This window comes from Haemorhous mexicanus, chromosome 7 (assembly GCF_027477595.1).
Source record: "Haemorhous mexicanus isolate bHaeMex1 chromosome 7, bHaeMex1.pri, whole genome shotgun sequence".
NCBI classification, from domain to species: Eukaryota; Metazoa; Chordata; class Aves; order Passeriformes; family Fringillidae; genus Haemorhous; species Haemorhous mexicanus.
Window position 1 is genome coordinate 23,094,062 of NC_082347.1, and position 127,795 is coordinate 23,221,856.

Here is a 127,795-nt window from a genome sequence, read left to right on the forward strand (position 1 = left end):
GCCCTCCCTTCACTCAGACAGATAATCATTTGCCATCCATAAATTTGTCCCTTCTCTCTTGCAGCCTACAGCAATGAGTGATAACTCAGCACAAAAGGGCACAACGTGATTCAGGCATCTCCTCAGCAGCAACGCAGCCTATTGCAAACTGTTCCTGACTCTTGTCCCTGCCACTCATTTAATATTTAAAATTGTCTTCAAACCTTCACAGAAGCCAAAAAAGCTGCATCAAACTCTGACATGAAGATGATGGTGAACAGCTCTGCTACTCAAACATACTGGAGTTTCTTACAGCTGGTGTTCAATGAACCAAGGATGAGGTAGGTTTCAGGCAAGCTTTCTAGCAGTGAAACAGGGAAGTCCTAGAGCAGATTGCCATGAAGAACCAGGGAGTTTCCATCACTGTAGATTTTTGAAGAGTGTAGACACACAGCCATCAAGACTAAACTTACTAAGGTAACTTTATCCATTTCCTGAGTTTTATACTGCCCATTTACACACTATCTACTTTTACTTTTTCTGTATTAGGTTGCTACTGTTTCTGATTTTGTCACATGGAAGAGCAGTCTAATGGTTATTTTTAAAATAAAGGCTGATCACCTCTCTGTGTTTCAGAACTCCCATCTTTTATGGGATGAGCAGTAGCTGCTCTTTTCTCTCTGCACAAAGCCTGGCAATATAACTTTCTGAGAGTATGGTAAGCTGGAAAACAGAGGCTTGAATCTTTGAAAGGGTGGCCAACAGCTTCCCTGATCAGCATCATGGATCCTTGCCATTCCTGTGGAAAGCTGGGCTGTCACCCACTAAGAACAGTTTTTTGACCACATGGAAACTGCTTGTTAACCTCTTCCAGCATGACAGTTTACACTGGGGAACCTGGCCCCCTCTGCACACACAACCTCCTTTATAGACGTGGATGGATGTAGAAGAGGACATCCTACAGCTTTGAAGGAGGAAGAGAGCAAATTAAAATATGGATCCTTAATTGTGCAGAGTGAGTCTGTGAGGGAGTTCAGAGGAGTCTATCGCTATGATCCACACACAAAAAACCTTGCCCTACAATGAGGAACTCTGGAAGTCTCTGACATGAGAACTGCTCAAACCTTCCAGAAATAGTTCTCAGTAACAATCATGGCACTTTGCAACTGGCAGCCAAAGCAGTGTACCCAGAGCAATGACTGCTACAAGGTGTTTAGGAGATCAGCTCATGTCATCTTGATTGGCAGGGCCACATCAGTGCAACTAAGGAACACAGAAAGCCCTGTGAAAGGATCTTTTTCATCTGAGCTGTTAAAAACTCAGTGAAGTCTCATAACAGCAGAGCAACTCGTGACACCAGTAGTTAATTATCTGGAAAGAAAACAATCCATACCCATTGCTATCAAAGGCAGTCTTTTCCTTTGCAGAACCCTCTCCTGCCCAACACACACAGACAAAATCCACTGTCTTTCAAGCCTCGCTGAGCAAGAATGCTCACAGCTCTTTCTGAATAGCATCCATGAGCAAAGCTATGTGTGAGCTACTTAGTGCTCATGGAATATCCCTGCACACAATATGTCCTGAGGCCAAAACACACACTAAGTTTGCTAGGTCTTCCACAAGATCTGCTTCTTTCCTCTTGCCAGCACTTGGGGTCCACCAATTCTTCTAACAAAGTGTCTGAGGCACCACTCCCTTGGAGCCTGTCCCACTGCTGACTCCACAGCTGCTGCCAAGCCTACAAAAAACCAAACACACCAAGGTGTTTGCATCACCTTGCAGTACACGGGCAGATAAGAGTCCTGGAGAGATGGAGCAGGACTCTGAACCCAGAGCATTCTCTTTCTTCTTCCCTCTGCATTTCTAGTGCCCCTCACTTCTCCTTTAACTTCTTTCATTGCTTCTTTTCATTGCAGGAAAGAATTCCTGCTGCAGGTGTAGCCCAGTGAGCTGCACCCCTGCCGAGAGGCACCATGGGGCCCTCTGCAGAACCATCGCCCTCCCTTTGCTTCACCCCCTTCTAGCAGAGGCTTATTTACCCCTAGTACCATTACAGGCTTCCTACCCTGACAGAACCTCTTCACTTCCCCATCTCCCTTTTCCTCTGAGTGGTTTATATCTAGCAGTTTATTGCTCTCAACTCCCTTATCACTCATAGAGTTGACCACCCTTCTTCCCTGAGCAGTCACAGACAAATCCAGGTGATTAAGTAAGGGTCAACCCCTGCTCTCTCTTCCTTCCATCACCCATTTTAGTTTCTTGTGCAGTAGATTGGGCGTGGGTAATTTTCTATCAAGTTTATTGCGTCACCACCTAGGAAATGCCTGCATAAGGTTAAATTATTTGCTACCTAAAAGGAATTTTTCAAGATGCTGACACATACAAGCTTAAGTGTCCCAGGGGTTCTGAAATCCACTGTACAGAGATCACTGCAGTCTCAGGCACATTCACCTGTGCATTAACAACTCAATGTATAATTAACAGCAGCCTTGTCATAACAGGCAGTGACACTTAGAGAAACTACAAGTAAGCCATGATTGGAAAATTCCTTTTTGTTCACCGAAGTAGCAGCAGGAAGGATTTGAAGTCACCCCACATAAAAAAGCACCAAACATTTTTCCCATCATTAATGCAATCCTCGAACTATGTGAGAAAAACCAAGATACTTATGGGGTAATTTTGAGTTGTATAGGGACAAGCTGTGGGAGGCAGGGAGAGAAGTCTGTCTTATCTGGAAGCATGAATTTTGGCTTGACCACTGTCTCCCAAACTGAGGCATGTCAAACTGATGTTTCATTACTTCACTTAAAATCCATTTTCAGGGTTCACACAGGAGTCAGTTATGCTTGGAAAGCATTGAGCAAAGCTGGTGGTTTTGGTGATGTCTGCTGCAAGGTTAAGAAGAAGGGCATGGGAACATCTTTGGAAAAGCATCTGCTGTTAAAAGTTTGAAGAGCTGAATCCATTGGTTTTTCCAAAGTACTTTTTGCCATAGGAAAAGTTTTTTTTTTTCTCTTTATGCAGAGGAATAAATCTGGGAAAGTTTAAACATATCTCCAATCCTCTGTTACAAGATGAAGATAGGATAGTTGCATTTCCCTGCTCACAGGCAGGCATCCTTTACAGAGGCTGGACCATATGCTACCTGAATTAAGGCTGTTTGACAAGTGGGTAGAATAACTTAATGAATCTCTCAGAAAAGATGTTGCTCCATCAAAAATTGCCTTAGAGAATTTTCCCAGTTACAGCTTCTGCACAGGATTTCTGTACAGAGAATAATGATAGTAACATCTTCATCCAAACCATATACAGAGAACATGCAGGTATTCATCTTAGGTAAGCAACAGCTTAAAATAGGTTTATCTTACAAGTCACTCTTTAGATCACTAAAACCAGAAACAGTGATTTCCTTTTTCATTATTTATTTTGCTATACACATAATTAAAAATTATGGTAAGCAACAGCTTCAGACAAAGGTGGGTGTTTGATCACTTTCTAGTAGTGAGATAAACAGAAAAAAATTCTTAACAAAAATCACCTTTTATCTTGCCAATTAAAATGATTCAAAATGATTCTGCAGAATCCAAATGCAGAACTTAAGTAACCAAACAGTATTTCTTCGACATTTTATTATACAGATCTCCAATTCTTGCTGGTAAATGGATGCCTGACTCTCTAAAACTGCCACACCTTTTTAAAGCAAACAGTAGGTAAGGTTCACTATTCACCTGCTAATGTCTGGTCAGGCATTAAGAAAAAACTGTAAAGGTGATGGGGGGACCCATGAATCTGGAAGGCTTTGTGTAGTTCTTGGAGAGAATCACTAAAGGGCAGGAATTCATTTGGGAAAAGGATAAGAAAACGGCTTTTTTATCTGATGGACTGACCTATTCCACCCCATTCTTGTAGTTACTCCTGTGTAGCAGAGCAAGAGAAGCCTCACACTAAGTTAATTACATAACCCACTTTTCTCAGCTCAATAAAATGATAAGACAAATTATTTGGAATGAAAAAACAGCATAAAATGAAATCTAAAGGAGAATTACATGTCTAACAGCACAGAAAACCACTGTGCCTTGCTTAGTGCTCTAAGTGTGAACTTCTTGATACAAACCTTTGGAAAATGAGAACCAGCAGCCACAAAAGCTTCCTTGAATTCAGCCTCATATGATGTTCTCAGCCCTGTTTGGAAGCTGCTCATAAAAAGTTACTACAGCTCTCAAAATATTTCAGAAACCAAATAAAAGCTTGTGACACACAGGGTTCAGAAAAAAAAAATAAAAATTCACGGTGTGGTGTCTAACTGTAGCACGTTTTTCTAGGTCGGGCAGCTTGCTACACTGAACTGCTGGAGACTGGCCTTTCTCACCCAGATCCAGCATTTCCAGTTTATGGGACTTAGGTCTAAGCTTTGGTGAATTGGAATCTATCTAGGTAATCATTGCATCATACGGGTAAGCACACCTCACAGTAGTAGGAGAACCCTAAAATAACAGTTCTGTAAAATTAGGTATTTTGTTAATTGTACATAAACTCCCAATCCTACAAATACATGTGTTTTCTGGAATGCTGTAGTCATCCAATGCCAGCTGAAGGATAAGCACAAGCTTGTGAAGGAATGCTTTGGAATGTTCCAAGCCCATGGTCCTGAAGGAGATCTATTTAGAACATAAGGAAAGTTCAAATGGGTTTGGTTTTCATAACAAAACAAGCCTCAGCACTGTAGGACCTCCAGAGATTTTTGACAAATCATTCTGTATTGTATTAAGAGCTGGTGAGAAAATCAATACATCAATAAGGCAAAAATGCTGGTACCAGGCAATATCACCCCCTTGTTCATGGCAGATGAGTCCTTGTTTTTTTGCAAAAGCATTGCACTGTTGGCAAATACGCTGATGAAAATAAAAATGCTGTAACTGGTACAGGGCTGGGGGCAGTGACATTAACAGCATATCTGTTTCAAGGTCTGCCTTTCAAATAGGTTAGTCCATCAGATAAAAAAGCCGTTTTCTTATCCTTTTCCCAAATGAATTCCTGCCCTTTAGTGATTCTCTCCAAGAACTACACAAAGCCTTCCAGATTCATGGGTCCCCCCATCACCTTTACAGTTTCCCCACATAAGCCAAACTCCCAAAATTGGAAGAAAAATTTCAGAACCACTGAATGAAAATACTGAAAGTAAGGAAGAACCCCTTTCCTGAACTGAAAATGCACTCCTGGATAAAAGCACACTACTTCCAGAATGCACATGCAGATGTCTCCTCTGCAAGTTTTGAGAATTTTCTCACTGATGCCATTTAGCAGAATGAAAATGTTCCCTTGAAAGGCTTTGGAAAACAAATAGCACCAAAACTTTTTTTTTTTTTCTTTTTAAATGAGATATGATGCTCCTGAAGAACACAAGCCATAAACACACTGCTCCAACACTTTCAAGTGTGGCTTTATTTCAACAGAAGTCCAACAACAGCAGGGGCTTTTGTGACTTCAGGGCTAACCCTGGGATGAGACACTGACTTTAGATGGCAGCAGGGCTAACAGCTATTGCAGGGCTGCTCTGCCATAGTGCATTAACCTAGAAAAGATCCAAGGGATCCAAAACTGGAATTCTTTGTCAATCTACAGTTCCAACAGACTTGAAATGAACCATAAGCTGGAGAGTCAAGAATTCATTCAAGAAAACAGGAGCCCTAAACTCCAGCTCCAACTATTCAGTTTACTTGTCCACAGATTGGAGAGGAGACTTCTCTTTTCCAGAGCTGATGCTTTCTGGACATATTGCAGTGGAGAAATTCCTGAAGCACTCACAATTACAGAATTTTGCTGTCTTCAGTGAAACTGTGTATATATACTCCTTTGGGCAAATTTGGCTGGATGCTGGTGATGTGTAAGTTAGAGCAAAACGTAACTTTCTCATTTGTGTTAGCTCTGCAGTAATGTTAGTGATAAGAATGTGCTATTACTTCTACTGGTTTAGTACCAGAAGTGTAAAACGTGTTAGTGTTTTGGGTTTGTTTTTTAACCTGAAACTTGTTAAAGAAATACACCTAGGACTATCCTACAAAAAGCAATTTTTGTGCCCTTTATGCACTTTGGAATGTAATTTTGTAGAGGAATTAATAGACACTGTGGCTTCAAAACATTCAGACATCAAAAAGAGCACAATGTAATGATTATTTACAGTCTCCATTCCCTCCAATCCAGCATTCATATATTTTCATATATGAATTACAAGAAGCACTTTCTATGTTGCACTCTGCCTCAACTGAAAATATTTACAATTATATTTACCTAAAACATTTGGTTAAGACTGGCTATTGCTTATGCAACTATTTACCCAAATCCCTGGCCCCTGTACCAAGAAGTGGGAAGAAAAGCACTGAGCAGCCAACTGAAGAGTTATCAAAAAGCCTGATTTCAAGAACCAGAAACTCTTAAGAAACAACCATGGTAAGAGGAGTATTGTCTGTAAGATCTTTATTTCTTCCATAAAAGAGGAAGGACTACATCATCTAAGCAGAGAGCTTCCAATTTCTATTAAGCAAGATGGTTCAAGCTATACCCACATTTTTGGGGAGGAGGGCAAGGAGGAGGAAGGGGAGAAAACAACCTTGCCCCAAACAGCAACCATAAAGACAAGCTGTTGAAAACTGGTCACATTTTGCATTCCTTCAGAAACCAAAAGGGACAAAACAAAGGAAACTCCCAACTTGCGTGCAAGGGTGGCTGTATAAAAATGTCAATTATTTAAACACAGTACTTCTCTGGAGGAACCTGCTTGCAGAAACAAAAGCAATGCCTGTGCAGTAAGTATCTTTCCAATGTCACTTTAGAAGATATACAATCCTGTCTGGATATGCAAAAGCCAGTGATACCAGAGGATAGAAAAAGCAAGTAGGCAACCCACCATCCTGTGGCATTAAAAAGTGATTAAATGAAATTCACAAATGGTTCAGTGAAGTTTCTGATAGACTAATCACATAGCAGGGCTCTAAACAGAGAACCAGACCCATTATAATAACATTCCCTTTAAAAAAACTTTTATCTTGGCAGAGTACTTAATGTATTTATTATGTGGAGAAAGTGGCTTCTCACTTCAGATTTAGAAGGAAAAGACAGCTTCCCACAGCAAGTACTAGTACAAAATCCATTCTTTGCTTTAAGTCTCCATGTTTTGGAACAAAGATGAATTAACTGTTGACCCAGTTTATAAGCTCATCTTAAAACTGGCCTGTACTTCAAAACAAAATAAACAAAAAATTATTCTGTTGTGCAGCAGAGTGTTCACCTACAGACACCAATGATTCACTTGAAGCAAAACTTAATTATTTTCTGACAGATTGGTTAAAATTGGCCAGGGAAATCAGAGCTAAAAGCTGAAATACTTTTCAGAAGCCATATGCAGCAAGGATGCACTGCTTCCCCCATTACCTACCTGTACAGTCACCCAAGCTAAATAAGGATGTTTCTCATTGTGGCTACTGCATTATCTGTACTTTTTATATAGAAACACTACAGTGCTAATCAATACAAACATTTGGCTAATTTTTTAAATTCAGGAAGTTTCCTTTAACATGGCAGGTGCTCCATTTCAGACAGCCACACTGATGAAAACATTCCTACATGGCAGATGTCTAAAAAAAAACCCCACGAAAAAATCAAGCCCGGTGGCTCTCAAATCTGTCCCAAATATCCACATTCAGGATATTTCTAACTAAATACAGTGCATAGTTAACAGTCATCTTAGAAAGACTTAACCTTTATTTGCCCATTTATTTCAGTCCACACTTACCCCCCCTTTTCCCAGTACACTGGCTGGATCACAAAACACTTTGCCACAGCCAAGAAGAATCTTTTTGGGTTGGTCATTCACTTTGGAGTTGTATTGTACAATACAGCTGTACGCAAATTCTGAATTCAAAGCAGGGGGGGTTGATAGATGAAAACCACACTAATATTGTATACAGAAACTGGTGCTCAGCAGTATTGCCTTTTCAAACATTCTCAATAGCAAACTCATCTATTTTCACAATCAAAACATTTTGTCTGAAAAGTTTATTTTAGTTTCCTGAACACTCTAAAGCAACTGTGCTTTTGATGTTACAAAAGTGTTCAGATAGGATTAACAAAAATTAAAATGTTCTAAATTACAAATTTAATTCCTGTAAGAGCTTGAGAAATAGAACAGAAAAGCATGACATACACACATTGTGAAGAAACCCCAACTTTTCATGCAATGGCAGGCAAGATGTAAAAAGCCACCCGAATTCACACATTTTTACACCGAATCATCAGAAAAAGTACTCTGTAGTAAATCTGTACATCCAAATACATTTGGGATCTACACCTAAGTTACATTATTTAATGTTATATACACTTATTACCCCTTGTATGATGTCTAAAGGAAAATCTTCATTCAACCCAAACCCCCAAAAAAAATGCAAGACTAACTTGGAAAAAAGGAGAATCACTTTAGACATTCAGTTAAAACGTTGGTTTTGTTTTAATCTAGACCTCAGAGTGTTTATTAAAAAACAAACAATCCTCTTCATTTAACATTTTGCTTTCTAACTGTACAGTAAATTGCATTGCAGAGAACACATCCCGTCTTCAGACTGTATTTTCTTTGGATGGATTTAAGATGTAACTGGATATTACTTTAAAGATAAATAAAGGGAAGTTGGTCCAACTAGAGCAATAGCTGATATATTACATGCATATGGGAGTTTTATATATGTTTAAATTATTTTTTAAACAAATGAGTGTAGGGTAGTTGATATTGCAAATAAACCAAAAAGCACCTGGAGTTGAAAAGTACAAAACATACCTCCTATCCTGGCAATGGCAGTAAAAATCAGAAGAGTAATCTTTCTGGAACAGCATTTTTACATAATTTAGAAATGTTGAGTACCAGGAAGACTACTAATCAAGTAGTTTTAGCAGCCAAGTTTCCCTCTTTTTATTGAATGGAACAAATGCTTTAAACAAACTGTTTGTCCTCTTCACTGAAGAGAGCTAGTCTATTCATCTTTAATGAGCTAGGTTTTTTGTTTTTTGATGTCGGTTTTTTGGGGGGGGAAAGATTAGCCACATACTGTAGTAATGCCTACTGCATATAATCCAAGCATTTGCTGTGAACAGTTGGAGAAAGCAGTCAGTAAGAACCTAGGATCAATGAAATAGATGTTACTTTAAGCCATCCACGAAATGGAGACCCATATAGTGCCCAGTGTTAAAACCCAAATCTCTTCTCGCGCTTTTTGCTGTGCAAATTCATCCCCAGGAAAACAGGAGCTGATCCATAGTTCAATTTTCTTATTTCCTTAGTCAATTTTCACATTAGTGTAGATTTTACGAACAAAGGCACTTGTTCCCATGTAACCAATAGCTCCTGCAAAAGAAAACAAAAACATTGAATACGTTAGGAGCTGATCATCAGAACAAGCCAGCAGTATAAACCACGTACACTTCAACAGAGAAAGTCACACAAAGCACATACTCTGCACACAGAAACTTTTCTACCTGCAATACTTGTTCTCAAACTAATTATCCATGTTCCCCCCGAAAGGCTGACAGGAACTTCCCCTGTCTAGCAATCCAAATCCATTAAGCCATCTTACCAAGAGGCCATGCTCACTTGGCCTTGATAAATATAGCAGCCCCCCTACTGCTGCCAATAATCAAGTCAATTTTTTCTGAGCAGAGGGTAAAAAATATACAATCACCCACTCTGCAGGGAAGGTGGATGGGAGGGCAGGTTTTTATTATAAGTTACATGCCTTCTGGATGAGTGTTTTATTGGCAGATGGCTTCTTCCCTCCCACAAAGCACAAATAATAATAGATCCCCATCCCAGGAGCCTTACACTCCAAGGAGGTCTGTACAAAGACATTAACAAGTAGCAGTTAGTAGTTCAAGAAATTGCAACCTGTGGTTTTCAAATTAGTAAGAGTCATGAGCAAAGTATGCATTGTCACAGCAGTAAAAAAAGAACAGGTCACTGAGTTTTTGATAGGGCCAACAGTTTATGCTAAACCCAAAATACTGCAGTATTAAGGACATCCAGAAAAATTAAAGAAATCCACTGGACTAAGGCCTCTTCTCAGAAAGAGATTCAGCAACCCTCCTGGTCAAACCCAGAACCTCAGGTTTGCCAGGCTCAGTAAATACTGTGGTCTTACAACATCAGCAGGGAATGTCTTCATCCCTTCCAAGCAAAATGAGAGTAAGTCAATTTGGCTAATCGTCATGTTTGAAGTGAAGTTGAAAATCAGGCAAGAATTAGAGACAACTGCTGTCTGCCTGCCAACACAGTCGTATTTTACAGAATGGATAGAGAAGTCAGGGTCTGTAAATCACTACAGAGCACTCCTAACATTAAATGCTTGGATGCTTGGTAAAGAACACTCTTAAGAAAAAAGATGTTTTTCCTTCCTTGAAGAAACGAAGAAAAGCCCAGAACAAAGCATTGCAGTGAACTAGGATGCACCAGAACTGCAGAAGACATGTTAAAGATAGAAGTCTAACCCATGCTAAAATTTTTAAGCCAAACTTTCCAGTAAAAATATAAAGTGGTTGGTTTGCCTTTACGTATTAAACCTGTACAGACTTGCAGCTGGCATTGCTGACTATGGAATTATTCAGATTCTGAAGAGTTCTTTAAATCCTGGAGACTCATGGGATAATTTATGAAGTCAGCCATTAAGCTGTCACAAAGCTTTGATTTTTAGACCCTCAAAAACCCAATATTTATACCCAATTAAGAAATCTGCACAAGGCAAAATTTAATAAATAATAATAAATCATTCCAATGTTTTTGGAGCAGTAAGGAGCTTGTGGATTCAGCTTCTGTACAGGACAGCATTCCAAGCTGTATAAATATCATGGCAACCATTCCACTGGCCAGCAAACAAAAGATCTGCATTACTAACTTGGGCAAAGTAGAGTTCCATTAAAGCAAGAACAGCACACACAAGATCAGGTTGCTGCTTGCAAGCAAGCTGAGGATGCAGCAGAAGGAAGGCCTGACTGTTCAAGGAGAGACCAGTGCAGCACTTGGACAGACCCAAGCACGGGCTGTGAAGAGGTGATGAGAGCTTGGAGTCATACAGAAGCATGTGCAGATTTTTCTGCAGCTTGTCAAGAAATTAATCTTCTGTCTTATGAAGTAAATGAACAAAATAATGGCACTGGATTCCTGCTTTAAGACTCAGCAAGCTTTTCCAGTTAAAGCCAACACTGCCAACAGATCCAATGCCCATTTCCATTGCCAAACTGAGATACATTCCAGAACTTGTTCTTTAAGAGATCCTCTAGAGATGTAATGCCAGGTATCACAGATATTTGAGAGAACAAAGCATTAACTGTGCTTCACTTGGGATCTAGAGAATGCATGAGGTGAAGTGAGGGGGAGGAGTAGAGAGTAGCGGTCACATGAGACCACAAGCTCTCATCCCCATAAACAAATCATAACCTATTCTGAATCAGAGAGGTGCCTTAGCCATAAAGGCCACTAATGGCCAATACCCAAGGCAGGGGTTAAGCCTCAAGGCTACTTCACAGGCATTGAATAAAACATGGGGCAGGGAGGCAGAAACCCTGGGCAATGAGGACTAAAGAACATCCTCCTGATTCAAATGCAAGGCAGCTGGCTCATCTGAATTTAAAAAAAAAACATAGTAAAGGGAAACATTGTATTTATTTATTAAACACCTTACCAAATGATATTTATAACCCAGTTATGGCCTATTTAGGTTCAGCAGAAATAGACTGCAACTGTATTTCAGCAGGACAATAAGCTTTTACGTAAAGAGAAAAATCCAAATACTGAGTTAAGAACCACAAAGCAAAAAGAGATTAATTCCCATCTATTACTTCAAATCAATTACTACAGTCGTGACTTTTTAAGCACCAAATATTTTTAAAAGCTCTTTAAGTATACTTAAACCCTGAAGTGTGGTATTGCAAGAGGCCTTTCTATGTAGCCCCTAAGCTTTCCACTAAGTTGGGAAATGAGTCTTAACCTTTTCTGCCACTAAGAGGGAAACATGAGGAGCTCAAAAGGTTTGGAAATTCTCACGGGCTCCCTACTGTCCAGTCCTAGAACTAAGATGCTCAGCAGAGAGCAGCAAACTTTGTGGATCAAAGCATCCCACTACACGTGGGATTGAGTTCACTAGGCATTGTCAAGGGCATTAAACCCAGAGCTGGATGATCCATTCCTACACAGAGTTTCCCTGTGGCTGCTTTGGGCCCTAACTAGTTCATCTCACATCCAACTGTGATACCCAACACGCCCACCCATGTGAGCCTCCAAAGAACAGCTCCACACACTTTTCACAGACCTACAGTCAGTAGCACACACACTGCACAATTCTTTAACACAAATGTTTTTGTTAGACCTCAATGGCTGCAAGTTCCCTACACAAATGCTTTTTGACAGGGGATTTTTTTCTCCACTCCACATGCTGAAAATGGCACTTCTCAGTAAAAAGGAATCTCACGGCTTCTCTTCCAACACATTTAAAAAGACAAAAAGAAATCTCAATAGCGCTGTGGAAATAAAGTTTGGTGTGCCGAAGTATTTTCTGGTTTTGAAAAATCTGGATTTTACGCTAATATTCCATCAAATAGTGTCCTACCATGAGAAGAAATTGTTTGACAATCTTTCTTTTTGTGTTTTAAAACACAATTTAATTACAGAAACTGGTGAACAAGCTTGGCCTCTGCATCACAGACATTTTAATCAATACTGGCCTGAGCACTTTTGAAAGAAAACATTAGAGCTGAAAAGTATAAGCCTATTAAAGGAAAAAAAATGGCAGCAAGACTACCAAAACAGCAGGGAAGTCTTGTAATGTGCCAAGAACCTGATGAAGCAAAATTACATTGTATGAGAGGAAAGGGGAACAGGTACTCAGCTGTTAAATGATGAATTTCCTTCCCTTTTTATAAAGCACTGTGATATCACCCACCCTTTTGAGATATAAAGAAATATATACTTTACAGAAGTAAGTTCCTGTAAGACATCTCCTGTAAGACACAAATATAACTTTAAGAAATCTTCCCACTAGCTATAAGACTATTCAGTCACTGCCAAGAAGTATTAAATTAAGATCACTCACCAAAAAATCAACATTATAGAAAAGTGCAAAAGAATCAAGACACACTCGCTGAAGGTCATATAGGAAATTATAAAAATAAAGTTTACATGTGAACAAGTTCTTGGCTTTAACAGATGACCTCCCTGCTATGAACTATGTTTTTGTCTAAACATCTGTCAAAACAGTATCATAAAAAGCAATGAAATCCAGCTGCACACAGGAGCACCCTGCACTCTCCTCACCTGTGAATATTGCAATACTTATTCTCAATAATTATTGCAATAATTATTTTTCAAATGTTATCCTCTCACCCTCATATATACATGCCACAAGACATACATGGTACTGTCACCACTATGGTGCTATCATTGATGCCTCAATGGGTGCCACTAGCTCCTTGTCTTGGGTGACAGTAAAATATCCAAAACAAAATGCTAGCATGGTCTCAACTTCGTTTGGAATTTATTTTGCAGAATTTCTTGCCAAATACTGAATCTTTTAAGCTTGCACAGAGGGTGAAATTCTCTTCACAGTATATAAATTATCTTCCTATCAGAAGACACAATCCACAGGAATCTCCTACAAAAGGTAGGAACCAAGTATAAGCAGAAAACTCTTCATATTCTTCTTAAAGACTTTCTGAGCAGGTCTTGCAGACAATACACATTCCACCACCAAAACCACAAATTAAAGTCAGAAATATGAGTCTGAAAAAATTGTTAGAAAACCTTCAAAATATCTGGAACTTACCACACATTATTCCCAGAGCTGTGCTAAATACTGCCATATAACCAAAGTAAAATGATGTTTGAAACAAGCCATACATCCTGAAAAAGAAAGACAGAAATTTATGCTAGCCGTTTCCCTTGGTTTTTGTCAATAAAACTGATTTGGCAATACAGTAATCTGATATTCAAGCAAGAAAAGTATCACTTACTTTGTCTTGAAAAAGTAGTAGTAAAAGGAGTACATGTAAACATAAATCGCAGTTGATGCCGCAGAAAGAAAGCTTGTCCATTGCCTAAAAGTAAACACACATGTCCATCATACAAGTAGCCAAAAGGCTTCCCAAGAAGATGCACAATACACTTGGAAAAGAGCCATCTAGGCTGAAGAAACACTGCTTTTCTACAAAAGTCTCACAATCTGGTTGCAACACTTACCACCTGTAATCCTCTGCGTTTAGCAGGAAATACGTACAAACGATGGTCACACAAACTGTCACAATGCACAGGATAACCAGGACCAGCATCATAAAGCCATAAACATAGTAGATCTTGTAAGCCCAGAATGAAGTAAAAATGAAATACCTGAAGAGAGTAAACAAAATATGCAGATGATATTGTCATTTAACTTAAATAGTAATTTTTAATCAAACTGGGAAACAGCTGAGGTACTCACATTTCAATAAAAATTGATCCAAAAGGGAGGATTCCACCTAGGCAAACAATAACAGCTGGTTCCATGAACCTGAAAGATATCAAGATTAGTTTAGGGACAACTGCAATTTTTCATTTATTAACATATTAAGACCAGATTATTAATACAGCAAAGAAGATTGTTTAAAAGGCATGCTAACAAGAACATTTCTGTCTCTTACCAGCAGATTAGAAAGATTCCCTCAAAAATGTCACATGTATGGATAAAACAAGAAGTTACTCTTGAGGAAAGCTGAAACAAAACATGAGGCTCATGCCTATCACCTACAGGCATAAGGTTAGCCCTCTAACCAGCCTTAAGGCCACAGAAAGAATCTTTCTTGGCAAAAAGGGCCCACTAGCCCTGCATGAAGGCTGTGAAAACACAGTGCTGCTGATGGCTACAGATACAGCAAAAAGCACAAGCAAAATTTAACAGGATAATGGTTATATAAATAAGAACCAGAGTTCATTTTTAATGTTATACCGAGTCATGAACATATGGTTAAAAATGAATACCCAGCTACCTGTAGAAGACACTGTCACCAAAAGGTGACCCCCCCCCCCCCCGTAGCACTTGCAATGATGCTGAATCCAGCTAGTAACCAGTGATTTCATTTGCAGCTTCTTTTATTATTTATAGGGCGACTTGTCTAAGCTGATGCTGTGTTACTTCATCATCGTCAAGAGAAGTATTTTTAAATGTCATGCTGATCCATAAACATCCATCAGAATCCAAGATACCAGTCACAATATAAATTAAATTCTAACATCTGAGCTGCACAACCCACCACTAACAAGAGACTCAGTGTCTGCACTTCTTGGACAGTATAGGCTTGCATGTTTCAGTGCCCCTTTCACTTCGCCTGTTCCATTCCTCTGAACAGGGAAAGCAAGAAAAGTCTATTAAAAAAATCCTCTGAGGATATTTTAATTTCCGTAGCTTGCTGCTTTCACCTCAGAATTAAATTAATAGGAAAAAGTGATTGCATTCATAATTTTCCAAAAACCTAAGTATACTTTTTGAGACTAGGCACCACTTTGCATTCACGTCAAAAATTATAAAGCCTTCTGCACAGTTCAAACCATATACCTGTAATATTTTAGGCTCTGTGCCACCAACAAAAGTACAGAATTGGGAACAGCATTGCAAGCTTCTCCCCATCATAACCCTGCAAATATGTCTCAGCTTGTGTTAGGAGACCATTAATCAGAACAGTTCTGCCTCCAAGGCACGCTCAAATTCTAAACCTGTAAGAGGCATTAACTGTAGCGGAGAGGTTTTAGTGTCATTATATCTATACAAGAACTGAGTTGGCACCACCCCCTTTACACAGGGACTAAAGAGCATTTCAGGCAAAATGTAAATCAGTGATCCAGGAGTGTAAAATCTGCTACAACTATTAACCATGGTGTTTTAATTCAAAAGAAAAATCATATTAGGAAAATGCCAGTTGAGCGGTTCTTCTAGGCATAACTCAAGTTAAATTATAAGGAATTATTCCATTAAAGCTGAAGACCAGAAAAGCCATTTTAAATGGATTGAAGTGAATATTTCTAATTAACATTATGCTTGTCTTTACCATTTCTTCTCTGGTATAGGACGAGGCACTGCATTGACACGACATGGAAAATTAGGCTGTCCTGACAGATTTCGGCCAAGAATAGTCCCAACGAGGTTCAGTGGAAGGATGACAAAGAAACAAATACAGCACACTGCCACCTGCAAGCAAAATTTTAGTTGCAATTAAAATAACAGGTCTAAGACAACAACAGAAGATAATCAACCAGTATTAGTCCTTAGTAGTTATTGTTGTAGAATCATACTCCTACTTACGAAGCATTAGTCACCATATATTTTATCAAATAGAAGCATTTTTTCCCTGAGAAAGTTTCTAATAAACATTATAAGTATATTTTCATCAATCAGTTGAGAGAACAGAACCATTACAGACTGCTTTACTGTTTCCACCTAATCATTATACTCAATACATTGCCCAAGAAATAAAAGGAAATCTTCATGGTACTTCATAACAGAAAGCATTGTCAGCATTTTTTACAGTTTTGTAGAGAGTGCAAGTGGGAATTTCTCTGGGAACTGACATCTAGCAGTTAGGTAGTTACACACAAAATTACAAGTGTTGGGTGCAGAATTCTTAATCCAATAAAAAAAAACAAACAACAAAACCAAGCCAACCCCAATAATAATCACAAAACCGTGTAAAAATGCTACCAATTTTGATTCAATTTTGGGTTCAATGTTTTCCACTATGCACCAACCAGGCAATTAAGAACACTGACTGACAAAGAAACCAGTCACCACTGGTACACCAAGATACATAATTTAGAAACAGAACACACCTACTTACATATAGAAATCACGTTCATGCACAATACAGGAAAGGTCAAGCCAATGCTCCAGCTCTTTCCAATGGAACAGCCTCTCTAAAAATCTACCATGAATCTTTTTATGCCACTATACTTATGTAGCTCCATTTTTTCTAATCCTTAAAGGCAACATAATTTATATCCCAAAATCAGGAAAATTTCAAGTGTGAAGCAAGACGTTCTGTATTCGTAACTCTTTAGCACAAAAATAAATAGCATTAGACAGTTTGGTAATTTTTGATATTGATAATTAAAGACAGAACAGTTGTCCATAATGCAATCACCACAGTACTGAATACTGACCCTGTGACCTTTTCTATGCAAACATATGAAAATACTGCCTTTTAATGGCTTTGTTGCCTGAGGCTGTGAGTACACCATGGTGCCTCCTGAGCAAAGGAGCTACATTTGTCTTCACTCCAGCAGAATGCCAAGTCCATGGCAGCAAATTAATGCAAAACAACAGAGAGCAGAACAGATCTAAGAGCTCACATTGACTTGCTTAAGAAGCAGTTACTCTGATGAGAAATAAAAGCTGCTCGTGTATGTTGTATCTAATAAATCTACAGCAAGCAGCTGAAAAGAAAGAATGACATTAGTTCAATACAAACATAGCATTAGGTGAAACACACAAATTTAAGGCAGCATTTGACTAAAGTCAGTGGGTTATTCCTCTATTACTGGCTAGCTTAGGTCAGATGGGAAGGGAAAACATTGCCTGGGGTTGGATGGAGCAAGCCTTCATGCTTCACAGGAGGGGTACACCAAACTGGTGGGTCAACAAGCAGAAACACTTTCCAGACTGCTCTGTATATCTTTGAGAAGAGGTTATTAAAGAATTACTTCATAAGCCACTAAAATATGAAGCGTCACTCATAAACAAGGAGACACTAAGTTGTACTTCTATTTGAAGTATAAATAATATAATAACAATAAAGCAGTTTTTACACAATTAATTTAGTATCTCCCATTTATCTTCTTCCATTACTCAAAACACACAGGTAAGCATGCATAATGTTTTAAGTAGGACACTGAGGTTGCCTAAGAATAAATTTCAGGAGAAGCATACAACTCACTCAATGGATACAGGTTCTGCCCTTGAAAACTGCTCAGTCTAAATGAAGGAGCAGATGAGAATTTTCAGAGAAAAATGTCAGAAAGTATCAGAAACATCAAAGAACATCATCTTGAGTGCTATGTTCATTAAAATCCTCACCAAAACGTCCCAGCTTGTTTGAGGTGCAATAGAAGAGATTTTCAAGAATTAAGGCTTGGATAGTGACCGAAAGATTTCTGAGCTGAACATACCGCAACCACTTCCATTTTCAAGAAGAGTGTGCTCTGCTTCCTGCAGCAAGGCCCTCCGGATGTGTCGGGTGGTCCATCCTGCTCGGTGGGGGTGCTCTGGCAGGAAGCTTTCACACCTGGCTGAGGCAGAAAGCTCCGATCCAGGCAGTGTGAGAGGGCATCTGTACTGCTTATGCAGCCACAGCTGTCTTTTACAGTGCAGGTTTTAAGATGACTCTAGCTTAATTTCTTGATCTTAAAAATTTCACCTGACTGGGGACAGTGGGAGGAAGAGAATTCACTGTTTTACTGCATAAAGAAACTGCCCAGGAACTGCCTTGGGCTCTAAGGTCACCTGCAACAACACTTAGCATCTTGTTTTTGTCCATCTTGCAAAATGTGTCTATTTTACAGAATCCACACAGAAAGATTCTAACCTTGGACATGGAACCAAGCAAGGAACATCCAGGCCTAATTACTGATTAGCTGGCAAACTCCTGGATGAAACAAGGCTGTCAGTAGCATTTCATTCTAGTGACATCCTCTGCACAACTGAATGGCTTCAAACCAGGTGGGAAAGGAAAGGGCTCAACTTGATCCAGCAGGGCTTGGCTGATGTGTTATCCAGGAACTGACTCAGCAGTAGCTTTGAAATCTAAAATGTTCATCTGCATAAAACAAGCTGAGACAGATCAAGTTTCCTTGAATAATGACTTCAGTAAGTACAGCCAAGCTATCCCTAGTACACCTATAATTGTCATCCATCAGAAAAACTGTGGTTTCATTATCAGATCAGTCAAAGTATGACTGAAATTGGTGTAACACCTTACATTCTGTTATCCATTCGGCTGAAAAACAAGTGATTTCAAACAGAACAGCCAGCGTCTTCAGTGATACCTAGCAGCAGCATTAGATAAAGTCAACATTTTGTTAAACAGTGAAATGCCACCTGTCTTAATGCTATGCTGTGTTCTGAGGACATGTGAAAGTGAAGTACAATTTTTCCTTTTATCCTGGAGCCATTTCAGGAGTCTAAAAATTATCTGAGCAAAGTCTGGAGTGCAAAGGAGACACAATTGAGCAAACAAGGATGAACCATAGCACAGGCTTGGGAATGCCTCCTACTCCCACCTGGCTCTGATAAGCTGTCCAGAATGAAGATGTGCATGTTCTTACTGAGACAAGACCATTCTAGAGACAGCAACCTACTGGTCTTAGTAAGATGACCAACAAAACCAGTACTGGTTGTACGCGCCGTGTTGAACTCAGCAGCATCTTCCTTCTTGCTTTTCCTTCTCTGACTCACAGGTAGTCTACCTGCTCAGACTGATGACTGGTAAAACAACTTGCTTCACTCTTGGCAATAATAAGCCTTCCCTGGATGTGAGAGATGACTGGAGATAGCGGGTGGTTTTCAGGCATGCTCCTCTTAATTACAGGTTGAGGTAAAAGCAGTGCCCCTCCTCTCAAACCAAACAGGTAGTGCCTGTAGCCGCAGAAGGCAAGGACAATGTTTGCAGGCCAGGCAATATCCAAACCTACAGAGTCCAAACCTACAGAGTCTAAATCCTAACTGAAGCAAACACAGGGTACTGAGGTAACAAGTGTTCTAAAGGTGAAGTTAAAAGATTTCTGCCTAAAAGGCTTCCAAGAGTAAGAATACAAGGGGAAAAGCAGGTCAGACACTTAATGGCCTCCACTTCACCATCACAAATGGAAAGGAGAAATGAAGACGAGACCAACACAAACCTGCCCTACCACCCTCCTGCTGGGTCACTGACAGCATACTAAAAACTCCAATCCCAGTAACAGCAGTTGTGTGACAGGCACAGATAAGAAAGTTATATGAGTGTTTTAAGAGTTATTACTGTAATATCAGCCATGAGAAATTCAGAGAACCGTTTTAACTACTACTTCATAAAGCACAAATTATGCAAAGAGGCAAATACATTGGATCTTCAAAACTGTTTTTTACATCAAGCAAACAAGCAGAGGTTCTCTATAATCCATGTTACCCAAAACAAATTATGCGAGCTTTTGTACCAAGCCAGTACATTAAAAAATACATCTTTAATTTTGACTGTTGCAATTTTGTTGTACAAAATATCTTATACACTAGCAGCCAATTTAGTTTGCAGGTTTTAGTTGCCAAAGAAGAGGACTGTCAGCCTCACCAATCCTGCATTCCTTCTAACTCCTTTTTTGTTTTGTTTTGATGGGGAAAGAATATTCTACTGCCCTTGACTAAATGTGCAGAATTCAGTTTTCCATATTTGAAAGGAAATATTGTGAAGAGGGATATAATTTATTTCCTAGTGCCACATGTTTCATATTTCCTGACAACTGTAGATTAAACTTCTTTCAAGGGTGATAATTAAAATTTTTATGAGCATATCTAATATTAAACAGCTACTGGCAGGCTATGGTGCCATGTCTGCTTAATGCACAGGGAAGAAAAGCAATAAAAATTAACTGTCAAAACAGCAGCTTGATCTTCCCTGTCAGCTACCAAAATGCACTCTCAAGTCATGAGACTCCCTCCCATATAGAGGTTACTAAATTGGTATAACACAACAGTTTTCTGCACATTGTCCAAGCATTACAAGAAAAAGAATAAAACAGAAGGCTTCAACATAAAGTGTTACTAGTTTTATTATAACTAAGTTGCTAATCTAGACTGTTGCTTTGGGTAATAAATTAAACTGCTGAAAATGTAGGCAGAAGAATTAAGAGGTGTCTATTTTTAGCAAAATGAAGGGGTTTGACCAAGGGTTGCACAGCCACTTCTGCTGAACATATGTAACAGGATGTTTTCCTTTTTTTAGCTAGGTGTATTTCTTTATCTGGCTCAAGGCATGAAAATCACTGGCACTACCAGGTCCTCTTTTTTTAGTGGCAGTCAATACTCATATCAACTTAAAGCTGTCAGGGAAACCTGCAGCTTGGATTAAGTTATCTGTTGGAGGAAACACTTTTTTCTTTTCAAAACAAGGTACAAAAGATGCAAACAATAGGGTCTCAATCCCAAGAGAAATACAGCGTCCTTAACCTTATTTAATTAAATCATTAAGAATGCACACTGGAAACCTTAGCCACAAAGGAACCTACTGTTCAAACAAAAAAAAAAAAAAAAAAAGATAAATCTTAAAACAGTTAATAGAAGCTGCATAGATTTTGCAATCAGAATATTACATTAGTCATAGTAGCCTTAATGGAAATCTTTAAATTATGCATCACTCACAGAACAAGGTAAGCAGTCACAACTTATGAAATGCCAGAATTAAAATGGTCCCTTCAAATTCAATCATGCTATACTCTGTAGAAATTCTGCATTAGTCAGTATTTCTGCACAGAACTAGTACCATACTCCTCAAACATAATATGGAGAAGTCACTTCATATACCATAATTTAAAAGTCTTCTTAAATTTTCTATGTGCCACTTTTTACATATCATTCACACAAACACAAATATAAAGATGATTGTTAAATACAGCAGAAAGACTGATAAACATCAACAGAAAGCAAGTCAAGATACATAACAACTTCAGAACTCAATGTTCACCAGTAAAAGGACATAATAAACAAAATACACCAAAAAAAATCAAATTTGGCCTCCAAAGGCATGAATAACTGAACAGTACCCACTGCATTCCTATAAAGGTGAAGGGATGAGTAAAAAAAGCAGACTGTATCCTTCATATGCTCCAGAAACTTAATACATTAAGTTTTAAAAAGGTCTCATATTTGAATAAAACCTGTCACATTCTTGATATCATTCTGGAAAGAAGGACAGCTGAAAGCTGTCTACCCCAAGGAAGAGATTAAGCCTTTGTTTATGCTCATGGCTTATTTCACTGCAGAAGGTTTGTCATTCCATTGGTAAGACAGCTTGCAAGTGCATCTAAAAGGGCTAAGGGCTGAGTCCCAAGAGTGAAGACTGATTTCAGAAAGAAGCTTTCCATTTTCCTAGGCCCTGCCATATCTCCAATGAGATCCCAGACGCTGGGAATGAGTTATACAAGGTGAATAAAGTTTTGAAGTTCAAAATGGACTACAACGAGATGCATGAAGGTCCTGAAGAGCCCAATCAATTTGAGGACTTAAGACAAAGTGTAGAAAAACAGATACCAGGTAGGTGAAAGATACAGCAACTGAGTGTCAGTTGGATGTCCTGGATTTAATTCTATCAGCTGCCCTTGCCTAAATTCCACAGGAAAGTCCCTCTGGAGGGAAGAATTTAGTCACAGAGACTACTTAGATACTTCACTGGGAAGTGGCAATGCAAAACTGGCAAAGTACAGGATGACATATTTAATAGTCTCTTAGCAACCTTTTTGCTAAGGAACTTTTTTCAGTAACTCAGTTTCTGCTTTTTCCAGATTTATGGCAGTCAAGATGAAGGAGCAATACTTGCCAGCAATTTAAATCAATGAGGATGGTTTCAAGACATGTCAGGGTAAAGGAAGCTATTTCTGTCTTCTAATACATTTAGGTGGCAGAAGTTTTATTTCCCCAAGAAAGCAGCAAATTTGCATTAGACAATTCTGTTAGCCTCTTTACATTGAAAACAGAGGTGGAAAGACACAAAGGGATCTCATCCATAAAACCAGAGGGCTTCCTGGGGACTTCAACCTGAAGCATAACATGGTAATTGCAAACAATTTCCATTTCCTTCTACAAACTAGGTTGTTGATTTGAAGTCATTAGAGCGTTGCTCATGCTGATGAAGTTTCCGATTCATAACCTGCTTGCCTGCTAACTCCACTTAAGTTTTATTGCCAGTCACAATGATTCAAACACTTCCATAAAACCTGGCAAACATAAAAATCACTGTGTATAGAGAGTCCTAACATCTTGGTGAATTTAACCCTGAAGATTTATATTTCAGTTTGCTTTTCCATGCACGTGCCCATGGTCTTAAAATACAAATCAGCTGAACAAATTCACAAGACAAACTTCAGCACACGTGGAATTGCCTTCCCTCAGCATTCTTGGCCTCCAAATGAGATTACAAGTGAGAAATGGGATACCATAACTGCTTGCTTAGCAGTAAAACAGTCTCTTTACACATATCAAAGATCAATGCTGTAAACTTTTATGACAGTACTGTATATGGCTGCTAGCATAGGAAAGAAAAAATAACACAAATATTGCTTTGGGACACATTGAACAACTAACACAAACACACTCAAAGATAGAATTTTAATCTAATTTCTTGAAGAAGAAAAAGAAAAATAAGTGAAGAGTTTATAAACATGTTTAGCTTTATATTACTCTTAGTGGTTTTATAAAAATGAACTGGTAAAAAGCTGGTATTTAGGCATGCTTTGAAAATACTGTGAGGTGACTAGAATCAGCAACGTCACTTTAAGTGTCACTTTAAGCAGAGATAAGACTGTTTTTGGCATCCAGCAGCTGTTGCTATTGTGATTTAAATTAATTATACTTGAAGGACCTTAAGCCCCCTCCCATGATAAATTTCTAACTAGCTAGGTCTAAACTGTGACTCACAAATGTATTTTGATTAAAAAAATATCATTTTTCTGTGTGTATAGTGGAGTTTAAATTTGCCAATGAAACAACTCACCATGGTTGCGAAGGGTATAGCTCTTGAAGCATGGTAATAGATGGCAATGAAGTTGATGAAGAAGGCAGTGCCACACACCATTGCTGGAATAAGGAAGGCTCCGATGAACATCTGCTTTATCCATCGCCTTCCTGTAAGAAGGGACATTTCAATGGGACTGGTAAGATACAGCAAATTTAAAAAAAAAAAAATATTAGCAAGCACTCCTGAATTTATTTGTTTGACTACTTCTCCCACAAAAAGGTGAAAGAAGTAAGTAACATCATACTACATCAACAGAAGAGCTAAGAGCAAACTAAGTTTCATCTGACTCTGGTCACTCACAAGATGCAGCACATTAATCAATTTAGTGGGCCAGGTGAAAAGAAGAAAAGGGATACAGCATGAGAACATTTCAGCTGAAGAAGAGCATGTGTTGACTAAGCTGGCCAAAGAACCTGGGCTGTGAAACCTGAGGGTGCATGTAGCTGCAGATGAGAAGAGACAGAGAGAGCAGAGCCGGCCCTGTGCAGAACCTGCTCCCACTCTGAGAGCACAGGAGAGCTCAGCACTGCTCCCAGGAGAACTCAGCACTACAGCTGCTTCCAGGCAGCACCTGCTCAGGGCTGGCTTGGTCCAAACTGGACCCAACCAACCCAGACACACGTTCAGGATGCATTAAGGAAATGGCTATCCCTGGAAAAAAGCAAAATGCCACAGCATTTAACATACAGAAAAACTGGACTCCTGACATTTTCAGCAACAGAAAAGGTAGAAAGAAAGTGATTTCTAAACTCCAAACATCAAGGGAACAGAACACCTGTTAGCAGTTATTACTAAGTTTGGAGCTCCCTGAGGAGATCAAAGAAGTCCTTTTGGGCAGTACCTTAAAAATTTCACCTATCTGTATTCCCTGTAGTTTCTATGCTCTTAAATACTGTCGACATTTATACACCATGATATAAATATGCAATAAGTAAAAAATACTTTAAAAAGCATATTTTTTTCACAACTATCATATGTATTTTCACCATGTGCCAACATAATCATCATTTCATGGTTTGATACATGCTTACCTGTAAAATAAAGCTTATCTAGCTCAACTACAGAGCACAATACATTACAGCACAGCAACTCCTTTTTAACTAGATCTGGTTTTGTACAAATTGCTAGGTTTATAAACAAGCCACATGAAAATAAACTTCTAACCTCCAAACTCAAAGTAGAGTTGAGACTGAACATTAACAGGTATATCATGCTAAAAAGATACAAATTTTCTTTTGTGAACTTAACAGAATTATTTTTTTAAGCACTCTAGAAGATAATAGATATTGATTATTCTTTTATTGCAGCATAGGGAATGGATGAAGCTAGTGCACTGCAAGAATCTAACTGGTCATAACTCAGAGGCATAATGGAGAGCATTTGAAGACAGCCTGTTCAAATCTTCTGTCAATTTTATTTGGCTTCTGCTCTCTACTGATGCTCATTTTGATTTGCTAAGTATAAAGCAGAGCATATACTGGAAAGTAGAACACCTTTCTTTAAAAGATGATATAAACAGTGCTCCCCATCTGCAATTCATGGTCTAGTAAATAATCTATACTTGTCCTTTTTGCATTAGCCTAACAGAACCCCCCTAGTGCACAAAGAAGAGGAACATGAGCTGTTTAACAACATGTTACACAAAAGGGAAAGGCTATTATACTCTGTGGATGCCATGAGCCAAAAATTATATACCAAGAGTATAACAAGCAATTCGGAAGTCACAACTGCTAACAGTTCTTTAGGTCTTTTAAATTAACATAAGACTTCAGTTACCTTTTTAGAAAGCATAGCCAGTACTGACTGAGTAGATAATATGAAAGTTAAATATACTCAAAATATTTTCTGCTTATTAAGAATCTAATGGATTCCATATAACTCCATGAGGACTCTTCTACATTGGTACAAATCAGAAAATAATAACTTCTTCATTTAACAATGCAATGAAAATGCTGAAACATGAAAACAATTTACCTCCTTGTCTAGCATAAAGGCTTCCTCCAAAATATCCATTCACTGGCGATGTTGCAGCATAAACAAATATAGCTGTACTAAGCATTGATCCTCTCCTACAAGAAGGGATGTTTTTGGTAAATGACATATAAAACCAAACATGATTAGACCAAACAAACCCCTGTATTTTTAGCAGAAGCAGCTATTTAATATTTTTATGTAATACAAATATTTAGAAGTGCTTAAACTGTAAAATCTGCGTAAGAATGAGAACTGTTTGTACACAAGGCTTTGGCCAAGTCTAATTCAATATGGGAAAGAGAGTTTTGATATACTACACTCTTTCCTAACATGCATTTATTTTAACTGGAGTACAGACTCTCACCTCTGATAAATATACCCTGACATTTGGATGTGAGTACTTTGTGCATAAATAACTATTTACATGATATCCATTAAGTGTAAGATTCAACTGCAGATAAAATGTCAAAAGGTCAGTATTAACAAAAATATACTAAGATTGTGAATAATGTTTCTGCCATCCCCCAGAAATTAACTTTTAAGATCGAAAGTGCTCATCTGGCAGAAAATTAGATTTAGAAACTATAAATACTATAATGAAGTCACAAATCAGCATTAAGTAGTGCAATCAGAAGAGCCTAGTAATTTTTAAATGTCACCCCATTAAATGTTGGACTACTAATTCTGGCATAATTTTTCTGAAATTTTACAAGCAAAGCTAATAATTTTAAATCAAAGAAGCCATTTCCAAATACATTTTAAAAGATCATATCTAAGAATAGGAAGATATAAATGTTATTCATTAATAGAATTGTTTCCCCACATCCCTCTGCTATTCTTCAACAGCAAATAGCAGTAGGTTTTCAGCTGACTTACTGTACTTTCTTCAAATTGGTTGCTCTGAGAGATTCTAGTTAGTGCCATTTTGGTTTTTGAGGAACCATTCCTGGATGCCTGCTGTACTCAAAGAAGCGATCTTTAGCACTTAAGCTTCCATGACAGCATGACCAAAGCAAATATACCTGCTGGTCACACACACTGAAGGACTGTTTTATCAATATTTCTTTTTTAAAAGCTTCTTGTAACTTAAGACAATTTAGAGACACATGCAAAACCCCCAAGAGCAGGCACAGTCTGAAATGGCACTGCCACTGTGTAAATCCAGACTACCAGTAAAAGCACAAGACTTGGTGCTGTGTTCCTAAACATAAGAATTGTCTGCACCACATTTGGTCAATTGTTCCACTACACACCCAGAATTAAATTCATTTTGAAAGTGACAGAAAGGCCTATTGCAATAAAAGACTAAGTGCACATATCTTTTCAAAAAATACTGTTCTGATACATTTTACAACTGACATGACTAACCTAAAGCCTCCCTACAGGGCACATACATTCTGAAATGGTTTCATTTTGTTCTCTGAAGGGCTGATATGCTGCACAATTAAAACTGTGTATGTATGCCTGCCTAGAAATATAACCACGAGACACAAGGAGGGGAATAACATCCTATGAAAAATGAAAATATGCCAGGATTCTGGTCCTACAGAGTGGGTTTTTAAACACACCGGTGAAAGGCCACTAAATTGAAAAGCAAGAGTTCCCTCTTGCGGCACATTAGAAGTATTACAACTTGTTAAAATCAGGTTACAGGTGATACAGATTAAAGTTTTGTCACTGCTTAAAACAAATCACTCGTAAAAAAACCCAAAAAAACCCAAACACAAGCCAATAATTCCCTCCAATACCCAAAACACAATCACTACAGAAGCAGATGAAGTCCACCCAGTAACCCAAAAATCTCAATCAAATTAAGAGGTAAAGGAAGAAAACAGGTAAACTACAAGTATTGAGTTAAAGTTAAACTTAAGTATTGTTTCTTTTTTAAAATTTATTCTTTCCAGTCAGGACCTATTTCTGGAGATTTTACATCAACACAGGCTGAGCACTATGTGTTCAAAAGAACTTAAAGAATTACATTTTCATTCCCAAGCAGACTCGTGATAAGACTGACTTAATACTGACTTGTCAGCAGAAAACAGGACTATTCACAACAGAGCACACTCTTATTTCAGTCTTCACAGGACATGGCGGGGAAATAGGGTCAGAAATATCCTAATATCTTGTCACTCTGGATGAAACCAGGAGTGAAATATGTACTTCTGAATACATATAATTCCCATATTATCTACCAGTGATTCTGCAGAACAAACTAGTTTCAAAATAAATAATTCCAAAAGCAAGCACTAAAAGAAAAAAATCAAAGGAGACCAGCTAATGTGGTAACAGTAGGACAAAGTTTCATTACAAATTAAAAGAGCACTTCTTAATACTACATCTGATCTACACATTACTACTAGAGACTCTCAAACACTTTTTTTCAGGCCACTTAGAACAATAATTTTTGTTATTATTTTGTTCACTTAAACATTTATATATGGAAGACATGACACAATTATACTTACTCTGTGTATAAATCTTCTATCATTGCAACAATAATAACTATAAGAGACACAGCAAAAATTTGACAGCCAGAACCAATAAGCGATGAAAATATTAGAGGATGACTGGATGGTCTAAACACATCTCCATGGACCTGCTTCCACCCATACTCATCACCTAGATCTCTGTCCTGGGAACAACAACAACAAATTTTAAGTCTAGTCATGACAATTAAAGACAAACACACAAGCTACATAAAAACAAAAGGTCTGATTTAATAAAGCAACTTCAAGTGAAGTGTGTCTTCTCTTCTGAATGCATCAAATTGAAAAGTTTACTTTTCAGATGCTTATGAAGACAACAGATTACTACCTGAATGTATGACACAATAAAATCTATCAAAATCCCTCCCTGTCTTCTATTACAAAGTCAGAATGGACCCAGTTAATCCTAAAGTTGGATATGAACATTAACACAATGACTAGAGAGAGATTTTTGGGTCGCAACCTAGAAGCATGCTTTAAAGAAAACCAGTAACACTTTCAAGACACACATAAGGCATTTTCTGTCCAATTGAAGAAAGCCATTCAGAGCTGCTAACACAATGAATGAAACACAAGGAAACAATAAGCCTTACAAAAGGAGTTTTTAAAGCATAGATGCAGGTCTTACCATATCATCCATTTCTTCCTCCTTGCTGTATCTTGCATAATCTTTTCGCAAAGTTCTCATTAATATCATAGACACCAGGCCAACCAGAAAGATCACCATCATAAAAGAATTGAAAATTGAAAACCAGTGAATCTACAAAAAGAAAACACACCCATAAAATTTAGAACTGTAAATGTGTTTCAAATTGTTCCAATAAGGATAAATTGTTTCCTATAAAGACAGCTTGTCAGCACTAGCTAAGTAAAAATAAACCATACTGTAAGTAACACTACATCTTCAGAGAGTGACACTTCAACTGGCCTGTGAAACACTGCACATAAACCTTTTTATCAGCCAGCCTTTCTCAGGACCAGTTGTGATAACTTAGTTAAGCAGCAGCACAGTTTGAAGAATTGGCTGTGCATGCTCCCTTGGTAAGCAAAAGGCAACACGATGTACTGCTGCCTTCCTAGAGAAGAGGTTCAAGTAGTGAAGCCAAAGGTATTATTCCTCTGCACAGGATGAAAATGTGCATCAGCATTATTTTTGCTCTCAAAAGCATATACTTCTGGGTTTTACCGAGCTCCAAACAGAAGGCAAAGTCTCTACTTTCAGAAAGCAGCACAGCTCAGTACACTACCCTTAAGGAGATTACAACCACAGATTCAAACACAACTGATAATGCCACAACTGATAACTGGTTTAGGCTAATGTTTTTTGCTCTGCATTTACTTCAGAAAGAAGCGTGCCCATGGCCAACTGCACTTACTCAGCTTTCACAGTTGCCCAGTTGTGTCCCTGAAGTTTCATTGCTTCTGGTCACCTGAAGGTATTTTCTTGAACTACACTGCATTTTCTGCAAGCTTAAAGCTTGCCTGCATATTTATTGAAGCACTCTAAAAAATTGGAGCTATCCTATTTTAGCAGCAACATTGCCACTTAACAGTCAGACCTCCCTGTTTTATTGTCCCAGAACACCTGGAAAATCTGAAAATTCAAGGATGAAATCCAAAAATTGCATTGCATCTAAAGTAATGCAACCATTGTATAGGGATGTATTATAAGGCTGTATTAGAACAATACATACTCTGTGCTGAAAGAAAGATGGGTCAAGGTACTTGTCAAATCGGTCTTCAAACTTCACATCTGATTTCTTCCATTTCACCTGAAGAGAGAAGTGTTTATATTGGAAAAGCTCCTTACAGTATTTTTAGCTATACTCACATGCAGAAACCCAGAGCACATATTAAAAATCATCCACTTTAGATGTCTTCGTCAATATGAATGGGGTTTGGCAAAAAACAATGGAATGATGCTCTTAAATACTGGCATCTACAGGTCAGACATAGAATGAACACCAGCCACCTCTCCTCATGGATCTAATCTTGCTCATGCTTATGTTTAAGAACAAGGAAGAATCAGTCTTGCACTACCTCAGTTCTTTCTGTCTCTGTGAGGTTAACCAAAGATACAGATTTGTAGTTGTCAAATATCACAAATCTTTTTCATGATTATAGAATCTATATAATGTATATATACATATGTATACACATACAGGTGATTACTATGAATCTAGACACTGCAATTGCCAATAAATTACTCTGAAACCAAATGGAAAAGTATGTGTTTATGGACAGACTATCACAGGGTAACAGCATATTACAGCTGTCAGTTCTCCACCAGCTGCAGAGAGAACTGCTTTTGATTTGGTAAATGTAATTGCATTAATGAACTATATGGTGCTAATATGGTAGCACAAAGGATTTTGTCAATTTTTACAAGACTGTACTTAAAAATTAAAATTAAAACAATTTTACAAACTAAATACAAGCCTACCTGAAAATCTTTTTCAACAACATGCCAAAAATTATCAGGATTTTTAGTGATTTTGAAATAAATGCAACCCCTTTGTACATATCTATTTAAAACACGTGAGAAGGAACTATCCCTTCCAAAAGCTGTTCTCTTACTGAGTACAGAAGAAAGCATATAAATGTAGATTGAACACCCCAATCACTCACCACAGTCCTGAGACATGTTAAAAACCCCAAGATGCCAGCACTATTCACTTTGAGGTTTGATATTAATGTTCCTCAGTTCAAATTACAGCTTTGTTCAAGATCAGCAGCTTTCAAAATTGTTTCAAGCAGATACATTTCTCATTAGAGCATCTGCCACTATGAAGCACAGTTTAGAACAAATCCACCAGTGACAATCTGTGAATTAAATACCACACACAGGCCAGCCCAGCAATTGCCCAGTGTGCCGACAGAATTTGATAGAGAAGTCCTGATCTTTGCATGCTAAAAAGTCTTTTAAGGGAATATCTTATGCTATTTTTATTACTGGCTGCTACTCATGCTGTCCAACTTAAAATTTAGAGCAAATGGACTTCACAATGATGGTAGAATTTGAAATAGCAAATTCTGAAATTTCTACTATCAATTTTGCAGCAAAAATAGAGAAATTAGTGTAAATGTAATTCTAAAAATCCAGTTATCTGCACTTCAAACTATACAACTTATTCAGCACAAAAGAAATGTAACTGTGGCAAGAATATTTTCTGAAATAAAATCCTATGCTGACATCCACACATGGAAGAAAAGCAGTGAATTAAAAAATGGTTTCACTACACAAATGTGTTGAACATGACAAGTGAACCATCACTTGATCTAAGTAACATCAACTAAATACAGAGGAAAACTGAAAGAATTAATTTGTCTCAACCAGCAAGCATGTTTATCCATTACCTTTTATCATAGCAACTCAGTATCACATCAGAGAGCTTCAGAAAAAGAAACTTAAAACCTTATTAATCATTTTAGATAAATAAGAAATTTCTACTGGAATTGCAAAACAAAGTAAATTTTGATATTAACTGCTTGCAAAGTATAAAAGCTTACAGTGGGTTCTAATCCAGGCTGAGAATCCAGTTCAAACCCATGACAGAAACGTCAGAAGTCCAAACATGAAGACAATGTGTACCTGCTCATGGGTCCTCTATACTTCCAGTCTCCATCCTTTCAGGGTATCCTCCTTTCCCACTAAAACACTTTTCTGCACATTACAGAAGCTCCAGTTTGTTTGGAGTACTTCAAAAATCATAATATTACGTTTGTTCTTAATAAATCTATCAAGGTTTTTCAGCAACAGCACAGAATCACTGAAGGAGTGAAGATACATCTTCCTCTAACATAGCCCAACATATCAGTACACATTGTAGTATACAAGTACCTGTTTTTGAGTTATTTCACCATGTAGAATTTCTTATTACAGGTACATCACCAAATTACTTACTGAATATGACATCTGGATTTTTGTGTTTGGTACCAATTTCACCTTTCCTTCACTGGTCAGATTGACATCTACAATTCTATTTCCATTGAAACCAATTTCAAGTTTTTTGTAAGTCCAAAGGTAATAATCTTCTCCATTTTCATCTGCTTCTCCAACAATCCCTGCATAGAAAACAAGTGCAAGCATCTATTACAGGTATGCTTTTCAGATATTTTGCATTTACTTTTTAAAACATGCATTACAAAGTTTTGCCAGCTAAAAAAGCAACATAAACAAAGAGGACACAGAAGACCATATGCTCTTCTTTTCAACTCTAGTATCTGGACTCCACTTTCAATCCATGGGTCTCTGAAAGAAGCATTTTGTAATGGCATTAAAAGAAAAAGCTTGCAGCTACAAACACTGCAGAAGACCCAACAAGAGTGCCTCTCCTTTTATTTGCAATTCTTACCAGATAAATAACTAGCTAAATAGAGATTCATTTTCCCTAACAGAACTTAGCCAGGACCTCTATAATTTCCCATCTTCCAACTATCTATCCGCTCATTTTTTTTCTTCTGAAGAATTTTACTTTTTCTCTGTAACCTCATTCGTTTACTTCCCAACACATGCTTCTTGCTCTTGTTTGCACACAAGTTTCCAATGCTTGACAAAAATGTGGTTTTATATTAGGAAGCAACTCTTTACTGTGAGAATGGTACAGGTTGCAGGTTGCCCAAGAGACGTTGTGGCTGTACCATGATGAGCTTTACGTTCTCTTCCAACTCAAACCATCCAAACCCCTCTATTAAGTTCTTAATTTTCAGTAAGTTAGTGCAAAATGTCTCATCTACTACAGAAGAATTCCAGAGACCGTGCTATATTGAGTGAAAACAAAAAGTTTAACATTCAGCAAGTTCCCAGGCTGTGTCACCTTTGATGTCAAGATCAAAGATCACATACAAGATGTGCAAGATGGAAAGCTACAAAAAAAGCAGAACTCAAGATACACAAGGCTGAGGGGAATGGGAGAACAAGTAGGTGAAGGATATGGAAAAGACTATCAAAAAGCACCAGGTATATGAAGGAAGGGCCTTTGTGTATCACCTATCTTTTTTAATTTTCAAGGTGGTATTTTTCTGTCAAGTTTTTCACTTATGCTCATCTGTCAGGATTGCCTTGTATATGCCATCTACACAAAACATGTGCCAGTGTGTGCCTCCACCATATAGCCTGGCACCTGCCATGCCATCTGTTCCCATAGTAGTATCCAGAACCATGACAATATAGACCTCTAAACTACTTAAAGGACATTCTGATTAACAACTCACTGAAGGAATGAACTAACACAGTGCTTCACATATTTAGGGAATGTCCTGAAACAATCAAGCCTAGTCTCCCTCTCCACTATGGGACAGCAATTCAGGAAAAAATATAAAATTGAATATTTTTTTCTGAATGCACTTAGAAAGATCTTGTTGCCTTTTTCAGATTAGAAAATAGTGTAAACCTTACAGAGTCCTCAAATAGCAGTTTGAAGTCATTACCTTCAGTTATCAGCAGTTAAGAAAAACTATGCCTACTCTCTACTGAAAATAGAGTACTCCTTACAGGGCTTGAGGACTTCTAGGGCGAATTTTAGGAATTAGTGTTTGTGCATATGTCTGGTATTAGTAAGCCTTAGCAAGGTGGAAAATCAGAAAGAACACAAAGGATGAACTTAACTAAAGTTTGCCAGGAGACAGGAGGAGTGCCATGAATGCATCTGGTGGAGCCCAGGGAAGTGAATGGTCTGCTTTAAGAACAGAATTAAAGAGAAGCTAGCTAGAATTCTCAGCAAACATTAGCACCATCTGAATCCTTTTCTTTTACACTCTTTACAGAGAACTTTATTTTGGTAGCACTAAAAAAGGATTCAAGCCATCTACATTTAGGGAACAAAATTTTGGTTTAATCCAGCTACAAGATGCGAAGCCACGATGAAAAAATCAGGATATTGGGTCATACAGTATATACAATACATGCTGGCCAGTAAGGTTCTCAAGATAGGTAATCCAAAAAAAGTGGATCAACATGACAGCCTTCACACAGTAACAAAAAAAGTCATTCAGCACAAGCTATTTTAATGCAAGCTGAGGGTAACCAGTTCTGGACACTATCCTCATGAAACAAAAAAAACTCTTCTCAGTATTCAGAGCATTTCAGAGATGCCATCATAACTACTTCAGATCTAACACCCATGTATCTTAAACAGTCCTAACAGTTTCCTTCATTATAGTTACTGAAATTTAGTAACTATTTAGAAATAGTTACAGCTATGCAAGAACAATCAAGCAAAAGATATTTGCTTTCTTCAGTGCCTCTACCTGCCACCACGTTACGTGGTACTAGACAAGTTTACACAACACACTCAAAGGTACCAGTAAGCTGGCAGAGGCATATGTACAGCATCATTCATGCCATATTCATAACAGAAATACTTAAAATAAAAACTGTTCAGTTAGCAGCAAGTGTCACTGCTTTAAGTTTTAAGCAGCACTAAGAGCCCGAAACATTTCTGTTGCTGAACAGAGACCCAGGAAAACCAAAATTATTGCAGATAAGCTGTATTCCCAGTTTTCTCCACAGTACTGGGAACACAAAGGTCCAAAATACTAATTCAGACTTGCAGATAAACTCTTCTGAATGGTTCAGGTGCATCCACTCCTTTCTCAGCCCTCCCATCAAGAACTCATTTAATTTTTTTAATAAAGTCAAGCTAATATTGGCCAATCTGCAATCCTGCTACTTTTACCTAACCTGCAGGAGACACAGACCAAAACTGTCAGCACCACTTGCTTTCACACCTGATGTCAGATTATATCCTTATATAATATTACCTGTACTTATGATCCTGCAGTCCCCATTATGTAGCACAGCTTGAGATCCTGCTTCCAAATTATCAAAAGCAGCTTCTTAGTATCTTAGAAAGATGATAAGTATATTCTACATATTTTTTAGCTGACTTCTTGTGCATAAAAAGCATACTACTGGGAAACATTAAAAACATTGGAATCACAGGAAACCAGATTTTTAGCTGAGAGCATAAAGTTTGACATATATAGAAGATTTAGTAGGTATGTTTGTTTTTTGGCATTTTAGATGATGAAGCATGACCAGAAAAATAACTCCTAAAAAAGAAAACCTCCAAGACTTGCTAGCCACATAGGATTCCAAAGAAGTCAGCTTAGCATCCATCATCCCTGGGCAATTCAAAGCCTACATATCTGCCACCAGTTTAGAAAAATAATTCACTGGTCTTTTGCTGAAAGGCCAAAGCCATAAAAAATATTGTAGCTTGACAACTGTCACTCACGAATGCTTTTAAAAAGCCTACCAGCAATTACAGAAGCACTACAGTAAAGGTCACACAGAGTAATTCAGGTTTACTCCAAGCCTGGCTACAGAGCCATTACACACAATAAACAAATCAGCTGAAAAGAACAAAATCAATACTTAAGTACTTATCTTCAGGCATTATAATGGTATCTCTTAAAAACATACATTACAACAAAACAAAAACCCCCAGACCTTCCTGACTACCAGATAAATAATAAATAAATAAAGTGTTAGTATTTCTGCCATATTCATCAGACAGATATTTTCTAAAACCAATTAAAATAAGAAAAAGAGCTAAAAAAAAGCACCCTTTGTCAAAATGAATTAGTGATGGATAGCATTATTCATACCAGCTATCAATGAACTTTTCTTGCAAGACTTGAACTGCATTTCTGTAGGTGCTGTGGGACTTGGTTTAGTTTGGGCAGCTTTACCTCTTTCACAGAACGCAGGCAACAAAGACCTTATGGCTATCTTTCATTTCCCTTCAGTTTATCTCTACAACAGGGAGATTAGGCCTTGGAGAGTTTGGTTGATTGCTATCAGTGCAAAGTGCAATCTGCAGAGCACTCTTTACTAGGTATGTGATCACAGGTTATGAGGGAACAAAAAAACACAGAGTCCTTAGGAGACAATGGCAATAAAGATACACACATTTTTATTCAAGACACAAGCACTTCCAAACCCAGATAAATAATACTCAGCAAGAGAAATTCTGAGAACTGTAAAAGAATAAGTAAAATAAAACACAGACAAGAAAGCAACATTGTTAACAGCCACTAAATTACCATGAAATTAAACAAAACAGTTTTTGCATGAGTAATACAGAAAAGTAGCAAAATAAAGTTTCAACTCTCAAATAAGCTTGTTATTCATGATCACAATAACATGGACCTTACAAGTAACCTACCTAATCACCACTCACTTGAACATCTGAACAAATTTAAACCTAAGAACTTACTGTTATTAAATCAGGGCTTTAGAAACAAAACAGCTTTTCACCGTTTTTGTATTTCACTCGTACAGCCTTCCTACTGTTCCTTCAAAGCTATAAGCCTTCAACTTATTTCACACAGAATTGATTAGGTTGGAAAAGAACACTGAGATCACTGAGCCCAACCTATGACCCAACACCATCTTGTCAAACTAGACCATGGCTCTGAGTGCCGCATCCAGTCTTACCTTAGACACCTCCAGGGATGGTGACTCCAACACCTCCCTGGGCAGCCCATTCCAAAGTCTAATCACCCTTTCTGTGAAGAAAAGCTTCCTAATGCTCAACCTAACCCTCCCATGGTGCAGCTTTAGATTACGTCCTCTATTACTTTACTTCATACTCTTGTGAATTTGATTTGCATGTAAGTTTCTTCTGAAATTCTTGTAACAAAGCTTAGTCATTTTAAATGACTCCATGAAACCCACTAGTACAGGACTTGAGTAGATGCAATCCAGTCATCAATGCATAATATCACTCACCCCATATTGGCAAGTCATCAATATACATCTGGTACCAATAGTGATTTTTGATAGCATACACAAATGCATCTCTTCTTCCCTTGTCCAAGTCAACTTCACAGTAAGTGGTCTGCATCACATCATCTGCAAAAAATTAAAGCACAGTTGAAGATTTATTAATGAGCTGGTTCAAAGTGAAGGCAAATCAAATGGAGGAATGGACAGAGCTGAAGTCTCCAAGCCCTCTTGGGTAGATCCTCAAGTAGATAACAATAAAGGACATTTTAAAAGGAACCATTAAAGCAAATACATGATTGTGTTCAGAAATTTACACTTCTGCATGCAGAGGCTTCCCCCACACTAGACAAGGAAAGGTTTCACAGTATCCTTTTGCTGCTTCACCCACACTAAATTAAGGTACAAAAGCTGATGGCATATTCACCTGAACAGATAATGAGATCTCTCTAACTTTAACAAGAGGTATGAAATGATTAACAAATACCTAAAGCTGTTTACAACATTATCTCTGTTTTAGTATAATCAGCTTTACTGACTAGGAAAAATGTTTGTAAAAAACCATAAAACTTTAAAAAGTTCTCAGCAGTTTTGAAGAAACTACCCTAAGGAAGAAACAAAGCAATCAGAGTAAAGACAGAGAAAAAAAGGAGAGAAGACAAAAATAGGAATAATGCAAAGAACGCACAGGAGGCTACATTTGGAGATAATATAAAATAAATCCACCTCTTTCAGCCAGAAAGTTATTTTTCCACATGTACAATTTCTAAGTTATAGTGTTAGCAGCCATTCTTTTACATCCCAGTTTCCTTCCCTAATGTCTCCTTTTCAAGTGAAGAAAGATGAAAGGCCTCATATTTACAAGACATCAGACAGCAAGGGAGACAAGCTCCCTCACCTACATCATAGTGATTGTATTCATGCTTGAAACGCAGTAAAAGTAAAGAATTCCAACTTCTCCTCTTTTTGGCATCACTGGAATTGAGGACCCATTTTAGCAGACAAAATTAATTTCTGCCCCAAGTACAGCTCCAATTTGTATCCAAATTCAGCTTACTTTCTTCTATACACTAACTACAATATAAAGCCTAAAAGGGAAATCAAATCACCCACACATAAAAAGTGCAGGCAAGCAGAATATTTCTAACACAAAACATAATTACTCTGATAGCAACAAAAGTCAAAATATGCCAAGAACATCTGGTCAACAAAACTTATTTTCTGAAGAAAAAAAGAGAGTAACAAAGCCATTCAATCCAACAAATGCACCAAGAAGACTTTCGGTGCCCGTACTGGTACATTTAAGAGAAGGAAGCCATTAAAGCTGGCATCAAAGCTGAAGCAGACACACATATTCAAGTTTGCACTTATGCCTCTACCGAGCTGGATCCTGTATTTTGGGACTGTGTTTCCCCCTACCCGCAAAATGCCTCTCCTTGGCACGTTTTCATTTTAACATATTTTTAAATTGTCTTGACATTAATTAAAAGGGGAAAAAAAAAGCTAACACAAACTCCAGAATCATAATTTTCTTGATTTGTTGCTAAGTAGGGACTCTTTCCAAAATATCTGGCACTTCACTGTCATACTATGTTCAAATAAAGGATAACACCTTTCTAATACTACATTTTTTGACTCAAAGGATTGTTGCACACACAGATCAAATGAAAATAAGCCATGAATTGAAATACAGGTAGAAGAGAAACTGATAGAGGCTGTTGAAAAAAGCATTTTCCAGGGCTGAAGCAAGAAGCCTGTTTTGGAGAAGTATTATGGGTGCCAGGCTGGCTTTAGGTGACTCTTTGGTTCCCAGCAGTACCAGCACAGGTAGGTTAGACTGTAAACTACTCTAAATTGCTCATGGGCCTTCAGACTGTGGAATTTGCCACTTGTTTGTTTGTTTTACCAACTGAAATGAGCCATTCTGTATAAAATGCTTTAGGATATAAACAGTGAGGTTTGCTGCTATTAAAAAACAAAAAGACTTTTTAAAAATCATGTATCATCAAATATCATTTGAAGTGAAACTACTGCACTGACACAAGGCTGCAGATAGCAGTGTGCCAGAAAAAAAAACTGCCTTCACTTATTTTTACAGATCTTATTTCCAGCATTCAGAATACCAGAAGACATCACAACGATAGTATGATCAAATCTGGATTAACTGTGTTACAAGTTGCTCCAGGGCACACACAAAAAACCCCAGCGGAATCACCAGAAACAATCTCACTCAATTTTTGCAAAACACAGGCATGACATTACATATGGAATATGATGTCAGCCATACTGCACAATACAGCTCCTCTCACCTCCCTGTAAAACAAGTGAAGGAAGACAAGTGCTCCTTTCTCCAGCTACTGGCAGCTGAAGCTGTTGTTTAGTTACAGGACAGGATTAGGTAGTCAAGCTTAAATCCACGGTTAAATGATTAAATGAAAGAATCTTAGAACAGCATTTGGTGGCTGGGGTACCTGATGTCTATTTCATTACAGCTTTACCAGATCTAAGGTTTTCCATATTTTAGAGAATTCTTATCAAAGTTATGGCTGGATGTGTATCCAAGAGGAGAGTGAAGTTAAAGGCAGGTTTTATGGTACCTCTTTATGGAAATAAAGTAATATCTGCTATGCAATAAAGCTTCAGGAATGTCAGCAGCACATTTAGGAATTTTTTTAAAAGCACGGCTCATTAGAAAAGCAAGTGTGCTTAACCAGATTTCAAATTTCCTATGAACAATCAGATCAATGGGGTTTTATTCAAACATGTGAACCATATAAAACCTCATTATATCTGACAACACTAAATGCCATCTTTCTAGAGGTGTTGCAGTAGAAAGTTTGGGTGAAGAACTCCCCATTAGAAATATGGTAATTAAGTAACATTTCTGAAGAAGTAAAAAATGTAATTTTGTTAAATAATCTTTTTCCTCTTTAAATGCATCCTTTCTAACGGCACAGTATGGTAATATCAAAAATAAATTTTCAAATTGGAGTTACTATGATACCAATGTTCAATACATTTAATAATTTACTAGGTCTCGGGTGTAACAGAGGATGTCACTCAAACACTTGAGTAAAGAACTTGACATATCAATTAAAAAGCATTATTATCCTAGATTTAGATTGACAAGATAATTAAGCCAACTAAAAACTTAGAAGTTATATTGCAATATGAGTGCATGTTAATAATTAATTTCTTCCTTCACACAGGTATTTGTACAGATTTGAGACCTGTGATGTAAGAAGAAAATTGTTCATGTTGTAACAAAAGGAAAATCCAATTATCTTGTAAGATTGCATGTATCCTTTCATATGCCACACTTAATATAACAAGAAACATCACTTCAGGGAGACTTGAATACTGTATATTTGCCCCAGCAGTCACCACCATGAGAGTTCAAGTAGAAACCTTCACTCTCTGAAGGGCCCATTTCTGCAGAACCATGATTTTTTTATTCTAGTTCAAAAAATACAGGCAATGCCTACTGATTTAACTGCCACTTTTACTTACACAGTTTAGTACTTCAGCTAGTAACAGCTGTAGCCTAAACAATTCTTTGAATATGAACAACATGCAGCTTCATGTTGACCTGCTACTGCTGTCCAGTCAATGTTGAAAAGCGAATTATATTTTTATTGCAGAAGCTAATTTATTAGAACAATTCTGTTTCCCTTTTACTAACTCTAGAGGATAAAAACCTAAAAGTATGAAGTTTAAATCTAATTTTGTAAATTCATACAAATCTAATTTTGTAAACTCATACAATCCTTTAAAGAGAAAGAAATGCCTGCAACTGTTAATCTTGCCATAATGCCAAAGGCACATAAAGAAAAGCACAGATGCCTGTAAACTCAGAACTTAGATATGATTCACATATTCATGAAGAAAATCTGTGCAAGTTGATTACTTATTATCTTTATTATTTCAGCTGCAGATTTTAGATACTCAACACTCCTTCAAGCTGTATCTTTTACTTAAGAACAGATGAATCTATTGGTATCAACCAAGCCTCTATCTGTTTACAAAAATAAAAAGGAAAACAAAACCCAAAAAAATCCAAACCACCACAACACCACCAACAACCCTGTTTCAATTTAATTGCAGCAACTTCTGGAACACTGATGCAGAGTTGAAGCCGGTATCAATCACACTGAAATCAAACTTGCCCATTACAAAAACATTATTACAATTTCACTGATACAATCAAGTTACAAGGGGAAAAAAAAGTGAAAAACACCCCTTCTGCACAGAAAAAGGTCTACCACTAAAATGTCACCAAAAAACTGAGTTACCATCACATTTCAACAATCTAACTGGAAAGGAATTCTTTATACAAATGCTAAACTTTAGGACTGGTCTATGAAATCCAAATTCTACAATACATAAATTGCATACAAATTGTACTGGGTTTATGACAACTTTTAAGCCTCTAAAAAATGAATTTAAGTATTGCAATCCTCTGTTCTATTTCTTTATTTTTAAAACCTGTGTATCAAGGGGATTTGAATTACATAAATTTTACATAATTTCATATTAAATACTAATTTAATACTAAATAATTACTATCACAATTAATTTACACTTGTTACTTTGAAATGTGGAAAAATTAGTATTTTAATACTTTTAACAGCAGATTAAGGATAGTAACATAGAGTTAACTCCCATTCAGATTTCACTTCATAGACCACAGCTAGAAATACTAAAACAGCTCCTGATGCAGAAGCTGCTCAAAACAGTTAACAGCAAAGAGATTATTGTCTTCATCTTTTAGCCAGAGGACACAGACTGCAAGAGAAAAAACTAGAAGTGCACATATACAGCTTCACACATTATCTACACATACTTAGTAATCAACCGGCTAGCATGTACCATCTGCTTTATTGAAAACATCTGACCTGCAGCCACTTTGGCTGGGAGTTCAATTCACTGCATGTTCAACACAGATTATCAATCTACTTAACTCCAAGGTGTTAATAATAAGCATTAAGATTTTTAAAATTCTGTGCATTGGCTACATCATAGCAGTAAACATCAACTCACAAACCTTCTAGTCTTTTCAATTTGGCGCTGCACCTAGAGAGTGCACTTGTCACAGGAATAAAAGAATCTGTTTGTAAAGTTGGGGTACTTAAAGGCAGTAAAAATTACACATCAAAATGGCTGTACAGACAAACATTTACCATATTCTGATAACAGAAACTTTATTAATCTTCACCAATGTGTTGAATTGCTGCCAGTTGCCTTCACTGTCCTTTCCATTTTGTGTCTCTGAGGACATTCTATGAGGTTTGACAAGAAAATTATTTCTCCCACATTGAGTAAAATTTTCAGCACATTACAAGTGTTACAAACCAGTAGTAGGACTGTTTCCCAGTGTTTGTACAGGTACTCTTTCTTTCTTAAAAGAAAAGATTCAACTCCAAACACCTTTAGTGTGGCAATGCTATCTGCTATGCAAATTTAAAAATTATGAAGAATTTAAGGTATTAACAAACTTTGTAAAAATCTTTTATTCAACTTATCCTACTGCTAGCAAAAACATCATTAGCTCTTTTATTTTGCAGATGTCCAGTTTTGGATAAAACTTTTACAGCTTACAGAAACTAAATCCCATCTGACTGTAAATGCTCAGACAAGAGATACTATGCTTAAGTTCTCCATCCAGTTTAGCCCTAGTGATGAAATGCAGCGTTCTGGAAAAGAAGATACACAGAAACATAAATTGAATCAAATTAATAAATGTTAAAATTCAAGAGGCAAAAAGAATCTGTTACTATTTGAAGTTCTGCAACTACTAGCTACAGATATCTGAAAGGACATACACAGAGAAATGATGCAATAGAAGACTCAGGCCTTAATACCAAGAAATATACCTGCAAAAGAAGTTAAATGTCTTCTCTGGAACAGTACGGCAAGATGGTGAGGACAGGGAACAACAGGAAAAAAAAACAAGAAACCAGCTTCATCCTGCTCCAGACTGGCATGAGTTAGAGACAGCAATATAAAGGTATTTGTCAAAGTTATTTTAAGCTAGACAGTAATCAGAAGGATACAATCATCAACTTTGTGTTGAGGTGGAACTTTGAGATACTGAGCCCTTGCTACTCCTTTGCAATTGCAGTGAGTTTACAAGTATTCATCATCACAGGAAAAATTACATCTTCAGAACTGGTAATTCCAGAATATTAACTCCAGTAAATTATCAAACATTCATATGCAGAAAACTTAAGTTTTACTTTGTAGAATTTTATCAGTTACTTCAGAAGCAATATCTGCTGCAAGCATTTTCCTTCAAGGCCACATAGAGGGAAACTTCACTGTAAACTCAAAAGCCAGTGGTAGTACCAATATCATACAAAATACACTCAGCTGCTAGCAGCAAGAAAATTTAAGTTCTTCTCATTAAAAGATCAAGTTTGAAGAGTTTGTGTATTTTTTTAAGTGACTAAATGTACTTTGAATCACTTACCTTTAAATTTGATGTCAAGCCCACTAAATTCCAATTCAACTCCTTGAAGAGCTTCCCCTAGGGTTTCATGGTAATGGCCGATGCTTTTTTTTGATCCCACACAGAAAGGGAGAGAGAAGTATTTGTATGTTTCTTGGCGATTGTGGTAGGGACCTACAGTATTCATCCATAGAACAACTTCCTCTTTATCTTGGTACTGAAAGACAAAGTTACTGCGTTAGATGAGAAGCCCAGCAGAATAAAAACGTTCAAGAAGCTCTTATTCATATTAACTAACAGGGCAGGATTGCTCAATCACAGGCAACAGCCACATTTAAAGACAGCTGAGCATTTTTGTATTTTGCATGACAGGGGCTCTAGGATAAAATTTTGGCCTGCTTTCACAGAAAAAAAAAAAAGCCAAGTTGATCATACAGTTTCTTACAGCCTACCAGTGAAGTATCAGATGAGGGGGATTTAAGAAAGATGTAGAAGATGCAGTGAGCTTTAGTCTTGAAAATAAATAAGTTTTTACTAATTTTGTAAAAAAACAGATCAATTAAAAGCAAAACTCTGCTTATCTCAACTGAAATAAAGAAAACACCAAATTAATGTCCTTTTAAACAAGATCTTAGCAAAGTAGTCAGGCAATCTACCCACGCTGCCAGATATTTTGTATTTTCCTAAAATGCATGTCCCTATCTTTTAGAAAGGGTATAAACTGCATTCAAAATTCCCAGAAGAGCACTATGTCTCACAGGAAGCACTAAAATTAAACTGTTGCGTACCTATAGTAGCCAAGAGTCAAAGTCAGACAGAAGAACTGTATTTTGATGCATTTCCAACATTCCCACAGTGAAAAAACAGAACAGCAAGAAGTCTGGTGGCTGCCATGAAATTCTCTCTGGGAACATTCACTCTTCACTTTCCACAGCTACTGTTAGCCAGGAAAACATATTTTTTGTCTAGGAGCCAATAATTTTTTATAAGCCCTTATTACTTCTGAACAACAAAAAAAAAGTACTTAGAAGTCACTAATCTATTAGTATTCAAAAACTGGACAAATTCAGGAAAATTAAATGATCTGAAATAATAATTTGCATTATATCTGTATGCATCTGGATGACGTATCAGATTTGCTGATTACTACACAAAGTCTCTCATGCAACATGACTTCACCTATAATTTCAATAGAGTAAGAGGGACAGGGACAGCAATATAACTTCTAAGACAGGAAGAAAACCTACTTATAATTATATACACATAAAAGCAAATCCCTATAGAGGTCATAAATTTTTTTAGGTACAGAAGTATAAAGTACTATAAAACCAAAACACAGACACAGAACACCTTGGAGAAGAAAAGAAAGCAAAATGTTAATTAGAGGTAACTATTATATAGCACACAGCTGAAATACTGAACACAGTTCTCTATCTCCTTTTTTAACAAATGAACAAAGGTTCTTCAACTCCATCTACTCTGAACAACCACAGTCATACCAAGAGGTCAATGCAGAAATTAAATGGAAAAAAATTCAGAGTAAGTTTAAAAATTAAACTCAAATATTTAAACAAACATCCTTCAGAAAATAATTTAATCCCTTTAAACTAACACACCATCTCAATTAAAGGCTCATCTTTTTTGTTTGCAAAGACGTACAAAGGTCATTCCAGCCTCTTATGTGAATGATTTCCAACAAGAAACTTAAAATGTCTTACTAATTTCATTCTGAGCTGCAGCAGAGACCAAACACTTACTGGTTTCACAAACCTGCCCCTTTGCAGAAAACACACTTCAGAGCATTTCTGACAGCTAAAGAATGTCAAAGAAGCAACAAATAAAAAGTAAACAACAAGAGAAAACAAGAGAAAGTAGACATTCCTCCTCTCTGCCAGCAACCAGAAAGGTTATACTAGTGCAGCACAGTTGTCCAAAGAAAGTTGGGAAAGATAAGATAAAGAAAGCAAAATCCCAGTTCCAATCCCCTCAGCTGCAGAAGCAGACAGTGGAGTCTGCACTTCGAATCTGCCTCTTGCTCTTGCCAAGAGAGCACGGGACAAGCTGGTCCATATCTCTTCCTAGCCTGTTATTTCTATCATGTCTTCTGTTTCTTCTTCTAACAGCTGCAGAACATATTTCCAGCCCTTTCTCAAAATGGTCTTTACTTGTCAAGAGCCCACTTTAGCACTACTTATACCAAACAGCTTACATGTGAGCTGACCTACGTCTCTGTTTAACATTCAGTAATAGAATATGACAACATCCTCAGGTCTGTCAGTTCATCTTTGACAGCCTGAATAAAGAAAGCACTGACCACTGCTTTTCTCAGCTGTTCCTTTCTGACAGGCTTCATACTGAGTTGGGACCTCCACATTTTTGGAACTTGTGACAGACAAGGCAGAAACCAACAGATTTAGAACATAGTATGTAAAATCTTGCTATGTTTTCTGATCTACCAATGTAACTAAATAGTAATTACAACATCTGCAATAACAAATCTGGTTTTTGATTTTCTCATATCTGCATGTGGCTTAGTCCTTCTTCAGGGCCTACAAGTTTTTCCCACAATGACTCCAAGATGCCATCAACATACTCTAGAGAGGAAAGGGGCCCCATCAAACAGATGCAAAAAATTCAGTCTGCATTTATTACTTCCTCCTTTCTCACAACCACCCCAGAACAGCACGAGATAAACCTTTTCAGGACTGCTACATTAACAAACACAACACCTCAGCCAGCCCAGGCTACACCTCACTCACACAGTCCTTAGGTACAGCCGTCTGCTGTCCATCAGGTGCTCCTGGTGGTGACCTCCTCAAATTAAGATCATTGTAGTAAGCAAAACAACTTAGGCACCTTCAGCTTAAATTTGGGGGTGGTGCCTAGCAGAAACTGAAGGACATTTTCTTCTCTCTCCATTTGTTGGGTTTTGCTCATTGTCAAATATAAGGATGAGCTTCCACATTTAAATACATTTCTCTGACATGACATATCTTATCCTTGCATTCTTAGCCTAGTGGTAGGGTAACTTGTTGGCAAGAACACTGTGCTATTAAAGAGTTCAAGCGTGGCTGTTTGAGGGTGGGATTTCTGTCTGGTTTCTTTTCTGTTCTGTTTCATTAGGGCCTTCACAATATCAAAAAAGTCCATAATAAATAACAGTGCCAACACAAAGGAAAACTTACTTAGGCAAGACAAAGCACTAGAATATTTTGTAGGAGAATGTACTGTCACTTCTTTATGAGGGCTGCTAAGTTTTAAGAAGGCTTACATATAACACACCTTCCAGCAAAAAGGTCACGCTATGAAAGAGAGAACATAAAGTAAGCCAAGATGAACATAGTAAATGACAAGGCAAAGCAGGTGAACAAAAAAGAAAGATGCAATCTGTACTCTGGTGTATCTCAGCAAGCTCTTCTGGTTTTGGTTCATATAAAGGGATAATATAGTGCACGTAGCTCAGAGATCCCATTATATTCACAGACACAGGCATTTAACAACTTGGTCACAGTGCCACAACTAACATAGTTCAGTACTTCCACATGGGAGAGAAGGCTACAAAACACAATTTTATTTATGTTTCACTTACTGTAATTTATTTTAAAAATATCTGTAAGCCTCACATATTTTTCTGCCCTAAGCTTAATATCAGCTCAGTAATTTCTGTAGCTATATGGAATATATAATGATATATTTACAGATGCAGCCTGAAAAGTCTCAGCATCAACACAAGTTACCTACCATACAGCTGTTAAGCTAAGGGACACAAATCCTAAGAAATTTTTTTCTGTAATTGCCAACCAGGTGGTAGAGAACCAATCTCCACCTCAAAGCAACTACGTATCATCTACAACACTCACCACAGCTGAGGACATCTGCTCCAAAGCAGCACAATATGGTCATGCTGCCTGTTCAGAGCACTGGGCTGCAGGGATGTGCCTGTGCAAGCTAAAATCACATCCAACCCATCTACAGTTCTTCCTTGTTCCCAGTATTGATGGGTCCACTCTAGCTCCCTGCAGAACACTAATCTGGCAGGAAGCTTGTGTAGTCTGACATGGCCAGGAGTGCATCTCTTGTAGTGAAAAACTGGGGCTGGGCACCACTTTGAGGCTTAATATAAAGACAATTTCCATACATCTATACAATTTAGAAACTATTCAAGTATAGCAATACTGCCTTCAGTACAGCACATGCATCTTTCTTTCCTGTTACCCAACAGTGCACTCATGCTATGGAAAGCAACTTTATGTTCTCTTTGCTCAACTGTAGAAATTAGCATGCTAACCCTAAAAATAGACTACTTATTCTAGAAAACAACGCTAGATTAAGTCAGTTACAAAAGGTTGCAGAAATAGATATGAGACTGTTGCTGATATTCTTCTTTAAACCAGGAAAACATTTTGCAAAAAAGTGATGGGAGACAAAAAGAGGATCACAACTGCCAAACTTCATGTGATGATTCAGCAAAATAAATTCAAATCAAGGCAGTTTCTTTCAGAAAATATGCAATTTTACTCCTTGACTCGAATAGAAGTCTGGAATGACGTGCTCCACAATGCACATCTTTCATGGGGAAAAAAGAACCAACATTATTTGTTACTGGAAAAGCAAAGATGTAGAAGCAAGACAAGGAGCCAGCAAGCAAGACTCACCTGGCAAATAATATTCCAGGCTTGCAGTCCTCTGTATCTTAGAGATATTCCATCTATTGAGCACTGTGATAATGCTCAACATTTGCAGCTCACATCCACATCCTATTAAACTGTGGGTTTCAGCCTCATGCTCGCCTTTGGACAAAGCAGGCTATTTCCAGTAACATTTCTTTATTTCTCTCTGAATTTTAGGCCTTACCAAGATGTGCCTAGAACTGTACCAGTGGCACAGGCTGAACTTCTGTACATGCAGTACTTTTACTGTTGTTACACTTCCTAGATGCACAAGATTGCTAAGGCACACCACGTCCTGCTTCCATGACATTTATTTCACCTCTTCAAAATGGAAACACAACTTCAAAGAGGAATCAGGCCGCTCATCTGTGCACAACTTCACATGCAAATAAGTATTTTACATGAACTGAAATGTTTTCCACAGTGCTTCTCTAACTGACAATTTTCAGATACTATACAAAGTTCCTAATTTTACATACTAATTTTAAATAAGCCTTACATGCTCAGGGTTTTAATGTACTTGATCAGGGTATAAGTCAAGTAAAAATGCTTTTCTCAACCATATTAAATTAGGAATTTTTCTATACAATATAGGCTGGGTTTTGTTTATTTTTCAATGTTTTTCATGTATTTCTATTCTTACAGAGCACAGTCAATTAAACTGAAGCAAGATTAAAATTAAAATGCTACCTACTCTCTTGACCATTCTCCTGCAACAAAAACCACAGGATATTTCAGAATGTTTTATGGTTTGCCTGGCCTATTACATCATCAATTCCAACAAGTCTAGCAACAGAAGATGTGAAAGCAAAGGCCAGGCAGAAGCCCCCCAGCCCTGTTTCTGCAGGATCAGTATACACTGTGATAAGGCCACCAGCACCCCATTGATACTATCATTTCCACAAATAAAAGGGCAACTGTCAAAAAATGTTCCAATTGTTATAATACAAGCAATAAGCAAGTACATTACATGCTCTGAAGCATGAAAATAAGTTAAAGAATCACCAGACAAGTTTTCAGTTAGTTCCTGATAAACTGTTCTGTCATGGTCTGAAGTTATGCTGCTGTACTGTCTTTAGACAATGGAGATTTTAAATACTGTGGCAAAAATTTCACTTACTATAATTTTAAATAACCATGTCTTTATCTTATAATTGTATTAACACTGTTCTTCCTCCAAAGAAAGGCAGATGTGATTTCTAAAGACTAATTCAAATTTAAGATAAAGGATACAAGCTGTTGATTCAATGACACTATCCATACCTAATATCTCCAGAAACAATAGCATAGACCTAGAGCTCCATGCAGAGTTACCTTTTATAGTATTTGCTTAGAAGTCCACAACCAAATAAAATAAAGGACACATGTAATACATATTACAGCACACACTGCACACTATTCCATGTTATAGCAGCATTAAAAGCTTAAGACAGAACTTCTGTATGTCCAACATGCTGAGCACTGACAACACCCTGTTCAGCTGTGTCAGGATGCACCGGCACACCTTCCCCCAGGGAGGTGCACACTGAGGAAATAGAAGGACAAGGATGTGTATTCCTACCAGCAGGTCTCGAGTCGTAAGTCAGGGAAAATTTACTTTGAGATTATCAAATCCTAAATTTCCCTTCCACTTCTCCAAAAGTGAGCAGAGCCTTCAAAATGTAGTAAAGCACTTTGATTATAAGAAAATTAATCTCCCAGCTGCAATCATATTTAAAAGAGAAATTCATTAAAATGCAGTATTAAAGGAATATTTCCTTCAGGTTCTTTATCTTAACATCAGTACACTACTACAAAACCCTGGGCATGCTTCATTCATGCTATTAATGCTTCCACTCCAATCTCCCACGCACAAGATTAAAATATCAAAATACCCAAGCAAGGAGACAGCCTTCCAAAAAAAGTAACTGTCTTTCTACACCAACTATTCCTAACCTATCACATAACCTATCCAATTAATAAATTGGACATTATGTGAGCAAGAATACTAAACCAAAACAGACTTATAATCCCTCAGAGTTGAGTAGTTTAGATGAAAAAAATGACAATTCAAAAGGAATTTGTGATCTCCATGGGTAATTGTTTAGGCAATCATTCAGAAGACCTAAAACCATCAGAAATCACTTTTGAAGGGAGAGCTCAAACCCCAATAAATTCAGTGACAGCTTTATTTTTTTCCCTAGAAGATCACCAATATTAATTTAATAATAAATAATCCCTCAAGTTAACCAGCCCTTAAAAATAAACACAGCACTATGCTGAAAACATCTCACCTCAGCAGAAGCCTCACTGTAAAGCATAGGTTCAGCAATAAAACTGGCACCTAAACTAGTTCAAAGAATATCTGTTTCTTCAAAGTACTGAATATTACATTAACTTTTCTGTCATTAACTGAAGAACCAATAAAACCCTTTCCCTTTCAAAAACCAAACACAATCCTAGTAAGTTTTTAAAGTTTTAAAAAAACAGTCCTCAAAAATTAATGGAAGTAGGCAACTAACTACCTAGCCCTTATACAAAAGCTATCAATACTATTTATCTGTTTTATTATGAACACTTGGTAAGCTTTACCACACCTCACCTTGAGAAAACCATGTTAAGAAACTCAGCAACTGTTTACCAAGTGTTTTGCTCAAGAGCAAAAAAAGTCCTGACAGTCAGACAGACCCAGTCTTTAATCACAGCCACGTTCTAATACACTCCACTTGCAGCAAACAGAGATGGTTTCTAGGAAAGTCTCGTTCCAAAATCACATCTCAGCTCATCACACAAACTTCCACTTTCTCACGCTGACAGCCACGGGAAACAACACTCTGATGCACAATCAGAAAATGACGAAGCACTAGTATTTTTTTCCTAACACTCTTTTTGGGTAGTATTGTGAGCACTTGAGAAAAACTATTCTCATGCCAATGCATGAGCTCTCAGATCAGCAGTACCTTCTACACCCATTTTTCCTGCGGGTCCGTGGCAGTGCCCCCGTCCTGCTCTCACTCCCCAGCCCATTCCCACGCTACCGCTGCCTCTTCCCGAGGGGAGCTGTCAGCCCCTGTCCCGCAGGGCTGTCAGAACCGCGCTCCGGCTCAGACTTGTGCTCTGAAGCAAGAGCAAACATCCTCCCGAGAGGAGGGCAGAGCAAACAGCGCTCTCCAAACAAAGCACGCGTACCTGCCGGGCCGTTTATCTGCTCCAGGAAAAGGTGGGACACCCCGCCCGGCCGCACAAGGATGTGCAAACCGGATCAGAGAACGGCGGCCCTACCCCGATCGCCCCGGCGTCCCCCTGACGCCGAACGGGATCGCGGGGCCCGACTCCGCCCGGCGCGGCCGGAACAGCCCGAGCAGCGCAGCAGGCGCGGCGGGAGACCCACGGGGCGGCGGCCGCCCGCTCCCCCCGAGGTCGCGGCCCGCGGCTCCCCGTCCCTCCCGCCCACCGAGCCGCGCTCCCCGCGCCGCCGCGGCACGGGGGCCCGGCCCGAACGCCCTTCCCGGGGAAGCCGGGCGCCCGCCTCACCGTGTGCTCGTGCTCGTCGGCGCGGGCGCGCAGCGGCAGGAGCGGCAGGAGCAGCAGGAGCAGCCCGGGCGCCGCCATCTCGGGCCTCGGCGTCCCCAGCAGGCCCCGCCGCGGCACCGGCCCGCGCCCGCCGCCGACGCCACTTCCGCCCCGCCCGCCACGTCACCCGCCCGCCCGCCGGAACCGCGGGGGCGCTACGGGAGCGCTACGGGAGCCCCGCGGGGCGGGCGGAGCCCAGGAGGGAGCGCGTGCGGGCACAGAGCGCGGCCAGCGGGAGCGCATGGGAGCGCCGTTCTAATGAGATGGAATTGTAATTGATATTTCGTTTTGATCGATAAAGTAACCGAAAGGTCTTTGGGAGGGGCGGGGCGCAGGGCTGTAAGTGCCCTCTGGAGCCCAAGTCTTGGGAGCAGCAGCTGAGGGAGCTGCGGTGTTTGAGTCTGGAGAAGAGGAGGCGTAGGGGAGACCCTTATCACTCTCCACGACTCCCTGAGGTGCTAGCGAGGCGGGGGTCTGTATCTTCTCCCGGAGAGCCAGTGACAGGACAAGGGGAAAGGGCCCCAAGCTTGGACACTAGGCGCAATTTCTTCACAGAATGGCTGATCAAATACTGGAAGGGGCTGCCAAGGGAGATGGTGGAGCAGCCTGGCCCTGGGAGTGTTTAAGGGAAGGCCGGACATGGTCAAGGTGATACGGTGATGTTCCGGCCGAGGTTGGACTCGACGCTCTCAGAGGTCTTTTCCAAGCCCATCAGTGAAATACACAGGCCCGTTCTCCGCGGCCTTCGCACAAGCAGCAGCAGCAGCACACGGAGCCGCAGGGCCCAGGCCAGGCGCTGAGGCAGCACAGCCACATCTGGACCTTGTTCAGAGTCAGGTTTCCTGTCAGTGCTGGCTAAGACGAAGCCCACAAACCTGCCTCCAAACTTGGACCTACCTCAAACTACAAGTCCACAGTAAGAAAAAAACATTGATTCATCAGACAAAAAAATTAAGTACAGTAAAAATTAATTTATTAATTACAGTAATTAAAATTAATTACAGTAAAAAATTTAGAAGTTATATATTCTTTAAAAAAAAGGGGGGTGGTATACCATCTTCTCATATAAAGAGAGCCAACAAATAAGCAGACAGACAAGAAATGACATGAGCAAGAAGGCAGAACTCCATGCTGTTACATATCATCCATGATTTGTAGAAATGACACAGAAAACAGATCTCCCTGTTACCATCATACCTATGCTAAAAGCTTTTCCTCTTGTGGTTTCACACATTGTCTACGTTCCCTGAACATATTTCAGATATATAGATAAATATATCTGAAGCTTTTTCCAGAGATGCAGGGGAGAGTGCATGCACTGTTTCAGCAGAAGCAAGGTCCCTGTAGAGATACTTGCCAAAACCCATGCAAAGCCATGCTTGTATTACACACACACACATACAGACTAAAAAAAAAAAAAAAAAGAAAACCTAGACAGTTTTGATAACACCATATGTTTCTTTCTAGTCATTGCATCTCAGTCCAAAATAGAGTAGCTTACCCTTGGGAGACAGAGAGAGGAGGCTTCAGCATCTTCAGTTTATTCAGTACTTAAGTCTCTCAGTCAGCACCAGGGCCAGCCAGAGCCATCTGCTCCAGCAGGGTTTGCAAGGCATGCTGTACAAAGAACAAACACTTTCCCCAGGCCTGCCAGCTGGCACCTGAGTTTGGTGGATTGGTTGATGCCCCTATAATTGGCCAGGCTACTTAAGTTTTTACAAGCAATTTTATTATCTGTTCAGTCCTTGACCTCTAATATGCATCAGAAACACTTCATATTTCCCTTTCCACTTTCCCTTCCAATCATATTCTTAAGTAACCAGCAATCTGTATGCATGTATCCATCCTGGGTGGAAGCAACACACACCACACGCTCACCAGCACAAAATACAGATTCAGGGACTGCATACATTGAAATGTACAAGGCTGAAAGCAGCTAGATGAATCCAACCTATGTGGAGCACACATTCTGGTGGCTAAGCAGGTGCTTTCCTGTTGGCCTGTAAGAGGCCTGAAAGACATGACTGCATCCAGTTGTTTACCAGCATCCAACAGTAAAGCCATTTTAGTGCTGCTCCTTTTTTCCTCGATAGGATGAGAGTATTGCAGTGATTGTTGGTTACTGAGATTCCTCACTAATCCAGCAGCAGTGAGACAGAAAAGCCTGAAATACAGCTGCATCTTCAGTTTCCCTCTCTTAAGGAATGCAGAAGGGGCCTGAACAGAATGCATGTATAGTATGGCTCAGTTCCCCTTTTCCCAGCTCACCTCTCCCAGAGCCCCACCAGCACTTGGCTTTAGGTGATGGGTCAGATCAGAGTAATAAAGTATCTAAGCTTGAAATGGGAGAGGGACTGAAAGGCTACTTATGAACTACTTTTCAGTAATTCAGATACAACCATCTCTCCACAGCACAAGCATGAAATATCCAGTTCACAGCCATAGTATAAAATTCTGCAAAGTCAAATGCTCAGATAAATCCCTCCCATAGAGGGCATTTGGCTAGAACATGGAAGGGATCCAGAATTAAAAATTAGCTTGGAAAGATAGATCCCTGGGCTGCTTCAGTCCAACAGTGCTGAAAGAAGATCTGCATGATACACATATAATTTGCTCTTCCTTTCCTGCCTTATTACAGTTTTACCCACATCCTACAATTCTACTTTATGTTGTACCTGGCAGATGTGAAAGCAGACAAATTCCTCTTACCACATCACTGGGACACAGCTGCAGTCAGCACCAAAAAGATAGGGAATTTTTGAGCAAAACCAGGGAGCTGTATGCAAACCAAAGCATGTGACAGCTGAAGACAATCAAGCTGCTGAATTTCTTCTTTTGGTTTTTCTTTTATCCCTAATTTCTTTACTTATCCTTGCTACTATTTTCCTCATTTCAAAACTTCCTTCCCTCCTTCCAATTTGAGCTAATAGAACTGGAAACCTTGTTTCATTCCAAGAAGAGCACAGGAAGGCAGCTCTCATCTCACCCCTCCCCTGGCTACAGTGAAGGAAAGCAAACTCACTGAGAGTCTATAGTGGCAGTTACTGGGGACAGCACTGAGGTTCCTTTAAAAAATAAAATTAAAAAAAAAAAAAAAAAACAGAAAGGACACCTCTCCATCTGTTGTGCTGTGTATGCAGCACAACACCTGCATCCCCCTCTGCCATCAAAAGGAGAGGATTTATGAACCGCATTTGGAGTCACCCAAATCCTATGAGTCTAATGCATAGATGATATTTAGCATGTGCCTATATCCCTGAAAGGAGATATAGGCACATGCTAAATGTGCCTCCTCCACCTTCATTCAGTGCTGGTCAAGTCACAGTTGCTGTCACTACTGCAGCTTCACACATTGGGTTTGCCACCTTGCAGGAGAAAGGAACTGCAACTCTGTCACCTACTCTCCTACAGATGAAGGGGAGCTGACATGATCAGACAGAAGCTCTACCTGTACTACCTATACCTGAGGGATCACTTAACACAGATGTATCTGTCTGTTTTTCAAGCCATTCCCCCTCTTTCATCCCTGAAAACCAAGTATGTAATGATATTTAATTCTCTACCCTGAATGTTATCTTGCAGATTCCCATCTGTGTCACTCATGGACAACAGGAGCCTTAAATTGTCCCCCAAGGGTTGGGATATGCACAGAAAATTTCAAGGTCTGGAAGAGAGCCAAACCAGGAAGTCTCCTTAAGTTTGTAAGCCCTCAGGCAAAAAAAGGCTGGACATAGCTGCTGCAGATTCACATTGGTAGAAAGTGACTGTGGAGCAAGCAGAGTCCAGGTCCCAGGCTGTCTGCTCCCACTGCAGCCAGCTAAAATATGGCTGGTATTTGTGAGGGGTGTGCACTGATAATTGGAGACTCACTACTGTTCCAGAGTATGAAGTGAAATGCCTTTATACTGCTGCATAATGACCACATGTAAAAAGACACAGAACACAGCACTGCCACCAAGTCCTCCTCTAATTTGAGAGCTCAGTCATGTGATTTTTTAACACCATACCTGCACCCTGCATGGAAAAGGTTTAAGTACAGGTGGTTTGTGATACAGAAGGTCCCTTACCAGCCGTCTTGGGAATTTTCATGGTAAATACAGCACACACAACACCTTGTCTGTCCTCTTCAGAAAGCGAACAGAAAAAGGAAAGGCACTTTGAAGGCTGTATGTAAAATACATTCTTGAAGACAATTTCTCATCCCCCCATGGTTTAATGATTACTAAAGGGGGATGCTACACCTTCTGAAAGGTCAGTATAATTGTATCCAAAATGTCATGCCAAGTAGTAGTACATTCACCTGCTCCTGCTGTAATGAGCATTTTTCAAACATCTTATTTTCTTTACTTTTTAAGCATGTTTTCCAGTCAAGCCCTGGTAGACTGTATTGAGAGGTTTGGTAACAATGCTTATCAGGATTTAGCTCCTAAAGGACACATGTGCTTTCTTGATCAAATAGGATCTTCATGTTGGTGCAGGGCTCCCAAGACACACATCAATGTTTTTCCCAATGATGATACCTTTTCCTGAAGCCCCAAAGCACCAAAATTCCTCAAACTAAAAAAAAAGTTATAAAATGCTAGAAAGTCCCAGTGAAAATCATGGGAAAAGTCACCAGAGCTTCAGGAAGGATGAAGAGGATGAAATCATTTGGGTCCCACTTATAAATAATTTAACGCAGCCCAAAAAAAAATCTGTACAGACATATATAAACAAAAAAAAAATCTCATATTCCACAGATGTTGAGAGATTCAGCGACCTCTTGGGGGCACAGGTGGAGGATAAAAGCCTTCACAGCTTACAGGCCTATAAAAAGACAGATAATGAAAATGTATGAAAAAGTAGTAGAAAATAGAGTTCTGGAACAAAACATTGCATGCAATAACATATGTAAGCATACTGTACAATCAGTAGTCATACAAGAAGAAAACCAGGCTCATTGAGCAACAGAGCAGATGCTAAGCTGCAAGAACATTGTTCCTGTCCAAGCTATTTCTTCTGTTCTTCAGCTGCAGTAATTCTACTATTACTGGAAAGAGATTTTGATAGTTTGGTAGCTTTCTCCTGAAATAAAGATGCAATAGGAAAAGACCAAAAGATTCAAAACCTTTTTTCAAACTAACTGCAGATAAATTCCAGCTATTTCCTTACTAAAGCCAACCTACAACACAGACCTTGCTGCACCCACACAGTGGCAATTACTGCTTTAAGAGTTGGAGAATTTTGTTAGTATCTGTACAGAGAGAACTTTTTGAGGAATAGGCTTCATAGAGTTGCACTGGTTGGACTAAAGGAATGTTTAACAAGTTATTTAAGTTTATGATCAAACCTCCTCAACACCTTTTATAAAACTAGTGCAGTTCTTTCTTTGAGGCCAGTAACACATGTAAACATATATTCTCTGGAGAGATCTGAACTTTGTGAAAAGAAAAAAAGTCCAGGAGAATGCCAAAAAGAACTTCTCCCTGCACTACACTTTGCATGTTCCAAGAGGGTATTTTCAGGAGGGTCAGGTACTAAATCTCTGCCAAGGGCAGGATGTAACTCCCCCTCAATCAGTATTACTACGGCAAGCATTGTGTGCTTCTCTAGTGCTGCCCCTCGCTGTGCATGAACCACAGGGACAGCACTGCAACAGCCTTGTTACCAACTAGGAAACATATTCCTCCACATACAGATGAGAAACAATGACCTTACAATTCCTAACAGTGTGTGCTGACAGATAGCAGTCTGGTAGACTTTGTTCAAAAACACACTCACTTTTTGCCTTTGCTAACTGCCTTGCTTTCTGTCCAAGGCTTCCATAAGAATTAACTGAAAGTACACATTTTGAGCTGCATTTTAGTTTTACCTGCTTGCACCTCGAGGAGGCACTCTGGGAGGCCTTTCTGGGAAAGGAAGCCTCTCTACTTGGTGAGGAACTGGGCTGCGGCTCCTTGCTGTTTCTGGGACTTCACTGTCCTACAAAATGAAGAAAAGTGTTTACAGAAGAGCAGAATCTGGTTCTTGGTAACCTCACAAAAGTAGCTACATTTTCGCATTTCTCTAAATGCGATGCCAGCTCTGAGCTCTTTCTTCTGCATGAAAACAAAGGCATGTACTTAAGGACAGCAGAGCAGTACATAGCAGAGGTGAGAGCTTACCTCGCTGTCCCCTTCCATCCCACTGCTGACACTCAATATACTCCGAGTGCTGGAGCGGTTACTTGCACTACCTGGAGGGAGCAAGAGAAAAAACTGATTAATAAACCCTGGGCATTTAATTGCAAATTCCTAACTCCAGGCTCTTTCTAACTTCATGCTTAATTCTTGCAAATATAATTAATGCTTGTTTAGATTAATTTATTTTCACTGGTTTTTTATATATTTGGGATCCAAATAACAGCATTTCATACAACACAAACAGGACCAAGCCATTCAATTATGCTTTCTTTTTAGAAGATTTCTTCCTTATCTTTCTTTATCCAGTCTTCTGGTCAAATACTCACAACCACAGTCTATTCTTTATATCCATCATATCATATAATATGAAAAGATCTAATGCTAATATCATCTGGAAAGTCAGGCAAATATTTTCACAAGGGTTACACACCCAACACTTACGTACATTTAAATTATCAGCCCCCATATCTTTAACAACTGCATGAAGATAGATGGCTCTCAGCACTGTCACATATTCATTCCTGGAGTGACTGCTTAAGAAGTTATTGTTCCAAATAAATAACCGTTTACTACCCCCTCTTACAACAATCCTCAATCATCACAGGAATGTCTCCTAGTCTATTTACAAGCTAAAAACAAGTTTGTTTAAACAACTTTCAGCACCCATCTATGCAAACCCATTAAACTGTCATGAACTCAGAGTAGGGACTGTTTTTTCAATCAGTCATGTCAATTCCAAAGATGACAGCAACTTGCAAACATAGCCTACACTGCTGTGGCTGGTTTCAGTAATATATAGACAACATTCTATAGAGCTGTGAAATACAGGGACACTAATATTCAGAAACCTGTACACTGAAATGGTGGCTAGAGAGGTTTTCTCCTAAGATGCAGTTCCTCCCTGATAGCTTTGGTAAGTCTCATCAGCTGGCACAAACAGCAGCACTTACAAGTGCTAAATCCTGTGCTAGGGTCCATTCTCAGCATCATCCCATGAGAGAGTGCCAGGCTGCATACAGTGAGCTCTGCAGACTTTTAACACTTCTCTCATGTGCTTGTAGGCAAGTCAATGGCTCAGCCAGCTGCCTCTGGCACCTATCCTGCATGTAAGCCAGCTGCATCTTGCCAAGAGTCACAAAGGTGGTAACCTTACAGGAAGTCAGGTTTCCTTTCAAAGGATTCAACTGATCCTAAATGATTTCTGCAAGAATTGCTCAGTCTGCAGTAACAGTAAGAACACAGGGATTTAATCTGTACAAATTAAATGTAATGAAAAGCAAAGATAATAAAAAATGTATAGACTGCCCAACCACTTAAGAGGTCCCACAGTTACCAATGAAAAATGCTGTTCTTTATGTAAGACAATTGAAGAAGCAACATATAGACACTGGCTTCCAGCCCTTCAGGCCAGAAGAGCACACAGCCTGCTGGCAGTCACAGCATGGGAGCATCCTTTCCAATAAGGCAGCAACTGCCATCTACTTTTAAGAACTGAAAACAGGTGGCATGCCTTCCCTGAGAAGGGCTCAAGAGAATATTTTGCTCAGCTTTCAGGTCTCCTCCTGCAGAGATGCAGACAAAAGATGCCCAAACCATTTGATGCAACCCTGGAATTGCTTTTACAGTTTTGAGAACAGCTGGCCTGAGGCATGCAAGGTTTGGGGTGGCATTGTGAGCGCTGGGATTCAGGAACAGAAGTCCTGTCCCCTGGGTTGACTTCAGGGTAAGGTTTGGGAATTATGTTCCATCCAGCATTCCTGTCAGGATGGTGATCCTCAGAGGTTCCTTACTTGTTGTGCTGGATGTGCTTTCTGTTTTCCAGTCTCCTCGTTTTAACTCCCTTTTTGGTGGAAAAAGGTTTCTCCTGGGGGTGTATTCATATATTCCACATTCTGGTTTCCCCAAAGTATTACGAGAATGTCGAATGGGTACTGTAATTTCCAAACCTGGAAGGGAAAATGAATAGCTCAGAAAGGTCTATGTGATTATAGCCTCCAAGAGACAGTTTTGCACTTAAGGACAATCAGAACTGTGCATGAATAAATCAAGATGCACTCCACAGATGGGGGCATCCTTTTTTTGGCTGTGAAAGTGAGGAGCAAAGCAGTTTCTCTAAGTTTTTGACAACTGGCACATGAATGTGCATATTAAAATATCACAGAACCACAATACACATGGACACACATCTGCCTGAAGAGCTTGTTAATATGGTTAGCTGCTTCATTACCAGAGAATATCAGAATCAAAGACTGTTACCTGCACTTTTGTCTTTTTTTTGCTTCTCCATTTGCCTCCTGGTTATGCTGTCTCGTAGACGTTTCAGATTTTCCTAAAAACATCACAAGATATTCTTTTCATGGCTTTGGATAAAGAAAGATGAACAGCTTTCTGACAAAACCAGTATTATATTTCAGCTAACTTTGCTAAAGTTTATATATATATTTAAAGTACTTATATTTTGGCTAACTTGCTTTGCAGTCAAGCTGTAACAAAGCTTCCTAGACCTGTCTGAAGTTCAAACCATGTCAACAGGTTTTAATCTATTCCTTTCAGAAACCCATGTGTGCCTTTCAGAAGCCAAGTTTTTTTTCTGATGTTCATTATGTATGTTAAGTTCACATATGGGCAGTTGCACATAAGCAGCAAATTGCGTTTAGAACTCCCTGTATTTTCTGTTTGCACTGTGACACTGGCACAGAAACAAAACCCACAACAAAGCAGCTGCACTGTTCTTTCTGTACTAATGAACACATTATTCTGACTGCAGGGACAGAAAGGGCTGCCATGCATCCCACAGTGTAAGGTACAACTCAGAATTCAGGATATTCCCAATGAAGAAATGTAACTGGGAGCAAAGACTCCTCACCATTGTGTGGCAGCATATTACACCTTACAGTACAATAAGGTAGGGAGAAAAAAAGACAACTATTTTCAGCAGGGAAATATGTACAGATCTGAGAGGAGGAAACCCCTGAAAAGCAGAGGAAGCAACTGCTGTACCATGAAGCAAAATTCAGAGCAGAGACTTTGAAAGCTGCTCATGGCATGGGGCACAGAGCATGCCACTTCATCTCTTTAACATCAATTTACTTAAGTAGCACTGTGTTCTTCTCTGATAGAAGGACTCCTCTGTTTCTGGGTAAGAGAGGACCTTTCCAAGTGAGAATCAGGAGGAGAAAAGCTTTGCCTTTGCTGACAACTTCCAAAATCATGTCACCCACTGGAGACTAGACTGCCACAGCATGAACAAAAGGCTCCAAAAGAAGCAGGCACTGGTTTTAAAGAGGGAGCCAAACTCTAACTTGAGAATGAAAATTTTGAACTGTAACTGATAGTTCCACCAGTCATTATGTCACCGCTGGCATCTGACTCCCTCTCTCTGTTACGGCACCCAAACACTCTGCTTTTACTTATGACCATTGCTAGACCTTTCCCAGCTGCAAAGAACACTCCAGTAGCCATCAACAAACAGCTGGAGAATTCAGATCATCTACCAACTAGGGCTTTACAGCCAATACATCATCTGGGACACAGCATCTTCACTGATCTGAAATGGATGAGAACCAACAAGTTAAATGTTCATCACAGAAGTTCCCTGCCAGCAGGCAGGTGCTAGGTGACCTCTAGAAAGGTGATTTAGCCAACTGGACTTGATCCAGTTCCTTGTATACAGATCTTCAAAAACTGACAGCATTACTGCAAGAAAAACAGATCTGTAAAACTGCTTGCTGCTTACTGGGAACAGCTTCCCCATGCCAGGGGAGAACTCTGCTAGCTGGGGGACTACGTTAGCAGTCTTCCTGCTCCAACCAGGAAAAAGATGTACCCATGCTGAGAAGCTTGTGATATATACCTAGAGAGACAGCTGTATTTCTTAAACAGTAGCATAAGTCTGTACCTGCTGGAACCGGAATGATTCGGATCTCTTTTTCTGGTTCAGTTGCCACTCCTTAAAATGAAGTACAGCTTCATCCACGGTGAGGATGCCCATTTTCACTTGCTCCTGTAATGTAATCAGCTGCCGCTGACCTGGGGTTTTCATTCCAGCAAATGGATCATATATACTTGATTGAGACAGGTCCCTTACAGGCCTGACTATTGTCTCTGAAGGGAGAACACCAGCAAAAATATTATTAAACTTGTGCACCTACCTTCCTCACTGAATACAAAGAGATCAAGTACCCTTCATCCTGCAGACATTAAAAAAAAAAAAAAAGGGGGAATAAAAAGTATTACAGACTAAGTGTGTCCTATGAAGCGTTTTCTTCTTAGGCTATCCTACTATTTGTCAGGTCTAAAAGCCCAGCTGAGAGGTAACATCATAGATAAATATATCCCAGGGATAAGTTCTGCTCTTCAAAACATAATTTAAGTAAAGAGCACAAAACACATTCCTTAAAGCACCCTGCTTCCTCAGCAGCAATTCACAGAACAGAGCTTTTACCTCAGCAGTCACAAAGCTAGACTCTGTCTAGGTAATCAGTGTAGTTTAAGCCCAGAAACTGAAAACTCATTCTACTGATGCTGGCATTTTCTAACTCATTTGTAACATAAAGAAGAGTTCCCAAGACATGAGATGTGCTCTCCTCACACTCTGCACTTATAAAAGTTCCCAGTGTCACAAATGGTCAAAAAGATTGGGTCATTCATAGAGGACTGTTATCCCCAGAGCTTTGCAAAACAGTCTATTCTGTCATATTTCACACAAATGAAGCTACCCTAACAGATCTGCTTTTGAATTACTGGAAGGATTTTCAGGGTGAACTTCTGCCTTACCTTTCTTAACCCTTCCTCTAGGGACATAAAGATTCTCAGGTCTTTGAGCCTTCTGTGCAAAAACTGCAAAAGAAACATTCTTTTGATACTGAAATGCATCTCACGAAGACAGAAATAGCAAGGAAGAATATGGTACATACACAATTCTGCATTGTGTTACAGCTTCCCATACCCTTCCAAGTCCATTGAAGAAAACAAAGATTTGTACGGCAGAATTCCCTTTCTATTGACCTCAAAGAATTTAGCTCGGACACCTCTAAGAGAAATCTGGACATGATTTCTCCATAGTCCTGTCACAGCAGGAAGAAGTCAGTGAAATTACTCTCTCAGATGTCATTGTGGTTCTTGTTAGAATGTTCATAATGTATGACCAAGATCTCCAAAGCTGCCTAATGAACTGGAGGAACAATCTTCTTCAATTTCAATAAAACCCCACCTCACAGGGAGGTATAAAATCATGTCCTATACAAATGCAGTTGAATCAATGATAGCATTACAGATCAGCAATGTCTCAATTTATTAGCTTGATTGTGTCCTTATAATATCAGGATCTTTCCTACTTAATGGATTTGTTTATACCATTTGGGGGTAATCTGTCATGCTTACTGCTTTTATGAATAGCAAGCTTAGGCCAAGATCTTGGGATATAACATCCCCACATTTTCAGAGTAGGCAAAAGATGAAAAAACAGATATGGAATTGGATCCCAAAGGTAACCTAACTCCAGAGTCAATCCAGGGATCCTGGCATTTATTTGGCAACTGGAGCACATGTCAATGCCATTCTACAGTTTACTGGACTACATTTCCACTGGTAACCAACTCACTTTTGGAGATGTACAGCTCATTGTCTGGCTGTGGAGAGCTAGATTCTGGTCTTGGAACAGGAACTGGAGGTCTGTTAGCCATTTCCTGTGGAAAAGGGTCTTGCTCCACTGAGTAGTACACGTCTTCACCATACTGCTCATGACCTCCCTCCTCAGAATCTGGCACATCCGTGCTACCACCTACAATGAAGCAGAGTTTCTAAGAATAACAAACTGGCCACTTGACTGAACACTGGTTCCCTCCAGATGCATTATGTACCACAATCTTACCAAGCTGGCCATTTTGCAGCCAAATCCAGTTTTGCAGTGCCTTAAAGGTACCAAAGACCTTCATGAAAGGACTTGATAAAATCATTAACATCTAGTAGCATGTAACTGCCACTATGCCTGTACCATCTGTTTTAAAGAAATAGTGAAAAATCTCCTAACTCTCTTTAAGAATTTGAGGAACAGTTAGTTTATTTAATTTCAGTTAATTAACATACTTTAATAGTGAACAAATCAAACAGACCAATGGTTTCCAAAAGCTATGTGTGATGGTCTACAAAGTACTATAGAGAATTAGTCCTTTGTCTGAAAAAAAGCAAACTGTGTGGGCTATCTTCTATCCTTAATAATTCACTAAGAACTCTCAGGTTCTGTTTAATTGCTTTAACCTTGCTACTGTCATCCTTCCCTTAAAACAGGTCTCACCTTCTAAAAACTTGCGGAGCATTGAGTCTTTTGTAGTTATAGAAACTTCATCTCCAGCAGCTGGAGTGTCTGGTTTGGATTGAAGCATCTCTACATCTGAGAAAAAAAAAAAAAAACAGAAAGATGAACCTGTTAATTATATCCTTCAATATATGTAACCATGTAATAAACTGGACCTTTATGGTGACAATCAAAAAAGCTGGGCAAATGACCAACATTTTCCTTGGAAAAAGACTTCTAAGTTGCTATGTTCAATCCACTCTGCACAAATTTTTCCAGTTGCTTGATGCTTACACTTGATGGTGACTAACAATGCTATTGAGGTCTGACAAGGCTTCAAGCAGGCATTGAGTTTTGGCTATTCTTAGGCATGTGTTGGCCAGGTGAAAGTTTTGACCTCTGGAAAGTGCCCCAGAGAGGAAACCATGTGGCTTGGAAAAACAAGACATTAAAGGCAATTTTCCCATGACACATAAGATAGTGATTGTTTTATTTACTGCAATAAAGTCAAAACAGTTGGCTGAGTTAATTACTTGGATGTGGAAAGTGTTTACAGGGTCAGATGATCATTCAGAATTGAGAAAGGACTGACAGCAAACAATGAGATACTTTGTTAATTCAGTGTTTTGACATAAAGAATTCTGATTTTAAAGAATAAAGTGAACCTCATAATAACACTAATACTAATCTTAAAGCTAAAATAAAATGTTAGGTAACAATGTTCCTAACGATATTAAAAACAAGGGTGATATAAATGGATTGCTGAGGTTTATTGATATAAGTGAATTTTTGAGGTATATCTCTTTCTATGTCATAGATCTACTACTATGTAAATTAGATAGTTTGGGTTACATGTGAGAATATGAAATACTTTTAACTGAGTCCCCTGTTACCCCGTTCCTACTGGAAAAACTGGCCGTGTTATCTAATCTTCCTTTGATCAGTCTCTGAAAAACTGTGGTGGAAGCACATCTTGATCACAATAAAGGGGCACACTGCCACAGTATGGCTACACCTAAAATAGCCCAGGTATTATCCTCTACACCACAGCCATATCTACACACATACAGGTAATTCCTAGAAAAAGTACTTCAAGAGAAGTTAGTTATGATTCCTTAGTGAGCCATCCTCAGAAACCTTCAAGTCAGTACAAGAGCTTAAATCCTTTATTTGTGATGGCAGCTCTAAACCAGCCAGCACTCAAATTAATTTCAGTGAAGTTGCCTGTGTGGTGGTATTCTAAATGATACTGAAACACTTTCACTTTGAGACAATCAATCTAAGTGCTGAGAACTGTGCCAATTTAAACTTATCTGTAATGACACAGGTAGATTTTAAGCACTGCTCAGACAAGCGGTTAATATTCTTCAGGCAAAGACTAACAGACTAGGTAAGGAAAACAGAATTTCAATAAAACACTCCTGAATGGAAGGCACTAGAGCTTTGTGTGCAGAAGCAACACACTAGAACTCCAGAAGACGCAGGAAAGAGGCTTTTCAGAGTCCAGTTGAAAAGTGCTAAATTACAGGGAGCTCAATTTGCCAGAAAATTCCATGCATAGTTTCTGGGAGATCTGGGCATTTCAAGCCTGGAAGAAGGGGAGTTTGGCTTAGTAGCGTTAAGCTTGTTTTTTAACCCTCCACAGGCTTTGTCAATCAACCCCATTCAGAGTTGCACTGATTATAGGCAGACCTACCAAGCATCTAGAAACTCTCTCCTTACTGCAAACAAGACCATCTTTGTTCCTTCCAAGTCCAACCTGATTTACTGCTTATCTCCATCTGAAGGCAGAATAACCCTGATTTTGGTAGCAAAACTATCCCTGCAGTGGCCAACAACACATAGCAGAAAAGAGTTCATGATTTCATAGAAAGAACCAACTGAGTCTTCTGGGCTTCATAAACAACAATAATGTGTTTTATAGTATCATTTAATCTAAAAGAGGAGAAAACAGTCCAGAACCCATATAGCCCATAGGCACAAGTGTTTCAAAAAGAAAGCTTTTCCCCTGAGGCAGCACACTTAAAAACTGCAGAAACACTAGAAGCCCGTAAGTACCTTAAGGAGGTATTAAAATATAAGAAGCTAAATTCTCTGCTCATTATGGGAATCATATAATAGATCAGTGGGATTAAGTCAGACCAAACAGACAGGTGAGTAAGAACAGCAAATTTACAATTGCTTAACAGAGGTACTTAATTCGGTATTTTCAATTGGCCTCACTGAATATTAATGCAATAGTGAAAAAGTTAAACAAATGCATATTTATCAGAATTAGCTCTTTATTTTTAGCAATAAACCAATCAGATTCGAATAATGATTTTTCACTTATAATCTTTTTGATACACATATTTCTAGATGTTCACTTTCTTTTGCTCTCAAGGTGTTGAGCTACAATCTCAGCTCTTGTTTTTCAGTTTCCCGGTTGTCAGTAAAATCACATCTGACATAGTGTTCTTTTCTGTCAGCATCAGAATGTTCCTAGGTACCAGTCCTCGGGAGGAAAAAGCAGGACATGGTAGAAAATTTAGTGTCATTTCTATATGTTAATTTATTTACTCAGGGTTCAGAGAGTCCTTGAAACACTGAAGAAACAGCTCTTGATCTTGTACACTATCAGTTAAGAAAAGGTGTAAAGCAATTTTGTCAGTCAGCTGATGATGGAACTGCAGCATAGTGAGAGCAGAAAAGTGTGGTGAGAGCAGAAAAGCTGTAACTGTATGTGAGAGCAATGGGTCTGAGCAATCTGACCTAAACATGTCTCTGCCCATTGCAGAGGGCTTGGACTAGGTGAGCATTAGAGGTACCTTCTAACCCAAACCTTGCCATGATTCTGTAACTCTATGAATATACATACAAAGATCTTCTGGGGCACCGGGGACAAATCCAGCCATGGATTCATAGAGCTCTTCATCGGAGCCTGGATTCAAGGAACATTTCATTAACAGATCAGTGGACAGATGAGCCATGGACTCATAAACAGACTCATCCTCCTCGCCTTGCATCAGCTCTTCCTTAATGTGACTCTTTAGCATATCTGCAGTTTCCTGGAGAGGAAGGAGGGGAAGAAAAAAAAATAAAGTCTCTCTTAAATAAAGAATTTAGAGAATAAAAGCAAGCAAAAGATCTCTCTTTGTCATCAGTGATAGAAAAAAACCTCAGAAGACAGCTCATTCCCAAAGATTAAGGCTTCTCAAGTGACTTAAATCCCCACTACAGCTGTCTGGGTCAAACTTTTGAGATCTATATTGTATTAATAGGTAACAAAGGTGAAACAAGGGCTGCTGACACATTCTGAGCAGCCATTATAGCCTCTCACTCCACCACTTTCATGTCCTACCCAATGTCTGCAAACTCCCAGAACATAAGCACAGCTTATTCTAAAAATACAAATGCTTGTCAAAGGCTATTTTGGGGCACACATAGCTAACCATAAGGGGAAAGCTTATCACATGCAGAGCGCCTGCAAAATAGCAAAGTTTTAGCTTTGATGTAGATTCAGTTTCAGTTTCTTGGCATTAGCAGCAGCATATAACACCCAGAGTGGGAGTACACAGACCCTTTTCTGTGATATTAACAGGAAACCTCATAGCAGGCAGCAGTTCAGAACAGGCAACTTCTGGTTCACAGGAGTGCAGAATCCTTTCTTATGCATTTGCAACATAGAGCAGGGGGGAAGCCAGAGCTTCACTAAATCACAATACAAGGAAGCAAAACATAAAGCTTCATCCCATCCTCCTTCCCAAATTCCAACAAGCACCACCTTAACAGTTGCAATACTACAAGATATTCTTCCATCCACAAATGCAGAGTCATGGGCCCTCAATCCACAGGGCATGTGTGTCAAAGCTGTCTACACATGCTTCCCTCCACAGTCAAAATGTGTCAGGTCAGTAGGTCATAAAATGCTTTACAGAGGAACCTTTGCCAGAGAGAAAATTAGGTGAGTAATGGGGTTTAAACGGGATTTTCAGACATCCATACTACTGATAGTAGTCACTACCTTGCAGCAGTGACACTGTTGCAGGTGATTTGTGTGCTTTGTACTGTGCTGCACTGACAGCTCCAGCAGGTCAGTAAGGAAGACCTGCTCTTAACACAGCTCTGTCACTGTGCTGGTGGAGAGAATATGGGAGGAGCGCAGTACTGCAGTGAGAGGTTGGAAGGACTTCCTGCACATCTCTCACTTACCCCAGTACAAAGATTGTGACCTCACCATTTACATTTCTGCAGCCCTCCTGATCTCAGAATATGGAATGGCTTTTATTTAGATCTAATGTATAACATCAGGAAGCAAGGCCCAAGTCCAAGAACTACCCAGGCCTCCTAAACAGGGCTTAAACACTACAGTAATTGGCTGGCAGAACCATACTAAAGCTGTCAGATCTATCACTCAGCACTCAGACAATGTTAAGGACAATTAAACACAACTTTTCAACCTAAAGCAAAGGCAAATAGAATTCAGATGTGCTCAATGTGACCTGAGTCAAGGAGCTCCTTGTTATTTTGAAGCATACAGGCCAGAAACAGCTCAAACTGAAATGAAAGGAGAAACTCTATGCATACCAAAGTACTGCACAGAAACAACTGCTTGGTGCAGCTGGAGTCAGGTCCATGTCATGATCTGGAAAAGTCAGAGTGTGTTTTCTGGGGGTGGGGTTAGCTCAAATAGAAATGAACTGTCAATTGGGATCCCTGACAGAACAAACAGATCAGCTGTGAATGAGCTAGTAAGCAATCCTGCCCATACTAAAACTAATAAGACAGCACCACAAATTCTATCTTCCTAAAACACATTCTGTTCCCATATTACTCCCTAAAGTAAGCTGGATGAAGAGGCTCTTTTCCAGGATCAGAATTAGAAGAATGCACTGGGCATCAAACACATCTCCTCAGAAACTTCTTTAGCTGACGGAGGAATGGAAGCCAGCATGGCAGTCTCAGCTTCCATCTTACTTGCTCTTTGCCAAAGCCCTAGGAATTTCCCTGGCTCCAGAGATACATCTAACCCTCCAGCCTGAAAGCTTTCAGTATGGCTGGATGTCTGTGTTCTACAGCCTACCACAACACACTATCACCCCATCACTCCTGCTCAAGTAACAGTAAGCGCCAAGCTCGGCGCCAGAGCCTGCACCCGGTGTGGGACAAGGCAGAAAGATGGCTCAGCTTTCTCTTACCACATATTCATCAATGAACTGGCGGAGATCCTTGAAGCCATGCTTTTCTGCAATGGTGTTTGGATAGTGGCCATACTTGTTGGCTACGCTGTAGGCCTGCAGTGCTCCAGGGCATGTAAGCAGCAAGGCAGTAAGGTTCTTCAGCCCGTATCTTGCAGAGAAGTGAAGCAGCGTTGGCAACTCCTCATCCCTCTGATCTGTGAGACAGGAGCCCATTAGAACCTAAGTTTTTCTCTAGTAGCAGCAGAGCCAGTAGGTGAGAAACAGACACAGCAATCACACAGACCAAAGCAGCTGTGAAATCCCTGGAAGTATATATATGGTTTCAAAATCGAGCCAACTGCACAAATTATCTTGTGCATCTCCAGGCTTACATCCTACGACCTTCAGTGGGGAATATGGCACTGTAATAGCTTAAATGTATGTAGGATCACAGATTTGCAAGGACTTCTTAGACCATCATTACAAAAAGACAGCATACCAACCCAACTGCTCAGTGCACACTGTGTATCTTAGAGTTATGGGGTTCGGGGGAAAGGACTGGGAAAAGGCATGAGGAAAAAGAACAACGCAGAAAACCTGGGAGACTTTTGGGGAGCATCATCTTTTCACTCTGGTTTGAAGCTGTCTATATAGCAGCATCTGCCACAGTGCAGGGAAGTGAGAATGATAGATGTAATAAAAAAAAGGATCACCTGACTCAAATGGCAATTTCCTTTCTATTGACATCATCAAAATTTAGCTTCCTGGCTGAGATCCAAGGTTTTTGAGCCAGCCTGTGCAGGTACCACCCACTGCAGTGTTAAAGTGCTTCAAGGTAAAACAACTGATACAAAGAACATCTATAAACGAATTGTCTTTAAACTTACTTGCTGTCATATCTTCTTCTTCCAGCTGGTTAATTCCAAACAGGTGTAGACCACTGGCAGGAATGTTTTTCTTGAGTGACTCAGTCAATAGTTTGTCCAGGGCTTCTATGCTGTACGGTACAATTTTAAAGGCCTACAGATAAATGGAAAGCACTTTTGTTTGGTAGAATCTGGAGATTCAGTTAAGGTGAGATTTATATGGTGCCTTTATTATTTAACACAATCAGAAAACAGTAGGTATAAACACAAAAGGTAGAAATGGTCAGGTCAAACAAAGAACTTGGATAGCTTCCTGGTGTAGAAACAGAGTATCATCAAGCTCAATAGATGGAAACCATATATTCCACAAGACAGAACTCAATGAGAAAGTCACTCATGCAACTGGAAGCACAGAAAACTTGCTTCCTACTTTCTTGGCAGGTATACACTTACTTCTGAAAGTGTTCCAATGAAATATCACTCCTGCTTTAAATATGCACTAGTCCATTTTGAATTGTACACATGCTGGGTTCAACTTTTGGACTGGTTCTTTACCACTGGGAAGCAGGCATACTACCTAAGCAGAGGCATCAACCAGTACCAACTGCTACACAACTTGAACTAAAAAGCAAGGGAGAAATAGTCTCCCTTGCCCCAGGTATATTGGTGACTAACAAGGCTACTCTGTAGGCTTCCACTACATGGCAGATCAGGAACATGCAGGCAGGCAACAGGGTAACACAGCAGAAAACTTCTTTGTGCAAGCTTTACCCCTCTAATAGGGTTCAGGTACCCCAACTAGGCAAAACAGAATAGGAAAACTGACTGGCTGTGTTGAAAAAGTAAGTGTTAAGAATCAGCAAATCCTTTTATGTTACTCTTCTTCCTCCACCTAATATGAATCTTTGCTACTATTTACACCTTTTTCTTTACTAACACCTAGGTACAAATTCCAAAACGTTTCATTTCTTTATGGTACTTTCTGTTATACCAAGTTCTGTCATTCCAACCTTTTTAAGTCATCAAGGTCTAAATGTAGATGTTGATTGACTGCATTTTTTTCCTTAGTTTGATAACCTGACTCACCTTAGCCAGCTATGTGCTCCAGAGACTGGAAAAACAGCCATGCTTTCAATAAAAGGGGAAAATCCCTAAATAACCCTGCATTTCTTCATTTCATAAGAGTTACTTCATGGCAAACACTTTCGCTTATGCCTGCTTGTCTAGCCTCTGAAAGAGCTGGTTTCCAAAGCAGCTGATTGCTGAAGTCCTTACCTGGCACATGAACTGTACAGGGTTGGCTGCATTAGCCAACAGGTTGCTGATTTCCTCCATGTCAGTATGGTAAGTAACACTTGTTTCTCCCACCATCAAGTCCCTTGAATATATCTGCAGGGTCACTGTCCCAGAGGTTAAATCTTTGAAAAGAAAGAGCAAAAATAACCATTAGCACAAACAACGGGCATGAGTTTGCATGATGTACTGTGAGGACAGGAGGAGTTTGGATATACCACCAGATGGATACCCAAACAGTTTCTGCTATATTGAACTCATGAAAAGTCATGAGAAGAGTCATGATCTTGGAACACTAGGTAGGAAAGTACTTTGGAACTACCTTCTTTATAGCTACGTGAATGCACATAACCTGCTAGGTCCCCTGCTAACAGTAGACTGGACCACTAATGTTAAAAATACTCCACCTTGAACAGAAAGCCACACATCTCTCAACCCCTGGCTTCTTTGGAGCTGTCTATAAAGCCCTACCACAAATACAAAGAGCTGGGGAAGAAAAATCAGAAAAGTCACTAGAGATTTTGCAACCTCAGTCAGCCTCACTTGTCTCTGAATAAAATCCATTAAAAGGAATGCCAGCTTCGCAATTTTACCCATGCACAGGATTATCTTCTACTTGCACCCTGGAGGTTCTTGATGTTTTGCCTAATACACATTTTTAAGTCTGAACTTTCTCTTTGAAACACAGATATTTTGAATCCCACTAAAGTTAGTATTTCCCTGTTAACAACTCAGGAAATTATGAAACAGTTAAAAACACAAAGGAATAAATTATTTCTCTTAGAAATGTTAGAAACTTCAGAGCTTACACTGTACACTCCGTCAGTGTGAAAGTCATGTTTATAATTCAAAGTACAAGTTAGTTTCCAGATCAGTGTTTATATCGTAAGACTTAAGACATTAAATTAAGCCTTTATATGTTCATGAGGTCACCTTCTTTAAAACCAACCCACTTCACTGACTTTATGGTAGTTGCTTTAATGACTATTAGTCTCTATTTTCAGAGAGAATGGCAGAATGACTCTTCAAGAGGACAGACTAAGGTAGATTAAATAAAATAATGCTGGGAAATAATACCAATCTTTAAGGCTCTGAAATCATTCCCTTAAAGTTCAGTGAACCTAAAGTTTAGGCAACCTTCAGTTTTGTAAATGTAAATATTTAGAGTGACAGAACATACTTAAATTAAAAGCCAGAATAAATAGTCTCAGCTCTGATCACAGAGATCACAACACATGAAACACATGCCATTATAGTCATGAAATTGTTTACTGGCACTTCCCTTCTCTCTTGGTGCCCTGCCAATGCTAATATGGTGGTGGTCATAACATGCAGCTTAGTTCAAAGTGCTCTACAAGCTGCAATGTGTTCTCAGAACTCCCAGCAAGGTGTTTCCAGCCTGCAGCCCTACTGCTGCTGAGGGGAAAACACAGCCCACAAGCAGCAGTCTCTCCCAGTTCCTCATCAAAAGTATCACAGGTGAGAATGCAAGTTCAAGATTTTCTGGACTAAAGTTTTTCTGCACTGCAATCTTTACCCTTATGCCCCTGGTACTTCTCAGGACAGAAAGGAAGCAATGGGGAAGGAGAGGGGGGAAAAGAAAAAAAATCTCAGTCCATCTTACTTGGAGCCTTCACAGAGATTGTGTACTCATTCTCCATCTCAGCCAGCACACGCACAGAGGATGCATTCTCTGGAGAAAATTCAACTTCAGTTTTCATTTCACCATCTAGTTTACATTTCATGATAATATAAATTGTTGTCTGCACCTAAGACAAAGGCATTACAACACAGAGGTTCAACACAAAAACACTTACTTGGTTAAGTCCATTTTCTAGGGATTTTGTTCTCATTGCAACTAACACATCAATAATCATCTATCATTTTCACAGTTTTGAATTGTTTTCAGAAGCATCTTCCAGTCACAGACTAACTGGGCAGGTGGCTTCTGCTACAGCTTGCACCAGTACAGATACAAGCATTAAACTGATAGAACACCAGATTTATTAGACAGATTTATAAACTGATTAGGGCTAGATTTATAAAATTATTTACTTTCAACTCTATCCATCTCTTCCCTTAAGCAGCACAGCCACATCCTAAACAGAAACAAAAGAAAGAAACTTGGACTCTTTCCATCTGAGGAGATGCTATACTAAAAAGTGCTGTTTTTCAGACAAGTAGCCATGATCCAAGTTTTTCAGGGTCACTTGCAAGGCATGCACCGGAATTGTCATATTAGACTGGATACTGACTGTGGAGTTAATCAGTTCATTACAGTTATCTTACCCCACTTGCCAGCAGAACAGAGGTAGGGAAGAGTGTGAAGCTGTCTCACAGCACCCAAGTCAAGCAGCTATGTTAATGAGACAGTCATTAAGTGACACCACAGCCTAGACAGCACTAAGCTCTGCACATTACCAAGCTACTCCTCGGCCTAGGGAGCCAAGCCCATGAAACAGGAGACATGGAGGACAGGGGGCTGAGCAGGAAGGTGACAGAAGAATTCAGGACTAATTTCCAGGCCTGTAAAGCTGAACATTACAAAGCAGCATAGTGGGTGGCACCAGCTCACAGTAAGAACATAGCTCAAGGAGTGGACATACAGTACCCCACATTGTATGCGGTTGGGCTGCACCACTGGACAGTCCTCAGTGCTCTTGGATGATCCATGTTCTTCATTCATGGCAAGTCTGTGGGAGTCAACTGGATTCTTCTCGTCTTCAGTTTCTGTATCAGTCACAGAGTCACAGCCTGAGTCTACAATAAAGTATAGAGAGTCCTGTTGCCTCACTCCCCTTTGCTGAAAATGCTTATCACACCCATCCATTCTGAAAAACAGCTGTGAAGGTGGTGGTATGGAACTTGCTATTCCTCTCAAAGTAATGCCCAGAAAAGAGGATCTAGTTGAAGAAAGGGAAACTACAGAGTTTCCTCTTTTTTCCCCCTTAAGAGGATTTGAGGAGGAAATTAACAAAGACATGAAAGCAGTAGAGTAGCATTGAATATGCTTACGGAGCAAACAACAGTGGCACTCTTTGCTGAGCTGGATAGGAAAATCAGCATGTGAATGTCTAATATAAGAAAGATCAGCATCTGAACTCATCTGACTCAAGCAACACTCTGATATACTGTAAGAATAGCAGCAGCCTTTAGTCTTACTTTCCTAAAATAAAACATGAAAACCAATGTTTGTCATTTCAGTAGCATCTTTAGTTTTCTCAGTGCTGCTTACCCCAACTCCCCAACTTTGATTATTGCATCAAAAAATAAAACATGAAGCAGTAGTTTGAAGGGGTTCTGTTCCTTGGGCAACAACCGCAAGCTCCAGTATCTATACAAGAGTGAAATTGAAAAGTACCAGAACATTTGCATTGAAAAGTAACAGCACTTTACCTAAATAGAATCAAGAGCAGGATTAACACATGTAAGCCTACAATACATGTGTAGAAAACAATGTTCTCACTCTCATTTCCCAAAACCAGCATGGATATTGATAGAGTGCAAACAAACTGAATTGATACCACTGGCTGAAAAAAATTATCTATCCCTGCCAGGAAATACTTTTCTCAGCTAGAGAAAGGAAACCAAAGACAATTACGTAGCTACTTAGTACAGAACACTTTTTAGCTAGTTTCTCCTTCTTGATTCACATGGTTCACACCATTCCCCCCCTCGCCATCTCCCAGAACACAAGGCAAAAGTCACTGACTCCACTTTGTCAGAAGACTATTTCCTGTGGTCAGAATTTCCCAAACTTTCTAAGTCTGTGAAGCACTCAAGGATTTAACACAACATTTTGGAATTTACACGTTATTCAGTACTTAGTAAAAAAACAAATCTGTAAAGAGTAGTACAAATTATTTACCAGATAAAATCTCAGACTTGGACTGTTCTTATATTAGCAGGAAATACTCTATTTAAAATGCTCAGTCCTGATGAGAAAGACCTAAGTGATGAACTGGGCTATCAAACCTGTGGCATCCATACAGCAAAGCTGCCAAGAATTCTGATTTCACTCAGAATTCTCCAATCTTCAAGTACATCAATTTTCCAGAAATCAAGAGAGCCAAAATAATTATAAGCTGGGCCACCATTAGGAGTTCAGGTCTTCCTAGTCTCAAACTGAAGCTACAAGTCAGTCAAGAACTTTAATGTAGACGTCTTCATAATTATTATTATTGCCACTAAAGACTTAAACTTAGGATATTTGAAGTGCTTTGTCACACAATTCTTTGAAATGTATTTTCAATTCATTTAAATGGGATTTTAGGAATAATAAGAAATCAACCTTGCTTTCAGGAGACAAGTTTTAAGCCACAAAACTTCAGCAAGTCATTCAGGTGCATTTATTTTTCACAAATTTTGGTTAACTAAGTATGTGAATCTCTCCACATGGCATATAAGCCTACTCACATGAGTACAAGTAGATTGCTGTGTTACTGTTTGCTGTAGAAAGAAGAGAGCCAAATATTTGCAGCTCTGAAGCTCAAATAAGGCATGACCACTAACATAAATATTTCTTAAACAAACCTAGAACAGTATATGTAATTTAGCAAAAAGATTTCAATACTGGACCAAATCTGAAGATTTGGCTAAGCAACTGCTTTGACACAAGGCTGAAGGCTGTACTGAAGGTGGTCTTTGGGATTTTCAGACTAGTACCAAGTATTAGAAAATTAATTGAGGCATTATATTCCTTAACTCAGTATTTCAATTGGTACTGTTCAAAGTCATCAGCTGCAAGAACCAGACACATTTTGGGAATCCTTCTCTTAGAGAAACATGGATTACTCCAACCTGGGAGTGCCAGGCTGCCCTGCTGCATAAAGGAGAAACAGCACTGGTCCCACATCCTTCCCTGATATGATAGCTATCAATTCAGGTGTTTGGCATTTGCAGAGCAAGATGCCATGCCTTTTAGGGAGAAGAGGCAACTGTTACTAGATTAGTGTCTCCGTAATCTCTGCTGGTTACTTGCAATATGACTAAGTCAGAAAGAGTTCACTAAGTTCACAGCAGATGGGAGAGCCAACGACGACCCTCTTGCTCTATAGTAAGACATTGATGTTCCTGCAACATATGCACAAATGACACTTGCCAGCATCCTGATCCTTCATCCCCAACACAGAACCATTAGTGTGTTAATTTTTACCTCACTTGGCCAACATGTGGTCCTTTTCAGAGAAAATCAAACCAAAGCTATGGATCTCAGCTACAATATACACAGCAAGCCAGGATAAGAGGGGAAGCAAGCAGAGAACAAGCCCCCTGGTCTCTCTGCCTTAACAGTGTTATTTGATACTAGAAACAATTTAGCAAATAAAGAATAACTAGAGCTTTTAAGAAGTTCTGGCATTGCACTTCTGCATTTTTGTAACAGAGCTGACTGCCTGGAGGTCATGTGAACACAGAGCTCTTAGGTAATACAGGAAGAAGCACGCAATGTTAATCAGTAATTGGATTAAAAGCTGAAGGAACAGGCATTCAGTTTCAGGCATGAATTATTCATCTGTTTTTTTCATTCAGAAAATACTGAAATTGCAAAGTACCAAATTCCCACATCAGCAGTGAGGTGATCCTATGATTCATCTTGAAGTTCCAGTCATGTGCTAGTGACTGTCTCATGAACATGCAAGGTCTGGAAGAGGAAACCATCCCATAACACTTAATAATATCCATGCTCTAAAGCATTGTTAGAGCAGGTTTCCCACCCACTAAGATACCTGAGTAATGACAACCCATTTGCATACACAGATTCAGCAGGTATAACATTGCAATAACAGCCAGCATAGAGAGGCCATCACTGAGGAGAGCAACAGACTTATTAAAGCTAAGTGAATACCTGAATTAAGCTTCTCCATGAGCATGTGCTGTAGGTCAACACTCATGGTTATAAGAGGCTCTCCCTTTCCGCTCCCTTTTAAACAAAGGCTCCCTCAGGCCTCACTTGACGGTCTGTGAAACACTTGTGAGAACAGCAGCAAGGGGAGGAGATGTGGTCCAAGAAACCCAACCACATTTCCCCTTGAAGAACGTGCACCCCTCCAGGATGCATCAGCAGCTGAGCTGCAGAGAGCAGCCTCATGCTCTTCTTGCCTGCCCTGCTGGGCTCCCTGCACAGCTGTCCTTCAGACACTTACCCCATGGAAAAGCCCGGGGAAAACACAGGCATTGACATGTGCTTCAAGGGCCATTTAGCAGCTTTAGAAACTCCTATAAAGCAGCCAGTTAGTTTGACCTGCTGCTGTGTGCTGTGTGCTCTACTGTGCTGTAGAGCACACAGCTCTTCCTATCATCCATTTCCTCCTGGCAAAGCTGGCGGGCTATCGGCATGGAACTGACAGCTGTGGTTTCTCACAAGTCAGCTCCCACACCATAGAACATGTGAATGCTTGGAAGAAGTCAGCAGTCTGTCCAGAGCACTCTGTCACCCAGATATTAATGCTAATGGCACAACTGGGCAACAGCATAAGTTCTGTGTGGGTAGACCAGCCCCTCGCTGACATCTGCAAACACCTCCCATTCTGTCCATCAACCAGTTGAGACAATTAGATCTCACAAGGCCTTAGATTTTAAGCACAGACTTCACTATGCTTAGAGCAAGAGGGAAGACCCTCAAAGAGAGCTCCTGCTTTTACCTGAAGCTTGCAACTGGCCAGTATCCTTTCCCAAGTGCTAGTAAGGACATTAAGTCACCCAGAGCAACTACAGCTACATTTGCAAGAAGCAGACAAAGTAGTGACAAGTAGTCGGGGAAAGCAGGGAAAGTTATCTTTCATCATGCTAACATCAGAGCCCCTGCTTCACCAAGGAGATAAATGTGCATCAGAGCAACATCTTGTGATAAGCCCTCAGAACTGGGCAATGCTGTAGCAACACTTCCCGTTTCAACTGAGCAGAGAGAAGTGTGCAGAAAAACAGCAAGTGAGAAGACCAAAACACAGGAAAATTTAGGACTTTGTAAAACTGTCTATGCAAAAAAAAAACACATATGGGACATCTCTCCTTTATCTCCAAACCCCTCACCCCAAGCAGCTCATCGACAAGCACACCACCTACAAACATTTTCAATTCTACGAAGAGCATAGTAATGTTTTGTATGTCGTGCAAAGTTTGAAACTACAATAAACTCTCTCATCGTCCATCAAGGAAACAAGGGGTATTTGACTGTCAAGTTTTGCTAAGGCTCTTGCAGGTCTAGTGGTCAGTTTGCGACTGGATCAAGTGTATAAACCAAAAGAACTAGCTGGGGTGCACAGGAACAGGACAGAGATAGGGAAGACATTGAGGAAGAAGCAGGGTTCTGGCCAGCCAGACAACAGACATTGTGTACGTGACCAAAATCTCAAGCAAGTGAGGCTGGAATAGTTCACTTCCACTACTTCTGGCACAAAGAGACAACACATACTGACAAGGCATATGCACACCTCTTATGACTTTCAAGGGTGCCAAGAATCACATTATATTCATCACTGATTCAAGCCTTCCTGAGAAGCCACATGTAAGAAACATGAACATCCAGACTGCTAACTTATTATCTCCTCTTGCAGTACCTCCTTGCTTCAATTTAAGTGCAATGTGTAACACTTGCGTGACAGAAAAGACAATCCCCATAAAATTCAAAAACCTGGAACTCCATCTCAGAGAGTTGGACAGCTGTTTTGAAATATCCCACCAGTCACTGTTTGATTGAATGTGGGATTCTGTGAGTGGCTCCAGTAGATCTAAGACCACATTACTACTGCAAGGGCAATCAGGCCTTTCCTCTCCTTCAAATAATTTCTCTTGGAATACAACCCATGTAGTGGAACACCATACCCAATCAGACAGGTGAAAGGTGGAGAATGAGGCAGACACTCTTTTGCAGCACTCCATGCTAAGGTCAGCCTCTGACAGAGGTCAAACTTCCCCATGGGAAACTCAAGATACACTGTTATTCTCAAGACACTTTTGAGAAATGTGTCAAAAGTTTTCTGAGGTAATAACAAACAGCCATGAAAATCTTCCAAAATGCAACCCTGGAAGTAAAACAGCTGTCCAAGTACACACAAAGGGTCGGTGAAATAACTTAAATTCTGTTCCATACATCTCTCCAACCTGCTCTCCAAAGCATCTTTTTCTTGACCACATACTTCTACTGAGATTTTTCAGAAATTACTTCAGCTGCTCCAGACTTGAATATAATCAGTGATGGACATTGGGCTCTTACTTTAGGCAAGTATCCTAAAGCCTTGCAGTTCTCATTAGCAGATACTTAGAATTTGTCTTAGACCATAAAGCAACCTGTGTGGAGAATGTCAGAACCACAAGCCACAGAGAAATATGATTAGTATTTACAAGGTCCATAAAGACTATAATAGTCTGAAGTTCTTAACCACAATAACTTCTGTCCTTTACTATTTCTGGGCTATCATTTCATTGCCTCTATTTAGAAAGTGAGTATGCACCTATGCAAGCACTGCTTGAATTTTATAATGCCATGAAAGAAAACCCATGAAGTATTGCTTTTTATGAAAATAAACTGGGACTTTATGAAACACCTTGATGACAAACAATTAATCAATTCTGCAGCTGGGAAGATTATTTTAACTGCTTGACCCCATATGCTACAGATGGATAAGAAGATCCATGCATTTCTCCCAGAGAACTCTCAGTATCACTTGGGAACTTAAATAAGGTTTTTCGAATTGCTTTAACCAGCTCTCTAGTCTCTGATCTTTCAGCATCAGGTCATGTATACCCACGCACAGAGAGGCATGTGTCACCGACATATTCTATGAAAAATCCTTTCCTTAGGATTTTTCCCTCCTGAGAAACTGAGAGGCCTCAAGAACAAACTGTAAACAATTCTTATCTGCTGTTGTGGAATGCAACAGGGGGATCTGTGACTGGTCTCATCTGGTTGTTTCTAATTAATGGCCAATCACAGATCACCTGTCCAGACTGTCTCGGTCAGAGACAAGCCTTTGTTATTCATTCCTTTTCTATTCTTAGCTTAGCCTTCTGATGAAATCCTTTCTTCTATTCTTTTAGTATAGTTTTAATATATTATATATCATAAAATAATAAACCAAGCCTTCTGAAACATGGAGTCAACTTTCTCGTCTCTTCCCTCATCCTAAGACCCCTGTGAACAATGCCACAGGCATGTGGCCAGCATGTTCTCAACCTGAACTCCTGTGCAAGAGTGTCACAGTCTCCTCTTCTTGACAGGTAGTGAGAACCAGCCAGGCTGCTGAGCTCCCATGTAACAAAGCAGGCTCTCATTTGCACCCAGAGGGCTGACTAACAGCTCACCCGCTCCTCTTCAATGAGCAGGGTCAAAGAACCACGTCTTATGTTTAAACAAGATAGAACTGAGAAAAACATAGTTTTGAGAATTAATTTCATTTTACCCCTTCAAAGAGGAGGGAGAGAGAACTGCATGCTACGACCTTACATCTTCAAGGCCACTTCAATAAGCTGGCAGAAGTCAATGTCAGATGTAATTAGCTAAGATAGAACTACTTGGAACATATTCCTCCACAGAGCACTGAGAGTGGAAAAGTAAACACCACATGACAGTTCCTGCCAAACTTAAAAATACATTGTGAATTTAGGTCTCTAGCCCTAAATGGCAACTATTAAGAAAACAAAATCAAATTACAGAAACATAAAGCTGTAGGGAATCTCACATGTACAACTTCACCTGTCTGGGTTGAGAAACATCTGAGAACATCTGTCCAACATGACCTTAAATTCTGAGTAGCTTATTCCAAGGTTTATCTTTACAGCTTGAGTCTAGCACCGGACCATAAAGATGATTAGGGAACCACAGCATCTTTCATAAGAGCAGAGGCTACAAGAGCTGGAACTCTTCAGCCTGGAGAAAAGATGACTCAGGGGAACCTTATATGGACAAGATAGGAGAAAATGAAAAAGGGGGAGCCAGACTTTTCCATAGTGCCCACTGACAGGAAAAGAGGCAATGCACACAAACTAAAATGCATGAAGTTCCATCTGAACACAAGAAAACATTTTGTTACTCTTGAGGTGGTCAAATATCGGAACAGGTTGCTCAGAGAGGCTGTGAAGTCCTGCACAGTCTCCACCTCCACATTCAAAACCCAACTGGAAATGGTCTTGGGCAATCTGCTTTTTCTAACCATGCTTGAGCAGAAAGTTTACATGATCTCAAGAGGTCCCTTCCAACCTGAATAATACGCTGTCTGTGGTTTCATCAGTGCAACAGAAGAAAGACAGGAATTTAATTCAATTCTTTGACATGAACAGGAGGAAGAATTATACAGCTTATGGGGTTCTTCTTATGCCATTTCCCTCTCAAAAAAAGCTTACTACCTTGGTCTTTGGCATCTCTTAATGAGGCCCTCAGTAGGTAGAGTAACATTTCAGCTCTTCCTGACTTACTAAGTTCAAAAAAAGTTCTCATCTTCCTTCTAACTGCCCAAGGCCCTCCATCTTCACCCTATGATTCCTTACACCGACTTCGGACCCTCTTATTTTACAAAAAGTTTGTTGGTACTCATCTTTCGTTCTTCTCTCTTCCAGTGCACAAGAGCTCTGTTCAGCCAAGGCTGCACTTGTCCTCCAGCAGCACAGTTCACTGCTGCTGTCATATACAGTCCACATCCGCCATCTCAAGCAGATGTGGACTTCCCCGTGCTTTTACCCACAAGAGATGGCTTGGATACACAAAGCTCAAAGCCACTGATGAATTAGTGGAAACAGCAGCTTCTAAAGTGGGAAATTTGAAATGTTTCAAAACAATGTAGGTAGGGACAAATACACTGCATCAACTGAAACGTCAAGTGAGCTTTGAGAACACATGAGGAGGAGAAAGATCACTGACTCTGACTGTGGCTCAGACTCCAGCTGCTCAATGCACACAGCAGAGCTATCACAGGCCAGGCAACAGGGGTTAAGCAGCAGCTGGTCACTGCACCCTGCTGGACTTCAGCTGGTATGTCCAGAGACATCCTGAGCAAGACTTTTTAATCTAGAGAAAAGGAGACTCAGGGGGAACTTACTGCTTTCTACAGCTACCAGAGAGGAGGCTGTATACTCTTCTCCCAGGCAACATACAACGCGGCAAGATGAAAGAGCTTCAAGTTGCTTCAGGGGAAGCTTAGATTGGATACTATGAACTTAAAGGGTGGTTGAACCACTGAAAGGGTGGTTGAACATAAGAACAGGCTGCCAGGCGAGTGGTGGGATCACCATCCCTGGAACTGTTCAAAAAAACTATGTAGATGTGGTATTGAAGGACATGGTTTAGTGGTGCACATAGCAGTGTTAGGTTAGCAGTTGGATTCCATCTTGAAGATCTTTTCCAGCCATAATAATTATATAACTTCCATCCCCATTCCAGCACAGTTATTGCATAGTCTGAAAAACTTCCCGCAGATAAGAGGAGTACCTGCAAATGCAAACCTTTGTGTGCTCTGTAGTTTGCCAGAATCGAGAAACTTTAGAAGTAAAAATACCACATCTACAAGAGAGCAAGAGTCAGCATCAGCACAGAGTTGTCAACAAGGCTAGATGAATTTTTCCTCATTTCTGAATTCATACTAAACTAATAAAAATTAAAATAACTTTCAGCTTGTTAAGCCTGAGGGTGTCATAGCCCCATGATGCCCTAAGTACCAACAGCTGTGCTGGAGGCAACAGCACAGCCTGCACAGGGCCAGTGTGCAGCCTCTGGAGAAGAATTTGCCCTGACTGCATCCTGTAGCCCTGTACCATGTCTCACTAGCTCAGTATTCAGCAATTTGGAAGCTGAAGCTGAGTAATTTTAGCATCAGGCCTAGTTTTGACACTGCTGTTAGAAGCATGGGTGAGGGCAAGTGAAGAGATGTATTACCCAGAGGAAGACACCCAGACCCAAACAATTTCAAATTATGGTAATGAACTTTCTCTGCTAAGTGTTGTAATAATTAAGGGCTGCCTTAATAAGGAAAAATTCAAATATAACTAAGACCAGAGTAGAGGCTGTGTTTCTCTGTGGGAGAGGTCTGCTGTCACAAATATTTTAAGTTACTCATGCTGCAACCAAATCATGCAGCAGATTTTTTTTTACCAGTCAAGAAGAAAGTTTTCACAGTTTCACCCAAAAAAGGAACTATGTACACCTGGGGCTGTCTTCAGGGGAAACATCAGAACATTTGCATTTGAGGCCATTCACAGAACTTGTATAGAATCACACAATAGAAGAGGTCAGTCATTTTTTCCCCACACAGAAGTAGGATCTGATACTTTAATCCAAATACTTTGGCCATGAAAGCAGCCCATCTTAAATAGGCTCTTCTTTCACAAGAACACAGCGACAGTAGATGGCTCACCTTTGCAACTGCTCTGATGTGCACAAACCAAAAACTTGACATAGCATGTAAGTGACAGCCACACGAGCTATGACAGCCATAACAGTCACTGAAGTCCAGAAATTCTGAACCTTTGTGTACCAAACTATCTGGAACACGTTACAGCAGACTCCACAGCAAATGAGTTTAGTTTTATCTCATTTTTTTTCTCCCAGTCAAGTGTTTTCTAGATACACTGAAGTCAGTTTGAGGTCAATGTATGCTTATTAAAGTGAGAAAACAGAAAATAAGCTGATTTTTTTTTGTCATGTAGAAATAGAACCAGCAATAAAAATCCAAAGCACAAACTCCCTTTCAAAACACCTACATAAAGCCAAAGCACAGCTTGTTTCAGCACATGCTAACTTGCAGCACAGATGGAGAAGAACTTTAGATCCAACTGTGAGACTCTAGAGCCTTTATGAACACAACACTAGACGCACTGCCTCACTTGTGCCGTGGAACAGAGATAAATCTTGAGCCAAGATGCTACCACAGGATTCCTGTCTTTCTTGATGAGGCTGAAAACACTATAACCCTACCCATGGCTATGTCATAAAAATACCCAGATCAGCACAACTGCCCAGAGCTCTCCACCTTCATTTTAAAAGAAACTATAAGAACGGAATTCTACACGCTCATCTAGAGTTTAGGAAAATTTGGAATCAAAACTCAGTACACAGGGCTGGTGTGGTCTCCAGCTCTTAATACTTCTGTACTAGTAAGTCCTCAGGATTAGTTACAAGGGGATCACCTTCAGACTGGCTGGATTATTTTTAAGGCCATCAGTGCAATTCTTTAATTAATCTCAGCCTTTTCATCATAGGTAACAAGGTGCTCTGCTGCCAGTATGGTTACATCTTTGATTTTAGGCCCAGTGCTAAAGAATCCATATAGACTTGATTATGGTTCTGGTATGATAGAAACAAGTCTGAAGAAAGAGATAATTCTTTTCCCTAAAATAAATAAATGACAATTTTACATTCATTTGGGTCAATAAACAGCAGAATACAATATTTACAGGTAGAATTTTAAATATAGAAAGTTTTCATTCTAAATTCATTCAAAAGCAGCCAGCTGAGACAACGTCAAATTCAGAAGTTCTCTGTGAGTTGCTGGTAATTTCTCCTGAATTAGGGACCAACCAACCAGGCATAGAAAAATTTGCTTGCATAACTTTTTTGTTTACAAGGGTTGGACAATTTGCTTTAGTTTGCTCTTTAAGTAAAGCACGTTACCAGTGTAAAAATAAGAATAAACAGCACCACATATCTCCCTCCTCCAACAAGAAAGCACAGCTCCTAGCTGTGGTCTTACCTTCTGAAATAACCTTCTCAATAGCTGCAAGGTAAGCATCAGGCTCATCATCATTTGTGAGTTCTTGCCACTGAGCCCAGTCCTTGAAAAAGGTCAAGTAGTCATCACAGTCCGTAACACCACAGAACAGCTTGACCACTTTGCACGGGGGCCATAAAGCTTCCTGAAGGCTCTGCAGGATGTGAGGAATGTAAAAACTCTGCACCAGCTCAGCAGAAAGCAAAAGGATGATACTCCGACTTCTGCTGAACAGGTCCAGCTCCTGTTGGGAGATGGCAGAGTCGTCTTCCAGCTGGTAGCTCAGAATGCGATGCTTTCGAACTTGCCAAGTAAAGAGGAAGAGGTTCTGGAGGTACTGACACCATTCAGCAGCGTCACTTGCATACACAATCAGCACATCATATTCTCCAGGGGCTCCTGTACAGGTGCAAGATGATCACAAGAAAAAGGATTAAATTCAAACCATGAAGTCACCCACAGCTTTGGAACAAAAAGCCCCACAGCACTGTCTCTAATTCCTGTCAGAAACTACAAAGCATTTCAAAAGACCAGTAGTTCTATCCAAAGTGAGGTGTTCACAGCCACAAAGCAATTCTGAGGGTGAATGAACTCCTACTTGCATCTACTCCACTAAATTTAGGTGTTTTTTTCATTCTTAAAAATGAAAAAAATTAAAATGCTCTTCCTATAAAGGAGAGCATTCCCCATGTAGTTTCAAGTGAAACAAAGTACAGATTTACAGATTTAAAGCAGAGATTTACAGATTTAAAGCATTCTGATAAGGAAAAAAAAAGCCACAAAAACCAGACCTTCAGAACAAACTAGCTCGAAAAGGGGAGTTCACTGTCACACGAAAAGTTAAAATCATTTTAGGCAATTATATGGTCTCTGCAACACAACTGCAGATCATTACATGCCCAAGCAGACACCAAAAATAACAGCACACCTAAAATAACAAATGAGGTCACACAACGCCTACAGGAAGTCACTATGGCCCCCGTGGTGTTAGATATTTGCTCTCATTGCAGCAGAAAGCAAACTGCCTGAAAAGCATGCATGCAACCAAGGGAACATCAGCCCCAGCGCTTGCACCACAGCCACTCTGTCCTTCAGGCTTCAGACATTCCACAAGGCTGTGTTAGAGTCCCTCCTCAAAACTGTCATCAAAAGCTTTCCCAACAATTTTTGGAATGACAAGCACTCTCTCCAGAGGGAAATAACTAATACAATAGTGGTGGCCATAAGACAGCCCAAAATATGCCCACCAAAGTTGACTTCTTCCATAATTCTCTAGAAACAGCTTCTACCTACAGACTCATGCATTTCAGTGCTCTGGCACAAAAGCACTTTAAAATGTTAACAGCTTTTTAAGAGTTGATGCAAATTGAACCAGTGTGACATGATGCAGTGCTCTCCCACCGAACTCAAGGAAGCTTTTAAGTCTAAATTTAACTTTTCTATTTACCTATGAAAAAGTTTGCTCAAAATTGAAGTTTACAGCTCAGGTCCACGGTAAATTTCAGAGCTGAGCATTTAAACTGTTGTTAACAAATTGTCCGCTAATTCCAGTTTGACTCCTTAAATGTCAACATTTTCATCTCCATCATGATGAAAGCAAAGGCAAATTTTTCCAATTAAAGCAGAGAGCAATGCCTAAAATTTGGCAGCCAAAAACCGGATCTGCAGAGTGAATTTACCCAAACTGACCATGACAGTTTTTCAGTCACCTTAGAAAAATTCAACCAAAATTCCACAGCCTCCAAAGACTTGATTCTATCACCTTCCCCAGAACCTTCATTACAAAATTAAGGTAGAAACAATGTCTAGGCTGAGGAACCCCAGCCCTAAACTGTACAATTAACAGCTTTAAACAGTAGCTCAGCAGAAGCGATACAATTGAGAAGAATGGAGATCTGCTCAGTGCTTGACCAATAGTGTTACAGTTACCTGCATAAGTAAGGAAGTCTCTAGCAGTGAAAGGATGTGAAAGGATGATACCCTAGCTATGGAGAACATGGGCAGTGCAGTACTGACAGTCACCAGGACAGCTGCGTGTTTGGGAGTGAATACCGCTCCTGAACCACAGATGGAGGGTTGTAGGAGACATTCCCAAAGGAGAGGAGCCAGCAAACTCAAAGTGGAGTCCTCAGGACTCAAAACCTTGGGCCTTTAACCTGAGTGTAGAACTGCTGTGAAAAAAGATGGCTTTCAAACCAGTGAGCACACCCTCATTGTCAAAATATCACTGATGGTAGCTGAACACCACTGGCAAAGACAACAGAATTACATGAGCAAAAACATGAAAACCAAGCAGAATCCAAGTTTTATTCTAGAAAGGGAGATATACCACAGACTTCCGCTTCCACTGCCCTGGGTTGATTTATATGCAGTACAGTGGGAAAGGACAGCACAACTGTCTGCTGAGAATGGAGCCCACACATTGCACCACGGCCAGATAAGCCCAACCTCAACAGATGGGGAGACCACACAATGACTCCCTGAGGTGTGCCCAAAGCTCTTAAAGTCCTACCCTGGTGCTCTCTGGCAGCAGCCCCACCTCCAGTCTCTGGAAAAATTAGTAGTGGCCTCCTGGGCACTTTAACATTCTATAACATGGAACAACTAATCCTGTCATTCACTTTAGGAAGCACACAGCTTCCACAACTACACTTGTGAGCCAACACAACCTTCTCCAGCCTTCCAATGAAAGTAAGCAGCTGTGCTTGGAGACAGGGTGGAAGAGCCATTGACTTTAAACATGCCTTGCACTGCAGGGGCACTAAGTATCCAAGAATCCCTTCCTTCTCTGCTATGTAGATAAAGGACGCAAACTGGACAGACTCACTGCAAATTCCCTGCCAGAGCAGTGCAACTTTTGCATCCAGCAGCAAGGAACTTCCTCTGGTGTTCAGGAAAGGTACTGATTTCCTAGCTAGCACTGCTCTACAAGAACACCATTCCCTTTAAGAGAGCTGTACCAGCTCTCCTCAGGCCCTACAGCCTTTTACACACATGCAATCAACTGAGGAACGATGCTCCTAAAACAAGAACTGAGAAATAAAATTACTGACTCCACTTGTAGAGCCCAAGTAATGCTCCATGTTCATAAACAAAAATACGGGAAATATTGCAGAGCTAAAGAAGCTTAAGTCAGCATTGGGACTGTTTAAAAAAAAATCCCCAAAAACCTAGAAATAACTTCAATTGCAACATTCTCCTTTAAAAGAAGAATGACACAGGACTCTCCTTCCTGCATTGTGCTATTATTTGTCTAACCAAATAGTTGCCTTTGCAGCACTAACTACTGTCCAGTCCTCAGAGAACAGTGTAAAAAGAATACAGAAAATTTCAGGGAGGTTTTTCACAATTCTTCAAACATCAGAAAAACTCACAGAGCACAGTTCAAAACACAATGTATATTCTGCCTATTGTAAGTATATAGGGAAATCCTTTGGTGAACACCAAACCTTTTATTTCCTTAAAACCTGCCCTTAGACAGATGGTTTGACAATGCTTTTGACAGGCTGGTTTTGGAAAAGTCTTCAATTAAAGGAAGAAATATATGAACACTACATACAATAGCAAGATGAAAAAAATAGTTGGCTGGCACAAGTATATCTTTCACACTCTCAAGTATGATTTAGTTTAAATTTTAACAACACCTTGTTTTTGGATTCCTAAGCTTAGAGTATAAAAAATACTTTTGCCTCTGTTTACAAAATGCCAGCACTATTAACATACTGCAGGGCATGTTCATTTACTTCATAGAAAATCATAAAGGTACAGTTCTGTTGCAGTTTGTAATGATAAACCATAACCTTTGGAATGCTTTCCAGCTGTAACTGCCTCTGTAGTGTTTAGCTGCACACTTCACTACACAGCAACGATAACAGACTCATGAGATTACAAACCAGTACCATAGAAATGCCCAAGACCTATAATTGAAGTGTAAGCCCCACAAATTAAACAGCACAAATGACATGATACAAAGCTTTCCCTAGCTCACAAACCTTACATAGAATGAAAGAGGATGAAACAATTCAGTAAAAATCACATACACTCATGGCAAGAATACAGAAGTATGCATGACCATGTCATGTCTTCACAGTCTCTCTCTGAGAAGCAAACAAATGAAGCTCATCTCCAAACTATGCCTGCAAGTAGTGAGGTGATAACCTTTAGGCTCAGCCCAAACATGTGATAGGGGTTTATGGCCATATTGTAAGGTTCTGATGACCATAGAAATAGCTAAACAATACTGTGGGAAGCTGCCATATCAGCTCTGGGTAAGACTACATCTTACATTATCAACTGTTATTATCTATTATTTCATTCCATAGGCCAAAATGTTTCACCCTTTTTCAATTTACAGATCATAAAGTTTTCCATTGTACTTGTGGGCCCCATAAAGAACATTCAGGGCTTGCAGTAATACACAACTTCTGTGTCATCTTTCACACACCTCTCATAAGTAGATCATGACTTCTCATTGTCCACAGACCAGGTAAAAAAACTGAGACTAAATCCTTCACTACAACTCAGAGGATCATATGCAGTGGCAAAAAATTTATCTTCATCTGCTAGGGAAAGAATCCATCTCCAATTCTGACTACATAAGAAAGGCATTATGTAACCTGTTCCAGTGTTTTTTTGCGATTCGTGTATGGAGGATACAGAAATAATGCTGTCCAAAATAACAATCCTTGATAGATGGGAATTCACTCTTCATGAAAGACAATTGTCTATGGTATAAAGGAAATGCAACTCAAAGAGTCTTAATAATCAACTTCTTAAAAGAGAGAGCACTTCCAGGAAGTCATAGAAACTGCTGGTGGGACATTAAGAGAGGTCCTCAGCACCTTCCACATTTCAGTATGTGAAGTGTGTGTATTTAAGTGATGAATGATGAAATAAATGCATTCTCTGCATGCATGGAATACACAGTAATAGTGATCACATGAGACTTCTTACCTCGAGTGGAATAGAAAATCTTCACTTTAAGTAAAATGCTGCAAACAAGCAAGAGGAAATAGCAGAATCAAAGCAGATAAAATTTCTGCAAACCAAACTTCACAGAGAGGAACAAGTGATTTGCATTACGATACATTAATCTAAAGTTGTTCTCTTTTTAAGGGTCTCTGTGAAATCACCTTCTGTTTATAAGGAGAAAAGTAGTTTTGCCCACAGGTCTCCTGAGGCCTCAGTTTAGTTTATTTTTACCTCACAAGGAGATATGCGTCAATGAAACGCAAATGTTACTTCACACCCTGAGAAAGGCACGTTTTTTCCTTTTTTAGATAAAATTCATAAGCTTCCCTATAAAGAGAGGAACTTGCAAATTGGGCATTAGCAAGACTTACACAATACAGGCTAAACTCCTCTCCCCTTGAGTTTGCAGCTCATAGTCTAGGTAGTTTTACCTGCACATATGTCAGCTAAAACATTTTCAATTACGGCAAGCCAGCTCAGCTTGGGATCCTGTGCCACCGTGGCCAGGGGCACCAAGTCATACCTCCAAAAGGAAATGGTGCTGAAGAATAAAGCAGTATTTAGGAAAAACTGACTTCTCTATAAAACATCTCAGAAAAACATGCAAGTAGTGAAGGCGGACAGAGACAAATTACAGAACACCCTCCCTCAGAGTTCGTTGATCTGCCAAGCAGAAGAGCACTTAAGACGGAGGAAAGCTCTGCCAGCAGCCGCCCTGAACTCCAGACAAGTGAAGCAAGGCGAGCTAGAAAGCGCCGCAGCCCGGCTACGAGCAAAGGAGGCACCGTCGCTCTGAAGAGCGCCAGGGCTCCCTGAACCCGGAGAGCGGACACCCCCCTCCCTTCCCCTTGCCCCAGCAGCGGAGCGCCAGGGGCGCGCAGAGCCGCGCAGAGGCACCGCCCCGCGGGGGGAGCGGGCAGGGCTCCGCTACGCTCCGCTTGCCGGCACCTTGGCGCGGGGCAGCTGCGGAGAGCCGCGGCCCGCCGGACCACAGCGGGACCACAGCGGGGCCGCCGCTTCCCCGTGGCTCCCGGGACGACAGCCGCAGCACCTACCGGGGACCGCCATGGTCCGGGGCTGGCGGGGAAGGGGCCGCTCCCCTTCCCTCACATCGCCGGCGCAGCGAGGCGGTGCATCCCCGCGGCCGCTCCCTCGCCCCCGGCGCGGCACGGGACACGGGACACGGCACCGCGCTCCTCCCGGCCCCGCCTCCCGCCCGCGGCGCCCCCTGCAGAGCCGGGCACAGGGCTGCCCCTGCCCGGCCGTGCGTCGCCTTTCCGGTACTCGGCGGGACTCTGCCCCCAGGAGGGAAAGTGCCTTTTCCAGCCGGTCCAATCACACATTGCCTAGGTGGCCGAGGAAACAGCGCTACAACGAGGAAAGGTTGTGTTACAGGAATACAGTGGCCTCGAGAAACCTGGAGCAACAGCTGAGGTAAAGAACAAGCGATACCTGCTTTATACTCATCCCTAATAATGTCTTCTATGAGCACGGAAAACTCCTGGGGAGAAGCCAAGTGGCTCCCTACAGAATGAAGTAGCTCGATGTTCTGTGTTTTCATCGAGAAGATGCTGTCTTTCAAATGAAATTTACCAGTTTCCGTAAGACTATGCTCATGTTTGAGTACAGAGACAATAAGCAGCAGAAGGACACCGTTATTGTTCAGAGAGTAGGACTCAACTTACTAATTTTGTCACTGAAGACAAAGCAACAGATTCTGCCTAAATTATTCAGCCTATTCCCTTGCAAACTTCAAGAAAACACTTTTAACCGGTGAGATCTTTCATTGATGCACTTCAGCATAGCAAAAGCAGACCCCTTACAATCTGGCTTCCCAATCAAGGCAGTCAGTGAACATTCTGTATGCAGCTTAATATTACCACTAATGCTACAAGCAGAAAGGGACCAACTATTTTCCAGTAATCAACTCTATCTTAGAAATTAGTCAAACTCTCTTGTTACCTCCAAATCTTTCTTTACTCAAAACCTACTTTAAGCTTACAAACTCTGTGCCACTGCCTGTCTTCCAAAACCAAGGTGTTTGTTCTCTCAATAGGGAAGTACTAGGACAAAAAGCATTTCCTGATGATAAAAACTTATGAGTAACTCCAGGTATGCAAAGAAGAAACTTTCCCATCTGATTCATCCCAAAAATATACACTAGAATAAAGAACACACAGACACTGGAGAAGTGTGCAAATACAGAACCAACCTGGGATTCATGTGAAAGACAAAAGTTATCTAGTTGAAAACTAGAGTCTATAAGTAAATTGTTTTACTATTATGGAACAGCAAGTATATTTTAAGACCTATTTGAAGAGATGGATAACCACATGTATGACTTTATGACTGTTCCACATTATTTCTGTTGTTAAGCTGTGTATTTTCTAACTTCCAGTATAAAAAGTTAAAAACCAAATCATCTTTCTGATGTTAGATGAGAATTTCAACATGCTCTTATGAAATGAGCTTTTAAATTCTCTCTCTTTAAAGACTTACAGTAACACAGAGAGGGTTAGAAGAGTCAGCTTCCAGGGAACACAAAGGGCTTCTCCATGTCTGTCAGTATCACTTAGGATACTCTGCATTTTATTTAATCAATGCAAAGCCTCTTTAGCATTTAAACTTCCCAAATCTCTAAAGGGAAATTAACGTGCCTCCACAAATGAGCTTAAGTAAAATAACTGCTAGTGTGTTGTTTCAGCAACCTCCAACTAAAAACTCAGATAGCAAATCAAGACAAAAGCCCTTTCACACCCTATCACAGTAGGATGACCTAACAAACACTTAGAAATGTCCTAAATAAATAATTAAAGGAAAAAAAAAAAAAGGAGAGAGGAAATAGAGGGAACATTTCATCCTACCTTGCCCAAAATTGACTGTACAAGTCTTTCCTCCCTACAGTTCACTCAGCATACAAATACAGCTGCATTTGCAGCATTATTCTCAAGGGTCTGTCTTATCCCTATCCAAAGAAAAGAACTAGATTGCTCTTTCTGGAGCCAATGCTTTTTTTTTCTAGGCACTTACAAGGAGTAACAAGGAAAGGACTGAGTACATGTTTGAATACTAAGGCTACCTCTCTTCACTTTTTCTTGGTAATGCAAAGAGTGGAAAGGCCAGAGACCCCTCATGGAAATGTTCTCTTCTGAGATGAACTGGGAAATGAGAGGCTGGAGAGCAGTGTGCAGAAACAGACCTGGGGGTCCTGGTCGATGGCAAGCTGGTCATGAGCCAGCAGTGCCCTGGCAGCCAGGAGAGCCAAGTATGTCCTGGGGGGCATCAGGCACAGCATGGCCAGCTTGGCAAGGGAGGGGATTGTCCTACTCTGCTCTGCATTGGGGCCTCCTCACCAAGTGCTGGAGGCAGTTTATTCACTGTAATACTAAAAAGATGCCATGCAGAGCTCTCCCTGCATCCTTAACAAAAGAGACCTGTCAGCCAGGGGGAGGACTGAAAAGGCTTATGAGGAGTAGGTGAGGGGAACAAAGGAATTCACAAGCAGTAACAAATCTGTTGAATTTGCTTGCCTTTTAGATCCCAGGATCTCCCACTAGTGTCTTGGGGAATAGAAGGACAAAACGGCTTTCCCTGCCAGGTCATCTGGACAGCTGCAGACACAACACAGAGGAACACACCCAGAGAGCCACACACCTTTGAAGAGAAGCTGCCACACAGCACAGGGGACAGACCTAACTGGCGAAGGCCAGGCAGGAGAGAGAGATACTTATTAACCAGAGGAGAAGCAAAGTGAGCCAGTGAAGCAAACACAGTAATTTCCCTGGCTCTTCTCAGCAGTTACTTCACACAGTGGGGCTTAAAGTAACCACAGTTTACCAGCAAAAGCTGCATCTTTTCCTCTCCAAAGTAGGCAAAAGCACAAAAGTTTGCTGAGCTTTACAGATGAAGCTTGCAGCTACAGGTTACTATAGAGGGAAACTACAAAAACGAAGAAATATTAGTTCCTGCAAAATGTTTCTTTTCTGCAACACAGCCCCATGTTATTCCATACATAAAAGGGGCAGGGCATCTCAAAAACAAATAAACATATCTAACCAAGCCTCAGCTGAACACCCTTTTTCTGCTACACAGGCTACAGCACCTGTACAAAATGACAGAATCTTACAGTACAAAATACCACAAGAGCTGACTTCTACTTGCCCATGAGTGCAAACATGGAGCCTTCAAGAAGCACCAGCAACAGGCATGCTTTGCTGAGAGCAGAGCACACCCAATTGTGTGTCTTCATTAGGCATGGAGGCACAAAACCCACACAGCACAGAACAGCAATATTTGGAAATAGTTAAGTGCAGAGGGCTAGGTACGGGAAATGTAAAAAGCAAAACACTGCCTACCTACCACTGCAGTTTTGACCCTAGACTTTAAGCAGAGAACTCTTCTTCCTTGGCCCTCAGCAAGCTTTATAGTACAATCTGTTGAAGAAGATCAAGAAAAGCTCCACCCATCACAAGGGCAGGAATAGAGCACTACATCCAGCAGAGCAAACCTGCACTGTTACAGGAAAAATATTTCCCTGGAAAAGTAACTAAAGCCACAAGAATATACAATAGGTGAATGAAATCTCACCGGGGTTATGAGTACACTAACACACTAAGCTTGTCCTGCTCAGCCTCATCTGGGGTTTCCACACCCACACTTTTCCATAGGTCCAGAAGCTCCTTTTCAGGTCAGGTCCGGGTCTTCAGCACTTACTTGAACTACACCTGTTTCACACACTATCTCCCGCCTTGAAGCCCTTCAAGCCTATATTCTAGACATCCTTGTCTCAAACTCCTTTTCTGTCTCTTACAGGCTGCCACTTTATGATCATGGTGTTACTTTTACCAACTCCTTTTGCTCCTGTACAGATTTAGTAGGAGCATTCAGTACGTTCCTCTTTGGGTTCAGCTGCTTCACAGCCCATTTTCCTGAATACCGGCGAACGCCGCTAGCGGCGCCGAGCTCTACCTGCCGCGCTCCAGCCGGGCCGGGCCGGGCCGGGCCGGGCCGTGCTGCTGAGGGCTCTGCCGCAGCTCGCAGCTCCCGGCTGCTTCTCCTCCCTAGAGAAACCCAACTCCTGCTCTCCAGTCTTCCTCCAGCATTCTCCTTTCGGTGATTTAAAACGCATTACAAGTAGGAGTAAGCAGCTGAGGCTTAAGCGGACTTAAGTTTAAGTCTTCCCGCTCCCAGAGCGGAGCGGGCACTGCCAGGTTCCCAGCCCCCCCTACTGCCTTTACACCACATGCAGCCCTTTGGCACTGCGCGTTGCCTTGGCGCAAGCACCCACACCGAGGAGCTCCTTGCCCGTCCCCTCAGGACGGGAGCGTAACTGCCCGCGCCGCCACCGCGCCCCGAAGGGAGACCGCGCGGGCCACTTGGTAGCGGCAGGGGCGGGGCCGCGGCGGCGCGCGCGCAGGCGCGCAGGCACGCACGCAGGCACGCACGCACGCAGGCACGCACGCAAGCGTTAGCGCGTGCGCGCGCGGCACGTGTCGGCGTGGGCATCATGGCGGAGCGGCGCGCGGTGCCCAGCGACCTGTTCCCCCTCGTGCTCTCGTTCCTGCGCGAGAGCGGCTGCCAGGGCGCCGCGCGCGCCTTCGCCAGGGAGGCGGCGGCGGTGAGCGGGGAGCGGGGCGGAGCGGGACGGGACGGGACGGGACGGGCGGGGGCTCAGTGACCGGCTGAGTGACCCTGGCTGACGCGGCCTCTCTCGCTTTAGAAGGAGCAGGACCCGAACGCGGCCTCCCTGCTGGACATCTTCACCTACTGGCTGCGGTAAGTCCCCTCGCGGTGCGAGTGCCCCTCCGCCCGGCCTGCGCCCCGCAGGGCCTCGCTCAGCCCTTCTCCCGCAGGTCTCCGGCGGCCAAGAAGAGAAAGCTGGTCCCGAACGGCGCCCAGGCCAAGAGGAAGCCGTCGGCCACCAGCAGTGACAGCTCCAGCGAGGAGGATGAGAAACCCCCGGCCAAGAAGCCTGGTAGGTTTGTGAGCAGCTGTAGAGCAGACCGGGGCTGTGTTTGGTATTGGCCTCTCACGTGCGTTTAGAGCTCAACTTCAGTAGCTCTTCTGAGATCTTTGAGCAGCTATCAGGCGTTAGGTTTTTATTGACTGATCTCATTTTGGCAGGTCTTTTACCCATGACATGGAAGATAGGTTCATTTCAGTAAAAGGTGATCTCTGTATCTTGTTAAAATTTAGGACAACAGTTTGTGTCCCAGGGAAGGTTTTAGCCATTCCAGAGAAGTGCCAGGCATCCGTACTCACCTGCTGCTTGTTTGAGGTTGCTACACTTTTTTCTTTAGAGCTCGTGTACTAGTGCTACCAAAAAATACATCCCTGTGCTCCACTTTGCTGTGTGGTGAGCTGTATTTTTCCATTTTATCTGCAGCTGTTCTTGTATCTTTCATTGATCACTGTACACAAGGTTGTGTGTGTGTAGCAGTAGATTTGCAGGAGGGAAAGAATAAATGAGGAGAGGGAGAGACACAGAAAGAAAATATGTCTTCAGTTTGACCCATCCTATTATTTGACCCATCCTGAATTTGAACTTCCATCTGATTTTTATATGATAAGGACAGTTGTAAATATAATGTAAGACAAAACTATTTTTTTATTTTGCTCCATATTACTGAAAAGCAATCAGTAACCAGGAAGTGGATTTGGCCAAAGCAAGTTGGGGGTCTGTAACCTTTACACGACATTGCAGTGGTTCTCTTTGCAAGCACCTGTTTGTACTTGTTCAGCAGGTTTCTTTAAGCTGGGTGATGTGCAGACCCAGCTAATATTATCTCAGTCTGAGGGGTGCTCTTTCTTTGGGGGCTGTCTTTTTGGTGATAGAAATCTGCACTTATATTTGTGTGTGACAAAGATAAAGTCTAGAATGGTTTTATCTTTTTGCTTGCCCATTTTGGAGCAGTCTGCCACACACTGCTCAAGAAACAAAGTCAGTGTCATGAACTTCAGTCACAGTTTAATGGCCTTAATATATCCTTTAGCCCTAATACCCACTAGTGCAGGATGTAGGTACGTGAAAATTGTCAATTAACTTGTCATCAATATATGCTGTCCCTTCTTTGCAGCTAAAGCATCAGCTGTGCCCAAAACAAAAGCAGCTTCTGCAGCCAAGACGGCAGAGAGCAGCAGTGAGGACTCCAGTGATGATTCAGATTCAGAGGAGGAGAAGAAGCCAGCAAAGGTTGGCTTTTCTTTCCAGCAGCTTTAATGTGTGTTTGACAGTGATGAATAATAGCAAATTTAACCAATAGAATTGCATGGGATATGGGGCTCACTAGTCCTGAACTGTGAAGTGCCCATGCTGCTGCAGATACAAAGCAAAAAGACATTTCTGTAGTGCAATTTGGACTGGCCTCGGGAAAAATGTAATTTTTTTCCTGCACCCACTTTGTTTCATATTCAAGTCTGGTCCTTGCTCTTATCCTAAGACTGCCAGGGCTTACTTCCTTTGCAAAGAAAGATTTGGGTCGTCTATAGGTTTGATCTTTATATATATATATGTGTGTATGTTTATGTAAAAAGAGAATCTTCTCTTTGCTTTTTCTTGCTGCAGTCATGGTCTTGAAGTGGAGGCAAGGAAGAATGATGTCAGGGGAGGAAGAGTGATAACATTATACACATTGTAGAGGAGACCAGCTAGAGTTGCCCAGTCAGTATTTGCAGTCTTCAAGCTAGTGTGGTCTGTAGAGGGAAGAGAACAGTGCCAGCCTCAGAGCTGCCCAATATTGAGGAGGCAAAACTGAAGACTGATGTGCAAAGCAGGCTTCCGATGCATTTCTGGGAGGTTTTCTAGAGCAAAACTGTTATCCCAGGATTTTCAGACCCTGACCACTAAGCAGAGTGGTGTTTTCAAATCTAAATGGTAACTTCTGTGAAAGACAACTGTTTCTACATTCTGTGTATGTGTCCATCTTTTTAGCCTTGGTTTTTTTTATGACTTTAAAGCTTAATTGGTTTTTCCTGCTGTTGTTTAGAAAGGTGCAAAACCTGTTGTGAAGCCAGCTGGAACCAAAATCCAGCCTCAGAAGAAAGCAGAGAGTTCCAGTTCTGACTCAAGCAGCTCGGATGAAGGAGCACCAAAGAAGCAACCACCAAAACCAGCAACACCTAAATCAGGTACCTGCTATTGTGTATCATGAGTGAAGTGTAAAATCAAAAAAGCAGGGGAGGAGTGCTGGGGGCTGCACCTACGTGCAAAGACATTTTCAGACATAGCAGTCTGAAAATCTGCTTTCGCTGCCATTCCACTCCAGTCTAGTCTCTTCTGACATAGGTGTAGAACTGAATGCAAATTAAACATCTGGTCCTGAGCACCACATTGTTTGAATAACTGTTTATGTTTTGCATTTGCCATTGTCTTCCCCTCAAAAAGCAGGGAAGATCTTTACTAAGCCTTTAGTTTTGGAACTTCCCAAGAGCTAGAAGACACAGTTTCCAGAAAACTTTCTCTAAGGTTGCAGTAGGATGAGCCAACAGTTTTGCAGTACAACTGCAAAAGCAGTACTACTTAATCTGCTCTGTAGGCTTCTGTGGTTCTTTTTTCTCTGAGATACTCACTGCTCAATGTAATTATCCCTCATCTACATAGCATGTTTTGCAATGTCCCTTTTTACTTCTCTCAAAAGGAAGTAAACCTGCCCAGGCAGCCACCAAAGTTGTCAATGGAAAAGCAGAAAGCAGTAGCAGCAGCAGTGAAGATTCTGATGAGGAAAAGGCTGCACCAAAAAAGGTGAGTTAGACTATGAAAAACTTCATAAACAGAGTAGAAGTCTAGTAACACTGGGTATTATCTTGCAGGCACAGACTATGCAGATGCTGTGCTCAATATAACTCTTAACACCTGCTTCTCCTTCATATGCTGGGATTATGTGCTCTAGCATCTCTCCATGTACTGCTTTCTTCCCTAATACCTCCTTGCTATTTTTTCTGCTCCTTCCTTTAGAGGAAAACATATTGTTGTGTCATAACTATATTGTGTCTCCATTATATAAAGTTGCTTTGGCCTGACTCCTTCATGTTTAGCTGTTATTTTGAGTTTTCCACTAGGAAGCATTTAAAAATGCTTCCTGCAACACAAAAATTATCATAGTTGTTTTTAATCATGTGGCAGTTGCTAAATTTCAGTCAGTCCTCTGCTCTTTTGTCCAGAGGAGCTCATCATTCGGGGTTCATGGAGCAGATAACAGTAGCAGAGAAGCTAGAAAAATAATACTTGTGTGTTTCTTAAAATTTGCATTTGAGAATCTCTGTTAATCTTCTTTGCTTTGTCTTGAGAATTTACTCTTAAGTGAAGCATGGAATTAAACAAGATCCAGTTGTCCCCACAAGACTTCTGAAATTTCCTTTTTTAATGTATATTTCTTTTGATAAGGCTGTTCCCAAGAAATCACCTCTGCCAAAACCTGCAGCCACTCAAGCATGTCCCGGGAAAACCAAACGTACCAAGAAAAGTTCCAGCAGTGAGGACTCATCTGACAGCTCAGATGAAGAAAAGCCACCTGCAAAACAAAAGCCAAAGTCTGGTGCGTAAAAAATACTACATAGGGTTTTTTTGTGAAGTATCCAGGGTCATTCAGTTGCAGTCTAGCTGATGGGCTAAATGGGCTTCTGATCAGTGTGGTATAACGCCTTTAGGCTTCCAGTAGAGAGCTGGTCTGAGTAGAGGGTGAATCATCCAAGGTCAGTCTGACTCTCTAACCAGAGGATTTGAGAAGGCAGTAAATGAAAACAATGAAAAATTGACACATCTGACTTTTTTTCTGTAAAAGTTTGTTGACAAGCTTCTGTTCTTCTAAAAGTGCAGAGATGGTTGGATCAGCTGAACCCCAAGAGGAGAGTTAAACTCAGTAGAAACAAGGAGGTAGCAGTGGGCTGGGTATAATCCTTCAAATTAGAAGCTAGTGTTGGATTGTAGCTACAGAAGGGGAATAAATGGAAGTGAATAGCAGAAGTACTTTATTCTAACTACAGCAAACACGTGCTGCTCACATTATCATGCAGGCATCTGAATACTGTGTTTCTCTTCATAGGTCCATACAGTGCTGTACCACCTCCTCAAGGAACACAGGCAAAGAAGGGCCTTGCTAAAGCTCCTGCAAAAAAGGCTGAGAGCAGTGACTCTTCAGACAGTAGTGATGAGGCAGAGCAGGTGCCCTCAAAGGCAGAAGCAGGTATGTTGTGAGAAGGAGAGGGTGCAGGGGAAGTACTACATTGTGCCAACAAGGTTTTTGCAAGGTCTTGGCTTCCTTGAAAAAGCCATTTGTCTTTGCTCTATGTTGCTATTTGCTCTTCTGGAAGCTTCTGACTAATTTGGAGGCATTCCAAACAATACTGTGTACAACTTATGTATCTGGACTGTGGTCAGGTTGCATTTGCACATGCTGATTTGAAAAGTCATTGGGATCTAGTTTAGTGGGAATAAGCCAAGTTCTTGCATGGCTTCCAGTAGGCTGGCTGAGTGGCTGGTGTACTGAGAAGGAGCTTTTTCACTCCTTCTGAGGTTTGGATCTTGGGACAGAGGTTTGGTGTGGAAGTGGCCTATTAATTTTAAACTCGCTTTTGCAGGCAAAGCAGTAGTAGCTAAAACAATCCCTGCTCCCCAGAAGAAAGCTGTGACTAACAAGAAGGCTGAATCCAGTTCTGACAGTGACTCAGGTAATTCAAGAAATCAAGTTCTGATTCTTTTGTGTTAATATTTTTACTAGCCAAGTTGCTCCATAGTGATTAATCTAAGAGTTTTAGTGTATGAGCTTAAAAGCTTCAGAGTCTCCATGACTAGCAAGATATGAAATTGAAAACCAGCAGCCTGCTATTCAAGGGGGAGTGTGACCATGAAACAAGACCATTGGCATGTGTAGAAAAGTCTCCATATTGCTGGATGGAAAGGGCAGGGAATTGTCAATCAGCTTTCTCACAGACATTTAATGGTTAAACTGTTCTTGACCATCTGTGTCTTAAGATTTTTGGGGTTTGTTATTCCATTGTGTTTGGAGAAGTATCTGAAATAAAAATGTAATCACCATATGAAGTTCAAACTAGTCTCAGAAGATGCCTCCCTTCTTCTGAAGTGACCCTAGAAATGGGAGCAGTGTACTTTGTCTCTCGTGTCAGCCAGGTTTCAGGTTTGGTATTTCCCATATAAGTTCCCTATGTGCTACAATTTCCCTCTGAGTTCAAGGTGTTCCTGTGGCATATCTCAGCATCTCTGGTGGCATGGCAGAGACTGGGTAGCAGCTGCCAGTCTGTGTGCAGACAGCTAGCCCTAGCACTAGGTTGTGTGACACTCCAGTGAGTGTCAGCAGCTCTGTGTTTTCTGGTTTTTTTTACCTCGTTTCTCTCAAAATTGTCAAGTTTTTGATTGCTGTTGCTAAAGTATTCAGAAATACTGGAATAGATCAGGTTTAGTATTCTAGATCCATGTAGCACAAACAAAGGTGTATTTGTACTCAAGAGTATCCATTTTCAAACTGCTGCTATCTCATCTGATAGAAGAATTAGCTAAAATGAGATACTGTGCCGTTGCTGCCTCACTTTATATGCTTTGTCAACTTTATCTCCTAATTTTCATATGGCTTTTATGATCCTTACCACATAGATTCTTTTTTCAATGTTTCTTCTCCACAAGTTTAGTGATACTTTTTAATAAAGTATCATTAAAATTCCTTATTCAGTACCTCTTCCCCTACATATTCTCCAAATATTTGCTTCCTTATGCATGCATTAGTGAACAACTTAAACTGTTTCCACTTTCTCCCAACAAAGAAGATGTGTGGAAAAATGAATGCTGTCCCTTGACTGTTCAAGTGTTCATCAGATGCTTGCCGGTTACCTAGTGGCTCAGCCTTGAGCCACAAGCCATTTTGCTTTTCACTTACCCATAAATTTCATACATGTTTCCACTAAAGTAACTTGCACATGAAGCCTATTCACTTGAAGAACGTTTTTTCTTTGTTATTTTAGATTCTAGCTCTGAAGATGATAAAAAGAAGGCAGGGAATAAGCTCCCTGCTAAACAGCCTGTGATAAAGAATACTTCCAAACCGGCAAAAGTAGTTGTCAAGCCTGGACAAGCAAAGAAAGACTCCAGTTCTTCCTCAGACAGCTCAGGTATTGGGGTGGGAGAGAAGGAGAATTTCTACCTGCATGTTCTTGTTCAGACCTTTCTGTTTCTGGGCAGGGTCTGAGGGTACAGTTGGACAGGAATACCCATTGCAATGTTGTTTCAAGCAGATGATGAAGTGTATCTACACTGAATCTGAATGTTAGTCTTGTGTTAAAGGAATGAGGCTTAGCCTTGATTGCTCTTTTTCTTTCCATTCTAGATTCTGATAGTTCTGACAAGAAGGCAGCTCCTGTGAAGCCCACAATTAAAGTAGCAACCCCTGCAGCAAAGAAGTCACCAGCTGCCACAAAGAAAGCACAAAGTAGCTCTGATTCAGATAGCAGCTCCAGCAGTTCTGAGGATGAGAAGAAGAAGAAAGGCCCTCCAGCTAAACCAGCTGGCAAAGTGGCTAAGCCACTGTCCAAACCTACTCCAGCTCCCAAAGCAGACACATCTGACTCTGATAGCTCAAGCAGTGAAGAAGAAAAGCCAGCAGGGAAACCAGCCACCAAATCTACAGGGGCAGCAAAAGCAGCTGTGGGGAAGAAGGCAGCTGCTTCTAGTAGTAGCAGCAGCTCATCAGACAGTTCCAGTGATGAGGATGGGAAGCCCAAAAAGGCAGTGAAGGGGGTGCAGAACGGTTCTAAAGCCCCTGCCTCCACAGAGAAAGCAAAAGCATCTGCAGTAGCTGCAAACAACATGAAGTCTAAGCCAGCTGGTGGCAGCAGTAGTAGCAGTGAAAGCAGCTCTGAAGAAGAGACTGGAAAAGTCAATGGAGGTATTACCAGCAGTGTGGGAAGTGGGTCTGTCTGGCAGTGTTACTGAGCTAAGCATGAAAGGAAGACCTTCTAAAACAATATTCATTCTGATCTCTGTGTATTTGTGCCATTTGGTGCAGTAGTAAGAGGGAAGGGCTAGTTTTGAATTTGGTGGGATCTTTTTTGTCTGCATTGCATAGCTGCTGACAGTGAAATTTATGGTAATGTGAAGTACATGTCTGTGTAGTTGTTGCCATTTGCCATCTGTGCATGCACAAGATTTAGTGACAGCAAAGCAGACTGCTGGAGGGCCTTGTCTGTGTGCAGTGGGACACCGCAGTTGATGCCCCAGTGCACAGTCTCAATCTTTAACCCTCCAGAAGGAAAACAACTAGTGATGCACTAGTGATGTGTGCAAGTGCATATGGTATGAATCCAAAATCTGGCAAATTTTGGCTAACAGAACTCTCTCAAGTATGCAGAATCATTCATATAGGGCTACCCTATTGCATAACATTTTATCAATTTTATCCTATGTTAGGATAGGATGGGGAGGTTCTTGCTGACTCAGAATTTGTTAGTGTCTGGTACAGCCGTCTGTTTTCTGGGTGAAGTAATGCAGGCACCTGTTCTCACACCTGTGTCAACATTGGATTTGCTTTTGGGGAACAGCGTTTCCCAACGCTGCCTTTAAAGTTCTCCTGCTGTACATCTAACAGGCACAGTCGGGAAGAAACAGAAGAGGGAAGATGTTCAGGAGCCAGAAACACCACACAGTAAAAAAGCAAAGATCAAAGCCAAAACACCACACACAGTTCCCAAGGTGAAACGGGTGAGTGAGGGTGGACCGTGGCAACTGGCTGAAGAGGCATCTCTGCCTTCTGAACAAGTAGGGATTTTTCTGGGTGGTTGGGCCTACAGGATTACTTGTATTTTTACTGTCTCCTTAAGTACTCTAACCTTGTCTGGAGAACCCTAGGGAGTGCACGTAACATAATATTATTCTGGCGAAAGCTGATTGGATATACCTGCACAAGAGCACTCCTGAGCTGCCTGATCTGAAGTGGGGAAAGAATGATGAATCTGAGAAACACTTAAAAGATTGAGGTGATGTGAATAGGGTTCTGTATTTGCAGGGCAAGGAAGGAGGTTGTTACTAAAGGAACATTGTGTGTTTGTATTTGATTACTGTTCCTCATTTTCTTTTTCAACAGCCATCCTCTCCATTCCGCCGCGTAAGGGAAGAAGAGATTGAGGTGGATGCCCGTGTGGCTGATAACTCATTTGAAGCAAAGGTAGGGCTAGGTGGTGCCAGAGTGGTAACAGTTGGTCTCTGGAAGTACATGACTGCAGAGCAGTCTCGGTGTCCTTCTGGGGAGTGGTTTTGGTGAGACCTTCTTCCACCAGGAGGCGCATGGGAGAGCAGTATCAGCTTCTGTGCCAATGTGCTGGGCTTAGCTGGGTACGGGGAAGTGCAAAGCATTGCCCTCACTCTCTTGGGTACTGACTTGAATTTCTTTTTCCCCCCTCTCCATCCCTCACAGAAAGGAGCAGCTGGTGACTGGGGTGAGAAAGCTAACAACATCCTGAAATACACTAAAGGCAAATCTTTCCGTCATGAGAAAACAAAGAAAAAGCGAGGCAGCTACCGTGGGGGCACTATATCAACCCAAGTCAATTCCGTCAAGTTTGAAAGTGACTGAGAATGTTGGACTACATAAACCATCTGCTCACCAGAACACCTTGGATGGGCATATGGACATTATGGGTGTCAAGCCTGCCTGGAATGATTCCTCCCTTAGCCCCCGGTGGGGCAGGCAGCTCCAGAGTAGGGATGTGGGAGAATGGTTGGATGTTTCCCCTTTTTATTTCTAATTTTTAGTCTCCTAATTTGAAACCATCCTTAAGCTGGTGTTATTGGCACCACTAGGGTGACCGCCAAGACTTATATTTTTTACAGTCTTATTTTGAAAGGCTGGCAGATTTTTACTTTTGGTTTCCTGCCCATCTAGTAGAAGAAAGAGAAATCATTGTCCTGTATTTTAACCTTTCAATTTCTTTTTCAGCCAGTTTAACACTCATACTTGTGAAAAGGCAAGTGTTGTCACTTGCCTCTGACTAGTTACTATAAGAACAACAACTGATTTGAGCACTCTGGCTGTTGGCTCCCCAACCCCACCTGACATTTCAAGTTTACCCTTGTAGTGTGACAGGGTTCCTTTTCTCTTTTGTGGTTTCACCTTGCAATAAATACCTACTTTCCTCTTCCTTGCGCTCCTGTGGAGGCCACTAACCAGAGTACTTGGAGAAGCAGTCTCTAAACATGGTTTTGTAGTTGAGTAACAGTATCGATTGCAGTTGCAAGGTGGGGGCTATTGTCAGAAAGACCAAGGTGTATAGTACTGCTGTGGCACTTGTAGTAACGCTTCCATTAGTGTAGCTGGGGAGTGAAGTTGTACAGAAACTTGACTGCATGGGGGTTGTGAAGTTTCACTTGATGGGAAGGGAAAAGGAGACTGATGAGGTGAAGGCCTCTTAGCAAAAGGCAGAGATAAGCAGTGTTACTGTTTCAGAGGCTCTGGCTGCAGTGTGGCATTATTCCTTTTCCTGTCTGAACATAAAATGTGCTAGCTTACATTTCCTGCCAGCAGTGTGAGCTTGTTAGGAGTCAAGGTGAATGTATCATTAATGCCTTAAATTTCTGAGTTAGATCACTTGGTCTTTGATCTGTTTTCCATCTGTTAAATCCTTCTTGAGAAGTATCCCCCTAGCACTAGGGCAAACCCTGGTGCTGTAAGGTTTGAAGTACGAGCTACAAATGTATGTTCAGTTTGGGCAGCCACAAAGAATGAGAAACTTGCAGCCTAAACTGAGATTTCATTAGCAGTTGACAGTATAATGGTGTACTGAGGGGTGGGCTTGCATTCACTCCGTTTTGTGACTGCTTCCTTACTTTGGTGCAGCTTGCATCTGGTAGAAAACATTCCCCCTCTGTTAGCTGGGTTAAGTTAACTAGTTTGAGGGGCAGTGGGTTGAACCCACAGCCAGTATGAGTTGAATAGTGGTAGTACATGTTTAGGAAATGGAGTAGTGGGCTGTGAAATATGCTTACCCCACATGATGAAGCTGCCAGCCACTGAGAGGTAGTGCAGGGCCTGATTTCCATGTTTCCATTCACTCCCAAAAGGGTGCCAATGAGAAGAGCCTTGTTACAGGAAGCTGTGTTTGTGTGCAAAGCAGTGTCACCTAATTGAGGGTTGGGATGAGACTTGATGAGCCACCCCCATGTACATGAGTGGCAACTTTTTCCAGTGAGCATTTTTCAGGACTTCCCCCCCTCTGCCCCCCTAGGTTGCACAATCACTGGGGCCTGGATTCAAAGCTACAGTGCAGAGGGGCCCAGGAGACCATGGTTATTACAAGAAAGTAAAGGTTAGAGGCCAAAGGAAGGTGGGAAGAGTATTTTCTGCATGGGTATTTGAACATCATCTTTCTTGTCATTTGCCCTCTTTTTTTCTGTTTATCAGGAACTTACATTTGAAACTGTTTAAAATACTTTTATGCTTTGAGGTTTTTAAAAAAGTATAAAATGTGAGAATTTAATCTGTCAGAAAATAAAGATTGCTGCCTTTGTAGTCTGAGTGGATCTGGTAAAGATATGGGATAGTGGGTGGGAAAAGGGAGAGAACCAGTGCTTGGGGGTAAGAGCACTCTCTCTACATCTGTCTACAACTACTTCTTGTCATCTTACTTAAATGATTGTGGACATGTAACAGACCTTCAGAAGTGACAGGTGGCCTGTGCAGCTGGCTCGTGAGTGACTGAGAAATTTGGGTAAGATGCTAGAGGCTTATATCAGAAACTCAGGCTGCACAAGTCCCTTCCCATCAGAACATCTCATCAGGTCTTCTCAAATCTTCTCAAATATTGCTGCCAAATCAGCTGTATGGTAGTTGGCCATATAAGCACCAGCATACAGGAAAAAGAACTGGCATAACTGAAAAACCCTGTATAAATCTAGTTAACTATTTTGTGTCCCCTTAGATTTCTTTCTCTGTGTGTGCCAGGAAAAGAAACTTGCTGATAGGTATGGCCTTGTGGAGATCTTGAATGCTGTAGTGCTCAATTTTACCCCTTGCACTGTAGTTCTCTGGAAAGGGTGGGATGATGCACCACATGCATCGGGCTCTGTGTTGCTCTGTAACCAACACTCTTTGCCACAGCCCTCCACCTTGAATGTGATGCTGTAGGAGAAGATGTAATGCTGTCTGAAGTTCCAGCACAGGATGCAAAGAATGTCATTAGCCTTGCTGGAGATCAGCACCTGACTGAGCAAGCGCAACAAGCATTGGGGTGGGAAATGCTTTGTGAGACTCTCAAAGTGACATGCTTGACACTCCTGGGAAAAACTGGTCATTTCACAAGATTTTGCAGCTGCTAGACATACCTAGCCTACATCTCTGCTCTACTGCCGTCCTGGTGTAGAGGCCTGGTTTCCCTGTGCAACAGTGGTGCAGTTACAGCTGTTATTAGTGCTGGAACTGGACCAACAGGACATCCCCGTCTGGTGTGTGCTGGAGCAGTGTCCCTCACATCCCGATTCCCTTGTGCACCGCCCTTTCCCTTTTGCTGTCCTGACTATTGTGTTCCGATTGCCCTCCTCTCAAGGGGGTTCTGGCCCAGGGGGTGCCCGAGCAGCGGTCGGAGAGATGCTCTGAGAGCGATCAGACGCACTGGCCGGTCCGGAGGCACAAACTGCAGCGCTGTCCCGCTGCAGCGCTGTCGAGCTGCCGGGGCAGCGGGTGCGGCTCTCTGTGGCGTCCCCTCTCGCCCCGCCTTCGTGCCACAGCCCCGGGCTCGGCTCGGCTCGGCTCGGCCCGGGGTGCGGCCCGTGGGCCGGGGCTGCGCCGCCCGGCCCCACCTGCGCCCGTCGGCTTGAAAGGGGAAGGCGGGCGGGTGGCGGCTGCATCCCTCCCTTCCTCCCTCTCTTCCCTCCCACTTCCCTCCCACTTCCCTCACCGCCGCGCCTCTCACTCGGGCCGCGCTCCGCCGGGACTCGCTGCAGGTGGGTGCCGGCACCGCGGCGAAAGGGCGGGGGCGGGCGGTCCGCAAGGAGCTGCGGCCGGCGCTTCTCGGCGCGTCCCCCCGCGGGGCTGCTCGGCTCCGCAGCGGCGGCGCTGCCCCGCTGCCGGCTGCCGTGTCCTGCCCCGCTGCCGTGCAAGGAGGGTCCTTCCGCCCTGCGGCGTGCCGGGGTCGGTGGGATGCGCGGGCGGGGGCTGCCAGCTGCGCTCCGGGAGAGCGCTGTAGGGCTGGGCTGGGCTGATGGCATCTGAGCTCTGCCCGGACGGGGATGGGGACTCGGTCTGAATTCTCGGCTGTCAGCCTGGTCCCGGCTCTGTCCGGACGCGTGTGTGCAGCCCTTGCTCCAGCGAGGCTGCTGACGGGCGCGAGTTCGGCATCTGCTTCAACGCGCTGGACTAGAGCCTTGGCACACGGACACACGTTCAGAGCACTTTTGTGTAACTTGCTACGTCTTCCTTTAGAAGATTACATCTCAGGACTATCTTCCATCTCCTGTTCTGCCTCCTCTTCCTATGCAACCCTCTTCAACCTCTGTTTACGGCAGCTCAGCCAGATCTCATTCCTCTGGCGTGCTGAGAGCCAAGAAGCTCTTTGGCTTGGTTGTGGGTTTCTTTTACGTGAGGGCGTCAATTGTTTCATTGAAGATAAGACTCATCCTTAGCTTCTCTACTCTTGTAACTCTGTCAAATGTGATCAGACTTGTCTGTCAAGACTTTATCAGTCCCCATAGCTTTCTACACAAGATTTCACAACCTTCTGGAGCGTTTAATAACTCTTCTTTAAATGTGGTGCTTCTCTGCAGAAAGAAGCTGAAATGACAAGGCAGTAAATGGGAAGATTCTTTTTCTCCCCATTCCTCTTGGCTGCTTCTCTCAGGTTTGGTGCACCTGTATCTTCCCAGTTTTCTCTGAAGTCTGAAGAACTTATTTAACTTGAGTGTCATACAAATATAACTTCTTAAGTCCAAATAATGCTCTGCCCTGTCATGTGCTCTCACTTTGAGGTCTATGGCTCACATGACTATTTGGAAATGGCCCCAAGCTGTCCTTTCTTTTTCATCCAGGGATTACAAATAATGTTCTGACTTGCTTCCACACGGCAGACCTCAGACCACTCACAGGGGGCACAGTCTCACATCAGCTGCTCTGTCTTCCAACCGTGTTGTAAGTGAGATAAAAAGGCTGTCCAGAAGAACTTGTTATTGCAGAGCTTCCAGGTCTTGGGCAGGAACTAGGTAATATAAAAAAGTGAGGGAAAGATATAAATGGCAGTCCTTGCATTTGAGCCTGTTCACAGCCCCTTCTTTGTGGGGTTCTTTGCCTAGACTGCTTGCTGTGAGAGGTTTTAGTACTTCAGCCTAATAAAAGGCATCTGAATTAAATTGGAGCTGTAGCTGTTCAGTTATTTCACTTAAGCTGATTGGTGTAATTTTCTATCAATACCAAAGCCATACCCTGTCAAACATGTTAAACAGGGCAAAATCATGGGACAAATTTCAGCCCAGTAAGAGATTTCTCAGGGGCATTTCAGAGGACTGTGCCCTCTCTACTCTCTTTCTGCTGCCTCACTTTTCAGCACCAATGCATTGCTGTGGCTTTGAAAGCAATCTCCCAGCAGCTGCAGGTGGACAGTTGTGCAGGGTAGGGGGGATGATGCTGCTTGCTGTGACAGTCTCACTTTCCCAGGTCCTGCTCCCACTTAGGTGCCTGCTCTGCCCTTAATGCTGCAGTGGTGAAACTTAAAACATTTGTGGTGTGGGCTTTTCCAACGGCTCCCTTGAGCCCTTACTCTGGCTGCCAGTGTTAACGGTGATGTTAGGTCCATTGCTCTGTGTAGATCAGCCAGCTGGCATGGCTCTGACAAGCACTTGTCATGAAAACAGGGAAGGGTCTATTATCTCTTTATAAGCCTTCCCCTTGCAGTGGCAGGGTTATTTTTGCAGTATTTATGTGATGTAGCCACTAGGACTTCCAGACCACAAACAAGAGGATGGTTCTGTCTACTCTGCTCTCAGGCCTAGTGTAGGATCTGTCATTTACTTTTTGTCATTTACTGGATTTTGCACCTCTGACAAGGCACAAGCCATGCACCTACCCAGAGAATCACATTCCCATGCCCAGGTGTTTGAAGATTTCTGTAGATCTGTCTGCAGTAGCTGAGCTTCCATAGCCTGATAACTGGGCTGAGCCTGTGCTGCATTGGCCACAGCAGCTGCCCAGGCTGTAGGATCCTGCTGCAGAGCTCATGGAGCAGCTTTTTTGTTCAGTGTTAGTAAGAGGTAATCCAGCGAGGTGAGCAGGTGGATTTTGAGCCTTCCCTAAATGGGGCCACTTAGCCCTTGTCTAGGTCTGGGACTTCCTTCCCCTTTGCCATCAACCTGAGACTTCAACAGTGACTAGCTGCTGAACAAGCCCTTGTGCCCGTTTTGCTGGTAGTTCACCTTTTTTTTAGCCCAATAGCACTAAAAATCCAGCACAGCTCTAGGGCTGAAGCTATGACCAGGATACCTTTCTGGGCATGGACAGAGCAGAGATTATCTCTGGTGGTATTAAGCTGAATTAAGAAAAAAGGTCTCTTCCTGCAGCCTGGCATCTTCTCACCTCTTAGCAAGATTTACAGCCTCCTTTATTGCTTGGGCAGGGAGAAGAGGTTCCTGAGCCAGCACCTTTAGGGATTGCTCCTGATTTTGGAAGAGATGAAACCACCAAGAGCAGTTTGGAAGTCTCACTGAGTCAGCATCTGCCCCTGACCTGAGGGCTGAGATTGACACCTTACTTGTCATTTGGATTTTGTTAGTCCCCAGAGAGTCTTGGCTTGAGGGTCTCAGCAATGTCTGGCATGTAGATCCATGGCAGAACACAGTCCTTGCTGAAGATAGGTGACAATTTTTTTCTTTAAATAACTATAACTTTTACCTGGACTATTTCTTCATCTTTTTCCTTGTTGCCCACTGAGTAAACACCCTACCCCACATATAAAACCTCTTCTACTCTTCTTGGCATACTTATGTGCATGTATGACCCACTAGGTGCCCCAGGACAAGCTTGTGTCTGCTTCTGTCCTTAACTCCCTGCCGTCCCATTGGAGATCAAGAGTACATGGCTGGCATCCTTCCCCTGCTTCTTGGAAGCAGCATGTGCTCCTGGATCAGCTGTGAATGTCACAGCCAAATGCTTTACCTTCTCTGGTGCTGGGCAGGATAAATTCCCTTTGGGCTTTTCAAGTAATCTTGAGTACCAGACCAGCTTTGTGGGCTGTAGCTCTGTTGTGACCAGCACTTTTTCACAGGCCAGCCTGTTTCTGCTGTTAGGGAGGCAGGATGCTGGGCAGATCCTTACTTTCCTTGCAGAGCTTATGCTTTCTTATTTCCAGCCCATCACCTTTGTCTACATTCTCCTGGAGCTCTTGTTCTGTGGGTCCAACTACCCTCTTGGTATCTGTTAGCTTTTCTCATGTTTCTTATCACTTGTGCAGGCACAGCCACACAGTTGACCCTGGGTGGGAAGGATGGGAGTCCAAGCAGGAATTGCCTTTGAAACGGGAGGATCCCAACCAGCAGCTGCTCTGTTTCTTTCCCATGTCCTGTCCCCACATGGGACAAGAAAGCACTGGAGGAAGAATAGGGCAGTTTTATTCTCCCATGTCTTCACCCTCCTGTGCTTAGTTTAGATAGAGAGAGGCCTGCTGAGGGCAGTCTGAACACTGTATTTAGCAGAATACTGTCCTTTACTTTCTTTCCCACCTCTTAATTGTTCAAGCATATCAGAGGGGCTGTCAGAAAATCTTGTACCAAATTCCACTCTATCACATCCCTGCAGGCCCACTGGGCCTTAGTGTGTGGGGGCCATCCATAATCCACTTCTAGTTCCCATTGTAACTTCTTCTTCTTCCCACTGCTGCTTCCTAGCGTGTCTGAACTGGGTTCTCAGAAAACTACTCTGCTTCTGACTATTCCCAAATAATTATCACATAGTTCTTGTCCCAAAATAATGCTAGGTGTGGGTGAGGCGCGTTCGCTTCCAGTGATGTAGCAACATCCCTTACACAACAGAAATCTTGGGTGTTTCACCAAACTGAAGAGGGGATGACGGCTTTAGGAGTGTGACTAAGGGGCATCAGTGTGCCACAGGTGTTGCATGTCATCTCTGGGATTGCTTTCTGGGTTTGCCTTCTTCTAGTGGATGAGTATTCTGGCACCCACTTTCCTTTCCCAGCCCTTTCCCTAGAGCCTCCCATGACTGATCCTTACTGGAGCAGCTCTCCATCCAGACAGTTGCTGTGCTCTCTGGGATTGTGGCTCTTCTCAGTGGGTCCTGCTGTGACCTGGACTTGCTCCTGTCTTGTTTGTGCTGAGCAAGGCACCTTGCCAGCCATGTGAGGGCCAAAGCCAGAGCACACCTCTTGGCATTTTCACCAAGCTCTGCAGGCCTCCCTGTGAGCTTGCACAGACATCAAGGCCTCAGAGAGAACCAGCTGTTCTGGCTGGACAGAAATAAAAATAAAATCCAGCTGAGCTGGTTCTATAGCGGTAAACAGGGACTGAGCAGCAAGTGTCCCTGCTGGTGCTGTGACCCAGCTTAGCTCCTCCAGCCACTCACCCTCAGTAACTCTCTGCCAGTCAGTCTGCTAGTTTTTGAGCCTTAGGAGCACAGAGAAGAGATTTTCTGGAAAACTCCAGAAAATCTGGAGAAAGTCAGATATCTGACTTTGGTTGTTGGGATATTTTTGTGGGTTTTCTTCTGGTTTGGTTTTTTTCTTTAGGGCAAGGCAGAGTGGAATGGGGATGGATGTTCCCCAGTGAAGGACCCCAGACTGCTCTCCTTTCCCAGCTCACGATTCCTGGCTTGCAGCTACAATCCCAACTGTTATTGCTGAGTGCATGACAGAGATACTGCATTAATGGCGTGTTTGTCTCCTTGCAGTGATGAAGATGATGAAGGTGCTACCTGCTGCTCTTCTTTTCCTAGTGACTGCATTCACAGTGGAGCCATCCCACTGTGCCAAGGTGCTGATCATGCCCACCATAGTCTTTGACAGCCACCTGCGAGTCTTCATGCGGGTGGCAGGGGCACTGACTGACCGGGGCCATGACCCTGTGCTGCTACTGCATGAAGGTCGGGATGTGGAAACCTCCCTGCCCGGCTTCCGCCTGCAGAGGTACTGGGGTACCTTCAGCACAGAGAGCGCAGATGCCTGGGTGCAAGAGAAGATAAAACGTGTCTTTCAAGGGAAGATGACCTCCCTGGAGGTGTTTTCATTTTTGGAGAAGTACCTGGAAAACTGTGACCTAGTATTGGGAAATTCTACCCTTCTGCAGAAACTCCAGCGGGAGCACTTTGACCTGCTTTTGGTGGACCCCAATGAGATGTGTGGATTTATCCTGGCCCACATCCTGCACATCAAATATGCTGTGATTTCCACTGGTTTCTGGTTCCCAGCAGAGATTGGTGCCACCTCCCCCATTGCCTATGTCCCTGAATTCAACTCCCTGATGACAGACAGGATGGGCTTTTTTGGCAGGACTTGGAATCTCCTAGTCTACATAATCACTCGTGTGGCTACAAAACTGGTCATCCTGCCCAAGTTTGAACGTCTCATGGAGAAGCACAGTGTGGAGCCCAAGACATCCATGTTGGACCTTGTTCATGGAACCAGTCTTTTCTTCCTCTGTAATGATGTGGTGTTGGACTTTCCCCGTCCAACGCTCCCCCATGTTGTTTTCACAGGGGGAATCCTTGCTGAGCCTGCAAAGCCCCTTCCAGTGGTAAGTGCAAAAAAGCTTTGATCTATGATTGCACATCAACTGGGGAAGCTACTTAATACAGATCTTCTCTGGAAGAACCTTGTAAAAGTTCTGAAGCCCCAAGTGTCTTGAAAGCTGCTGTGTTTTGGTGCTTGTGGGTGCATCGGCAAGGCAGGGAACACTGAAGGTTGTCAGGCTGCAGGAAGGATGTAGAATTAAGTGGGCCCCTCTGAAGCGGGATTTGGCCTCACTGTCCATGTAAAATGGTGTGTGGAGTTTCTAAGATGGAGGTGCTGCCCCTGGGATTTGAGAATGAATAGTTTGTTTGCTCCTGTGTTAAAGTGGGAATGGGAGGAACAATTAATCTTCCTTGTTTCATCACTGATGTGTTAATCCAGAATTTCCTCCTTCACCCTATTTCTAACAGAGCATTTCTGCCCTTGAGCTTGTAGTCTTAAGAAACCACAGGGGAGAGCTATTCTTGTTCCTTCATTAATTTCAGTGCAGAATCCCAAGCATATAAACCCCTTTTTCCCAGGGTTCAGTCCTGAAACTCCTCTCAAGGCTTTCTCCAGCCTATGCCTCACTAATCCCAAGAATAAATTCAGAGGAACAAGCTCCTAAAGCCTCTGGCTGAAGACAGTATTGGAACAGAGTAGGACTTGTCTTACCACTTTTACAAGCATTGAGGGGAAATAAACCTGGATAATAAAACTTGGGCAGTCAAGATGTCCTGGTGTCCTGACTAAGGGTCTGAAATGGAGATAAGATTTCAACTTTCAAATTATTAGAGGCCTGTCAAGATCTCTGATGGCAACTTCATTGATGCTGTGGATACCAATATTTTTCAGTTAAAAAAGAAGTGAGATCAGGTGCCTTAAAAAGAAGCTCTCCAGATGTGTCTGACTGCACAAGAGCCTTGCCCATGTGGCACGGCCTGCAGGTAATGAAACGCACATAGGGTGCTCCGAAAGCTGTGTCAGAGGGTGGCTACCTCACAGCTCTTGCAAAACTCTGGCTTGGTCCAACCTGGCCATGTACACACCTGCCTTATAAAGAAGGGAGTTGTTTGCTAGGGCATTACTCATGTTCTTCACAACTTCCAGAACAAATCCCAGGGCACCTAAGGAAAGAATGATGGAGATAAGTCTGGAGCCCTGAAGTAGGTGGTGGCTGTCATGCTAGCAGGTAGGCATGTCTGTGTCCACATCATGGGATGCCAGCAGACGAGAAAGCCTCTGTAGGTCTAGGTGTGCCTTAATGTCACATTCAAATATCCCATTTGAAATGTGATTAAATGCTTATTCCCTCCTATTTGAAACACTATGATTTTGACTGTTTCTATTTAGGAATTAGTTAAATATAGATAATGTATTTGAGAGAAAGTGAGAACATTTGGTGGTCAACCATGCTTCCCTAGCAACTTCAGTGCTGTTTCTGAAAGATCAATGTTATGGCCCAAATATAATGGATAACATAGTCATCTGGTTTAGGAGTCATTATACTTTTATTTAGAAAAGGAAAACCAGCACTTTCTCTTCTGTAGCAGTTTTAGTGGTTGTACTGCTCAAAGGATGTGAAACTCAAAAGAATGGAGAAGCTAAAATATCTCTGTTGTAAACTTCTTGATTCTTGGATTGTTTTAGTGCACTCTAAGCATTTCTGAAAAGATAGGCTTGAGTCTCTGAAGCATACAACAAAAGAGAAGTATCCCCAGAGAGTAACACTAAGATGTGCTTTGTAACTCTTTTGTACTCTGATCCCCTAACTTTTAGACTACAATTAATATTCTGAATTAATCACTTTAGTTTTCTCTTCTAATAACAGATTTTTTTAAAATTCATATTCTCCTACATATTTATTTTAGGAGGTATATCTATTCAAAAATAGATTTTTATTAAACTTCCCTAAAATGCTGCTGACTGGGATACATGGGAAACTTGAAGCAGGACATAATGAGAAATAGACTCAGCCCAGCTTGGCATAAGAGGGAGTAGTCCATGTTTGCTTCACAGTAGGTATGGTTGCTGATTTCTTCTCTATACCACCTTCTGGCTTTGGTTAAAAAAAGTACAGACTCTGTTCTAGATACAGACCTGTTTATGTAGCATTACAGGTAGCCTCTAAATGAAGGACGAATTACTGTGGGTTTTACTGGATCTGTAGCTACCTTTCTGTCCAGTGATCAAAAACTAAATCTGCTGTCTGCAAGTAGCTGTCAAGGATGGGTAGAAGTCTCCTGTCAAGATGGCAAGACTTTCTACCACGTCCAGAAGCCTTTGACATTGGAGAGTTTGTAGGAACTTTCCAGGAAGAAGGTGGTCCTGACTGTGTGATGTTTTGTCTCTTATATCAGCTTACATATCGAGACCCTGACAGGCCTCCTGTCTTAGTGGTAATGGGAAAATAGCCTCCCTTTTTTTCCTCCAATTTCCCTCTCTGCCCTAGCTATTCCTATGTGATGCCTCTGTTTCCAGAAACTTTCTTGTCAAAGACTAATTGTGTTACCTCCAGTGGAGATAATGCTATGAAATGCAGGTTTTGGTCACCTCCCTGCAAACTCCCAAGACCAGGAGGTGCTCAAGTAATTTCTGCCTGGCTGGGTGAAAAATCACAGTGGTTTTAGAGTTCATTGCTTGGTGAAAACCGTGTAGCTTTGTGCTCTGGGTGGATTTGGCTTCATCTTCTCTGTGGACAGCTTTCTACTGCCTCTGTTAGAGGCAGGAGTGGGAAGGGCCTTTCTGCAAGAATACTTCAAGGCAGCTGTGTGTGTTTTGCCCACAGGGTCTGCGTCTCTGGGTGGAAGCAGCAGAGGCGGGTGTCGTTGTTGTCTCCTTTGGCATCGGGATCCGAGCTCTTCCAAGTGATTTGGTGGAGAAGATGGCTGGTGCATTTGCTCGCCTCCCGCAAAGGGTGGTGTGGAGGTGAAGAGGGAATGGGATTCATTTTCACTTGAGTTGGATGAAAACCAATGTTGAGGGGGGATTCATTTCAAATTACAGAATCTGCTTTCTGTTTCTTGATCTGATTGAATTTACTCTTGTTCTCTGTTTATCTTCTTTTTTCCCTTCCTCTGTCTCCTCCCACAGATATTTTGGTCAGAAGCCAAGAAACCTGGGTGAGAATACGCTGATGATGGGGTGGCTGCCCCAGAATGACCTGCTAGGTAAGGCTGGGTTCTGTGTATGTGTGTGCCACTAGCAACACCCCTGGAGTTTAGCCCAAACCACAGCAAAAGCACATAAGGATAGCAGCACCTGTGTGGATCCAAGTCTGTTGCTTCTTGTGTGTCTGATCTGTGCAAAACATGATCCTCACCCAACACCTGCTTGAAGCTGCTTGGCTCCTGTCTCCCTTCTCCTCCAGGCTCTACTCAGCAATTCTGGGCTGCAAAAAGCCAGATGTATTCCCAAAGGAATCCTCTCTGCTTAGCATCCTCTCTGCTTAGCATGCCTGTTTTTCCCTAAACATACATCAACATTGTGGGTTAAGGGACCCCTGGTAGCCCTGTTGCAACATGGAAGACATTGACTTGCTACTCTTTCTTTACCTGCAGGCCATCCCAATGTGAAAGCTTTTGTCAGCCACTGTGGAATGAATGGTGTATTTGAGGCAATTTATCATGGTGTACCAGTGGTGGGGTTTCCTTTCTATGGGGACCAGTTTGACATCATGACCAGAGTGCAGGCAAAGGGTATGGGTATCCTCATGGACTGGAGCAGAGTAAAAGAAGAGGAGCTTTACCAGGCTGTCATCACCGTCATCTCTGACCCCAGGTGAGGCATCTGGAAGCATCAAGCTCTTCCTTGGTGCAGACAGTGTGTAGGGACCAGTGTATCTTTGTGTTGACCCCTACACCGCCTGTGGTGGCTTCTGTACCAAGCACAGTTGCAAGCATTGCTCAGCTGACCAGATGTATCAGTGCCTCAAAATCCTTAGATGCAGCACAGGAGGAGATACTCCAGCACTTGCGTGATCTAGTCCTGTCTGATTGACTGTAATGTTCTTAGAAAGTTTTCTGAGCTACTGAGGAACAGATCTCTTCTCTTAATGCCAGTCTGTCATCAGGGAGAGTGAGATCACAGCTTCCCATCAAGGCCTTTGTGAACTTGTCCAAAAAACTTTCTGTAGAAACAGAAAGGGAGCTGCAGGTAGTGCTCCATCTGCTCCTTCTGTCAGTCATATACTCTGGTTTTTCCTAGAACTGAAGCAGGAACAGAAAAGTGACACAGGGTTTCTGTTTTCAAATGGGACATGTGCAACTGCTGATTTTTGAAATGCTCTCTGAGAGCTTGATTTTGAAAATATTTTGTATTTCTTACCTATTAAGAGGTGTTACAATTTGGTACCCAGAGGGGTTTGGCCACTCATCAAGTATATAACTTTTGCTTGATGCTGGGTGAGGTCTTAGGGTGCAAACTCCCCTCAGAAAGTACCATACACACGAGCTCATTGAACAGGTACTTGCAAGCCAAACTGTCAGTGTTATTAACAAAACACAAAGAAAAATACACTCTGGCTTGTGCCTTCATAGCTGGCGAGTGCCATCAGAATGGCTTTCAGAAGAAGAATGGAAGAAATTTGCCCCTCTCCCAAGGTATTATTTGGGACTTGAAAGCATCAATGGATGTCTCAGGCCACTTCTCAGGTATGAAGTTACTGTTGAAAGGTAAATGTCTTGTCATCTTCCCTTGCAGCTACAGAAAAGCAGCCCAGCACATCTCAGCTCTGCACCTGGACAGACCAATGCACGCTCTCAACAGGACAGTGTATTGGCTGGAGTACATCCTTCGGCACGATGGGGCACCCTACCTTCGCCCGGCTGTCTACGACCTTTCCTTGTATGAGTACTTCTGCCTGGACATATTGGCTCTTCTCTTGCTGTGTCTGGCTGGTATTGGATTTGTTCTGTACAAAACTGTGCTGTGGTGCAGAAGGAAAGGGGCCAACCCTGTGTATCAGAATGGCAATTGCATGAAAGGCCACTTCACAGATGAGAAAAAACTGCAGTAGTGGCCGGTGTGTTCTAGGGCATATCCCATCACTGTGAAATGAACTGCTGCTGTGCCAAGAAATGCATGGCATGCAGGCACGGAGAGAGGTGAAAGATCCACAGGTCTGGATGAGAAGAGAGTGGGGAGGGAGGAGTATTGCAAAGGCCTGTGTCTACACCTTTGTGTACAGCACCTGTGGGCGGGGGGGTGAATTCAGGCGTGGGTGGGAGCACTTGGCCAGGATGCTGGGAATGGGGTATGGGTAGATAGACTTCCAGGGAGGAGTGCAAGTTGTTCCCTTTGTATTGCACATTGGTTTAGATGCTGGTGTTGCTCTTCTGGCTTTTTGGATCATGGAGGCTCTGGAGGTAGGAATAGCATTTCATATGCAGCAGACACCATTTCTCCTCTGCCTTGTTACTAAGAGCCCCAGTAGTCAGGATACCTTTATGTGCAGATGAGAACTGAAGCAGAGCTGTGGACAAGGAAGGGCACTGAAAGTATCATCTACAAGAGAGAAAAATTGGTCTGTTTTAAGTTCTGTGGCTAAATATTGTTCTTCCTACTTCAGTCAACACTCTGCAATCCCGTTTATGTTTGAGCTAAATTATTATTTTTTAAAATAAACTTATATTCTTTCTCCTGTGTGGCAGTTCTCTGGTCTTGATTTAATGTGAACCTGTGATGGGCCCGCTGCCAGTGCCCCGCTCTGAGGATCAAGGGCTCTGCTCCATGCTCCTGCTGGGGCCACTGCAGCGCTCCCAGGAGTTGGAGAGTAACTTCACTGCCACAGCTGCTCTCACTGGTGCTTCTAGGCTCTGCTCTTGCTTGCTGTTCCATGTGGGGTTCCCAGACAGGAGATTTGTTTCACAGGTTGCAGTAAAAACACTAGTTTGGCTGGGCTCCTGGGCTGCTCCAGGTAGGAATAGTGCCTGGATCTGACTTGGGAGGTCTTCTGAGGCCAGGCAGTGCTGTCTTCCCTCCCCAACCCTCAGCTTGCAGAGGGGCTATGGTTAAGGTGACTTTGGATGACCTATCAACCTTGCTCTGTAGCAGCCCTTTGTGGCATCAGTTCCTCTGAGCTGAGGATGTGGAGCCTAATAGTCCCTAATGGCAGGAAGAGGGAGGTCAGAGCAAGGTGCTGACAGAGATTAGGGGGAAAGTGGGCATTGTAGATAAGTAATGGGAGCACTGTCTGCCTGGCATCTTTCTGTCTGCAAGTTGAAATTAGGAGGTTGATGAGAATTGGAGTGTATTTTTAGACAAAAAAACAGATATTGCCACAAATTTTCAGCATTCCTGCCTGTTTCCAGTTGCACTATGGTGACCTTATTGTCATCTCCTAGCAGATGAGTTTGTACAAGGGGGTGGAGGTGGGGCATTTTTTCATCTCTGAGGTGGAAGAAGGAGGTCATTACTGCTGCCTACGTGAGAGTTTGGGTGTTTAGATCAGGCTGAACACAGCAAGAGAGTTGGCAAGCTTGCAGCTTGGTGACAATGTTGGATTGTTTTGAACTTGAAGAAAAAAGAGGGAAAGACAAACATACCGTGTTTGCAAACTGGAGGCACCATGGCCTGATGAGGACAGAGACCTGCCCATTGCTTTGTTTGCAAGCAGAAGAGCAGACAGAAGTATTTGAGACCCAAGAGCCTTGTGTGGACTTACAAAAATGTGAATCTATTTTCCCTATGCGTCCTCCTTGCTATTCACAATTTCAGAAAGAAGCTCAAGCAAACATCACATGAAGGATTAGTGTGTTGTCTCCTAGCAGATATGCTCTTAACTTCTTGAACATATGGCTGCTTTCATTCCCAAAGATATTGCAGAGTTAGGAGGCATGTCTGTCCAGGGAGTCAATGTTTATATAGTCTATTTAAGAATTATTCCACAATTTGGTGTCCACTATTTCTAATGGAGTAAAGCATTAACCTGCCCAAGGACCTTGCGAGTAAGAAGTGGACATTCAAAAAGCATCCCTGAAGTAAAGAGTCTTCCCTAGGAAAAGCTGTGTACTGGCTTAGAAACTGTCAGGAGCCTTTCTGTAAGTTATAAGGTAATTTTATAGAAGTATTTAAATAGACTCATTAAAAATGAAGACTACTGTAGCTTTTACAGCTTTATTTTTGTCCTCTGTAAATCTTTTCCTAATGAACACATAGCTTTCTCTCTTTACTTTTCTCCTTGTTATTCTTTCAGTATTGAATACAGAAGAAAAGTATAAGGGCTTAAGCTAGTTATTAAGTTAAATTAGGAATAATGAGTAGCCTGTCACACAAATTAAAAGCCATGGTGGGGGAAGGGATGTTGGTGAGCTTTATCCTTCATGCAGCTCTGCCTTCAGCTTGGTGCCTGATCTCTGGGCACGGTGCCTGCAGTTACTACATGCCCTCCCCATCATAGGTACTGAGACAGGCACACAGGGCTGTGGTGTAACTTGGGAAATTAAAAAATTGAAACTGTGATTTATGAGGCAGCAAGCAGGGAGCAAGCTCTTTTTTTTGCCCTTTTTTTTTTTTTTTCTCTTTCCCCTTGAGGAAAAGTAGGACATGAGTCAATACTTTCCAGAAGACTGAAGAAGCCTCACCCAAGAGCTGCAGCCCCAGCTGAGCTGTGCACAGGGCAAAGCTGCCTCCTGCCCATCTGTCTTGCTGTCGGCAGGGCAGGGGCATCATGAGCAGGATCCTGCAGCAGCCGCAGGTGCAGCAACACCCACAGTCTCGCTGCTGAGTGCGGATCTCCCTGCAAGGGCCCCGAGTGCTGCGGGAGGTGTTCGGGGCACGCTTGAGCCAGCTTTTCAGGTTCACCCGGCCCCACAGCTCCTCACCAAACTTCTCTGCATGAGGTCCTGTGATTGGGAGCCGTCCTGGCTTGGAAACACTCTGGGTTTGCAAAGGAATGCTTGTTCCAGGCGATGGCTGTGCAGCTCTGCCCAAACCCTGGGCTGGGGGCAGCTCCCCTGCTGGGAGCAGCTCCTCGTGGGGAATAGGGAGGGGGTGAAGCCACTCGCTGGCATGGCTCCTGTTATGACCCCTCTCCTCAGCCCAGTGCCAGCAGCTGCAGCACTGCTGGAGCACACAGCGGGGCCTGGCACTGCCTCGGGGGCTGCTCCCCTGAAGGACTTTGCAACCAGCTCATAAACTACTGCAGCTCCAGTCAGGTGCTGGCTTTGGAAGGGTCCCTGCACACTCCTGGCAGCGTCTCCATGGGAGAATCTCACCGTGGGCTACCACAGCCACATCAATTCCTTATCTGGTTTTTCCGGCCTAGTAAGGTGGAGGCACCAAACTGTGTCAACAAAATTGGGCTAATTAAGAGGAGCTGACTCCCTCTGCAGGTGAGTATGAAATCGCTCCATCTGGCAGTAGGAAGATTAGAGAAGGCAATGATTTTTACTTACCCACGGTTTAATGACACTAATCAAAGAGCACTTCTGTAGCAGGAACCCCTTCCCTTGGCCTGTGCATGGCTCAGCCCCAGCCTCTCATCTCTGCCCGTGGGTATCGCCCTCATGGCCCCCCTCTGATGCTCTTGAGAGTGTGGGCAATGCTTTTCTCTGATGCTTCCAGGTTACAAATATTCCCCACAGAGGAAGGCAAGGAGCCAAGCTCTGTGAGTCCCCAGAGCCCAGCCGTGGACACTTGCCATTGAGAGCACTGTTGGAGCAAGCTAGTCCCTCTGTCCCCACCAGGGCCTCCTTAGGGCTGTGTCATGGCAAATGGAACTGCACAGCAAGTCCTGAAGGCAGTACAATGGAAAGCAGCTTTCTCCCAGGCACTCAGGTGAGGCATGATCTCAAAAAAACAGAAATGCCCATGATTCTTCCTAAGTTGTGCTTTTGGAAGGGCTTCCCAAATCCTTGCAAACACCAAGGAGCGATTACACACCAGCCAGGAGCTGGGCACTATGCCTTCCAGGACAGCTGAGGGCAGCCAACCACACCAAACAGCTGACTGATATGTCAGGGTACAGAAAGCTCCTCACTTCTCTCTCAGCCTCTTCCCTCTTTTTAGGGGACTGCTGCTAAGGTGCTTCTCCCTCTCCAGCTGAGCTCATTTACCTCCATCAGGACCACTCTACCTGCTGCAATAAAAGATTCTGGGTAGGATGCAGCTGGGACCAGTTATTTTTCAGGTTCTTACCTCTTCTCTCTATAGTGTCCATAGAAGGAATGGCTGTGTAGCAATGTTTTTAAGGAAAACTTTTCAATTATTATTTAGTAAAATATCTGTGCTAGTGCTATAGTAGTGATGCTGTTAACTAACCTAATCCTGTCTCCTTTAAATTCAGTTTTAAGAGTTTCTATAAGGTAAGGTCTTCCAAGATCAAGCCATGTGCTGATGTAAAACTCAGCAATTTTAGTAAAAAGCTCTTCTATTAAAGAGCTTTGCAGAGTTGAGTTTTCTTATGTTATTTGCAATCCTGGAAAACCAGAGGGATCCTGCTTGATTGTGAAGAGGTAAGCGTGGTTATAGTGATATGCAGAACCTGTAGTTCAAGGGAAGTCGGCTTTGAGAAATCCAAGATAACAAGGAAGGTTGAAGGAGTTACTGAAAACATAATGGTATGGTTCACAAGGGCAATGGCAGCCCTACATAGCTAATGTTTGCTTTTAGAAAAGTACATCAATAAACAGAAAAATAATATCCAAAGCATTCTTGAAAATAACACAGATTAGCCTCTGTATCTAGCTGGGGAAAAAAGAAAAAAAACCACAACATTACAGATTCTGCAAATGGTAAACCCCGTGTTATAATGCCAACAGAGTTCAACAGATGCTTTGGATGGAGTTGAACTTCAGTGCCCTTCCTGCAAAGCTTTGGGTAAGGTCATCTGTCAGTTCAGGCAGTGGTAATGCTGGATTTTGGGCTCTAGACAGGGAAGTATTAAAGGCTATGCCCTGAATCACCAATGATCTACATGGACTGCCATTAGGAACAGTCTTTTTAAAAGCTAAACTAACTGGGAAGGAAGGTTGAATGGCTGATTTTCATTAAAACTAAACAGGTAAGAAGCTGAGGGCCTTGGCAAGAATAAAAGACAAAACTGGTAAAAGCTGATCTTAAAAGCCCTGCCTGTAGTTTGGGTTACAAAGTGGGGAGGAGCTGAAGAAACAGCTGCAGGCCTTTCGGGCAGCGTGGAGACACCTTTGGCAGTTGGGTGTTTGGATTACATCCCATCCACCTTCTGTCAGGACTACCCAGTAGCAAAAGAAGTGAGTACCTGTACTATAAGAAGAGGTTGAGTCTGATCAGGAAAGTTGCATTACAGTAAGTTTTGTAAAAAATTAGTTGGAAAAAACCCAAATGCTAAAAAAAGGCTTGAAGACTCTTCTCCTTGCAGGTCATACCTTGCTAACCAAGGAGCCCTCTAACTGTATCATTTCAGAGCTGGGTAAAGGAGTGTGGGTTCTCAGCATGAGGACCTTCCAAAGGTATTTTAAAAGGGGTTCTGCAAAAAGAGGCAAGTAACTGGTGGTGGCAATCCAAGCTTTAATGGTGATCAAATTAGTCTCAAGGCAGAACTAAGTAGAATGAATGCTTATTAGTTTAGTGTTGTTAAAAGGCAGAAACAAGCACTTTCTGCAGGAATAGCATTTTAGTCTCACTTCTGTAGCCAGGGCATTCTTCAAAGCAAAGTGCTGAGCTTTGGTTTTGTGTGGTCTCAGTGTCATCCAGGATTGGCAAATTTAGCTGGACTCTGCAGTCTTAATAGACTTCAGCCAGAGGGAAGAGGTGATGTTTTGTGCATGTCTGGTGTTAGTGTAACTTCTACTAACTATGACAGCAGATGATTCAACTGGGGACTGAAGCACAAGAATGATTAAGTGAAGAGGGGCCAACATAAAGCCATTGGCAAAGTCTGGCTGTGAATGATCCTAGGACAATTTTGCTTATTTTAGCAAAGCAGAAGGTGCTTTGTATTTTTGAGAATGCAGGGTGGAGAGCTCTTACACACTGTGATCAGTGTAGGCAACAGCTCACATTGGCAATTTTGTCAATTCAATAATGCTGTTATTGTGCTGTGGTTTATTTTACTCTGATTTAAGGCAGAGGATCAGTTCTGGATGAGAAATACTGAATGTTTGTACAAAGTCTCTCTCTAATGAACACTTCAGAAAACGCAAACAGGTATGTGCATGAATGCTTATAGGTGTTCTTAAATTCTGCCTGAGCTTTGAGACTTCTGTGATAAAGGCATAGCTGACTGGGTTGTTCAAAGGACACCTTTGATTTTAATCAGAATTCATCCAATGGGATTTTTGTACATGCATCAGTTCAAGAACTTGTTAGTTAAACTAGTCTCTGCCTCTAAATTTTCAATTGTGAAAACAGACACCGACAAATTAAATTAGCAGATTCTCTGCTAATCTCGGGTTTTCTGGATTCTGTATATGTATCCAACTATTGTTTTCCAAACAAAGCTTGAAGACATAACAACTACAGGCAAAAGCCCAGCTGCCCACTCAAAGTACCTGTTTTAATCAATGTTTCCAAACACCAGGGGGCCTACTTACAGGCTTTAGATAGCAAAAGGGTTTGTAAATGATAGGGTTTTGACAAAAGAGCTGCTTAGAGGTGATTTGCCTCATGGATGTTTTACATGGGATTTGTAACCCTTAGCTTAGAGTTGACAGCATTCTCATGAAGGGTCATTGGAGATTATGACATCTTTGGGTTAATAGCTCCTGATGTCACCACCATTTTGTTTACCCCTTAGGATGTTTAACTCTTAGCCCCTTTGTTATTTTTTATATGAAGATCTTTCAAAGTGGTTAGAGCAACTAGGTCAGAGAGCAAGAAATAACTTGGCCACTAGTGAGGACTCCAAGTGGTCCCTTCCGAGAGGTCTCATATTCCCATTCAGTGCATCTGCTTTGGGTTTTTTTTTCATGCTTGGAAAACACTGTCTTGCATGGCACAGGGAAAGCAGACACATCTAGTGTGTTCCCCAGAAGGCATCTTTAAAAGTACATATGTATGCCTGCATGAAGGGTCACTACTTTGTCTTGCTCTATGAAAAATTGTTCTCAAATGCCCAAATTTCTTGATCATCACAGACATTCTAGAGAAGGATCATGCCCAAACACTGTGAAGGTTTGATATAGATACAAGGGCTGCTGATTATGGCTGTGTCTTGCCAGGGTAGAAAGAAGAGGTGCAATTGCTGAGCTGTGTCTCTTAATGGCCTCTAGTCAAGCATCATGCAGGAGGCTGCAAGGAAGGATTATTTCCTCTGATACTGTGCAGTTGTTAAACCCCAAACTATTTGTACCAGCCTGCTTGGGTGACTCTTGCAAGGCAATGAAGCTCATCTGAGGCTGGGGAAGTGGAAGGAAGACACATGGACTACTTGCAAACAGCAGGGGATCCTCTCTTCACCCTGAGCCTGAGGGCATGTTTCTCCAGGAGAGGATAGCTAACACCTCCAGAGAGTCAGGGAGAAGCACAGCAAACCTCCTGCCTGCTCTTGCTTTTGGGTCTCTATTCAGGAGGTGATGCCTCCCTGCACTTTTGCAGTGTTTGCTCCCCTCTAATGGCCAAAGATCTGAGAGCCCCTTGGTGGAGACCTTGGTGTCACTGACTGTGGTAACTGGTGCCAGAGGGTGCCATGTGCTGCTAGACTTGTGAGGCATCGAGCCTCAGGTCCAGGCATGCTCACCATTACCCAACACTGGGGTGTCCCACAGCTTTTCCTGCAGCTCTGATTGCTGGTGTTTATCCCTGTATTCCCTTACATCTCCAAAGAAATGCACCTGTGCCATGGTGGCTGAGAGAAAGGGTTATAGCTAAACTTAACAAAGCAAGGCAGTGAAGGCAAATCGGTAAATCTGCAGAGGTCTTAGTTCTCACTGAGTCATTGTCTCCTGCCTACCTCCTGACTGAAGCTCTTTGCCTCTGACACTTGCACTGCAACTCTTCCCTCTCCTTGGAACAAGTGATGCCAACTGCCTGGGTTTTACCCAAGCCAGCTATTAATAATCTTCTGCAGACTGGTTGTTATGAAGCCTCAATCTATGCAAAAATGTGTGTGTTCGTGTGCTTGAGGCTTTGGTTTTCAAACAGCAATGCTATTTTTTGTGCTGCATTACTCGCTATTGCACTTTCTAAACAAAAGCTTTTCAGAGCTGCCCATATATGAAGTGAGAGAAAATGTAAATAATATCTCATTTTGCATCATCTTTTGTACTAGGGGTTATCATAGAATGGTTTGGTTTGGAAGGGACCCAAACATCATCCAGTCCCAACCCCCCTGAAATGAGCAGGTGCATCTTTACCTAGATCAGCTTGCTGAGAGCCCCATTCAGCCTTGAATGTTTTGAGAGACAGGACATCTACCATCTCTCTGGACACTTCGTTCTACTGTTTCACCACTTGTGTGGGCATAAGTTTTGTGTTAGCTGAGTGTAAGCCTAACAGCTCAGGATAACTCCCCCAGCACTTTATGTCAAGCTTTTTGCTGCAATACGTATTAAAACTAGGCTGCTTTCCAAAGTTAGGGAATCAATCAGGAGAGAATGTTTGTTTCCTTATCCTTACCATTTCTTCTTACCCATTAAACCTAATTGAAACAAACTTGTGATACATGTAAAATCATGCCTTACCTGCCATGCCACTTCTGTTGGTGTCAAAGGAGTTAAAAGATACTTTGATCAAGAACACAAAGACTGTTCTCTGTTTTCATAGCGTGGTCAGTCTGCTGAAAAAGCTGCCCTGGGAAGGCCCGTATATGAAGTATATTCTCTGCAGTCAAAAGGGTCATATGGAATCAGGTCTGTATCCTAAGCTTTGATGAAGTCTTGCAGTGCTTGTGCAAGGAGATTCCTCCATGGCTTTCATTGTTCTGATGTGTAAATCACAAGTAACAATCACAGAGAGTACAACAAACTGATCTGGAGGTGGTTATGTGCAATAGCCTTGTCTCCCAGGCAAAAAAACCTCTCTGTCCTCTGCATTGGTGAGGCAGTATAACTCAGACCAGCAAGGCTCAACCTCAGTGAGGCTGACTCTGTGTGTACTCTTG

The 127,795-nt window shown here is 41.5% G+C and overlaps 4 protein-coding genes across 4 annotated transcripts; 2 read left to right on the plus strand and 2 right to left on the minus strand.

Annotated features, from left to right (window-relative positions):
- Window positions 1-6,436: 6,436 nt before the first annotated feature.
- Window positions 6,437-51,757, minus strand: TM9SF3 (transmembrane 9 superfamily member 3). The gene is made up of 15 exons (XM_059851443.1): window positions 51,607-51,757; window positions 43,445-43,640; window positions 36,982-37,104; window positions 32,149-32,309; window positions 29,939-30,016; window positions 28,873-29,004; window positions 28,224-28,390; window positions 25,759-25,853; window positions 23,761-23,891; window positions 16,081-16,220; window positions 14,481-14,549; window positions 14,243-14,389; window positions 14,017-14,100; window positions 13,830-13,906; window positions 6,437-9,367 (listed from the first exon to the last, which is right to left on the minus strand). The coding sequence occupies exons 1-15, from the start codon at window positions 51,682-51,684 to the stop codon at window positions 9,300-9,302; spliced, it is 1,746 nt and encodes a 581-aa protein (XP_059707426.1). The 5' UTR covers window positions 51,685-51,757; the 3' UTR covers window positions 6,437-9,299.
- Window positions 51,758-52,596: 839 nt separating this feature from the next.
- On the minus strand, window positions 52,597-91,442 carry PIK3AP1 (phosphoinositide-3-kinase adaptor protein 1). The gene is given in 18 exon segments (XM_059851442.1): window positions 52,597-56,451; window positions 57,497-57,606; window positions 57,789-57,859; window positions 59,597-59,752; window positions 60,063-60,135; window positions 61,705-61,910; window positions 62,583-62,645; window positions 63,409-63,588; window positions 64,102-64,197; window positions 66,959-67,148; window positions 69,279-69,475; window positions 70,148-70,280; window positions 71,402-71,544; window positions 73,044-73,188; window positions 74,031-74,179; window positions 85,096-85,512; window positions 91,140-91,260; window positions 91,263-91,442. Coding segments are annotated over 18 exon segments (2,670 nt in total). The 5' UTR covers window positions 91,428-91,442; the 3' UTR covers window positions 52,597-56,396.
- A 4,104-nt stretch (window positions 91,443-95,546) lies between these two features.
- NOLC1 (nucleolar and coiled-body phosphoprotein 1) lies at window positions 95,547-106,589 on the plus strand. The gene is made up of 14 exons (XM_059851454.1): window positions 95,547-95,701; window positions 95,804-95,859; window positions 95,937-96,058; window positions 97,161-97,276; window positions 98,070-98,211; window positions 98,721-98,824; window positions 99,467-99,617; window positions 100,125-100,265; window positions 100,660-100,749; window positions 102,055-102,201; window positions 102,417-102,974; window positions 103,674-103,786; window positions 104,169-104,249; window positions 104,499-106,589. The coding sequence occupies exons 1-14, from the start codon at window positions 95,591-95,593 to the stop codon at window positions 104,655-104,657; spliced, it is 2,091 nt and encodes a 696-aa protein (XP_059707437.1). The 5' UTR covers window positions 95,547-95,590; the 3' UTR covers window positions 104,658-106,589.
- A 1,277-nt stretch (window positions 106,590-107,866) lies between these two features.
- On the plus strand, window positions 107,867-119,420 carry LOC132329867 (2-hydroxyacylsphingosine 1-beta-galactosyltransferase-like). The gene is made up of 6 exons (XM_059851444.1): window positions 107,867-108,019; window positions 112,959-113,800; window positions 116,564-116,703; window positions 116,869-116,945; window positions 117,336-117,555; window positions 118,477-119,420. The coding sequence occupies exons 2-6, from the start codon at window positions 112,961-112,963 to the stop codon at window positions 118,790-118,792; spliced, it is 1,593 nt and encodes a 530-aa protein (XP_059707427.1). The 5' UTR covers window positions 107,867-108,019; window positions 112,959-112,960; the 3' UTR covers window positions 118,793-119,420.
- Window positions 119,421-127,795: the final 8,375 nt, after the last annotated feature.

What these genes read in the sequence shown, in the direction of transcription:
- TM9SF3 (XM_059851443.1), bottom strand. Translation starts at nt 51,684, where the DNA reads ATGGCGGCGCCCGGGCTGCTCCTGCTGCTCCTGCCGCTCCTGCCGCTG. An exon ending in CCTATACCAGAGAAGAAATG is followed by an intron (nt 14,550 to 16,080) that starts GTAAAGACAAGC and finishes GATATCTTTCAG; the next exon opens with GTTCATGGAACCAGCTGTTA. An exon ending in TACTACTTTTTCAAGACAAA is followed by an intron (nt 13,907 to 14,016) that starts GTAAGTGATACT and finishes TTTCTTTTTCAG; the next exon opens with GATGTATGGCTTGTTTCAAA.
- NOLC1 (XM_059851454.1), top strand. Translation starts at nt 95,591, where the DNA reads ATGGCGGAGCGGCGCGCGGTGCCCAGCGACCTGTTCCCCCTCGTGCTC. An exon ending in ACCAGCAACACCTAAATCAG is followed by an intron (nt 98,212 to 98,720) that starts GTACCTGCTATT and finishes TTCTCTCAAAAG; the next exon opens with GAAGTAAACCTGCCCAGGCA. An exon ending in AAAACAAAAGCCAAAGTCTG is followed by an intron (nt 99,618 to 100,124) that starts GTGCGTAAAAAA and finishes TTCTCTTCATAG; the next exon opens with GTCCATACAGTGCTGTACCA.
- LOC132329867 (XM_059851444.1), top strand. Translation starts at nt 112,961, where the DNA reads ATGAAGATGATGAAGGTGCTACCTGCTGCTCTTCTTTTCCTAGTGACT. An exon ending in GCCCCAGAATGACCTGCTAG is followed by an intron (nt 116,946 to 117,335) that starts GTAAGGCTGGGT and finishes CTTTACCTGCAG; the next exon opens with GCCATCCCAATGTGAAAGCT. An exon ending in ACCGTCATCTCTGACCCCAG is followed by an intron (nt 117,556 to 118,476) that starts GTGAGGCATCTG and finishes CTTCCCTTGCAG; the next exon opens with CTACAGAAAAGCAGCCCAGC.